The sequence below is a fragment of the Gobio gobio genome, assembly GCF_949357685.1.
Source record: "Gobio gobio genome assembly, chromosome: 13".
NCBI lineage: Eukaryota > Metazoa > Chordata > Actinopteri > Cypriniformes > Gobionidae > Gobio > Gobio gobio.
Genome location: NC_137106.1, coordinates 26,114,630 through 26,258,808, shown reverse-complemented (window position 1 = coordinate 26,258,808; position 144,179 = coordinate 26,114,630). Strand labels below are relative to the sequence as shown.

The 144,179-nt window shown below is 39.4% G+C and overlaps 5 protein-coding genes across 7 annotated transcripts in view; 4 read left to right on the top strand and 1 right to left on the bottom strand.

Moving 5' to 3' along the window:
• fgfbp3 (fibroblast growth factor binding protein 3) overlaps nt 1-1,496 on the top strand; it is a 1,946-nt gene extending 450 nt beyond the window's left edge. The window contains exon 2 of the mRNA XM_079832494.1: nt 188-1,496. Coding sequence (XP_079688620.1) covers nt 275-961 — 687 coding nt within the window. The 5' untranslated portion in view covers nt 188-274 and the 3' untranslated portion in view covers nt 962-1,496. The remainder of the gene's footprint in view (nt 1-187) is intronic.
• A 5,899-nt stretch (nt 1,497-7,395) lies between these two features.
• ppp1r3ca (protein phosphatase 1, regulatory subunit 3Ca) lies at nt 7,396-10,281 on the top strand. Of its 2 annotated transcripts, XR_013817749.1 has the most exons (3): nt 7,396-7,566; nt 7,932-9,116; nt 9,383-10,146. XR_013817749.1 is itself a non-coding variant. In XM_079832955.1 (2 exons), the coding sequence occupies exons 1-2, from the start codon at nt 7,553-7,555 to the stop codon at nt 8,887-8,889; spliced, it is 972 nt and encodes a 323-aa protein (XP_079689081.1). In that variant the 5' UTR covers nt 7,396-7,552; the 3' UTR covers nt 8,890-10,281. The 2 variants fall into 2 exon arrangements, 1 of the variants encoding a protein (XP_079689081.1); XM_079832955.1 differs by having other exon boundaries at nt 7,932-10,281.
• Nucleotides 10,282-72,102: 61,821 nt separating this feature from the next.
• On the bottom strand, nt 72,103-78,479 carry pcgf5a (polycomb group ring finger 5a). Of its 2 annotated transcripts, none has more exons than XM_079833017.1 (9): nt 78,301-78,479; nt 76,592-76,854; nt 75,476-75,572; nt 75,320-75,375; nt 75,045-75,104; nt 74,807-74,952; nt 74,597-74,695; nt 74,227-74,316; nt 72,103-72,864 (listed from the first exon to the last, which is right to left on the bottom strand). In XM_079833017.1, exons 2-9 carry the CDS (start codon nt 76,701-76,703, stop codon nt 72,817-72,819), a joined length of 708 nt encoding a protein of 235 aa, XP_079689143.1. In that variant the 5' UTR covers nt 76,704-76,854; nt 78,301-78,479; the 3' UTR covers nt 72,103-72,816. The 2 variants fall into 2 exon arrangements, with proteins under 2 accessions (XP_079689143.1, XP_079689142.1); XM_079833016.1 differs by having other exon boundaries at nt 74,807-74,970; nt 78,301-78,432.
• Nucleotides 78,480-96,461: 17,982 nt separating this feature from the next.
• Nucleotides 96,462-102,838, top strand: ankrd1a (ankyrin repeat domain 1a (cardiac muscle)). Its single transcript, XM_079832961.1, has 9 exons — nt 96,462-96,896; nt 98,592-98,771; nt 98,865-98,990; nt 99,094-99,201; nt 100,343-100,441; nt 100,538-100,636; nt 100,851-100,949; nt 101,777-101,875; nt 102,157-102,838. The coding sequence occupies exons 1-9, from the start codon at nt 96,870-96,872 to the stop codon at nt 102,268-102,270; spliced, it is 951 nt and encodes a 316-aa protein (XP_079689087.1). The 5' UTR covers nt 96,462-96,869; the 3' UTR covers nt 102,271-102,838.
• Nucleotides 102,839-103,892: 1,054 nt separating this feature from the next.
• kif20ba (kinesin family member 20Ba) lies at nt 103,893-138,708 on the top strand (the record flags this gene model as incomplete). The annotated part of the gene is made up of 34 exons (XM_079833930.1): nt 103,893-104,000; nt 104,080-104,169; nt 104,286-104,405; nt 104,727-104,865; nt 107,296-107,480; nt 107,570-107,621; nt 107,726-107,938; nt 108,522-108,633; nt 108,731-108,802; nt 108,892-109,038; nt 109,121-109,277; nt 110,616-110,876; nt 111,100-111,239; nt 111,345-111,474; nt 111,627-111,834; nt 112,217-112,266; nt 112,413-112,532; nt 112,692-112,839; nt 113,563-114,532; nt 115,970-116,108; nt 116,192-116,314; nt 116,401-116,461; nt 116,594-116,719; nt 117,082-117,200; nt 117,299-117,454; nt 117,541-117,717; nt 120,308-120,442; nt 120,972-121,061; nt 126,810-127,022; nt 127,970-128,017; nt 134,664-134,738; nt 137,065-137,158; nt 137,275-137,411; nt 137,771-138,708. 34 exons carry the CDS (start codon nt 103,893-103,895, stop codon nt 137,846-137,848), a joined length of 5,193 nt encoding a protein of 1,730 aa, XP_079690056.1. The 3' UTR covers nt 137,849-138,708.
• Nucleotides 138,709-144,179: the final 5,471 nt, after the last annotated feature.

Genomic DNA, 144,179 nt, shown 5'->3' with positions numbered 1-144,179 from the left:
TTGTTGTAATATGTAACATTGTTCTCATTTTTATTTGTATAGTTATTTTAGTACAGTAAAATGAAAATGAGAAATGTTGCCATGGCAGCTTTTTTTATTTTATTTAAAAAAAAAAAGTTTTAGTTTTAGTTAACTATTCAGTTAACCATTCATCATGCATTCATTTTTTTCCTCTCTAATTTTGCAGGTGCTGTGATTTCTCTCTGTTCTAAGGGTGCTGTGTGTGCCCTGAACCAGAGATTTCTTCCTTTCTATAACCTTCATCCACACAGCCATGAGAGGGCAGAGTCTACTCTTCACCTTTTCCCTTCTCTTCTTCCTCCTATCATTCTCTGAGGCAAAAAAGAAGTCCAAGCAACCATCAGATGCAGTGACTGAATCCGAAAGAACGGCCATAAATCCCTTGCTGGGGTCAGGTCAACTAAGCACTAAGGATGGGCACCGCTGTACCTGGGAGACGCTAGAGAGAGGAGCTAACATCCTGCTCCAGGTGAGCTGCTCTTTCCCGGCGGAGGAGGGGCTCAAACCTCCCTACACATGCCAATTTGCTGGAAAACCTCAGGAATGCTCCGTGTACAGCACCCAGTCCTCCCAGTACTGGAAACAAGTGGTGAGCAAACTGAAGAAGCGAAAGAATGCTTGCGAGGGGGAGAAAGTCCTGAAAACACGGCTGTGTAAGAAAGCGCCCAGTGCATCTCACATGAAACTCACAGAGAAAAGCGGAGAAGAGACGACCACACACATTAGCGAGGGAATGCAAGAGAGCAAGCGCAAAACAGAGGCGCCCGTGAGGAAAGAAAAAAAAGTACAGAAAGAGAAGCAAGAGGAAGCGAAGAAAGAAGAGGATGAGGGGTTTGGAGTACTGAATGATGGAGTCTCAGACATGGAGCCTGCTGTGAGCTACTGTGGCGAGGGATGGCATTCTGTCTGCAGCTTTTTTGTCAAGTTTTTTGATGCTTAAAAAAGAAAAACATCTGCTATCAATGCTTTTATGGACCCAGAGGAGGATAAGAATGATGTTGCATGTGAAAAAGACGGAAAGACAACGATGCCATGTGTAAAACAAAAATGACTTAGAAGAAGCTTACCAGCTTCGCCATGAAAAGATCATGGATAAAAACATTCCTGTTGTGAAGAGGAAGACAAATAGAAAGAAAAAGTAGTTTATGTGTAATATTTTAAAAAACACACTAACCACATCGCTTACATCTTAAACAAAATGTATTACTTGTGTATATTGCAACTAAACCTGATTTAACTTTTTGTAGATATGACTAATTGTGATTTGTATACCACACATGACCTTTGACTTTTATTCATTATGAAAATTGTCGTATATGATTTTTGCAAATAATCCTCAAATCGATTAAAAAACAATTTAATTAATTACATATGCCTTTATTTTTAAAGCATTAGTGCTCAACACAGCTGAATGACAAGATTAAAAGTCCTTCAGACCTCACACAAGATGAATAAAAGAACCTTACATAACTATTAATATTGTGTATTTATGTGTATATAGATGTTTACCAGTAGGTATGTGGTATTCAGCAGGAGCTTTCTCCATTGTGCATCTATAGACAGCTTGCCATCAAGTCAGTGGTCTAAAATAACAGTCACAGAAAATAGAACAGCACATATAGTTCAAATAGATCAAATGTGCCATTTAAGGGGCATTCACTTTCCCCCTGATGACCCAAAAGTAGAAGAAGGAGAAAATATTGCGCAGTAAATGGCTCTTTTGTTTAGGCAGTTCTGGAGTCTCAAAACTGCCTACAGCAACGCGGTTAATAAGCAAGCTGTGAAGCTACATTGTTTGGACAAAGAGGTTAGATATCTAAAGACTCCGGAGTGGATTCTATGGGTTTGCGCTGCTAAATTTAACCTGTAAAAGTGACTTTAATGTGTCTCAAATTTGTATCAGGCATAAAGAATGTATGTAATATCTGATCTGATCCCCCAAAAGAACAAAATATCAATATTATATCAAATATCATGTGACTATTCACGTTGGACATCCTAACAACATTAATTGGAATAAAAGTCATATAAAGCATGAGTGTGAATATCACATTGTGCTAACTGCCTGCAATGTGATGTCAAGGCCAACACGACAGACATCACCAGAAAAAGGATTTTTCTTTCAGTCTATTATTTTCTCACACTATACAAACTGCTGTTTCGCCATGAGAGAAAAAATCTTCACTAAAAGAAATGAATTACCTTTTTACTCTACCATGGAAAAGCACTAAATATACAGATAATGTAGTTGTGTATGTGTGTTTGCAGAGGGTTTCAAGTGGTGCTCACTTGCATAGTCAAATGACGTCCAGCTCCACCTCTCTGGACATCTAATGTTTTGGGTGGGGTTAGGGTGTGGTTGGATATTCAAGCTCATTCCACCCAATAGGCCCAAATTACATTCAGAGAGGGGGAGCTGGAATTACTGAGCAGCCTCTCTGGGGTTTGGACAAATTATTGGTAAAGGGACGACTATTGGTAAACAGCCATGCTACACACGTATGAAATTACTACCTTTAAATTCCACAATAATAATAAGCTTTGCTTTTTCTCAACAACCACTACATGAGAGGGAGGCCGGAGGCAAGAGCTTTAATCTTGTATATAATCCTCTTTTTAAATTCATATAGCTTTGATTTTTAATTAAACCCTGAATTAAGCTGTGTTTGATTTGTTAACTTGCTAGAATAGCCTAACTTTGGGTTAAAAGTGGCCATCAGAATCTCTCCAGAGAGAGGAGAGTTGGGGTGGCCGAAAAAGTAGCAGATATAGGCTATTCCTTTTCACACTGTCAGTGACGGAAGTCGTCATCTGATCTGTCATTGAATCATTAGATAATGGCGCTGCACTTAAAGGGATAGTTCACCCAAAAATGAAAATTAGCCCATAATTTACTCACCCTCAAGTCTTCCTAGGTCTTCTTTCAGACGAATAAAATCGGAGTTATATTACAAAAGTCCAGGCTAATCCCAGCATTAGAATTGGATTCATAGTTGCTCTGTTTTTAAAGTCCATAAAAAGTGCATCTGCCCATCAAATAACGTGCTCCACGCGGCTCTGGGGTGTTACTGAAGGCCGTCTGAAGCGAATCGATGCGTTTGTGTAAGAAAAATATCCATATTTAAAACTTTATCAAGTAAACTTTCGGTCCACCGCCTTCCCTGTCAATTTATGGAAAAATTGTTGAAAGTTCCCCTGCCGATCGAAAGACTAACGCGACCAGGTACGCTCCTCATGACGTACGCATCTTGAGTTTCACTTTCAACATTCAACACTTTTCCACGGAAGCATGGTGGGACGAAAGTTTACTTGATTTTGATTTTGATTTTTCTTACACAAACGCGTCGATTCGCTTCAGAAGGCCTTTATTAACACCCCGGAGCCGCGTGCAGCACGTTATTTGATGGGCAGATGCACTTTTTATGGACTTCAAAAACTATGACTATCAACTTTTTCTCATGGTTTCTCAATAGAATTAATAAAAGTATAGAATATAATAGCGTAGTTCTAATAGGGGCACATTGTAACAGTGTGACAACATGCCCCGTCAGCGCAACTGGAATGTAAACCCGGCTTGTGTCTTCTGCTGGTTAGATCAGCATTAAAAAAACATCTCAACTGTTAAATAACAGATATACGATTACAATATTATAAGAATTGTCTTATTTTAAATAAACAGAAAAAAAACTGAGATGAAAAATTTACTTGGGTAAGAAATTTACTTTTGCTTTGGTTAAATAAATGTTCAATGATATCTTCCAAAGATTTTTTAATTTTGATGCAATTTTTTCTCTAAATAATGTTGATATGGAAACTAAATACACTAAGTTTCATCATCCTGGCATGTGTGGAAAGTGTTAAACCATGTGTGTTACAACTAACCCCGCGTTAGGTTGTGCCCCGCTCTCCCCTATGTGTATTTTATAGACGGTGAACTGTTGTTGTTGTGTTTGGAGTCAGAATCTTAATGAGTTGTTTCAGCCCAGTCTATCAAACTCAAACACACACTCTTCTTATGAAGACACATCACTTACTAAACAGACTGGCTCTTAGTCAATGCACATAAATCAAGTGTTAAAAACAGGCATTCAGCCAGATGTCCCTTTTAAGGCCCCCGTTCCCATCCTGATCTACTGGGAAACAACACTAGCAGCCTCCCCAAACCCAATTGGGACTCCTGAGAATCACACAAAGGGGCTCAAGGCGCTTCCCACATCGAAACAGTTTTGTACAAAGTGGAGAAGTGACCCATTCAGACACCCTTGCAATGTTCTATTCTCCAACCTGGCCTTACGCCACATTCACCCTCTTAAGCCTTAAACCGATCCAATGGAAAACTGCAAAGAATGACACACAGAATTAGTACTGTCATAGTAGAGGTTTCGAAGCTGTGCCATGTGGAAACACGGGACTCATGGGTAATTTGGTCAATAAGAAAATAATAAGACACCGGTGACGGTTTACAAAGCATTCATTTGTTCACTGCATCAGAATTTCTGCTGCCTTGTGGAGTTCAGCTTTAAAAACGCAGTGAAAAAAAAACTACCAAGATTAACGCTGGCATCTTGGAAGTTAGCACACGACCCTAAGCCTAAGCACCAAATTGCTCCATTAGTAAAAGCAGCAAGCTTATTTTTAAAGATGATTTATAGGAACTGATTAAGCAGCCAACACTAGACCTTACAGTAAAATATTGAAAATATGTACACACTGACAACTGTAACACACATTTGTCCAGAAGGGCTAGTCATTAAGTCTTATTCAATGCCTGTAAACTCTGATTAGAACAACAGTACCCCCTGCTGGATGAGAGATATTAATGCAGATCTCCAAACCTGGTCTTACTGGTGGGATGGTCGATCTGTGACTGTGAGCTAGCTGTTGCAACCAATTTAACACAATTTTAAAGGGAAAAAACCCAAAGCATATTTATCTGGGATCTGAATACAAATCATTGTGTGAATCTTCTCAACTATAGCCCACTTTAATCTCTCTCTCACTTTTTAAAAAAAACTAATTTATCTATCCAAAAAATGACTCAAAAAAGCAGCGTCAAGTGGTTCCACGCAACTATATTGAGTAATTTTTACAAATAACAATTTAGTTATATGAACAAAAGAAAGTCAAGTAAAGCTGACAAAAATTTGAATTTGTCACAATATTTATATGTGCAGTTTACTTAATAATGTTATGTTAAATGTATAAAAGTTTAGTATGTTCGGTGAACACATTTATTGATTTAATTTACCTTATTAAATGAACTACTTGCTCTACAAGTGTAAGTAGAAAACTATTAAATAACAACAAACATATTTTTTAGAAACAAAATGCAAAAATAACTCAATTTAGGGCAGGAAGTCCATCCAATAAATGTGTGTATATGAGTGCCCACTGCCTAAACAAATGGGCAACCAACAAAATTACATTACTAATGCTAATTACTAATTACATTACTAATGCAGTCCCTTGCAAAGCATGCTGGGAACTACAGATCCACTACCCATATTGTTTGTTTCACTCAGCAATGTTAAATTGACCAAACAAACACTTATTAAGTAAAGCTGACAATTCTCATTTTTAGTAGAAACAACTCAATAAATTCTATCTAAAGCAGTAAAAATCTATCTATCTATCTATCTATCTATCTATCTATCTATCTATCTATCTATCTATCTATCTATCTATCTATCTATCTATCTATCTATCTATCTATCTATCTATCTATCTATCTATCTATCTATCTATCTGTCTGTCTGTCTGTCTGTCTGTCTGTCTGTCTGTCTGTCTGTCTGTCTGTCTGTCTGTCTGTCTGTCTGTCTGTCTGTCTGTCTGTCTGTCTGTCTGTGTCTTTTAATAGTATTTTTGGGACATGGCAGTCCAGCAAAACAAGGCAGGTGTCCATAAGGTATATAGATATCAATTTAAAATGAATAATTTCTTTATAGTGTCCACTAGATGTCCCTCTCACCATAGCATATTCCAATAGTTAACTTACACTGAATAAGACATTGAAGTTTTAACCGTGCACGCATTTTATTCCAGGCGTGTGTGGTGTACGTGCAACAAGCAACAATGTTTTTGGATGAGGTTCGTCTAAATCCACGTTCTTTTACCACAAATTTTTCACACAAAAAAAAATCATTTTTCAAGTAGTAGCCTATTAATATAGCCCTACATGACTACACTATATTACACTTTTATAACATTTTAAGCTATGCTAGCCTACATTTTATCACAATGTTACAGAGCCCTCAAGGGGCCACGAAATGAAAATACGAGATTGGAGGAATAGTTATATTCCAAGGCATTTACGAGGCACATTGCGTCCGCTCGCAAAGAATGCAAAAGTTTTACGAACTAATGAACATTTTTTGCTTGCGAAAGCAATAGCCCATGTTTTTCGGTGGAACGCAAAGGTTGTGGGAGGGAAAACAAAGTTTGTCGTGGGAACGCAAAGGTGTTAGAATATATTTTCCTCTTTTTTTTTCTTCACCGGGTCCCCATGGATCAAACCACTTGTCTTGGTGTTGCTAAATTCTACCTTTTGAAAGAGGAAAGATACGTGTTATACTTGCACGTTTAGACCTATATGGTTATTGCCCCATTGGGCTGATAACCTCTAATCACCAAAAACAACAGCTTCAGCATTTGCACATCAACTGGTGCTAAAGCATTGATCACTGTTCACTGCATTTAGCCATGCACACATCAATCAATCAGAGTATCGCCCTTTAACTGTTAATCAAATAGGCAAAGATCAGTTAAATGGTGATGAAACCATGCAGAACCAACATACAGCATGCTAGCTTTGCCAAGAAGTAGGTAAGCGGAGACTGAGGCTGAGGTAATATACCGACTGGGTTTTAGTCAATATTTAAAAATGTGTATTGATATAGCTTGTGTTAAGAACTTGGATGACCTGATGTTGGAGTCATGGGGCCAAAGAAGAGCCATCTGGACTCTTGGACCATGGTAAACACACCGTTGTTGGCTCTTTGTGGTGTTTTTTTTTTTAGTACATTTATAATACATTTGCAGTTAGTGCTAAGTTTAGATTCATGGTTCATTACAACCTTCAGAATATAAAGATTAACTTTAACCATGACCTACATCAACAGGACCACGCTTAATAGATTAAAGATTTGAATGTAGCATTTACAAGTTTTGAGATTATTCATTAATAATCCATTTAAAAACCACATTTGGTACACGCGTATATTCACACGCGTGTGCGATACAATTTGCGCCGCCAGGGTCCATTCCAGTGATGATTGGTCGAGACAAAAATCCGCGGCTCAGTTACTGGCTGGGGTGTGGAATATGCAAATAAGGGGGACGAAGCTTTATTAAAAGGACTCGAACTCTGTGCCGCGTGGAGTGGGTGTGTCGGCAGAGCACGGCAGACAGTATACCTGGTGGAGAAGTCTTGAAATAACGACTTTTACATTAAAACCAACGCTCTGGAATTGCTTACAAGTTGTGTGTCTCCTGCTTTGCTCAAGAGACCACTTTAAACCGAAGCACTTTCTCCATGAGTTCCACAAGGTAAGAACGGGTTTTAAAGTTTTAAAAAATGCATTCTCGTGCAGTCAAACAAAACTTTTTTTGTGTGATGTAAATTTAGATCATTATGAATAATGGCAATGTTTATGTTTTTTCAATGATGACACATTCTGTGGTTACTGTAATTTTTTAAACCCTAAGTGAAGCACAAATATTTATGTAAATTAAAATTTAGCCTACTTTTAAAAGCCCTACACCCTTTTGATTTGACTTCCTTTTAGAGGTTCAAGGGCCACTGTCATAATAGTATAACATTTTGGAAAGAAAAAATGAAAGCATAATATATTAAGATGCATTTTAAGGCATTACTCACACATCTGTGTTGTCTTTTGTATGTCTTTTTTTAGAGTTCTTCATATCCTCAGCCCCCCGTTACCAGGTCCCGTTATGCCCGTGGACGTGGCGGTGCAGCTGTATATTACTCATTCTCCCCCTCTGTGCAGCTTACTGAGCTCTTATGAAGACTACAGGGCACGCAACCTAGTCAAAAACTGCTACAAACCCCTACGGCCCTGCTTGAGCTCCAGAGGCCACCTGGAGCCCCCCTGTCTAGGCTGGCAGAAGCCAAAATCCAAGACCAAGAAGAATGTTGTGTTTGCCGACTCAAAGGGTATGTCATTAACAGCAGTGCATGTCTTCTCTGCTTTCGATAATAGAGAACCCGTTACATCCGACCTGCAGTTTGACCTGGAAGACCTAGAGGACATCACAACCACTTTCCATATAAACTCGATCCAGAGCAGAATTCTAAACTTTCCACAGCCAGCGGCAGACTATCTGGATTTCCGTAGTCGGTTGCTGAAGAATTTTCTTTGCTTGGAGAACTGTACCCTGCAGGAACGGGCCCTCGCCGGCACGGTCAAAGTGCGTAACCTGGCCTACGATAAGTCAGTTCATGTGCGGATCACTTTCGACACCTGGAAGAGCTTCCAGGATGTGGAATGCACGTTTATGAATAATGTCTATGGTTGTCAGGATACAGACACATTCTCGTTTGCCATTGAATTACCTGGGTATGTGGCACCTCAGAATAACATCGAATTCTGCCTTAGCTACAGAACTGGAGAGCAGACCTACTGGGACAACAACGATGGCAAAAACTATGGACTGGTTTCAACATCTTGGCAACAAAACACTAAATGGAATTCCTCACCCCAGCGTAAGAAACCAAACGAATCCAGAAAGTTAGGCAGGGAAACAAAAGACAAAGAAGTTTATAAATGTAAAAGTCCTCTCCAATCCAATGGCATTTTCCCAAAGTGGCAGAGTTGGGGGAAAATTGCAACCTGCAGCCCTTACTGGTGACTTGAGCGGACAAAATGAACTATCCTAAAGTGTTGAAAGCGTTTAGCAACAATATTTCTCTCTGTATGACAACACAAGAAGATTGACAAGATTTGGGGGGGGGGGGGTGCTCTGGGTTCGGGCCAAAATTCTGAGCCCGGAGCCCTCCCCCGGACAGCACGCCAAATACGCATAATCTTTTACATTTAATTTGATGTAAGTGTGAACTCGTGAATTCTTTTGTTGGAGTAAAACATATATGATTACCCCTTTTTTGAAGAGCCAGACACATCTGTAAATAAGACCACTGGGGGTCTAGAGTAAACTATATATACCGGTAACTGCTTTGCCGGTTCATTGTATAAAATGTGCCTTTTGTCTGTGCCAAGAGAATTTGTGTTAAACTGCTGCCATTGTGTGCCACATGCAGACTGCACTATAAAAATTGAAACAAAGTCCAAATCAAGTCTGATTGACCTGTCTCAACAGCCAATTTTCTACAAAGCTTCAAAAGGGGTAACATTTATAATTGATTAATGTGTTGTTTAAACTTTTTACGTTTTTTAAGTGTGGTTTTTTTGTGTGTGTGTGTGGGGGGGTGATCTCACACCTTTTCTATATATGTTAAATTGTACAACTGTGTTCTCGAATGTTTGGAAATTTGTAATATGTGGAGAAACCTATAAAAAATGTGTGTGTGTGTGGGGGGGTATATATTGGAAGAATGGAAAAAATATATTTCAATGTTTTTGCATCCGCTTGCAAAACCTTTTCCCGAACATTTTGCGAGAGAACACAAAAGCATTGACATATAATTTTTCATATCCATACTTTTATCCATTACCATGTCTCTATAGTGGCTCTGTAATTTTAGCCGATTTCCAGTTGAAGATGAATAGCTAGCGTGCAACCAGTTCGATTATCCTTCATATTGAAGGGGTAAACTTCAACTGGTTACAATTTTTTTGGGGGCAGAAAAAAAAGAAATATTAATATTTATCTTATTTAATATGTTCCTTGAATAAATCAGCCTTAAAATAAATTTGGTTTAGATCATTTTGTTTATCAAGCTTTTTATTTGCATATATATAATGAGCTGAACAAATGGCCTGTGCCTTAGGATCTGCTGAGTAAATGTCAGTGCAATTTTTCAGTGCAATTTTTTTCAATGTTCTAAGTGCAATTCAGTGAATAAGAGTGCAATTGGATGTGATGTTGTGTATGAATCAGATGTGAAGATAAGAATGGCTGTATTTTATTAAAGAAAGAATGGATGCCAGATTCACATTGTCAGATTCTGTTTCTCAAAAACTTTGGAGTCAGTGAGAATACTTCTGATCTGCCCAGTGTATCTTGCCAAAGTGACAAAATATTGTATTGGTTTGGGGACAAGTTAGCAGGTAATGTCGCATTAAAAACAACAACAAAACATTATACACAGGTGACAGTGCTCCTTTACTTTTGTAGAGCTGTAAGCATGTTGAGTGCATTTTTAGTCAAATATTCAAGTTAAACCCTCACGCACCAGCAAACATTTGAATAATAATGCAGATTTCTGAGGACTTAGAGAGAAGATATGTTAATGGAGTAGCCTGACACCTGGGATTATGAATAGATGTTAATCATTCTTATAAATTGTTTTTATCTACACATAAAGCTCTCTTTAAAATCATGGTGCCACTTTTAGCAGCCAAAGGTTCAATGTCAGCTCAGGGTCTTCTCCGTTCAATGAGGAATGCAGAGAATGTAAAGAGATCCATTTCCACTACTTTTCTGATATTTTGTTTTTTAAGTACTCGTTTACATCTATAAAACAACGCTTTAACACAGAGAAAGGATAGTCGATTTAGACTTAAGAACTCTGATAACCCTGGATGTCAACACCCCTCTGCCAGATCATGCAGTGAACACACAGTTCTAAAATCCCTACCCTCATACCAATCTTATTCCAGCTGGTCACCATTTATTAAACCAATGAACAGAGGAACATCCTGTTGATAGCAGAGGTTCTGTCATGTTGTTCCATTATCAATTTTTAGTGTACAGACTGTGAGAACCTTAAATTGCCAGTTAAAAATAACAAACCTAAAAGAAGCACTGTATGAGTTAAGAAAGATATGGACAATATGTGCTCTGTAGGGCATTGCAACTGAATTGTAATTCTATTAAAAAGTAATGCTAAAAGGTCACATAGGCGCAATCACACATACATAACTCAAACTGCCTATCAAGTGGCCCCCAAGTATTTTGCACCTCTTACCTAATCCTTGTGTGCAAATTCTGAATGGAAACCCCAAAGATGTGCCCAATTTTTTTTTTTTTTTTTAATGTTTTTGTCTATCTGTCAAGGGGACAGCATGACCTTAGAAATAGGCTCAGACTGATGATATTTCAAATGTAAAAAATACAGTTGACTCTCAAATGACTCTCCCACAGCAGGCTTGCAATTCAACTTAACTGCAGTTGCTTACAAAAATAATAGTTTCTTGTGGCAAAAAAGTTTATATGTCATAGCAAAAACTTAAACTTTTTCCTAAATTGAGCTATATAAGCATCATCCAGTGTCTAACAACTATTCTGTCTCAGCAATCCTTTCTTAGTCTCCAAACCTTAAGCAACCGCAGGACATTTGCCTTGGTCTCCATTTATTTTATGATTCTAAAATTGAAGTTATGCAAACATCAGAGGGTCCAGAGAGAGCTGGTGTCTGGGGCAGGAGCCATAAACAGGCATAAGAGATGGCAGGAGAACAGTGCAGCATTCACAATCAGTCAAGAACAAGCTCTCTTACTGAGTGAGGAGGGAACTGGAGCAGGGTATGGAATGGATTTGTTCATACAGCTGTGATTTCCTGCTCTGCAAAGCACTCTGCAACCATAAAGGATACAGAAAATGTGTTTTCCCCCAGGCATTGGCATTACGAACTCAAATATTTAATTTGCTTTTTTATTTCCTGTGCATGAATTGCAAACACGTGGTTGAGGATGCATGCACAGTTTTGCTGGATTCAGATTCTATGCAAACATAAATTCTTGTCTTACATTGTTACTTCATTGTGCTATTCTGACATTATAGCAGTTTACATAATATGATATCAGGGGCCTATACCATGAAGCCGGTTTAGCTAGCTAGCCAGATATGTTTAAGCTTAGTTTGTGCCAATCCTGGGTTTTATACCATTAAAGTGGTTTGGCTTTTAGCAGTGTTCATCTCCATAGTAATTTACGCTCCACAGCTAACCTGCTCCAGGGCAGGTTATGTTCTGGATAAGAGATCTCAAACTGAAATTGGACCAATCAGCTGTGAGCAAAGTGACACACCTCTGATGCAGGAAAGACACTCCTTCTGTTTCTACTCCAAATTAAAGGTCACTAGCTAATGGCTATTAAAGACTTAAGCCTCTGGATTTTAACAATGCTTATTTAAAATAATAATAATTTGGAATTATTTAAATACAATTTATGTAATTATTATACCCTTAATCAATTACACATGTATCATTTGAGTAAATCAATCATTAATAGGCATTTTGTCAATATTAAACTAAATAGCCTATATACAGTAAAGGTCATACAAATAAGCTTTAAATTCAATAACTAAATCTATAAAAAATTACATGTGAGCATAAATGTTCAATTATCTCTATATATCAACTATACTAACTTCATAACTTTTACTTGCATTGACGTATAAGATTTTTCTTAAAGTTGTCCTCGACAGCTCTTTTCTTCTGTGTAAATTTGTTTAAATTCTTAATATTTTTCAATCATGTATATGAGTGAAGTTAATCACACTGCTTCTCCCGCGAGAAGTGAATCTCAGTTTCACTGACCCACAGCCTGTGATTGGCTGTTCACTGCTGATGTCACAGCTAAACTCCTAAACTCAGGATCAAAGCCTGAGTTGACAGAGAAAGTTGATGATCAGCATCATGGGACCAACAAAGCCTGAATAGATTGGTTTGGTTTTGTCAACTCGAAACTAATCCTGTAACCCTGAGTTTGTTAAACTACCATCATGGTACAGGCCCCTGATATAGTAAAGCACAGGACACCAGAGCCAGCAGTCCATAGAAACCTTTGGCACAGATCTTAAACTACTCTCCTTCAAAAACGGATTCTGAATCTGCATTAGGTCAAAGCTTTCATTAATTCTAGTTCACACTGTTTACATTTTGCTTGGGTTGAGTGCTTGGTCAATGAGTCATTGTTTGAGTGTGGCATGAAGTCATCCAGCAGCAGGCTTGGCCTGAAGGCTGTGCTTTTGGTCTCTGGCAATTTACATCTTATTTATAAGGTGCCGGCACTGGAAAATATTATTTATTTTGTTCCATGACAGTTTGCCTCACACTCGTGCAAGTAAACACGTCATCAGAGAGATGTCACTGGTCAAATGTAATTTATGAAACCTCAAATCAAATAAACTAGTCCAAACTATATCAATTTTTTCAACATTTTTCAACACTTATTTTAACTTTTTTTTTCTATTTCATGTGTCACTTCAATGTACCATTTCTTTGTAATTGTTTGTGAAATTTACTTGCAACTTCTGAGTGAAAATTGTTTATACACCCATTTTCTTGAGTGTGTAGTTGCATGAGTTTTCTGTGTTTTTAAGAAAATGGAAAGACCTGTTAGAGTTTAAGTGTTATTTCGAACATGTACAATAGTTTGTAGAATATATATATATATACACACACATACATGTTCTATGAATGTAGGATTGCAAGGGGTAGAACTGATGACCATATGTAGACTGTGTAAATGAGGTGCTGACCCTCGAACTAAATTATTTAATTTATGTCTAAAACTAAAAGCCAATACATCAATTGTATATATGACAAGTGTAACATTTGTAACATGCAAGTATTGATCAATTAATAAAAACTTATCATCGCTGACATTAACTTATTTCACGTAGCCCCCCACAGCCACAACCACAAGGTCTACCCTTACGATAATGGTAACCTCAAAAATTGACATAACATAAACTCTTTTAAATGTAAAATATAACTGAACATCAAACATTAACTGGTCTTTCCCTTTACTAAAATACACATTGCGCAGCACTAAATTTCAACATTTACTCTCCTGATCCATCCTTATGCAAAGCATGCTGAGAACAAGAAATCCACTGCCCAGTTTCAGTCAATGAAGAAATGATCATGTAATGGATCATGTAGTCCCAACACAAATGGTTTGTGTTAACTTAACACAAGTAAAAAACTAACGATTTGTGTTGTTTCAACTTATTTTATTCAAATAAATTGAGCAAGGAGCTAGAATAATTTTTTGAGTGTACATTAGATATTTAGTTAGAAGAAAGCTGAGCTGTTCACACCAAGAATGATTACTATAACGATAACTTTTTTTTAAAAAATCGCTGAAACGAGAATAGCACACAGTACTACAACGTTAACTACGCAGGAACAATATCATTGTGATCCCTTTCAGAACTATTCTTTTCCAGCTGAAGACTGATAAAGCATTCAGTCTGTAGCCTATATCAGCCAGTCAGAATAAAAGAGCTCGAGCACTTGAAATGATCCTATAATGCTTTTTCATTTTTTTCAACTTTAGTTAGTCTGTAATGATGCTGTGGTCTGCAAGGTTACAAAGCTCAAAATCCACTCGAATGGCTCGTTTGTACTACATGCATTTTTCCCCGGATCTTGTGAAGTCACAATGTTACTTAAATAATCTCCGCCCACAGAATACACGAAAAAAGGGGACAAGGCCTGGGGTGCATCTCAATCAGCTCCCTAGTTCAGTAGTCAGGGCACTGATCAGGGAGTCAGCCCATTGAGTTATGTCCTGATCAGTGCCCTGACTACTGAACTAGGGAGCTGATTGAGACGCACCCACGGTTGAGCGATGCTGAGAAAATGTTTGTCCTATACAGCTGACAAACTTAAAGGGTTAGTTCACCCAAAAATGAAAATTCTGTCATTAATTACTTACCCTCATGTCGTTCAACGCCCGTAAGACCTCCGTTCATCTTTGGAACACAAATGAAGATATTTTAGTTATATAAATAACTATTCTCGTCGCTTCATAAAGTTATTGTTGAACCACTGTAGTGAGATGGACTTTGTAACGATGTCTTTAGTACCTTTTATGGGTCTTGAGAGTGTAAAGTGCATTATGCCAATGGAGGCCTTTCTGAGCCATCGGATTTCAACTAAAATATCTTCAGTGTTCCAAAGATGAACGGAGGTCTTACGGGCGTCGAACGACATGAGGGTAAGTAATTAATGACAGAATTTTCATTTTTGGGTGAACTAACCCTTTAAAGTGCTTCAAATGTATTTTTAACACTGTTCCTGAACATTATAACCCCAACGTTTATCTATGTGCTGCACATTTAACAGAGAACAGCTTCCAGAAACTAAGAGAGAACAATGCTGGCTATGCGTGAAAAAGCCAAGCCTGCTGCACTCTTGTTAAAAACTGAAGCCAAAACGTCTCAGTCGCCCCCAGGTGGTTGGTCCCAATATAGCTCATAACCCCCGCCCCTCTGTGTATTCTAGTGGGCGCGAGACAAACTAAACAATCAAATTACACTTCATATCATTTTTTTCCAAAGTTGGTTTCTGTCATTGGGCAGTTTTTATCACGATGATTTCATTTCAAGTGTTCGTTTTTTAAATAATTTTGGTTTTAGTTAGTTATTTGATGCTATAAAATTTGGGGGTGTGGTGTCATGATTGACAGCTGAGATTGACAGCTTCTCTGAGTGAAGTTATCACTGAGGCACCAACAGACTTTTTCTGGGATTTTCGGGAGGAGACTGCTTTGGCTTTAATTTACTTTTCCAAAAATGTTTATTTCACACCGACATAATGAATTGTTCAGCATCTGCGAGAGTGTGGGCGGGATTTTGATATCACAGCTCTACTTCCTGCTCTCTACTGAGCAAACTCCGGTCCCGAGGTCACTGTCCCAAATCTGCGCAAGATGTCAGCATTATACTCGGACCTCCGACGGCTTCACTTTTCTTACAGCGGAAGAGAATGAAGTCGCATTGTTCATATATTTTTTTACGGTCTATGGAAAAAGCTTCTCCTGAAATGGAGCAGTTCCCATTTTGTCAGGACAATCTGTTGTTTATGGATCACAACTTATGTCTTATTATTTGTAGGCCTAGTTGTGTTTTCTATTAACAGTTCCAATTGTAAATTTGATGTAGTTTCTATGTAAACAAAGGGCAAAGCTTTGCCTCCGCTAGCCCGCTAGCGAATATATCAGTGTTGATGTAGTGTTTACTGTATAGCTCTAGCTTTTGTAAGACTGTTCACCGTCCATAAGGAAAATGATCCATGATTTTGTGATCGATTAGGCCTACTGTTTGTATTAGTTTTCTGACAAATATGATTCAATAGTGGATAACATTGTATAATCTATAAGAAAGAGAAAAAAAAAAAACGTTCGATCCTCTTGTGCGTTAACATTGTCTGGGTCTAAATCAGGTTCAAATTGATTTGATATTGACTCCATCCTTAATTATTTAGACCAGAGCAGAACTCGCTGTTTCCTGAACATTTTCTGAACAAGCGCTAAGCGCTGCCAATCACAACACACTGGGCCAGCTAACCAATCACAGCACATTTCGTATCTCGGAAGGAGGGGCTTCATCGAAACAGGAACTAAACTGTGCGTTCGAGCCAGACTGCAGAGAGAGGAGCTTTAATAATATAAAATATGTGAAAAATAATGTTTTTTTTGAACAATCAAAAACAAGGTACACCCCAAAACCAAAATCAAGACTTCGTAAAAGAGCATAACCCATGTAAGACAGCAGATGACAAGTGGAGCGCGCTTACAATAAGGTTAGTGGTGGTTGGTGGACCCTAACATATCATTAGATATAATTTTGTTCTTGGTGTAAACATACCTTACGAAAATTTGAAATGTATATATTTTTTAATAGCTGAATAATAACTTTGTTTAAATTAAAATTTACTTTTTCTGAAAAGTATTAAATCTATTTCCATTTGTTTTAATGAGAATTGACTATATAAGCACATTTCCAGAAAGAAATGATGGACATGTTCATATCATAAAGATATTTTAAAGATAAAGAGTTTTCTGATTCAGCAGTAAAGAACAATTTGATTTGTTCTTGGGACTGAAGTGAAGCCAAAAGAACCAGAAACAGAAACAAATCTCATCTTCAGGCACCTCAGAGCTGTGCAATCTCAGAGGTAGTCATATACACAGACATGGGGTTTCTCTCCACTCTCACAAGTCCTTCAGGGTCTTTCACTGCAATGCATAGAGCCACATGAACCCAGTGAACTTGACATACAGATGATATATTTAACTGACCTGCGGGCTGGTTTGACCCAGTGTGAGCTATTCCTCTGAGAGCATTTTCAGTATTTGAAACCTGCCCACCCACACTTACACACACACAATCCACTCCTGCAGAAGATAAGCAGAGATTGTAAAGCATAGTGATGCAATGAGCCCCAGACTTACACATATTTAAACTTATACAGCTCTTTAAATCACATGATTAAACTCAACACCACTTTTTTTTATCCTAAGACACATTCACACACACACACACACACACACACACACACACACACACACACACACACACACACACACACACACACACACACACACACACACACACACACACACACACACACACACACACACACACACACACACACACACACACACACACACACACACACACACACACACACACACACACACTCTCTCTCTCTCTCTCTCTCTCTCTCTCTCTCTCTCTCTCTCTCTCTCTCTCTCTCTCTCTCTCTCTCTCTCTCTCTCTCTCTCTCTCTTTCCTACGACAATTTGGCATATCCAATCCACCTAACCTGCACGTCTTTGGACTGTGGGGGAAACCGGAGCACCCGGAGGAAACCCACACTGACATGGGGAGAACATGCAAACTCCACACAGAAAGGACTCCTAGTTCAGCCGGGGCTCGAACCAGGAACCTTCTTGCTGTGAGGTGACTGCTACCCACTGAGCCAAACATTTAATTTTTTAAAAACATATTAATTTATTAAATTTAATGTTAATTTATTAACATGATTTTTTTAAATATTAACAGTTTTTATTTTATAATAATAATAATCAATGATAATAATCAATACTTTATTTTTATGGAAGGGTCATGAGTCAATATTACAATCATAAGGAGTCAAACATCGTTAACTTATTTTGATTTTATTCCTGATTTTGACAACAAAAAAAAGTTGGTTGTGAAGTACACAAACAAGCTGACCAATCAGGATCATCCTCTCAATCTAGGACATGTCTCTGTCCACTCTACCGTCACGACTAAACACCGTGATCACTAGAAGTTCACTGGCTGCCACAGTCATGTGACCGAATATTGCATTGCCTACAGGAAGACTTGCACACATGGAGACAGAAATAACTTGTGTTGTGACCTAGTTGTGACATCGATTTGTGTGTCTGTGCTCCCTATGAGATGCCTAAATAAGATATTTGATATTGATACATTGGATTAAAGAACCAACTGAACATTATAATGTTTTATTGTATTGCATTGTTTATGTGCTTGGTTGATACGCGAGTCATCTTGGATTATGTAACCCTATACTATACTATAGAAATGCTCTGTTCACAGTCAGTCATTCATTAATTCCACAAGCATAAATGTCCAATAATGCGGTGTTGCAGTGGTGAAGTATATAGTATTTATGGTCTTGTGATCTGCATGTGGTGGCTCCCATGAGGCTTTTATTAAAGGAAAAGTTCACTCAAAGATATTTTGAAGAATGTTTGTAACCAGACAGTTGACGGTAGCCATTGACTACCATAGTATTTTGGCTACCGTCAACTATCTGGTTACATTCTTTAAAATATATTTTGTGTTCAACAGAAGAAAGGAACAAGGTTTGGAACATTTTGAGGGTGAGTAAATAATGACAGAATATTCATTTTTGGGTTTGGTTACTTTTTTTCTTTATATGTATGTGACTTTAACAGAGTAAGAGTGTGTTTTCAGCACCAAGCAAGGGCATTTCACACTAGCAATGTGCCTGTGATACAAGATATGAATGCCTGAGATTCTTCTATCCCTGACTCAGAGCTGTATCACCTTCAAAATCTGGCAGAGCACTGCACATATCATGACAAAGGGGGGAGCGGGGCACAACCTAAGCCGGGTTAGTTGTAACACACATGGTTTAACACTTTCCACACATGAAACTTAGTGTATTTACTAGTTGCCATATCAACACTATATAGAGAAAAAAATGCGTCAAAATTAAAAAATATCTTTGGAAGATATCACTGAACATTTATTTAACCGTAGCAAAAGTAAATTTCTTTACTTGCGTTAATTTTTTATATCTGTTTTTTTGTGTTTATTTAAAATAAGACAAATCTGATATTATTGTAATCTTATATCTGTTATTTAACAGTTGAGATAGTTCTTTAATGCTGATCTAACCAGCCGAAGACACAAGCCGGGTTTAAATCCCAGTTGCGCTGGTGGGGCATGTTGTTACACTGTGTTACAATGTGCCCCTATTAGAACTACGCTATTATATTCTATACTTTTATTAATTCTATTGAGAAACCATGAGAAAAAGATGAATAAAGATTGAGGGTCAATGTTCAGAAATAATGCTTAATTATTATTATGTTTTGAACTATGCTGTATAGCTGTGTTTTGAGGTGTGTTCAAAAATGTGTTTATTCTTAATGATAAAAAAAATTACTATTTTTATTTGGGAAAAAAAAGTTAATAATTGTATTTTATTGACAAAATATTTTATTCATGGATATTTTTTATTGATTATATCAGACATTTTAAGCTGCCAATGTTCACATGTTACAATGTACCTCTCACCTATGGGGCATGTTGTCACAATTCACTTCCATTCTTTCAGGGTAAATCAAGAAAAAAGCATACACTGTATTAATGAAACAAAACCACATAATTGTACTAGACATGTGTGCAATTAATATGGGAAAAAATAAATACTCTGAACCCCAAGTGGATTTACAGTCAAAAGCGTTAGTTTGTGCCCCGCTCTCCCCTAAATATCCTATAACAGACACCATTCATTCATGTTGACACAGGTAAGTATACAAATATATATTCTGAGTTTATGGCAATGAAAGAGACACATCTGATCAATGTAAAGAGAATGCCTGTTTAGCAGCAACTCTGGACTAACCTATGAAACTGGACAAAATCCACATAATACTGATAGAGCAGATGGTGTTCTCTCAACTGTTATTCATAGTAGCAGTGGACTTTAGTACACAATGACTTTCAGGGATAAAGTACAGCTAGAGGTGCAGGGATTGGCATAACTTGTGTTGTGTATGAGTGCAAGGACAGATTAGGGTAATGCAAGGTCCCGAGGCATCAGCCTCTGCAGTTTTTAGCTGTGATTAGTCTTTTCTTTTATTCAGCTCATATTTCAGATTGTCACCTTTACACAACTTTATGTGTAGATTCTCACGCACAGTCAACAGTAAACAAGGACTGATGCACCATTTCATTTTCACAGAAGCAAAGCATAAAAACTAGGCATACTTGTTTCCTTCAGAAAAAGACAATCTATTTCTCAATCATTTATGTATTTGAACTGGGTTTCTTAAAAGTAAGTAGGCATTAGTGAATTGTAGATAAGCTATGTTCTGTGTAATTGGTGGAACTACAAGTTTACAGTTGGAACAGAATGTCTAACTGGAGAGCGGAATGTGCTGCACACATTTACTCACATTTACTGATAAGACTCTTACTCAAACATGAACTTGCAAAATCCTAAAATAAAAAGCTGTGTTTATGTTTATATAATCTACGGAAGCCCTAAAAGCCCATTGATTATTATTTTTTTCTTGTTTTCTCGTGATCACGACTTAATTTTCTTGTGATCTCGAAATAACAAGTTGTTTTCTTAAGATCACAACCTAATTTTCTCGTGATCACAACTTAATTTTCTCGTGATCTCAAGATAACAAAAGTTGTTTTCTCGTGATCATGACATAACACACTGCAACCGGAGTCTACTGTTGCTTTAGCAACAAACAACTTTCACGCACATCTGGAAGGATAAACCGTGCGCTCTTACAGTATATGTTGTGGATATTTCAGCAAAATGTTTGCTTCGCTTAATAAACATTTTATTTGTGTAGGTTAATTAACATGTTTAAATGATCAACAGAGCATTCAACAGCTCAAGTGCAGACAGAGTGCCTTCAGAAGGATGTCAGGTTATTCTGTAACTATTCAAAAAATCTTTTAGAGCTGCTTCGATTCAACCCACGATTGAAATACAATGACATTACATAATTTGTTTGTTATTTTTATTCGTCATGTAGGATAGGCTGTGACTGATATAATGTGCGTTACACTACACTGTAAAAATTGCTGTAAAAAAACCTGCCCAATTTCGACAGTGACATACTGTTTTCCATTAAAACAGTAATATACTGTATTGGGTAATATTTGTTGTTTTCGAGAAAATAGCCTAAATGAATATACTATGAATTAACAGTGCTCAAAGTCGACACTCAGAGGCTGTGTACAAAATCACACCCTATACCCTCATTCACTATTCCCTACATTAGTTCACTAATAGTCCACTTGAGAAAGTGAATGAAAACAAATGAGTGAATTCAGACACCGCTGAACACCTGCTGTAAACAAGCATAATCACTGAAGGACAGAAAAAGATGAAATCAACTGAAGATAAAAGAAGACCTCAGCAGATGAGGATTAAACGACTCCACAAACAGCATTACCAGTTTAACACATTACTAACCAGATTGACTTTATTTCTGTCAGATGTCTACAGAACATCTCATTAAAAAGAGAGGTTTAGATGCTGATTAACTGTTTGACTTGCTGTTACCATGCTGGTGATCAGTGTTTGCGTTAGTTGGGCTCTTGACCATTGGCTTTTAGGTTTGGTTACTGTAACTGTGTGTTTAAAATAAGTTTGTTATGGCAAAAAAGCCATAAGAAAATGTTATCAGATTATGTTGGTTGTTTATTTATAGTCACAATCATCATCTAATGGCCTGATTCATTGATATCATTCGTTATAATCTATAATTATATGGGTGTTTTTTGTGTGTTTTTGATTATGGTATCCCTATGATTTTACAGAATGAGATCTTTTAGGAAAAAAAGTCCCAGCATGCATTACTGCATGAATAAATTATGCTGTTGGATTACCTGGTTAATTCTTACTGTTTGCCTTAATTTTTGTTGTTGTTTTTGTGAAGTTCAGAGTTGATCTGTTCATCTTTTTTATTGATTGTCACCATTGTTGAGATTCATATGCTGATTCTTGATGTCTGTGTCTACATGATGCTGTAGTGCAAACCTTTTTTGTAAATGATGAGTTTAAAAATTCATAACTGATTGCTCAACACCGTTTGATCTTTTAATGTAGTTTTGGAGGAAATTTAAAATGAAGGTGTATTAAAATAAATTTTTTTGTAAGGGATTAGACACTGGTTGATGTCATCATTGTCAAAATATAACTAACAATGCCTGATAAAGAAATGCTTGGCTTTTGTTTGCCACATCAAGTGAAACACACAATGACAGGAGCCAGAGTAAACAATGTTATGAAGTCAAGAGTCAAGAGCCCAACTAAAACAAAACAAATTAAACATACAATGACAGGAGCCAGAGTAAACAATGTTATGAAGTCAAGAGTCAAGAGCCCAACTAAAAGAAACACTAATCACCATAATGGTAACATCAAACAAAATAATAAAACAACTTCTAAACCTCTGTTAATTATCAATAAGAGCTTAAATAAGAGATAAGAGACAGAAATAAAGTAAATATGGTTAGTAATGTGTGAAGCTGGTAATGCTGTTTGTGGAGTTGTTTAATCCTCCTCTGCTGGGATCTTCAGAGATGTAATGTCTTCTTTTATCTTCAGTTGATTTCATCTAAGGCTGTGGCTGAAGTCAGTTGTAGTTCCCTTGCGATACTACATGAGTACTGCGTCATTCATCTTATTAAGCCTTATAAGACAAGACGCTACGGGAAAACTCCTTTTTCTCAGATTCGGAAGTCATTATACAATAGGGGTGTGAACCTACACTGGTCTCACGGTTCGGTTCGATTACGATTATCATGCCATCGATTCGGTTCAATTGCAATTATGCATCACAATGCATTGACAATGCACTGAATCCTCATACAATTTTGTCAGTCAGTTATATAAACTGAACCTTTAATTTTACCTGCTCAAAGAAAACACGCTTCTTGAATGTATCAAACAAAACTCAAGTCTGGGCACAGATAACAACAGGAGCATTTAGAAAAAATACACAATATACTAAAAGCCACTTCAGGAGGTGGTCTGGGCAGCATTACAGTCAAAACTAAAGTCTAAATGCATCTGGTTGTTGAAACCACATATGCAAATTTTACTCCTCGCAACAAAATGCTAAAAAAATTATGTGTGAGCGCGTGTTATTGGCTATATGACATGTTATAGCCAGATATGACGGCGCTACTGAATCCCGCAGACGAGCAGCTGCGTATCTCTTCATCAAGCAAACGCACAAACTACCGAAAGTAAAGTTGCAGGTGCTCAACATACAATCATATTGAACGTGGTTCAATGGTGATCAAGAAAATGCAGCTCATATCTGTTGTTTTCGGTGACAAGAACTCCATTAAATCTGTATATAGTGCGGGAAATGTAGATGGTGCGGATTTATATCTGTTTTGCAGAGATACATTTATGTGCGCAAGTGTAAATTAAATCGTTTTGATAAATCAGATAGCTTTGATTTACACACAGCGCGTGTTCTCCAGGTCGTGCTTACCAGATTGTTCATAAAAGCCGAAATGTGCCCAGATGTCGTCTTTAAAAGTAGTTGGAGCATTTTAATTTCTCACACTCGTGTCTCGCCTCCCACTGCCATTGTATGCTACCGCGAAAACACACGTACGTGACAAATGACGTCAGAAAAGAATCAGTACATTAGAATTGGTTATGGTCTATTACTGAACCGATGCCGAATCGCCCTGGTCTGCATCGCGATGCATAGAAGAAAAACGATTCATTTCGACACCCCTATTATACCATCACGCTGCACTTCAATTGGTTTGTAAAGTTATAGAAAACGGACCAATGATGGCGCAACCTCGAGATTGAAGCCGCCTTCACCTGCAAGCAGCTGGATTCGCCGTTGATCTTCCGCCTCCGCGCAATTGATCGTCCCAGCATCCCTGCTCGCCACTCTCTATTCTGCTCGCCGCTCTCAAGCAGCTCGATGCCCTCTGCAGCCTCCGCTTCGAGCAGCCCGCAGTGCTCTCCACTCTTCAGCTCACTGCTCAGATCGCTGCTCACGTGCAGCGCTGATCGCCCGCCGCTTTGCATCAGCAAGATTCCCACGCCGCTATGTGGCAGCCTGGTCAGCACTTCGCTCACGAGCCGCCTGCAGCTTGTGCGAGTGCACTGTATCCTTTTAAGAGCATTCATAAAAGAGCCAATTTTAGTGACGTTGTTGCAATGACGGGCACGTTAATGACGAGTCGCTGACTCGACCTGCTCTCACTGCGAGAGTATGAGTCTTGCCTCTTTGCACTCCTGGATAGCATTCTTCTCAGAACGTGACCCCTCCCGTTTTCTTCCTCCCAGGAACCCACAAGGAAAAAACAGTGGGGCAGACGATCTCAGTGCTCGGCCGAGTGTGATCTCACGTTGGCCCCGCTCCCGTGTGACTCACTCTCCCCACAGGAAGAGGTTCATCCGGTCCAATTCTCCCGAGTGACCTGGTTTCGTTCGGGGGATCTGGTGACGAGCCGCAGGACGACAACATGTCTTTGGCGGCTTCGGGCACGCACCATGACCCCGCCCCCTTGCCGTCTTTGGTGTCGATTGACACCAGGACATCTATCGACTCAGAGCTCGAGTTTAGAGTGGTCTGCACCTGAGTTTATTCCTGCCTAGACTTCGTCAAGCACCTTCTCAGCGGTCAGCGCCCTTCTTTCCAGAAGTGCATGACGAGCTGACAAAGTCATGGCGTGCTCCTTACTCGGCTCCAGGGCCGCTCACGTACCACCTTGGCTATTGCTAGACGCGCGTACACCTCGGCTGATCAGGCAGCTTCTGCGTTACACTCTATGGTAGTTCTCCAGGTGTACCAATCGAAGCTCCTCAAAGACTTGAATGAGGCCGGACACGACTCTGCCACCTTCAGGGAGCTGCAAAATGGCTCGCTCAGTTTTCCTGCCACCCCGTTGGGTTCCGGGTGTTCAAGAAAACGTTTTTTTTGCCTGCACAGAGCCTCCCCCATGGTGTCTTTGGACCTGCTGTCAATGGCTTTGTCGAGCGCTATACAGCAGCACAAAAGCCGTCCCAGGCTATGCAACACTTTTTGCCTAAACGCCAGCTCTGGAGCAGATGCAGAGAGATAAGTCGCCAGCACCAAGCTCCGATCACAGATGGTGCTCACGCTCTGCTAGGTGCCACTCTCTTCCGGTGCAACAGGGCCCCCAACCCAAGATAGCGTTGGACCCTGCAGCCCAGAAGCCGGCCTGATAGCCGAGAAAGGAAGAGAAGGAGGCTAAGTTCCTCTGTGGGCGGACCGCCCTCCAAAATGCCTCGCTCAGTTTTCCTGCCACCCCGTTCGGTTCCGGGTGTTCAAGAAAAAGTGTTTGTTGCCTGCACAGAGCCTGTTCAAATGTCCTGGTTGGGAGCCGCTGTTATAGCACAAAAAAAATCTAAAATACTCAAAAAGAGAGCAAATTCCCTCTTCCACCAAACACATGCACCACAGTCCCTCACAGCGACTTAGTGCCAGTACCAATTCAGCCCCTCGCCACACGGGCCAAAGCCTGGCATGCCATCCCCGGAGGGTCAGCCTGGGTTCTGAACATAATAAAACGAGGTTATGTACTCCAACTCACTCAAAGGGCCCCGTTTGTCAACGGCGTGGTCCAAACCTCTGTGGAAAGCAAGGATGCAACATGTCCTGCGTTCCAAGGTAAACATGCTGGCGAAAAGAGCCATAGAGGTGGTTCCTCCGGCACTGAGCTAGTCAGGCTTTTACAGCAGGTACTTCCTGGTCCCCAAAAAGGATGGCGGTCTCAGACCCATCCTCGATCTCAGACATCTGAACAGGGCCCTGATAAAGCGCTCGTTCAGAATGATCACTTTGAAACAGATCTTCCCGCAAATACGCCCAGGAGAATGGTTCTTTACCCTGGATCTGAAATATGCTTACTTTCACATCCAGATAGCCCCCCATCATAGGCAATTTTTGAGATTCGCCTTCGAGGAAGTGGAATATCTCTATATGGTCCTGCCGTTCGGCCTATCCCTTTTTCAAGTGCTCCACACTCTTATTTCGTCCCCCTGCATAGCACAGCGTGATTGTACTGTCCCCGTATAGAGTCTTGTCTTCTTAGACTTAATAAGATGAATGACGCAGTACTCATGTAGTAATGCAATGGAACGTACTCCGTTACTAACGTAACCTCTGTAATTTGCAGTGCTACGCGCGAGACACCTCATGCCGTTAATTCAGTCTAAACCAATCGATTTTAGTGATGTGTCATTCATGAACGATTCATTCATTTTGAACAAATCTTTAATAGATTCGTTCAATCTATTAAAGAGACTTTGGCCTGAAAAACTAGAGAAATTAACGAATAATTTCTGTTTCCGCATTTAGCCTATGGGGACTTGAACGAACGACTCAAACCCGAAGACTCGAGAGATTAACTAATCTTTTCTGTTTCCGGACTAATGTATTACATATCAGGCTGTCACGGCCCAGATCAGACATGATGACGGAACTAACGACTCGATCCCGAAGACACGAGAGGTGAACTAATCTTTCTAGGGAACAGACGTGATTAAATGTGAAGTGACAAAAGAAAGAACGATTTGGATCGGTAGTTGAGGTGAACTACAGACTGCATACATAGCCTGAAGCAAGCTAAGCAATGAATTAATAATTTCTTTCTCAAAGATTGGCCATGGCTGCATTAGCTTATAGTTTATTTTTTATTCCAAAAGTACTAAATGTGTTGAAAAATGTAACGTAACATTTGAATTAGATTCTGCTGAAATAAACGAAAATTGAAAAAAGATTTGTTCATGTTACTGAACGAGATTCAAAGATCCGAGTCAGTAAAATTATCCGAACTTCCCACTACTAATCGATTTGCCAAGTTGAATAGGCTGCTTATATAGCCCGAGACCCTGCCCCTTTTGGCGGGCTCGAGTGGGCTTGCTCACCATTGGCTCGCACGTACCGAGCCGTCATTGGTTAGTTTTCTTTAACTTCACGAACCAATCGACGTGCAGTTTACACTGTGATTGTATAAAGGCTTCAGAATCTGAGAAAAAGGAGTTTTCCCGTAGTGTCTTGTCTAATTAGGCTTAATAAGACGAACAAAGCAGTACTCGTTCCGTATCTAAGGAACCAAGGTTACGTTAGTAACCGAGTACGTTCTTGTGTTTCTCTTCCCTTCAGTGATTCAGTGAGCAGGTGTTCATCACTAATGCTCAATTATCACATAATTAATCACTTAATAACTTCAACACTGCTTCAGTGATACTCTAACACTCTGCAGTGTGGATACATATACGTGTTTAAAACACGTATATAAAATCTTTAGAAGATTTTACTGGGGGGTTAAAAGTGTTCAATGTGTAAGATTAAAAAAAAAAAGAGTGAAACGTAATTTAACAGTAATCCACTGTAAATTAATTAAAGGCACCAAACTGTCGATAAACATTAATTTACTGGAAACCGTGCTGCCAGTAGATTACTGTAAAATCAATAAAAAAACAGTAATATACTGTAAAACGTAACAGTCAGAAATAAAAAACGAAACAATTTCAATGAAATATTAGTGAAAGTTAATAGAAAAACGTTATGTGAAGTCAATAACTGATAAGGAGAGTAAATATTAAACTGAAGTGTTTTTATGTTTTTGCACAAGATGATATAGGAGAGATCTGTTTGCTTAATTCATTAGTTTTGAGGGTTAGCATAGTGCTGGAGAGTAGGCCTAGAGCCTGTGCTTTAGTCAATGATGAGCAGAGAAACATTGATGTTAATAAGTGTAATATCAAACCGAACGCTATGTGGTAATGAAACCAATGTGATGAGTCATGCATAGCAGAGAACTTATAACAGATACAGCACTTTGAAGCTAAATAATCATATTCAAACATTAATTAAGTTAATTATTTAATGCACACAATACTGCACGAATGATAGCGATCACGAAAGGTTTTCACTCTGTCCCAAACGCGTTCAATCAATGGGCCATGCAATGAACTCTAACACAGTAAGGTGGACCCGTCAGTTATATTTGGTTCTATGCTGCCACTTGTTGGAACAGTTGTGAAATTTTGAGAAGATTAAATCGGGATCTCGAAAAAACAAGAAAAAATATCATATAATTTTACTTATCTAGTAAATGCATCTTGATTTAAGAATTTTTTTAAATTTAGACTGGAAACAAGACAAAAATACTTAGTAAGAAAAGCATTTTTGCAGTGAAAATTTTTATTCTATAGCTCTTTTTTCTTTCTTTTTTTTCTTCTTTTTTGGCATTAAGTCAATGTTGTCCAAGTCAATGTGTTGACTCAAATATAAAGGCATATCAAATTTTCTTTATGCCACATTTTTGTTGAATTCATGATTTTTTATTGGTTACATACATTTCCACCCCATCAAAACACATACATAAAAGCATATGAATTACAGACTATTGATTTAGACTTGTTGGCCAACATGGGACAGATTTCATAGGGAGCCATACTTTGACAGAACACTGCACTCCTGGAGTGGTACATTCAGTACGAAACAGTCCCCATGTCAGCAATTTTTGTTTAAAAAAAAATGTATAGTACTTGATCAAACTATCAGCAAAGTACATATTTTATAAGAAGGATCTGCTCTTTTTTTAGTGACACACCCCTATTGAAATGCAGACCAAAGAGGAACCTGTGATCTTATGTTCAGGGATTATATGGAGAGCAAATTTGAGAGGAACACAACACGCTGGCTTCTGTTACTTTCCAGTCATGACCCCAGCAGACTAATGTCACGTACACATAATGCTTGTTTACAAGTTTTCACTCAATGGCTGCAGTCTGCTAATCTGCTGATTGATTTTCGGTTTAGTAAATGTAGGATTACGCTAAAGATGTTCTTCTCCTCAAATGTATTGCTGTATAAGCAATTTTATTAAATATTTTTTGTTTAGCTTTCTGAAGACGTGCCATAGTCATTTTTAACAAAAATAAAATAACAATTAAACTATCCCCAAAACAACCCTATTCCAAACCCTACCCCTAGACTTTAAATTAAATTACATTTTAAAATAAATTAAGTTGTACTTTTTTTATTGTTAAAATGTTTTTAAAAGGTAAATTTTTGTTCAGAATTAACTAAATTTAAATAATGAGTCAATATATCATCGATGCTTCTTCCATAATATGTTTTTGTCTTACTCTGACTCACTAAGCATGTTATTCCATTTATAATTTAGACTTTATTAGTATTTTTATTAGTTTTGAAAAGTAAAAAATATATACAATATGCCTATATAGTTTTTATTTATTAGTTTGTTATTTTAGTACATCAAGTTAAACTAAATGGAAATTAGAGTAAGAAAAGTAAGTTTAAATTTTAGGTAAATAAAGTAAGTTTTATTTTTTTCAGTTGCAAGACACTACAGGCAAATACATTGTTTTATCGTGCATTGAGATTTCGGGCTATTTGGCTTTTCATAACATGTTATTTCAGACTAGTGGATAGAAAACTCCAAAATACAGTTTTAAGTGTTCTTTTTTTTTTTTTTTTTTTTTGCACTTTAAATGTTTGCACTTTTAAATTTGATCAATCAACAGTGGAAGTTGTAACACTCTCTCCCCGGTTGCTATTAGTTCTATTTATTGCCCTGTCCCAATGAAGGAAAAAATGCTAAACATAAAAAATAAATAAATGTGCACAATGGTGATTTACCATTTTATTAAGATGACTGCAGAAATCAAATGACAGAAGGTGCAGGATCAGAACATGACACTGGTCAGACTCAAAGTCTGTAATGGAAAGCTTAGGACTTTATACTCTCAGTTTCAAAAAGTCCAAACCTGACACAGACCCAGCAGAGCACTAATCTCTTATGTAAGATGTAAGAGACAGTGCTGATGTGTCAAGGTTGTGTTGTTTGCTTGTATTTGTGTTTGTGTGAGTGCGTGTGTTCAATGTGTTCAAATAACGGGAATGGCGAAAGATAAAACATTAAATATGTTATACAGAGAGAGAGAGAGAGAGAGAGAGAGAGAGAGAGAGAGAGAGAGAGAGAGAGAGAGAGAGAGAGAGAGAGAGAGAGAGAGAGAGAGAGAGTGTGTGTGTTTATGTGATAGAGGCTGTATGTGGAGAGGTCAGTGGTATGTTGTAAGGATACAAGACATTTGCTTCCATTTGACCCACATCTGCACCATCATCCAATTGGCAACCACCTGCCCTGTACAAATTTGCCTACCAGGGTCCTATGCTAACACAGACTTTGCTCTCATAACAAACCAGCTCCAAAACATCAAACAGCTCGTTCTGCCACCCCCCCCCCACCCCCCCATTTAACACATATCCAGTATTTCCTTTTTTCAGTTCTTTCTCTTTTCCTTGCATTTTTCCCTGCATTTCTTTTCCACAGAGACCGATTAAAGAAAGAGTGCTGGGGCTTGTTTCCACAACCTGTACTGCATCACTACTGAAAAGCAAACTCTCGACAATCCTTATGACAGGTCTGCAATTACTTATGAAAATAAAATACATATTGTATAATGTGTCAATTTTAACCAATTAATTGCTTGAAAAAAATGGATTTGGTTAATATTTATAGAGCTACATGGACTGAGCAGATCATTAAGTATGGGGTCAGGGCTTGAACAATTAATTATTCACCATTCACAGACTCAATGGGTTGAATAGTCTCACTCAAAGCAACAAACTAACACAAACACACACAGGTGCATATTTTATACATACAGTGGGGCAAAAAAGTATTTAGTCAGCCACCAATTGTGCAAGTTCTCCCACTTAAAAAGATGAGAGAGGCCTATAATTTTCATCATAGGTACACTTCAACTATGAGAGACATGAGAAGGAAAAAAATCCAGAAAATCACATTGTCTGATTCTTTAAGAATTTATTTGCAAATTATGGTGGAAAATAAGTATTTGGTCAATAACAAAAGTTAATCTCAATACTTTGTTATATACCCTTTTTTGGCAATGACAGAGGTCAAACGTTCTCTGTAAGTCTCCACAAGGTTTTTACACAGTGTTGCTGGTAGTTTGGCCCATTCCTCCATTCAGATCTCCTCTAGAGCAGTGATGTTTTGGGGCTGTCACTGGGTAACACGGATTTTCAACTCCCTCCAAAGATTTTCTATGGGGTTGAGATCTGGAGACTGGCTAGGCCACTCCAGGACCTTGAAATGCTTCTTACGAAGCTACTCCTTTGTTGCCCGTGCGGTGTGTTTGGGATCATTGCCATTCTGAAAGACCCAGACACGTTTCATCTTCAATGCCCTTGCTGATGGAAGGAGGTTTTTACTCAAAATCTCACGATACATGGCCCCATTCATTCTTTCCTTTACACGGATCAGTCGTCCTGGTCCCTTTGCAGAAAAACAGCCCCAAAGCATGTTTCCACCCCCATGCTTCACAGTAGGTATGGTGTTCTTTGGATGCAACTCAGCATTCTTTCTCCTCCAAACACGACAAGTTGAGTTTTTACCAAAAAGTTCTATTTTGGTTTCATCTGACCATATGACATTCTCCCAATCCTCTTCTGGATCATCCAAATGCTCTCTAGCAAACTTCAGACGGGCCCGGACATGTACTGGCTTAAGCAGGGGGACACGTCTGGCACTGCAGGATTTGAGTCCCAGGCAGTGTAGTGTGTTACTGATGGTAGCCTTTGTTACTTTGGTCCCAGCTCTCTGCAGGTCATTCACTAGGTCCCCCCGTGTGGTTCTGGGATTTTTGCTCACTGTTCTTGTGATCCTTTTGACCCCACAGGGTGAGATCTTGCGTGGAGCCCCAGATCGAGGGAGATTATCAGTGGTCTTGTATGTCTTCCATTTTCTAATAATTGCTCCCAGGGCCATAGCTCGAGAATTCTGGGCCCCCTGAAAAAATATTAATGTGGGCCCCCAACATATTCGTATCATATACGGTATATATGGTAACGGTAGGTCTATAAGATGTGGGCATGGAGGCCCACTTCTGGATTTAGGAATAAGGATTTCTTACAAAATAACTAAACAGACAAATAAATTAATTAAAATAAAGGTTATTGCTATTACTTATTATTTTATATACAAAGTTATATATGAATATTACATTAAAAAATGGCATTACGCGATTAATAACTTTAACTTTCTGGGTCTCTCTGCTGTTTGCCGCTGATTGAGCTGAAATATATATTATAACCATCGGACTAACCCATTTTTAGGGAGGGGAGAGGGAGGAGATTTGGAAAACTTCTTTAACTAAATTGCATGTTTTTTTGGTTTTCATTGAACTATCAGGCATACAAATGTATATACTGTAATGATTCTTAAGAGTAGGGAAATATAGAACATAACTACTGGATTTAGTGGGCCCCTTGGGCATTGGGGGCCCCTATAATTGTCACCACCTTTCACCCCACTAGCGACGGCCCTGATTGCTCCCACAGTTGATTTCTTCACACCAAGCTGCTTACCTATTGCAGATTTAGTCTTCCAAGCCTGGTGCAGGTCTACAATTTTGTTTCTGATGTCCTTTGACAGCTCTTTGGTCTTGGCCATAGTGGAGTTTGGAGTCTGACTGTTTGAGCTAGTGGACAGGTGTTTTTTTATACTGATAACGGGTTCAAACAGGTACCATTAATACAGGTAACGAGTGGAGGACAGAGGAGCCTCTTAACGAAGAAATTACAGGTCTGTGAGAGCCAGAAATCTTGCTTTTTTGTTGGTGACCAAATACTTATTTTCCACCATAATTTGCAAATAAATTCTTTAAAAATCAGACTTTTTCCTTCTCATTCTGTCTCTCATAGTTGAAGTGTACCTATGATGACAATTACAGGCCTCTCTGATCTTTTTAAGTGGGAGAACTTGCACAATTGGTGGCTGACTAAATACATTTTTGCCCCACTGTATTTTTTATTTCACCATGTCACTTTAGGGGCTCCGTTGTACTCTGATTGGCTGATGTGTTTATCATTCATCAGCTGAAAAAAAAACTGGAAAAAGTTTAATGGCAAGCTGTATTTAATGTAATCTGATTCAAATAATTTGATTCTGTTATTTTGTTAGCCATATGGACTGAAAAAGCATTGCAACACATTAGCACTCTTGTTGACTGTAACCGAGAGTGGTAGTTGAGGTGACCCAAGCTGGAGAGAGAGAGCCTCTCTTGTTCTTTTAGCATTGTGTCCTTTAGAAATAACATCTCACTTTAGCATCACAGGGACTGTTCCACTATTTACTGTAGCTACTTCTAGTTTAAATACAACTGGAGCTGGGAAAAAGGCAGTATTTTTAGGATGTAAGATCATGACATATTAATGTTCATAATGTCAGATCAGGAAATTATGGTATACACTTAAAAAAAGTGTTTTTTCTACATTTCTTGTTGACTAAACTAAAAATTTTAGGCAGAACAAATATTTACTTTTTATAGTTATATAAAGTTTTATTTACAGCGTAGCTGCCTCTCCACACAAGTATTTAGGTAAAGGAAATTGCTTTAAACTAAAATAATTAGGGCAAGCAAAGGGAATACTAGAGCTATTTTCTCTGTTAATAAGCTCTTACGGTCTCCTGAATCTCTACCCCACTACTATACTTTTATAGATTATTTTAATAAAAAATTGGAGATATTCATAAGCAAATACATGCACATAACGCTGGCTGTGGCTCTTTAGATTCCCTGTCCACTTTATCTTAATCTTCCTACTGTTGATGAGATATTCAGAAATCTACTACTTGTCAACTGGATCCTCTTCCAACACACTTAAAAAATGTTTATCTTCTTTGTCTTCAATCACTGAGATCATTCATTCTTCACTGTCGTTTATTCCTCCATCACTTAAAACTGCTATAATCATACTTTAAAAAACAATGGTGACATACACTCTAAAAAAAAAGGCTCGTAATCATAGGGGAACCTTTTTTAGTGCTATATAGCACCAATTTTGGTGCTTCAGTGGTTCTTCAGCGGTTCTTCAGAGGTGCTATATAGCACCTTAGTCAAAGAACCGGTGAAGAACCTCTGAAGAACCGCTGAAGAACCTCTGAAGAACCGCTGAAGAACCACTGAAGCACCAAAATTGGTGCTATATAGCACTAAAAAAGGTTCCCCTATGATTACGAGCCAAGAACCATTTTTGGTGCAATATAGAACCTTTTTTTTTTTAGAGTGTACTTAATGCTGCAATGCATGCTGGGAGCCATGAGTTTTATACTATGGTGGCTTAGTACGGTTGGAGCTAAACTCTGCAGGACATCAGCTCTCTAGAACCGAACTTGCCTACCCCTGACTAAGGGCGTTTTCACACCTACCTTGTTTGGTCCGGATTTTCGGACTTTTCAGTTTGGTCCGAATCAAAATTGCAGGTGTGAAACCTCCCCCGTACCACGGTCCGGACCAAACAGACGAAATTTGGTCCGACGAAAAGAGGTAGTCTCGGTCCGGATCAAACTGAACAAAGGTTCGGTTCGTTTCTAGTCTGAAAGCATTTTCTGTATGGTTCGGACTTTCAGACCATTTACAGGAAGTTCCTGTTTATGTTTAAATATTATAACGTTATTTTTAAATTCAATCTAGGCTACATTGATTATGAAAAGTGAAAATATGCGCAAAATGTCAGAAGACAGAAAGTCAGAAATAATTTTGAATGAAATTTTGTATGATTTTGCTCAGAAAGCATTTCTTTAATGGGAATTTCATTTTGTATAAATTGTATCTTAATTTTAATCAACGTTTAATCAGATAATTTCCTGGATTTAATAAATAAGAAGCAAATAATCTATAGCAGACAATAATCGCGGGATCGATCACATGCTTTACACATGAACTGGAGCGCGTCTCAAATAAACCAAAACTCAGCAGGCTACTTGCCTCACAAACATGAGAAATATGTGTATATAAAGCTTGAAATGTCCACTTTTAAACGTAACGAATAAAAAATAGTCAAGCAATGCGCACGGTTCAATAGTGGCAACCACGATATGCGTCCGTTCCTTCACTCTTGTCAAAGACGCTGATGTCAGACGCACGTCCGTTTACAAACCAATCAATGTCCAGATGCAGCCCACATAGATGATGACGAGTGGAAGTGTGTCATGTAAAGTTCTTTAGTCCGCTCACATAATTGCAATGTGAAACCAAACCAAAACTAACCGAATATATAAAAAGTATCAAAACATGAACTTCGGTTCGGACCTTGGTGCGGACTTTCAGGTGTGAAAACGCCCTTAGAGGTAAAAAAAAATGTACCCTTAAGGGTACTACCCCAGTAACGGCCCTTAAAAGGTACAATTGTGTTTTTTTTTTTGTGAGAGTGCCAGGCTCAGTCTTGGGGCCTCTTCTATTTACAAACCCGATTCCAAAAAAGTTGGGACACTGTACAAATTGTAAATAAAAACACATGCAATGATGTGGAAGTTTCAAATTTCAATATTTTATTCAGAATACAACATAGATGACATTTCAAATGTTTAAACTGAGAAAATGTATAATTTTAAGGGAAAAATAAGTTGATTTTAAATTTCATGGCATCAACACATCTCAAAAAAGTTGGGACAAGGCTATGTTTACCACTGTGTGGCATCTCCTCTTTTTATAACAGTCTGCAAACGTCTGGGGACTGAGGAGACAAGTTGCTCAAGTTTAGGAATAGGAATGTTGTCCCATTCTTGTCTAATACAGGCTTCTAGTTGCTCAACTGTCTTGGGTTTTCTTTGTTGCATCTTCCTCTTTATGATGCGCCAAATGTTTTCTATGGGTGAAAGATCTGGACTTCTGGCTGGCCATTTCAGTACCCGGATTCTTCTTCTACGCAGCCATAATGTTGTAATTGATGCAGTATATGTGGTTTGGCTTTGTCATGTTGGAAAATGCAAGGTCTTCCCTGAAAGAGACGACGTCTGGATGGGAGCATATGTTGTTTTAGAACTTGGATATACCTTTCAGCATTGATGGTGCCTTTCCAGATGTGTAAGCTGCCCATGCCACACGCACTCATGCAACCCCATACCATCAGAGATGCAGGCTTCTGAACTGAGCGCTGATATAACAACTTGGGTTGTCCTTGTCCTCTTTAGCCCGGAATGGCATCCCAGTTTTCCAATAAGAACTTTACATTTTGATTCGTCTGACCACAGAACTGTTTTACATTTTGCAACAGTCCATTTTAAATGAGCCTTGGCCCAGAGAAAACACCTGCACTTCTGGATCATGTTTAGATATGGCTTCTTTTTTGACCTATAGAGTTTTAGCCGGCAACGGGGAATGGCACGGTTGATTGTGTTCACCGACAATGTTTTCTGGAAGTATTCCTGAGCCCATGTTGTTATTTCCATTACAGTAGCATTCCTGTACGTGATGCAGTGCCGTCTAAGGGCCCGAAGATCACGGGCATCCAATATAGTTTTCCGGCCTTGACACTTACGCACAGAGATTGTTCCAGATTCTCTGAATCTTTGGATGATATTATGTACTGTAGGTGATGATAACTTCAAACTCTTTGCAATTTTTCTCTGAGAAACTCCTTTCTGATATTGCTCCACTATATTTCGCCGCAGCATTGGGTGAATTGGTGATCCTCTGCCCTATTTGACTTCTGAGAGACACTGCCACTCTGAGAGGCTCTTTTTATACCCAATCATGTTGCCAATTGACCTAATAAGTTGCAAATTGGTCCTCCAGCTGTTCCTTATATGTACATTTAACTTTTCCGGCCTCTTATACCTTTTCCATACTTTTTTGGAATGTGTAGCTCTCATGAAATCCAAAATGAGCCAATATATTTGGCATGACATTTCAAAATGTCTCACTTTCAACATTTGATATGTTATCTATATTCTATTGTGAATAAAATATAAGTTTATGAGATTTGTAAATTATTGCATTCCTTTTTTATTCACAATTTGTACAGTGTCCCAACTTTTTTGGAATCGGGTTTGTATTATTTATTTACTGATCCGTGACAAATTTTCAAAAAGTATGGAATTCATTTTCATTGCTATACTGACGGCACCTAGTCTTCTGCCATGCCTAATACAGTATTTCCTCCACTTTTTCTGTCAAGCTGTCTGAAATTAAAAACTTGTCATCATCATCATCATCATCATCATCATCATCATCATCATCATCATCATCATCATCATCTTTTTCCGCTTATCCAGGGCCGGGTCACAGGGGCAACAGTCTAAGTAGAGATGCCCAGACTTCCCTCTCCCTAGACACTTCCTCCAGCTCTTCCGGGGGAATACCGAGGCGTTCCCAGGCCAGCCGGGAGACATAATCCCTCCAACGTGTCCTAGGTCTTCCCTGGGGTCTCCTCCCGGTGAGACATGCCCGGTACACCTCCCCGGAAAGGCATCCAGGAGGCATCCAAGACAAATGCCCGAGCCACCTCAGCTGGCTCCTCTCGATGTGGAGGAGCAACGACTCTACTCTGAGCTTCTCCCTAGTGACCGAGCTTCTCACCCTCTAAGGGAGCGTCCAGCCACCCTGCAGAGAAAGCTCATTTCGGCCGCCTGTGTCCGGGATCTTGTCCTTTCGGGCATGACCCACAACTCATGACCATAGGTGAGAGTAGGAACGTATATTGAACGGTAAATCGAGAGCTTCGCCTTATAGCTCAGCTCCTTCTTCACCACAACAGACCGGTACATCGACTGCATTACTGCAGAAGCTGCACCGATCCGTCTGTCGATCTCCCGTTCCATCCTTCTCTCACTCGTGAACAAGACCTTGTTTTCTTCTAAATTCCTTGAACTTAATAATAAAACTGTTCTTGTTGTAGGCACAAAGTAGGCACAAAGTCTAATCTGGCAAAATGTGATAGTTTCTCTGTGACTATTGACCAGTCAATAGTTTTTCCATCTCCACAGGTAAAAAGTCTTGGTATCGTCCTTGATAGCACCTTATCCTTTGAAAACTACATTAATAATATTATTAGTTCTGCCAATTTTTATTTGCGAAACAAAACCCTGTTGGTCTTTCTTTGACAACGAACAGCACTGCTACACTTGTACATGCCCAGGTTACATAACAAATAGATTATTGTAACTCTCTTCTCTTTGGTCTTCCTTCTAAAACCTTATAAACTACAGCTGGTCCAGAATTCAGTGGCACGAATTATCTCTAACCTCTTCCATATTTCTCCTGTTCTTCACCACTTGCATTGGCCTCCAGTTAAATATCGAATTGATTTCAAAATCTTGCTTATAAGGCTCTTGATAATTTAGCTTCTTCATATCTCCTTCAAATCTATACTCCTGCACGGAACCTAAGATCCTCTTCATCAATATTTTTATTCCAACTACATATTCATCTGAGAAGTATGGGGTCCAGGGCTTTAAGTTATGCTGCCCCTCATTTGTGCCCCTCATTTGTTTCCCAGGACATCCATTACAGTGACAGTCTTTACACTTTTAAATCTCGTCTTTAAACAAGCTTATTTATGATTGCACATGTGTTGAGTAATATCTTATTCCTCAGTGTCTTAGTGTATATAATGTATATTTGTATGTATTTGTAGTTTGCTTTGCCTGTTGTTGTTATGTTTATGTTTAGGAAGATTTGTAAGATGACCTTGAGTGTCATGAAAGGTGCCTATAAATAAAATGAATGAATGAATGAATAATCCTTTCAAAGAGGCAACAAGGGCTTAAACTATCAGACTTTAAAGTTCCCAGAGCAGAAGATAAAGTATCTAAAGGCTTAACACCAGAGTTTTGCTGAAAGAGGAAAAACACAAGACCTTTTAGTAACGAAATCAGATGAAGTTATCTAAAGTGTGCAGCAAACCTTTAAACTATTGGATTTCAAAGCATCCATGTACTCATTATTATGACACTTACCAAGTCAAATGTTAGCCAAGTCAAATGCTGCTGTAAATTATGCATGCGTGTAGACACATAAGGTGGCACAGCTGTGATTCTATATCTGTTAACAAGGTGATTGATGACAGATACAGCAACAACACTCATGTCTCTAAGAGTGACTTTGCTGTAATGCATTTTGTTCACAAAGCTTTTATTGTTGTTTCAGTGCTCATTACTGAAAAATCATTTAAGCTGTGTCAGCAAATAAAGGCTGTACAAGCATCTTACAGGTTTGAAATAGTTTGATTGGCTGTATTTGAATGAAGAATATAGGGGAGAGCATGCAGGCACAACCTAAAGCTTTTTTACTTTCTCAGTTTGTGTAAATCCACTTGGGGTTCAGAGTATTTTTTTCCACCCCCACATTAATTGCACACATGTCTAGTACAATTATGTGGTTTTGTTTCATCTTTACCCTGAAAGAAGGGAAGTGAAGTGTGACAACATGCCCCATAGGTGGGGTACATTTTAACATGCGAGGGGAACAATGTAACATAAGCATATGGCAGCATAAATCTGATCTAATAGACAAAATATCCACAACAAACTAAAATATTTTGTCAATAAAATAAATTATTAACTTTTTCAAATAAAACGGCATTTCTTAATCATTATCATAGTTCAAAACATAATAATAATGAATAACTTTTGAACATTGACTCTCTGTCATTATTACCTTTTTCTCATGATTTCTCAATAGAATAGAATAGCATATTTCTGATAGGGGCTCATTGTAACACAGTGTGACAACATGCCCCACCTGCACAACTGGGATTTAAACCCGACTCGTGTCTTCTGTTGGTTAGATCAGCATTAAAGAACTATCCCAAATGTTAAATAACAGATATAAGATTTGTCTTTTTTTAAATAAACTCAACAGAGACGAAAAATTAACTTAAGTAAGAAATGTACTATTGCTATTGTTAAATAAATGTTCAGTGATATCTTCCAAAGATTTTTTTTTAATTTTGGCGCAATTTTTTCTCCAAATAATGTTGATATGGCAACTAGTATATACACTAAGTTTTGTCATCCTGGCGCGTGGAACGTTTTAAACCATGTGTGTTACAACTAACCCCGCTTTAGGTTGTGCCCCGCTCTCCCCTACATCAGCACATGCACTTGGTGCATGGTGCAAGTTTAAAATGAGCGTCCTTCAAATAGTATTTTGCTAAATTGTTCAAGCCTCTTTTGGCTGAAATACAATATACAATTTTTGCAGTTGCAGTCGACTGTAGTTGACAAAAATCATCTAGAACAAGTCTGCAGATTTTGGGCAGTCAACATTTCACATAAAATCACATAGTGTGTTGTGCACAGGCAGAATTTTTAGCTTCAGAACATATTTCCATCAAGTCAGAGACTATCAAACATGTCTGATATTTTGAGTCGATTTCAGAACAAGGTCCACAGTGTCATTCACACAAACACTAAACACCAAACACCATCATGGTAACACATGAAATTTAAAAAATGCAATAAACATGAATTTAACAACATTAGATGTAACATAAAACCCTAATGTACATAACTGATTCGAAAAAAACACGAAGAAACATAGTTATTTCAATGAAAATACTTCAAATGCGAAGTGTCACGCAGGGAATTCTGGGAATGTCAATTTACGGTTTTTCACTGTAAATTACACAATGACTTGTTCTTTTTCACTTCCAAAAACTGTAAATTGAATGGTATTTTACTTTATAAACCTTTAAATTATACAGTTTTGAACTGTAAAATAAAAGTTTTTAATCATAATTATTACATTATAACCCTTTAAATTATATGGTGCTGTCCCGTAAAACCTAAAACGTTACTGCTGTATTTTTTACGGTAAAGTTCTGGCAACCACAGCTGCCGGTTTTTATTATTATTAGAGTGCTGAAACTCATGCTGTAGAATCAAATGGCCACTATTATGAATAAAACAAACTTAATAACACGTAACACGTAATGCCATAACAAATGTGCTTTATGAACACACAATTAAAGCAGCCAGAGAACTAATGTTAAAGAGTCAAGGGTTAAGAGCCAAATTAAAGCAAACATAATGAAATAAAAAACTATACACAAATTAAACTATTATTTTCATTAAAACAGAAATGACAAAAAAAAATTCAGTCTGGTTAGAAATAAGAGAAGCTGGTAATGCTATTTGTGGAGTTGTTTAATCCTTATCTGCTGAGATCTTCAGAGATTTAATGTCTTATTTTATCTTCAGTTGATTTCAACTAAAGCTGTGACTAAGGCCCCGTCCAAACGGAGACACGTTTAGCTGTATACGTTAAACTTTTTGTACCGTATCAGCGTTTCGTCCACACAGATAAGGCGTTGTGGGAGCATGTAAACAATAATTTTTAAACCGGGTCCCAGAGTGGATAAATCTGAAAACGACACCGTTGCGTTTTCGTGTGTACAGCCGATCCGTATTTTGTGAAACGGTGATATCATCACACCACGTCCTGCGCGGGGCGAGACTAGAAGGGATACAACTACGGGCACTGGGCATGCGCATATCCATATTTCGTCATTTAATTACTGTATTTGCATTATTGTAAGGGTATGGGTTTAGAGTTGGTGTAGGAGTAAAGGAAGCACATCTGGTAAGTAGCATATTTATTTATTATTTTATTGTGAGATTTTGCCTCACTTCCTACCATTGCTGTACCCCTTCTAGCCACAACTCTTCTTTTCTGTGTTTAGTGTATTTCTGTGCCAGAAATACAGCGCCACCTACTGGTCTGGCATGAATACTACATTGTTTTGAGCCGTCTTCAATGCTCTTGTGTGTACGCAGATATTTCTTGAAACAAGGGGGGAAAAAAGATTGGATAGGGAAAGCCCTAGCTTCGTGTGGAAGGGGCCTAAGTCAGATGTAGTTCTGTTGTTTCTCTTTCCTTCAGTGATTCTGCTCATTATCATCAGGTGTTCATTATTAATGCTCAATCATCACTTAATTATCTAATTAACGTCAACACTGCTTCAATGGTACTTTAACTCAGTAGTGAGCACGCACATGAACACAAGGAAGTGTTAATTTAACATGGGTGTTTTTCTGCGTCCTATTACATCATTCTTAACTGTTTCATTCATTGATGTATGACTGACATATATGAATCACATTCAGTTTATTAAAACAATTAAATAAATCTTACCTGTTTCATTTATATATGATTTACAAAGAAGAATGTTATGAAGTTTATACATTTGTTTATGTTAAAATTATGTAATTCAAATGCATGGAAAATGTCTAAGCAATTTAAATACATATCTATGTTTAGACATATTTTTTTTAGTGCATAAACTTGTAAAGTGACTTACTTTATTCGTATTTTTAAGAACAACTGACTAAAACTTTAGTTTTTACAATATTTGCATTTCAAATTAACAAAAAAAATGTGTTATGAGTATTACAGCATTTCTCTGTTTTTGATACCAATATTTGTAGTTTTACCAAATAAATTTGATTATAATCACATGTTGTTGTAGATATAACAAAACATTCTGTTTAAAAGATTACAAAAGTTCACTGTGATTTAAACAAAAATATATATGTTTTTGAGTTTACAATACTTTTCTGTAGGGATTTTACATTGTTTTTCTGTAAATTTCAAGGTCATTTGTTACAGTGTAAGGTTAGATCTATTACAGTTATTCACCGTATATAGTACAGAAAATTTCAATTAACCAATTAACTGTTTTTAACCGTAGCATTTTTACAGCCTTTTACCATTAAAATCACGATCATTTTTTAAAGTGTGGCCAAAAGAGGTAAGCTGTCAGGGCTGTGATTCTAGGTTTATTTAGCGGCTATTTCTGCCTGTCAGACCCCCTGCAGTACCGATATGGACTCCCTTGGGGTCGCGAAGACCCTTGGTCTAGCACCTTGGTCTAGTGTTTCCCAACAACTGGTGCTGTGGAAACTTATCAAATAAATACATTTAAAAAATAAAATGCTACAAATAAAAATATAATAATATGAAGAATACATTGTCGCTGTCGCATGTGGAAACCTCACCTCTTTTTTCATTCTATGCCATTGGACATCCTTTATGCCTGTGTGTTGTTTTTACAAATATTTTAATCAATGAAATTAAAAAGAGATTGTAACTAAACCTCGTAACTCCATTGGCTGTCGGTCAAACCACATAATTGCGCCCACCTCGATCATGAACGCACGTAGTTTGGACAGTCTCTCTGATTGTGTGCCGTGCAAAGGTAAATAAAGAACTGATGTTTGAATAAGTACAGTCATTTCTTTACTCAAGAAACACTGTGTCTACACTTTTTTTTGAAGAGCGGAGAAGAGCCATACCCCCGGTTTCACAGATAAGGTTTAAGGCTAATCCCAGATTAAACTTTTAACTTGCGCTGACATACTGTATATTTTGTCTCAAGATGCACACCAGTAATGTTTTGTTTTCTAAGGCATGTTTATACAAGCTACTTAAATGTCCTAATTGAACTAAGGCCTAATCCTGGTTTATTCTTAGTCCTGTCAGTGAAACCAGGCTTATACTGTTTTAAATATCATGTGTAGAGCACTTCAATCATGAGATTTTGTCCAAATGTATTGAACAAGAAAAATTGAGCACATATAATTACAATACATTTAATGCAATGCACTTACTGCCTCATGTGGCTGTTCCAGTGACAGAAAAAAATACATTCGCTGGTCAAAAACCTCGTAACTCCATCTGAGCTTGATTTTCATAAAATGTTAATATTATAATGACACATGCATGTCTGACCATACATAAAGCAACAATACCAACTTTGATGTCACAGGGTTTCTGCCCGACAATGACAGGTTCTCAACCGCCAGAGAGCTTAAAGGCCCACTCCACTAGGGGCATGGCTACATCATGGGCCCAACTTTTCTGTTCAGGATATCTGTGTGGCGGCAACACTTTTGTGTTGTTAGACTGAATGAGTCTGAGCCATCCTTAACACGTGTGGTGCTAGGAGCCAGCAGGTCAGAACCAATATAATTGTTATGTATAGCAGTAATGCAGTATGTTGTGCAATATGGGAGTGGTCTATATCTCCCATAGTAAAACACAGAGCGAAGTTAGAAAACGTATGATGAGTTACTCCAAATCCCGGGTTCTTTGATAACAGTGTGAGGTGTTTCACCAACACTTCCATCCTTGCACAGGAACGGGAAGAAATCTCTCTGTAATGATTTTGATAGGGGCAGACCTGAGTGATAAAGGTGGGGGCGGACAGATGTGGTGTCATAGGAGCTTCCGTAATTGATCACGCCCAAAGCGATTCCCATAATGACACACCTCATTCTCTTATCAAAGAACCCATGATTATGTTAAGTAACCCATTATTTTGGGTTTCTAGCTTTCTGTCCCTTAGACAGTCTATGCAACTGGCACTTTGTCGCTTCAAAAAGTACATAAAGAGATAATAAAACCAATCCATATGAATTGAGTGGTTTAGTCCAAAATATTCTGAAGAGACACGATCGATTAATATGATGAACAGATTGAATTTAGACTGTTATTCACATCAATTCATATGGATTAGATTTACTTTATGGTCTCTTTATTAACTTTTTGAACCGCTGGGTAAAAACAACCCAGTTGCTGGGTTTGTCCGTTTTTAACACAGCATTTTTTAGAGTGTGTCTATGGAGGGCTAGAAAGCTCTCAGATTTCATCAAAAAGATATTCATTCTAATAACAAATACCTTGATTACAATAAATGACAGAATTGTAATTTTTGGATGAACTATCCCTTTAAACATATCAACATAAAAGCCCACAGCCAAGCCATATATGTTAAATATATATGCATTATACAGACAGTTTAGCAACAGAAATAAAAGGGATATATTAAGCCTGGCAAATACTACACCAGTCAAAGTGAAGTCTGATTTGACTCTGGTAAAAGCTGGAGTTTGTCTCCCCCTCATGGAATACAACAGAAGGTGAAGGGGGCTATTATTAGTACTGTGGTCAGTTCAAATGTGGAGACTAGCCTATTTCACACCAGGGTTACACCCGTAGTCTTTCTTTTCCTTGGGTTTATAGCAACCACAGAAGGTACCTTTTTACAGTATAATCTCACAGAGTGCAGGACGAGCATCCCCTGCTGGCCAAGGGCACTTCCAGCACCAACATTAGCTTTCCCACCCAGATAGCAACATTGTGTCTGCCCAGATCTGGCCCACATCTGGCACATGTGGAATGCTGATCTGGCCCACATGCTGCATGGAATGATGGCTCCTGTTTGCCAAATCTAGGCCACAAGCAGGTCATAGCAATGCCACACACACAAAAAAAAACAGAACTGGACCTTATTTGAGCCACAAAATCTGTGTATAATAAATATGGAGTCATCTCAGCTTTAGTTAACAAGCAGAATCACTGAAGGAAAGAAGAGAACAGAAAAAGAGACTACCAGAAATACAAGAACCAAAACTGACTTCAGCCACTGCCTTAGATGAAATCAACTGAAGATAAAAGACATTCAATCTGAAGATCTCAGCAGATGAGGATTAAACAACTCCACAAACATCATTACCAGCTTCACGTATTATTACTAACCAGACTGACTTTATTTCTGTCAGACGTCTACAGAAGCTCTTATTGATAATTAACAGGGGTTTAACTCTAATGTGTTTCAGTCACCATAACAGTGATCAGTGTTTCCATTATAGTTTCTCTGAACTCTTGATACATTTGTCCTTTTTGCCTGCTGCGACTGTGTTTGTAAAACACATTTGCAGCAGCAATGGAAGCAAAATGACATATGATGGTTACCTAATGATAGTTTTATAATCATCATGAAATCACCTGGTCTTACTTGAGTCTAACAGTTGTGTTGTGTTAATAATACATTGTCGCTACAAACTCTACTTTACTGAAGGATGAGACCCAGCAGTATTAAATCAGTTAGAAGATTTTATTTGATGAGATTCATGTGCTGATTGTTGATGTCTGTGTGTGTCTGCATGTCATTGTAGATTAACTTTTTGTGTACATGTTTGTTAAAATCTTATTGTTATAATACTGCTGGTTCTCATACTGCAGTAACACAGGCTTTGTAATGAAAATACATTAATAACACAATTGTTAGAATCAAATGACATCAGTCGTTTTCATGATGACTATAAAGGCAGCAACAGGTAACCATCATCATCACATGATGTAATTTCGCTTTAGTTTCCTTTACTACTTCAAATGTGTTTTACAAATACACATTCACAGAAGCCAAAAGAGATAAACACAGGATAAGAGTTAAGAGCCCAACTAACGGAAACACTGATCACTGTTATGGTGACTGAAACACATTAGAGTTAACCCCTGTTAATTATCAATAAGAGCTTCTGTAGACATCTGACAGAAATAAAGTCAGTCTGGTTAGTAATGTGTGAAGCTGGTAATGATGTTTGTGGAGTTGTTTAATCCTCCTCTGCTGAGACCTTGATAGATTTAATGTATTCTTTTATCTTCAGTGGACTTCATCTAAGGCTGTGGCTAAAGTCAGTTGTAGTTCTTGTCTTTCTGCTAGTCTCTTTTTCTGTTCTCTTCTTTCCTTCAGTGATTCTGCTTGTTAACAGGCTTATTAAGGCTGAGCTGACTCCATATTTAATTGCTTTGCTCTTGGCTGACATGTGGCATTGCTATGGCTTGCTTGTGGCCCAGATCTGGCAAACAGGAGTGGGCCACCAAAGGGCCGTCATTCTAAGCAGCATGTGGGCCAGATCAGTATTCCACATGTGCCAGATGTGGGCCAGATCTGGGCCGACACAATGTTGCAACCATTCATGTACTGACTAGGCTTAAATGAGTGTGCTAGCGAAACCCAGGGGCAATTTTTAGGCATGAAAAAACGGCTGTGAAAAAATCTGCATCTTCCATGAAGATTCGTAATAACCAACATTATTGTCTTTTACATGTTTGTGGACCATGGTGTGCACAAAGAAACATCTTTCATTGTTTATTAGTCACTAGGTTTAGCCTATGTTAATTGACAGAACAACACTTGTCAATTAAAGCTGACACGAAACAACTCCATAAATGTTTTTTATATTTCTTTTAATGCATGTGCCCTCACAATCTTTAATCAAAATAACTTCCCTCCCTCTTGTAAAGACTAGGGATGTTAACCGATGACCGTTTGACCGATGGTTGACCGTATCAACGTTAACCGATCAAAGTTGTCGGTTGTCGGTAAAAAAAAAAAAAGTGATCTCTAAATTAGGCTATTATAGACAGTGGACTAAACGCTACTACAGTTAGCTATCTCATTCCAAAATCTTTTGTGTGAAGTGAACAAATCCCTCACACTCAATTTTTCATATCTCGACTGTTTGTACTTAATAAACCAATAAAAACATTTGGCACGAGGTCACAGCGTTTGGGTTTGCGCGCTCACAAGGTTTGCGGTTAGAGCCAGGACAGACGACAGTATGAAGCGTGCAAAGAAAAGTAGTGTGTGGGACCATTTCACCAAAAAGAACGACACTGATGTAAGTTGCAACTTGTGTGATACAGTGCTTAATTAGAAGGCACACAGTGAGCTAGACCTGCCTTGGCCGATGCGTCTTTTACGCATTCTGAAGGTGCCTGTTTTATCCATCGGTTTTATCGTGTTGCAGTCTATTAGACAACATTCCGCATAAGATGGGCTAACATTTCAGTACATCAACATTTCAGTGGTAACACATAAGGTGTTGATCATCATCTTTCTTTATTATTGTTAGCACTACCTCGAACTAAAGCGGCGTCTCGTCAGAGCAGTCATTTTCTTAAATGAGCCGCGGCAATGTTTCAAATGAGCTTCTAACGCTAGACAAATGTCTTTATTTTCAACGGGATCACCTTGTACCCAAACCATTTCGAAACTAAGGAGCCATTTGTCCTCCGATTACAAACAAGCTCCTCGGCTCATGTTTCGCGCTGTAGAGGATTTTAAAAAAGTGACGTGAGTAAAAGGCAGGCGGCGGCGCCGGGACAGTGTGTGTGTGACGATACAGATCCACTTTCGCAGCACGACTGAAGCGTGGTGTTGTGACGCTTCCCTTCATGTGTATGTTGATGGGCGTTCCTCAAGTTTACCGCTATGGGCGTGCATTTGAGCCAGCGGGGAATGAAAAGCAAAGGACCGGCGAGAGACTTCCCTCCGTCTCCATGTGCTCTACTTCTATTGGATAGTCGCGTTGCGTTCAAACGGATTAATTTGCATAAAGTTGAGCTTCGGACAGCTTTTTTGACGCACGGCATTTGTTCAAATGCAGCGCCGCCTTCCCGGAATGCTTTGCGGGCGCGTTAAAGTCGCTTGACGTCACCCATAGGAATAAAGTGGAGTGCGGCGCGACAGAAGTGTTGCACGGACAAGTGGATCAGCACCCTGACGATACAGATCCACTTTTGCGGCACGACTGAAGCGTGGTGTTGTGACGCTTCCCCTCATGTGTATGTTGATGGGCGTTCCTCAAGTTTACCGCTATGGGTGTGTGTTTGAGCCAGCGGGGAATGAAAAACAAAGGACCGGCGAGAGACTTCCCTCCGTCTCCATGTGCTCTACTTCTATTGGATAGTCGCGTTGCGTTCAACGGATTCATTTGCATAAAGTTGAGCTTCGGCCAGCTTTTTTGACGCGCGGCATTTGTTCAAATGCAGCGCCGCCTTCCCGGAATGCTTTGCGTGCGCGTTAAAGTCGCTTGACGTCACCCATAGGAATAAAGTGGAGTGCGGCGCGACAGAAGTGTTGCACGGACAAGTGGATCAGCACCCTGACGATACAGATCCACTTTTGCGGCACGACTGAAGCGTGGTGTTGTGACGCTTCCCCTCATGTGTATGTTGATGGGCGTTCCTCAAGTTTACCGCTATGGGTGTGTGTTTGAGCCAGCGGGGAATGAAAAACAAAGGACCGGCGAGAGACTTCCCTCCGTCTCCATGTGCTCTACTTCTATTGGATAGTCGCGTTGCGTTCAACGGATTCATTTGCATAAAGTTGAGCTTCGGCCAGCTTTTTTGACGCGCGGCATTTGTTCAAATGCAGCGCCGCCTTCCCGGAATGCTTTGCGTGCGCGTTAAATTCGCTTGACGTCACCCATAGGAATAAAGTGGAGTGCGGCGCGACAGAAGTGTTGCACGGACAAGTGGATCAGCACCCTGAGAGAGGGAGGCAGAGCGGCAGAGAGATGCAACAGAGTTGCGAAATTGCAGGCGCGGCTCGCGGCTGTTATTTCAAATAGCGCAGCATATTTTAAACTAATTGGTTAACCGGTTTCAACCAGCTAATGAGGCTCGGTGGTTGGTCAAGAAAATGTTTAGTTTTCGCCATCCCTAGTAAAGACATCTCTTCTCTTCTCTGATGATGCGTTTACTGACAAGAGGGGCTGGACAACCTGTCACTCACATGAGATCGACCAATAGCAAATCACAAACATCCAATCAATTCCTGATGGATAAAAAACGTTTAAAAAAATTTGTTCGAGAAGCCATTTCACGCGGATATAGCTACATCACAATAGGAAGGGGAAGACTATTGCAGCTTCTGTTTTTAGTCTAGTTTCATGCCGACTTTAAATTATCACGTTAATATGCATATGTTAAGTAACATATTGTAACAAAGTTCGTAAAGGGACAATGGAAGAAGACAAGGGGTCGGCTTACTGGGACGCGAACTCACTTTTATTTCGTGATAACTTAGATCGCAAACAACGTGCACATCGCACAACTCATATTAAAAGTTCTCTCTCTTTGTCAACGGTTTGTTTCTGGCAGTTCCTCTCTGCAGCTCTCTCCTCTCGTGTCCCAGTGTGTGTCTGTCCAGCTCCTCTCTCTCCAGTCCCATTTCCTGGGTGGCTTATATCCTGTCTCCCCATGCCAATCACTGAAACAAGAGACAGGTGTTTCTGATTTGGCCTTGATTCACTTACGTGCCGCTCGTCCTCTGACTCTCTCCCGTCACAGACTTCGCTAAACCACGCCCCCCTCGCCACACATATCTAGAGAAGATACAACATTGACATACAAAGACTTGCCACTTGGTGGCAATGTATAGGATGATGCACAAGGGTCCACTAGAAGTTGATGTGCAACTATGCCATCAAAACTCATGCATATGCAAGAAAATGCTTTTTGAATAGATGTCCACTGTAGTGACCTCTATGCATGAAAGGGTCAAGGAAAAAAAAAGTTTAAGAAAAAAGTTAACAGAAGGAAAACATATTAAGACAAAACATCTTTTGAAGGCTTTAAACATATTTCAAAATTCAAAATTCAAAATTGTTTTACCAAGTTCAGAATTAAGTTTGAGGATGATTCTCACAAAATTTTCAGCAAGCATTTTTTCAAGGTTAATTTAAAAACACCTTTTTCATTTTCATAGTTCACAATTTATGCATGCAGTGCAACAGCAAAAACTGTGAGGAAAAATAAGGCCTATATATTAATTGCAATACCAGGCCCCTTTACCTTACAGCATAAAGATTTATACAAATCCATTCAGGATTATTAAACACAGTATAATACATATTAAATATAAAACAGTCTAAATGTGATGTGCTGAATATGGCGATCTGAAGCAGTTTGAGATCATTCGTTGAGTTCCTCTATCAGATTGAGGGCCCTATTTTAACGATCTGAAATGCAAGTGTCAAAGCGCGAAGCGCAAGTAACTTTGTGGGCGGGTCTCGGCGCTGTTGCTATTTTCCCGGCGGGATAAATGGCTCTTGCGCCCGGCGCAAATCTAAAATGGGTTGGTCTGAAGTAGCTTCATTATTCATAGGTGTGGTTTGGGCGTAACGTGAATAAACCAATCAGAGCGTCATCCAACATTCCCTGTAAAAGCAGGTGCGCAAGTTCCATTATGGATTGCTATTATTATGGCGTATTTACCAGGCGCACGCCAGGAGCGGTTCACAGCCGAGGAGACTGATGTTCTTGTAAGAGCAGTGAAAGACAGAGAAGTTGTGTTGTATGGGGATGGGAGAAACCCACCCAAAATAGCGTCGGTTAAACAGGCGTGGGAGGAAATAGCCACAATTGTTTCATTAGCTGGCATCCCCAGGACGTCGCACCAGTGCCGCAAGCGCTACAGTGACATCAGAAGACGGGGAAAGTCCAAGCTTGCCAGCATCAATCGGGCACGCCGTGTAACGGAGGTGGATCTGCCTCTACTCAGGACCTGACGCCAGCAGAGGACATCGCTGCGTCCACCCTCACCGATTTTTTTTCCTGGTTCTTGACGGACAAACCAATTTGTTAGATGTCCTTATATACATCTATGTCTTGCCAGAAGTTTCCACTATTGGGCAAACAGGTCTGATCCTTAATTATTAGACAACAATTAGCCTGAATAATTTGTAAGCTAGATTTATGCCTATTTTTTCACATCTTCGTGGCACACCACAATGATTTCCGTCATCTCATGTGTTAATATTTTTTAGTGTAACAATTTATGATTTGCAAAAATAACTGTTGCATCTGTGTAGATTACATGAGCAAAGTGTATGCGCGTTGTGCACGCTATACATTATGGTCAAGCATGCGCCCTTAAAATAGCATAAGGAACAACGCGTAACGCGCCACTGACTTTAGACTAGGTTTTTTCTGGTCAGTGGCGCAATTGTTTAATGGAACAGCAAAATAGCACCAGGGATTGTTTGCGCCGGAACACGCCTCCTTTTTTGCGCTGAACCGCCCAGGGAGCGCAAGTTCATTCACTAGTTTAGCGACGTGCTTCTGTGGAGGGAAAAGCGCGCTTTGCGCGGGTGCAAAATAGGAATGACACATGCGTCGGTGTACAAAGTCAATTGCGCTGGGTGCAAGATAGGGCCCTGAGTGTTTGTGTCTGTGCTTGGAGTGTCTGATGTAGATCTCCGCTAACCAGGATGGAAATAAGGCATTAGCATAACCGCATCCAGCTACTTTACTTGGCGCGCATGGGCGCGCTCTTGGGGCGATCAGACTAGATTTGAGCTCACTGATTGGCTACAGTTTATGTCAAACATTCATATCTTAAATGAGCAATAGGCTAGCTGCTACTCAAACCCACACTCCTGGGACGATTTCTCCAGCGCCCCAGAGCTGATAAGATGTGCTGACAGGTGAAGGGGACGTGTAGAAAAAGCAGACATTTTGAATTTCGAAAATATATTTCATAGCCTGACGTCGTCATACTCAGATTCTAGTCAGAATATGAGTCTGATACTGCTCCATTGGGCTGTGATTATGGGGTGTATTTCAACCGGACCAGAAAAGCAAATGCCTCTGCACTCAATTGGATAGACCTACAACCAATCAGAGCAACGGAGTAAGTGATGTATGTTGAGCAACACGTAGTTGTCAACAGAACTCAACTGCACGCACGCTGGAAGAAGAAGAAGGAGAAGACGAGTGTAAACAATCTTTTCCGGTGTTGTAAAAAGAATTTAAGGATACACGTCATTACCATAGACCGTAAAAAAATATGGACGACGCGACTTCATTAACTTCTGCTGACCAGAGTTGAAGCTTTCGTAGGCCCGTGCACGGCGCTGACATCTTGGGACAGAGTCTGCGCAGTAGCGATCTCGGGACCGGAGTTGCGCAGTAGAGAGCAGGAAGTAGAGGTGCGATTATCAAAAGCATGCCCACACTCTCGCAGATGAAGAACAATTCATTATGTTGGTGTGAAATAAACAGTTATAGAAATGTAGAAATTAAAGCTAAAGCTCCAATCTCCTCCCCAAAATCACGAAAAAAGTCAGTTAGTGCCTCAGTGACAACTTCACTCAGAGAAGCCGTCAATCTCAGCTGTCAATCATGACGTCACACCCCCCGTTTTTATAGCATCAAATAACGAACTAAAACTAAACTTATTTAAAAAACGAACACTTGAAATGAAATCATCGTAATAAAAACTGCCTAAAATGACAGAAGCTTAGGAAACAATTATTTGAAGTGTAATTTAATTGTTTAGTGTGTCTTGCGTCCATTCTAATACATGGAGGGGTGGGGTTTAGGAGCTATACTGGGACCAGCCACCAGGGGGCGATCGAGGCGCGGAAGCTTCAGTTTCTGACTGGAGTGCTGCAGGCTTGGTCATTACCAACACGATCATCATTTTTGAGAGAAATAGTAAAGGTGAATGTATATACGTTCTCCGTTTAGCATTAAAACGAATTCAACCCAATCGCTCTTTGGTGACTTGGATGATTACGTTACTGTTGATCATCTGTCCATCCTCATATAAAGCCCATCCTGACAATTAGATTTTTTCCGAACAGCTCTGGTTCGAGCATAGTTGCTCCACAACGGATCAAGTCTAGACCCAACTTCCCAACCTCAAATGTTGTGGGCGGGGCTAAATTCGACAGGCTATATTTTATATTTTAAACAAACAAATATTGACAATTTGTATACATGATTTATATATGTATTTACTTATTTATTATGTGTGGATCATAAACTGTAGTGTGGCTCATAGTGGGATGGCACCCTGGCGCCCTCTATTGGCCAGCCACCCTTGATAGATAAACATGCACGTGTTGCGTTCCAGTTCGTTTCTATAATACCCTTCACTCGCTATCTTCCCTCCGTCTCGTTTACCCAGATGTGCCCACTACTGGTGGAACCTTTGCAATGGACTGAACTGGAACTTCCTAAGCCCTTGATCACTTGGAATTCACTATGGAATTGATTTATTATAAAATTTTTTCCCCTTACGAAATTGTTTAATGCCTGGTCCTACCAGACTCTCATACATTTCATTTGTACAGAGAGTCTGTTACAATACAGAGGTGACACGGAGAACTGATGACAGGGGTAAACAGAGTTTATTAAACAGGACCAGGATGTGAGCAGATGAGGTGAGTAACAGAAGAGGTTATCCAGTAGAATGGTAATGTCAATGGTCATACTGTACGTCTGGTTGCAGGTGACAAGGAGAACAGGTCGATGGAGCAATGGAGCGATGGAGACATGGAGCCAGGAGACAGGACGAGGAGACACTCAGGAGACTGGGAGAAAAGGTAGGTAACACAGGTGAGTCCGTAGAAGCAAGCAGTAGCGTGAGCATGTGCAAACGAGACCGGACAGTGACTGAGTGAATGCGTGGGGTTTAAGTGCAGGTGGTGATTGCAGTGATAATGAAGTGCAGGTGCGTGTCATCAGTATTCAGGTGACTGTGAATGTTGTGTCTGGGAGAGGGTGGAGCCTGGCGTGCTTGTGACATTACCCCCCCCTCCACGGCCATCTCCTGCGGGCCGAGGACCCCGATGCCGTGGTGGTCGACCTCTACCCCTAGGCACCGGTCTGTCGAGACGAGAAGAGTGGAAGGTTCGGGTCTAGGATGTTGTGTCTGGGTACCCATGATCGCTCTTCTGGGCCTTACCCTTCCCAGTCAACAAGGTACTGGAGCTGACCACCACGACGCCGGGAGTCCAAGATCTCCTGGACTTGGTATGCTGCGCCGTCTTCTAGGAGAAGCGGATGGGTGATGTGGTTTCAGAAGTGACACATGGAAAGTGGGGTGAATCCGGTTCTGAGGTGGGAGTTGGAGTTTGTACGTGACAGGGTTGATCTGCTGCTGGATGGTGAAGGGGCCAACGAATCTGGGACTCAACTTCTTGCACTGCAGATGCAGTCTGATGTCCCGGGTTGACAGCCAGACCTTCTGCCCAACCTGGAATGTGGGAGCCTCCGGCGAAGGTCAGCTGTCATCCTGCGTCTGCGAACGGCCCGCTGAAGTCGATGATGTGCAGAGTCCCAGACCCTCTCACTCTCCCGGAACCAGTAATCGACTGCAAGGACATCAGAGGGTTCCCCTGACCACGGAAAGAGGGGAGGTTGATAGCCGAGTACGCACTGGAACGGGGTGAGGCCGGTGGTAGGCTGGCGGAGTGAGTTCTGTGCATACTCGGCCCATCCTAGGAACTGGTTCCAGGAGTCCTGGTTGCATGACAAAAGGTACGGAGGAAACGGCCAATCTCCTGGATCTTGCGTTCCGTCTGCCCGTTCGTTTGGGGATGGTATCCAGACGAGAGGCTGACGGTCACACCTAGGAGGGAGAAAAAGGCTTTCCATACTTTGGATATGAACTGGGGACCCCTGTCCGATACTATGTCTTCAGGGATACCATAGTAGCGGAAGATGTGATTGAACATTACTCAGCAGTTTCCAGGGCAGTGGGTAATCCTCGTAGTGGGAGAAGGCAGCAGGACTTAGAGAAATGGTCAACCACTACAAGGACACAGGTACAGTTATTAGAGACTGGGAGATCCGTGATGAAATCCACTCCTAGGTGTGACCAAGGGCGGTTGGAAACGGGCAGAGGATGAAGTTTTCCAGCAGGTAGATGACGTGGACTCTTGGACATGGCACATTCCCTACATCCCTACACATACCTTCTGACATCTGATGACATCTGTGGCCGCCAGAAGCGTTGACGTAGCAGTGAGAGGGTTTCATTGACCCCGGGGTGACCAGTGCCCAGTGACGTGTGGGAGGAGTGGATGAGAGGAGTGCGTCAGGGTCGGGTGATAAACTGCAAGCCTGGGGGGCAACCCGGCGGAATGTTGGTGGAGGCATTGGCAGAGGGCAGAGTCTCTTCAGACCAGGTGATGGGACCGACAAAAAGCTGGGTAGGGATGATGGGCTCAGTCTCTTCTGACTTTTCTTAGGGCTATGGATGCGGGAAAGGGTGTCCGCCTTGATGTTCTTGGCGCCAGGTCGATAGGAGATGTTGAAGTGGAACCGTGTGAAGAATAGAGCCCATCTAGCTTGGCGTGGGTTTAGACGTTTGGCCTCTCAGAGGTAACCCAGGTTCTTGTGGTCGGTGAGTATAAGGAAGGGGTGTTTAGCGCCCTCTAGCCAGTGCCTCCACTCCTCCAGCGCAAGTTTGATGGCAAGAAGTTTGCGGTTCCCGATGTCATAGTTAATCTCCGCCGGGTTGAGCTTGCAGGAGAAGAAGGCACATGGGTGGAGACGACTGGGGTTCCCATGCTGCTGAGAAAGGACAGCTCCCACTCCAGTGGTTGAGGCATCCGCTTCCACGACGCCGAACAGCGTCAACGAGCTCCTTGAAGGGATCCGAGGTGCTCATCCTGGTGCTGTGCGGTGTTGGTCCGGTCTTCTGTTACAATACAGAGGTGACACAGAGAACTGATGACAAGTGTAAACAGAGTTTATTAACAGAACCAGGATATGAGCAGATGAGGTGAGTAACAGAAGAGTATATCCAGCGGAATGGTAATGTCAATGGTGATACTGTATGTCTGGTTGCAGGTGATTGCAGTGATAATGAAGTGCAGGTGCGTGTGATCAGTATTCAGGTGACTGTGAACGTTGTGTCTGAGAGGGTGGACCCTGGCATGCTTGTGACAGTTATGTTGGATTTTCAATTTGTTACCAATTAGCAAGGTAGTATTTATTGAATTAACTAGTTAAAGATATATTGTTTATATTATAACAGTTAAATTGTAATAATATTTAACAATATTACAGTTTTTTTTTTTCATTTTTAATCAAATAGGCTACATACTAAATTTACACTGTAAATCCGAATAAGATGGCAAAACTTAAAGGAGCTGTATGTAGGACTGTGGCCAAAACTGGTACTGCAATCACTTTCAAATTACTGTTGAGCGGTGTATCCCCTCTCCCCCTCCCCCAGACACGAGGCTGCCAGATAGGCTGCAGGATCCAGCAGGAACGTAGGCTGCTACACGGAGCTTTCAATGGCAAGTGACGAGTCCTACACAGTACGTTTTTTTCTTTCTGTTAATTATGTTTATGCTTCAAGAGCGATGTTTTGTGAAGTAATTATGAATCGCAATTTACTTATGGCGATTAGCCAAATATAATAATTAGCGTAAATATGAACGCTCGTACATTCCCACATGAAAAAATACTATAGTATATTATAGTAAAATTACAGCAAAGCTAAATAACATTAGCAATGGTCATACAGGTCAACTTGCAGCATGTTTTGTCCACTATATATGCGAAGAACGAATGAGGAATATGAGGTAACGTTAGGCTACGGTCTCAAATACGTTTTCACATTGCCATAATAGGCGTGCTAATGTTGTTTTCCTCAGCGTCTCAGCATAATACCAGAGAAACGGGCTCTGATAATGCATTACTAATGTTAGCAATGACGACTCGCCGTTTTTATTTACCAAACAATTCCTTAACGTTACCTTTTCAATTCAATGACCCGCCTCCTCCATCTGCGCTAACCTAACGTTACTTTGCACGAACATGCATATCTTTGTTCGACTGTCATGAATATTTGAAATGTCCATTTACATTAAGTACAAGGTAGCCAAACATAGATGAACCTTACCTGTCCAGGAGAAAATTAGCAATGTTGGCATCAGTTCAAATTATTCTCCGTTTTCAGCCGTCTACATCTTTCAAAGGCATCTCCTATACAAATCCTTGTTTTATTTCGGACACTGTCACAACGTTTTTCTGATTCATAACAAGGTCGTTTAGGTTTCGTAAAGTTAGACATTGTTTATCCAAAAAGTTTGTAGCTGCAGCTGTGGTAACTAGAGCAGAGCTGGCAACCCGAATGCAGAAACACTACTGACTTCGTGATTGGTAGATAGGTGGAGGGTGACGCTTCAGGCATGACACATGTCAACATCAACATCAGTTGAGGGCTGCAACTTCACTTTTAAAATAACAATATCTTGGCCGGACAACCGTTGTCAGTGATATAAATATTTGAAATTAACATGATTTCTTAATGTCTAGTGACATATCAGGGCCATTTTATGATTAATTGAAATACATTTCTTACATACAGTTCCTTTAATATAAGAAATTGATTACCAAAAATGAGGACAATCGGTTACATCCAATTTTTTAAGTTAAAAAAAATTAAAGTTTAAGCAAGCAGAACTTGCAGATTTATATTGTGTACACGTAAATTTTAATTGCTCTTAACTTCAAATATTTGAGTAAGCTAATTCATACATTTAAATTAAAATTATCAATAAATATTTTTAGTAGTGGAAACTTAAGTGTTTTCTATTTTAATATATTTTAAAAATTGTATTCCTCTAATGGCAAAGCTGAATTTTCACAAGCCACTTTTCCAGTCTTCAGTGTCACATAATCCTTCAGAAATCATTCTAATATGCTGATTATAGTCAAAGTTAAAAACAGTTGTGCTGCTTAATATTTTTGTGGAAACTGTGAGACATTTTTTTTTAGGATTCTTTGATAGAAAGTGTGTTCTATAGAACATAATAAATATGTTCTAACCTTTGGCACAGTGGTGATGTCATCAGTGTAATGTAACTTAGCACACGGTGTCATTCCCAAAAAAGAAACTCTGTGGTGATGTCACTCCTATATATATGATCCGATTGGTGCCGTGTGGCCTGTTCTTGAGGTCTAAATTTGGAAGATCACGATATCAATGACTTCAACCTTATGACTTCATGGGGAGAAAAGGTGAGAGAAATAGAGAAAGAAAGTGACTGACAGCAACCTCAAAGAGAAGTTCCAATTAGATCATCCATGTTAACAAGATCCAAATGAACACAGTGCTACCAGAATACACCCAGTGATCCACTCCATTATCTGGCCAGTGACAGGTTTATAAGAGAACAGTTGTGTTAGTAAGTCATTGGACAGCATTCAGGAGGGACTTTGACTGTGACTCTCATGAATAATGCAGTTAGCCACAGGCTAATACACACGGCAACAGAATGATGCAACAAAGCAGCAAGAAGTGGAGAGGATAACTAATCAACACTATAGTTTGGGTCTCCCTGCACATCTCATTTTAGAAGGCATTTTAGATGGCTCCGGGAAGAGCAGAGGGGGTGGATTGTGCATTTATATTAACAAAGCTTGGTGCACAAACTCTGCTATTGTTGGGAGTCATTGTTCAGCTAACCTGGAGTTTCTCATGGTTAAATGTAGACCGTTTTATCTACCGCGGGAGTTCACCTCCACTATTATCACTGCAGCCTATATTCCCCCGGATGCTGATGCCAAGCTTGCTATGAAAGAACTTCACGCAGCCATCAGTAAACAACAGACTGATCACCCGGAAGCTGCGTTTATTGTTGCAGGTGACTTTAATCATTCAAACCTAAAGTCAGTGCTACCCAAGTTTCACCAGCATGTTTCCTGCCACACCAGAGGAAACAAAACCTTAGACCATGTATATACAAACATGGCTGGAGCTTACGTTGCGACACCCCTCCCCCACCTGGGACAGTCAGACCACCTCTCTTTGTTTCTATCACCCAAATATTCACCCCTCATCAACCGTGTGAAGCCATCAGTAAAGACCATCAAGGTGTGGCCTGCGGGGGCAGACTCCACACTCCAGGAAAGGTTTCTAAACACAGACTGGAGTATGTTTGCTTCTCAAGCCACCAGTGGCGCTCACACGGACATTGACTCATTCACTTCCTCTGTATTGGATCATATCAATACCACCATCGACAGTGTTACAACCCAGAAACAGATCACCACATACCCTAATCAGAAGCCTTGGATGAACAGGGAAGTTCGACTCCTGCTGAAGTCACGCAATACTGCCTTCAGATCAGGTGATGCACAAGCCTACAGTACATCCAGAGCTAACCTGAAGAGGGGCATCAAAAAGGCCAAGCACTGCTACAAGCTAAAGATAGAGGGTCACTTTTCCAACTCTGACCCTCGACGCATGTGGCAGGGCATCCAGGCCATCAGTGACTACAAACCCCCCCACTCCACCCCCGCAGCCACTGATGTCAACTTCCTGAACGAGCTAAATTACTTTTATGCTCGTTTTGAAAGAGACAACAGAGAAACTGCCACCAAGCTCAAACCCTCAGCTGACCACCCACCAATCACACTCTCCTCCACAGATGTCTGCAAGGCACTGAGCCGGATCAGCGCACACAAGGCTGCTGGACCAGACAACATCCCTGGACGTGTGCTCAGGGCATGTGCGGAGCAGCTCGCTGGGGTTTTTACAGACATTTTCAACCTGTCTCTTGCCCAAGCAGCTGTACCATCATGCTTTAAACGCACTTCCATTGTGCCAGTGCCAAAACACTCTAACCCGAGGTGCCCTAATGACTACCGCCCTGTAGCACTCACACCCATCGTTATGAAGTGCTTTGAGCGGCTGGTCCTGGAACACCTAAAAGACTCTCTACCATCCACATTGGACTCACACCAGTTTGCCTACCGCAGCAATAGGAGCACAGAGGATGCCGTTTCCATGGCACTGCACTCTGTGCTCACCCATCTGGACCATAAGAACACGTATGCACGCATGCTGTTTGTTGACTTCAGCTCCGCATTCAACACTGTAATCCCATCCAAGTTAATAGCTAAACTTGGAGACCTGGGCATCAACACTTCAATGTGTAACTGGATTTTGGACTTCCTAACTGACAGACCCCAGAATGTTCGTTCAGGATTCACCTGCTCCACATCCATCACACTCAACACTGGCGTACCACAGGGCTGTGTGCTAAGCCCGTTTCTCTACTCCCTCTTCACCGCCGACTGCAAGCCTGTGTATGGATCTAATTCTATCGTCAAGTTTGCGGACGACACTACGGTGATCGGGCTCATCAGCAACAACGATGAGACTGCCTACAGGGAAGAGATCCAGCACCTGGCCACATGGTGCGCTGATAATAACCTGCTCCTCAACACCACCAAAACGAAGGAGCTCATCGTGGACTTCAGGAAAGAGTCAAGAGGCACACACGACACCATCCACATCAATGGAATGGCTGTTGAACGTGTCTCCAGTTTCAAGTTCCTGGGGATCCACATCTCGGCGGACATGTCGTGGACGACCAACACCTCCAGCCTGGTCAAGAAGGCTCACCAGCGCCTCTTCTTCCTGAGGACACTGAGGAAGAATCAGCTCTCCTCGGCTATCCTGGTGAACTTCTACCGCTGCGCAATAGAAAGCATCCTGACCAACTGTGTGGCAGTGTGGTATGGGAGCTGCTCTGTTGCGGAGCGCAAGGCACTGCAGCGGGTGGTGAAAACTGCCCAGCGCATCACAGGGACTCCACTGCCTGCCATCGAACACATCCAGAGGAAACGCTGTCTGCATCGAGCTCGCAGCATCCTCAAGGACTCCTCTCACCCAGCCCACAGACTGTTTTCTCTCCTGCCCTCCGGCAGGCGTTTCAGGATCCACCGGACCAGGACCAGCAGACTAAAGAACAGTTTTTTCCCCAGAGCTGTCTCTTTATTGAACTCAAACCCCCGTTGATCCACTTCCCTCATAAACTGATAACTCTCCTACCTCACATCTTCCTTCACTTTGTTATTTGCACTACCGACTGTTTATCACAGTAACAACTGTTTACATATGCATCTTACACTGCCATATCTTAACTGGATTATGCTCATTTGCACTGCCGACTGTATTTATAGTACCAATGTTTACATTTGCATTTTTGCACTGTACTTCTAAATGTAATATGCAACCACTTTCCACTGCACTTTACACTTTTTTTCCGGATAGCTCTGTCCATAATTTATTGCACTACCCTAATCCACTGCTATTCCTCATATTAGCCTAACATATTATTGTATACCTCTATCTGTAAAATTCTGTTTATAGTAATAGCCATCTGTATATTGTATTCATAGTACATATTCACCTGTAAATTCTGTTTATAGTAATAGCCATCTGTATATTTATTCACTGTACATATTCACCTGTAAATTCAGTTCTGTTTATAGTAATAACGTCTCTCTATTTATACATATTTATACATATTCAGTACATATCCATGTCCTGCACTTACGCATCCATTGTATATCCTGCACTTGCTGCTATTGCACTTCTGGTTAGACCTAAACTGCATTTCGTTGCCTTGTACTTGTACTTGTGTAATGACAATAAAGTTGAATCTAATCTAATCTAATCTAATCTAATTTTGTTGCACTGGCCAATGGTGACTGAAGAATGCTTACATAATCATTTTTAAATACAAAAAATATATAAAACAATAGGTGTGTTCAACTTAAAGTGGCACTGCATCGTACACCAATAGTCTGCGCAGGGCCGAATCAAGTCGGGCACACCTCTCGATGAGTTTTCCAGAACAACCCCAATGCCATTTCATGCATTCTGACTTATTTACAATGTTAAAGAGTTGGATTTTCATGCTAAACATGGCTAAAAAAAAAAAAAAAAATACAAGTTGGATGTATTTCTGTGCCAAAACATCAGAATTCGAATCATGAGTCGAAACCACAGGCGGTGAGTGAAACTGCATCAAATGTCTGTGTTTTGTTGATAAACGGTGCGTAAGTGCATTTGTAAACATGGACTGGCACAAACTGGCACTTAGTTTGGACTGGCACAAACTAAGCTTAAACATATCTGGCTAGCCAGCTAAACCAGCTTCATTGTATAGGCCCCAGGGATAATGCAATGATGTATTGTGTGTGTTTGCGTGCTCATGACTCTTTAGCGCCGCCCACTGCAAGCCTGCACAAGCTCTGTGTATTCAGAAAGAATCAGTACAGCGTATCTGTCTTTTATAAAACTAAAGACACTTAGGAGATATAAAGGATATACTACTTGTGACATACGTCCCGAGCCTCTATCAGCGTCGCCCTGGAAACGGACCAGACACACCTGCACCCACTCATCACGGGCTGAGCGGTCACAGCTGCGGGTCATCAACCATCCCCTATATGAGACTTAGAGATAAGCAGAGAGGTGAGAGATGTCTCCAGAAGACTCTGCTAACCTTACTTCTGCTATTCCCCACAGACAGCAGCGTGTGACCGCCAGCCCACTCACGGGAGAAGAGCACGGATCCACACTGCACCGCACCACTGGGAGAACGAAGGACGAGACGCCGAGCACCGAGCACCCTTCGACTTCACGCCGAAACGGCCCACTTTTACTCAAACGGCCACTTAATAAAACCCACCCTTTGGGGAACTCACCTGCAACCTCGTGTCATGTGCTTCTTCACCCCGTCACACTGGTGGAGAATGCGGGCATTACACTGAAGAAGCACTGACACATTTCCCTGCACGCTGAGTTCGCCGCACTTCCGGGTTCATCCCGGAAGTCCTTCGCATTGTTTTGGTTGAGGGATTTCCGGTTGGTTTCTTTTCACTCACCTTCCCTCTCTGTTTCCCCAGGTGGCGCTCCTCCCCCAACATGGACGAGCTGCTGAAACACCTCACCGAGGTGAGCATCCGCCAGCAGCAAATCATGGAGCATATGGCCTCCCGCCAAGGCGAGTCCGAGAGAGAGAGAGCCGCGCTCCGCGTCGCTGCTGCCCAGCGCGCTCCGCTGCCTGATCCCCGCGCCCAAGCAACACAGTTGGTGCCACGAATGACGACGCATGATGACGTCGCGCTGTATCTTAAAATGTTCGAGGCCATTGCCGTCCGGGAGGTGTGGCCCAGAGATGAGTGGGGCCGGATCCTGGCCCCGCTGTTAACCGGAGAAGCTCAGCGTGCCTTTTTCACGCTGACCCCCGAACAGAGTGCAACCTATGAGGGGCTGAAGAGGGAGATCCTGGGACATGCAGGGCTGTCACCGCTGAACGCTGCACAGCTGTTCCACGACTGGACCTATAACACCCGCCGGCCCGCCTGGGCTCAAGCCGCGGATCTGTCTCATCTCGCCCACCATTGGCTTCTGGCCGGGGATCCCACCGCACACCAGGTAGCGGAGCGCGTCGTCATTGACCGCCTTCTCCGAGCCCTCCCACGGCCGCTTCGTCAGGCAGCAGGGATGCGGAAGCCTACCAGCCTGGACGAGCTCGCAGAGGCCATTGAGCTGGCGGAAGCCCCCCAACAGCGGGAGGTTGGGGAGCGAGCGCCACCATTTCCCCGAAGGGTGGTCCAGGAGCGACGCCCGCCGGAGGGCACCCAGCAGCCAGTAAGCAGACCGGCGGTTCCCGGTCCGCAGGACGAACCCATGCCCACCGAGGAACCCCGCTCACCAGGACGAGCTTGGCTGGCGGGCTGCGTCGTCCGGACCAAGAACGCTCCGCGGGCGGAGGTGACCATCAACGGCCGCCCATATCTGGCTCTCCTGGACTCCGGCAGCGCGGTCAGTCTGGTCAAAGCCACCGTCCTACCCCCATGTGTCGAAACCCAAGACCACCTTGTCAGTCACCTGTGTGCACGGCGATACAAGAGAGGTACCGGCTCGTCACCATCGCGGCTCCTCCCGGAGTATGGCCGACGGAAGTGGGGATCGTCAAGGATCTCCCGGTCCCCGTTCTTCTTGGAAGGGATTGGCCAGGTTTTGACCGCCTGCTCGCCACCGTCACCCAGCCCGCCAGCGCGGACGGGAACCGCCCCAAGCGGAAGACCAGAAGGGCCCAACGGCGTCCCGTGCTGCTGGCCTCGGACAGCCCCAGAGATGGTGAGCTTCCCCCTTGTGACACTTACCTCTTGTTTGACCTTTACCAGCAGGTCTCCGGGGCTGTGGTTTTTTCCAAGGAGCAGCACGAGGACGAACGCCTGAAACACTGTTGGGCCCAGGTAAGAGTGGTGGATGGGAAGGAGCTCCAACCTGCACCCCACCCCACTCCGTACTTCGTGATCAACGATGGTCTGCTTGACTGTGTCGCTCAGCGGAGGGGGGAGGAAAAACTTTTGCTAGTCGTCCCCCGCTCCAAGACCGGGGCCCTGCTGGAGATAGCCCATACCCATCTGATGACAGGCCACCTGGGTCCCCAGAATACGGTACAGCGCCTTCGGGACCGGTTCCACTGGCCCGGCCTGGAGGCCGAGGTCAAGAGGTTCTGCCAGGCTTGCCCCACCTGCCAGCGGACATCGCCCCATCGTCCTCCCCCCAGTCCGCTGATTCTGCTGCCCATCATTGAGGTGCCCTTCGAGCGGATAGGAATGGATCTGGTAGGGCCGCTTCCGAAGTCCGCCCGGGGCCATGAGCACATTCTCGTCATCGTCGACTATGCCACCCGCTACCCGGAAGCCATCCCTCTCCGCAATGCCACCGCCAAAGCCATCGCTCAAGAGCTGTTCCTGCTCAGTAGTCGGGTTGGCATACCGTCCCAGATACTGACTGACCAGGGCACCCCGTTCATGTCAAAGGTGATGGCCGACCTCTGCAAGCTCCTCCAGGTGCAGCAGCTCCGCACGACCGTCTACCACCCCCAAACTGACGGCCTCGTGGAGCAGTTCAACCAGATGCTGAAACAGATGCTGCGGCCGGTGGCGGCAGAGGACACCCGCGACTGGGAGCAGATGATGCCTTACGTGCTCTTCGGGATCCGAGAGGTTCCCCAGGCCTCCACAGGCTTCACCCCCTTCGAACTCCTCTTTGGCCGACAGCCCCGCGGGCTCCTGGACGTCGCCAGAGAGGCCTGGGAGCAACAGCCAGCCGCACAGCGGCCCTGTCACCTACCACCTGCGCCAGCCGGGGAAGAGAAAGGAAGACCAGTTATACCATGTGAACCTCCTGAAGCGGTGGGTCGGAACAGGACCCCAGCTCTCCCCCCTCGCCGCCGGGGCTCCCGTGGTGGTCGACATGGACCCTCAGCTTTCCGCCGCCCAAAAATCTGAGCTACAGCACCTGGTCAGTCAGTTTTCTGCGGTGTTCTCTCCTCGACCCGGGCGGACTCACGTTTTGGAGCAGGACGTCTGCACACCCACGGGGGTCGTTGTATGGCAGCGGCCCTACCGGGTTCCGGAGGCTCTGCGACACGCCATCGAGGAAGAGGTAGAGGAGATGTTGAAGTTTGGGGTCATCGACGCCCCTGATGGAGGAAGCCAAGTCCAAGACCGCCTTCTCCACCCCAAGTGGCCACTGGCAGTACCGCGTCCTTCCCTTCGGCCTGCACGGGGCCCCAGCCACGTTCCAGCGGATGATGGACATTCTCCTGCGGCCGCACCAAACCTATGCGGCTGCGTATCTGGACGACGTCGTCATCCACTCGGAGACCTGGGAGGACCATATGGAACTGCTGCAGAAGGTAGTGTCGGAGCTCCGCTGGGCTGGCCTGACTGACAACCCCCGGAAGTGTCACCAGGCCCTAGCCAAAGCAAAGTACCTGGGCTACCAGGTGGGACGCGGCCTAATCCGCCCACAGGAGAAGAAGGTGACTGCGATCCGCTCCGCACCGCGTCCCACCTCCAAGACTCAGGTACGGGCCTTTTTGGGGTTGGCGGGGTACTACCGATGTTTTATCCCAGACTTCTCCTCCTTAGCCTCTCCCCTGACAGACCTGACCAGGAAGGGGCAACCGGAGAAGGTGGACCACTGAGACGGAGACGGCGTTCCAGCGGATCAAGACGGCCCTCACGGCAGAGCCCGTGCTCCGGGCTCCCGACTTCAACAGCCCCTTCCTGCTGCAGACGGACGCATCCGACACCGGGTTGGGAGCCGTTCTGTCCCAGGTCTTGAACGGTGAGGAACACCCGGTGATCTACATCAGCCGAAAGCTGACGCCCGCCGAACAATGGTACGCGACCGTCGAGAAGGAGGCGTTGGCCGTCAAGTGGGCAGTCCTGGAGCTGCGCTACTACCTCCTCGGACGTCACTTCACCCTGGTAACCAACCACGCGCCCTTACAGTGGATGGCCCGAGCGAAGGACACAAATGCCAGGGTGACTCGATGGTTCCTCGCGCTCCAGGATTTCAGCTTCACCGTCCAACACTGAGCGGGGACGGCCAACGCCGACGGCCTCTCCAGGATATGGGCAGCTTTCGCAGGTCTGTCAGGGTCCACTCACCACCCACCCCCAGCTTCCCCACCTCTCCACCGGAACAGGTCGACGCTTGGGGGGGGGGGGGGGGGGATAGTGTGACATACGTCCCGAGCCTCTATCAGCGTCGCCCTGGAAACGGTCCAGACACACCTGCACCCACTCATCATGGGCTGAGCGGTCACAGCTGCGGGTCATCAACCATCCCCTATATGAGACTCAGAGACAAGCAGAGAGGTGAGAGATGTCTCCAGAAGACTCGGCTAACCTTACTTCTGCTATTACCCACAGACAGCAGCGTGTGACCGCCAGCCCACTCACGGGAGAAGAGCATGGATCCACACTGCACCGCACCACTGGGAGAACAAAGGACGAGACGCCGAGCACTGAGCACCCACCGACTTCACGCCGAAACGGCCCACTTTTACTTTTCTTTTTTTTTTCGGGGAACTCACCTGCAACCTCGTGTCGTGTGCTTCTTCACCCCGTCACATACTCTATGTACTTAAGATTACAGTTTTTATGACAATTATCCTAATATGACAATTTTTTCAATACTTTTAACAAATTTCCTAAACTCTTAACACACCTACATCACATCATTGGCAAAATGGTTAATTTCATGCTCAAAATCCCACATTGTAAATTAAACTCCATCACAAATTTTCAAAATACAATAATTCACCAACACAATACACTATGTCTGCCAAAACCCTAACACATTTAGTCAATCATAGCACAATGTCATAAAAACACTAACACTAGATGAAATGACAGAAACTGCATTATTTTATGTGTCAGGTCTGCCTTTGCGTTTTATTGATCATAGATTATGTGTCTTTTGAAGACACTCCACATTTTTGTTTTGTTGGGTTTAGTAAATGCATGCATTTTGTTTTTTCTTTTGCTGCAGAAATTCAATACAAAAAAATGAATGACCCATCTCAGGGTAGCTTTATAGAATACCCTTCAGTTTTATTTCATTATCAGCAATCACCATGTTGACTATAGCAAGTTCCTGTTCTCCATTTAGGAGCTTTCCTCTGCCCATGAGGGCGGTATGTTGAATCCTACAAAATATTACATATTAGAGACCAGAGGCACTGTAATACATGGTAAAAGTATTTACACTTTGCAGGAGAAACCCTTATACAATATCCTACCTGTTGGTTTCTCAAAATTCTGCATTATGGATGCTGTACTCGTTCACCAGTCTCTCTGTATGATAGCCTGTGGTTTATTACATGGTCTATAGTAGCTATTATTTCATCAATTACCCTAAATCTGGCCCTTCTTTGAGCGCCACCATGCATTCTAACTCCTCTAGCTCTACCTTGCTCTTGTCCAGGCATTCCTCTCCCTTGCCCTTGTCCCAATCCTCTCCCTTGTCCTGGTACTCATCTTCCTCTCCCTCGTGCAGGCATTTTTCCTACTTTCTTTGTGTTGCTCTATATTTATAGTAAATATTCCTTTTTCAAACAAGAGCAGCCCAAATAGGTCCTCTTTAACTGTATACCATATGGCAATGTGATTGATTGAAAGAACAACAACACCTGAACAATTCCTAGACGGGAATCAGCTGTGATTTATATATTTGCACAAATTCAATCGGCTGTTTCTCAGTGCCAATGGAATAAAATACAGGGGATATATTTGTGTTTCAATTCACAATATGAACCGCTGCTTACCTTGACTTTAGCCAATAAGGTTAGGTTTAGAACATGGTGCTATCTGTTCTGACATGCAGTGTTAAAGCATTGGTAAATTTGGCAGTTAAAATCCATTGTTTTGGTCTTGGTTGAGCTTGTGTGTAAAAGAAGTTCAAGCATTTTAAATTTGTGTTAACTGTATGCATTTTGTGTAAAAGCAACAATAAATGTGTTAATAGTATAGCCTACACAGACAAATGTTGTGCTAACTGCGTTAAGAGTTTAGGAAATTTGTTAAAAGTATTGAAAAAATTGTCATGGCGATCGTAAAAAAACTGTAACATGAGAAACCAAGTGTGTGTACCCTTTAATTACTCACCCTCATGTCGTTCTAAACCCGTACTTTCGTTCATCTCCAGATCACAAATGAAGATCTTTTGAATTAAATCTAAGAGCTTTCTCTATTGACAGCTACGCAACTGACACTTCAAAAAGTTCACAAAGACATCGTAAAGTAAATCTATTTGTATTTTCTGGAGAGACACAATCACTTTACATGCTGAACAGATTTAATTTAGGCTTTTATAATTCAAATAAAAACATTCATCAACTCTCACAACTCGCTTGACGTGCAAGAACCAATGAGGTTCATTCTCGTGTTAGGCAGCATGTTTGAGCTTCCGCAAGAACCAATGAGGTTAATTCTCGTGTTATGCAGCGCGTTGGAGCTTCTGTTTATATTAGTTGATCAATGTTTATATGTGAATAAAAACCTAAATTCAAAAATTGGAATAAACCGCTCAATTCATATGGATTAGTTTTACGATCTTTTTATGAACTTTTTGAAGAGAGTATAGAACTGGCTCATATTTCATTAAAAATATCTTTGTTTGTGTTCCAAAGATGAACATGTCTGGTTTGGAACAACACGAGGCTGAGTAAATGACAGAATTTTCATTTTTGGGTGAACTAACCCTTTAAACACTGTTTGATTGTGGATGAAATGGGATTCCTACTTTAAACCATTATAAAATTGAATGAAAACTCCCATTTGTGCATGTTTAATCTGCTTCCCTTTTTCTGTAATGGTTTAATGTTGGAGTGTTAGCAGGGAGTGAAGGGATTCAGTCTCACTTTCTATTTAACAAATGAGCTGTGAATTCTCTAACTCATCCTGACTGAAAATAGAGTTGTTTGTGACATGCCATGATAAAAGAGAAGACAAAAAAAGAGAGCGAGACAGTGGCAGGCTTTCTTTGTTTATTTACATTCGCGCGATGTTTTGAACGTTTATATTCTTGTCTATGTTGACATTAACATTTCATTATGTAGATTTCATTTATTTCACATTTTACAAAATCTGCACATTCTTGCAATGTACTGTAAACATCCAAACAAACTTATTGCTGACATTGTCCTTCCAAAATCCTACAGCAAACATTTGAACAACTTCATTTCACAACTACAATAAAATAAGTGTTGCTGGGCATGGACATATTTGTGATTATGTGTGTGTTGCCTTTGCCCTATGAAGTATTTTTGACCTTCTCTTTTGCGAGATGAACGGCAGGGCAAACAGACAGCTGAACAAGTGATGCACAGACTAAAAGAATGCATGTCACATTCCACTTCCTTCTGCATGAGTAGGGGAGAAAAAAAGTGAGCGAGAAAGAGAGAGAGAGAGAAGCAGGGAGCTGTGCATAGAAACAGTCTAAAAGAAGGCACATTCTTGTCTTTGTTTTTCATTGTCAGATTTAAACTCTCACACACTAATATTATCACACACTTGAAATGGTTGTTTTGAAGAATGGCTTTCAACAACTTCAAAGGTTTTAGCTTCTGTTTTAAGGTCTGCTGCCCCTCCATTTTAATATGAGTATATAATGCAAAGACTTCTAAAATGCTTCAATCTAAGAAGTCTAATATATCTAACGCAAGTTATACTGTCATGCATGTATAATAGAGTGTTCACAGAAAAAAATAAAAATGTTTCTGGAATATAGTCGAAGAAAATCCACTATTTTTGTCATATTTTAATGTTCATTAATTAAATAACAATATGTAATGAACAGCATCAGGTAGCTTTTCATGTACAGTGCGAACATATTACAAGGGGAACACATATAGCAGGCGGTGGGACGTATAAAAAAAAGAATAAATTACCCCAAGCAGCATCATCTATTAGGAAAAAGACAAGCATTGACAAATTCTTTTGATTATAGGTGCAAATATACACAAGTGCTTCAACATACAAAAATACATTGTATTTATAATCAGAGCTCAAAGACACTTTATATTTGATTTGCATGTTTTCTTAGTGGGGAGGAAATTGGATTTTGGAGAGCAGCCAGTGGCCTTTGTCCTAAACAACAACGTCAAGAATTCCACTGAACTGACAGACAGTGCAAATGATTTTTAAGATTCAGTACAATACATCATGTTGGTATAACATGAAGTTTTAGCTTGTCATAAGAAACATTTGGACAAATAGAATTTTACTATTGGTAGACATAGGTACAATCCACTTAAAACAGTGTTGCTGAGCAATTCTCATTCTATATTCATCTTTTGACTTACAGCACTGAAGCGACTCTTATTTCTAACATCCATTGTTAAGATTCCTTGATTCCAAAACGGACTTCAGAACACAGGACAAACCCTCATTTCACCAGTTGTCACCCCCTGAGATGATCCGAATCAAAGGTTCACATAATGATTCATGTAATCCTTTTTTACTTTGAGTACCATCACATAAAAGTTTTTAGGAATATAATCTGGATTGGCAAAGTTCCATGTTTTGAACCCTTAATTCTCAAAAAGCATTCCGAGAATGTGCATGAAATCTGTTTGGCAACTTTTTCAGTTTTGGCGTTCACTTACTTGTAATTATGATTTTAAATGATTCCTATCATAGCCCACTACACATAGATTAAAGATTTACACTGTCATGTAAACAAACTTAGAAAGTTAACCTATCACCCTATATGAACTAATGCTCCAAAAAACATCCTTAATATTTAAAATATTTAAAATGTGATGACTGAATTTCCACTCCATGACTTGATGTAGCTGCGTAGTAGAGGACTACACTGAGAAATACCAGCTTTTGACTTTTCTTCCACTTTGAGTAAGTAACCAAATGCATTATTGCATGTCTCTAGCAAAGTTGTTTTCCCAGACTTCACAAATTTGCATAGCGCATAAAATAAAACATGTTTTGATCCACCAAACATTGTTGCATCAGTATGGCATTATTTTGCTGCATTACACTCAAAATACACTGTAAAAGGTGTATTATTGACATTCTGGGGTTTAAAACTCAAACATCTGTTTAGGTGGATTTGATTGGAATAACTCAAATATATTTCTGATTAAACAGGAAACAACAGAATGTCTACAACTAACAGACTGTGAGCCAAAGCTGCTCTTAGAGAGATGCAGCTGACGCCCTTCAGTCACTCCCCATTCAGCTGTTTTTAAAGATGAGAATTTTCAAGAAATTAATGCATTAAGCATATTTGGCATCAGTTAATCTTATATCATTTTCATTTCTATTAAGAAAATGATCTGGTTTGGGTAAATGTAAGACTTGGCCTTAGAACAGTGTGAAGGAAAAATGCTTACCCAGAGTGCCTTTCAGTGCTGTTATTTTGGGACATCTACAGTGCTCTCATTCAATTCCAACTGAATGAGATCCATCAATACTTCAGACTAGAGCCAAAAACACCATTGGAGAAAAATGAGAGTGTGAGGGAAGATGGAAAAGGGCTGAGAAAGTGAGTGAGAGTGTGTGTGAGCGAAAGAAAGAGAGAGAGAGAGAGAGAGAGAGAGAGAGAGAGAGAGAGAGAGAGAGAGAGAGAGAGAGAGAGAGAGAGAGAATGATGACATGAAAAAGAGTCACTGAATTTATAAGGGACAATGTGGGCGGTGAGAGCCGGAAAGAAAAGTAACTAAAAGAGAGAGAGAGAGAGTGTAAAAGGTAAGACAGAACAGGAAAACTACAGCGAGACATTTGGATTTGCCTCTAGTGCAAACTCTTGGATAAAAACACCTAATAAAACGTTCTAAAATCTACCTTCTAGCGAGACTTCATTTTAAAAACGTCTCCATTTCCTCTCTCCTGTCACCTGGCCAAGACGCAGCTTTGCGACGAGTTTTAGCTTACTTTCTGTGCTAGATTGCTATCAGATAATCCCAACAGGCCGCTGAACGCTAAGGCGTTGTCATAGAGACAACATGCAGAGAAAGCTTTGGAGGAATATAATCATCAAACTTGATACAGTGCCAGTGGGCGGAGCCACAACTGTCAAACAGGAACATGAAGGAGGGAGGAATGGAGGAGTAGAGGCTGAAGCAATGCACAGGAAGGAGAGCAGTCCTGTCAGTCATGGAGCTTTGTGTTGTTGATTTTCAACGGAGGCACAATCATTTAGTTTTTCTGCTTTTTGTCCATCTCTTGACATCAGTCTGCATGAGATTTCCACTAAGTGCTGTTTAACCAAAGTCAATCCTTGGACGGTATTCGAGAACCATGGGATAAGCCTGGGGTAAAAACCAAAAAGTGAAGTAAAGAATTACTTCACATTTTATGATTGAAGCACCATATCATATACATTATATTCTCATAGTTCTCTCCTAGTTTCTTGTGGTATAAAAGGCAAGGACACAAATCTAGGGCCATCAATGTGTCCTCTAATATTGTATCAACCTCTAGTGTGCATGTGTGTGTGTGTAACTGGAGAAATATGACTCATAGATCTGTCAGTAGCTGTGAGCAGGGTTTTTTTTTTTGCCTCTGCCCCCCACAATCACCACCAACTCAGAGACAGCTGTTCACACTTCTCATGAGCGCACACCCACATTTTCAGGGTCAAACTAACTTTTCAATAATTTACCTTTCAAAGTTTCTAGTCTCTAGTCCTTTTTAAACTTTTTAATGCCAAAGATTCAGAACATAATGATCCCCTATCCTAAAATATAAAGGCAGCTATATATTTTAATTGATAAAAAAAGCTATTTATGCGTGAAATAAGACATGTTCGCTAAATTAAATAATTCGCTTTTATATTTTTATATATGATAAAATCACAATGAAACAAAAGTAGTGACAGGTTTATTTAATTCCATATTGTGACATATATCCAAGTGAAAAAATGTACGCTGGGTCTTGGTTCTATCCATCCGTTGTTGGATGGAGGCAGATCTAAATGCGAGCTTGCAGTCGATTGTAAGAAAGGTGCTGGGTTTAAGTTACAAAAAAATTAAATGCATGGATTAAATTATTTACAATAAGATTATTGTTCCATTTTTGTTTTATACAGACTTTTTAAATATAGTTAGTGTTTCGGGGACAAAACTATATGCCGTTTTGTTTCTGTTTTAACTGGTAAAAACTAGAATACCAGAATAAAACAATCACAATTAATCTCATGATTTATTAAGTGTTTAGACCGCAGTAGTAGTAGTAATTAGTAGTAGTAGTAGTAGTAGTAGTAGTATTTTATTGCCATATCAACATCACAGGCTGACAGCAGATTAAAATAGTAATATTATCAGACTTGGTGAATGTGACTATAAATGTAAAAATGTGTATCTTAAGTGCACAGTAACTTTGACAGCCCTAAAAATAACTTAAAAGGTAATGTTGCAAACACACACATAAACACACATGTACATTTGCTTTTCAATAATGGTGGTGACTTTACAATGGCTTCTATTGTTTTTACACTGAGGTAATGATATTTTTCCATCCCTGAATCCTGAAGAAAATATCAAGCATGTTTATAAAGCCATTTTCCTCCTGGAGATGGTAGGCTGGTCCATATAATGTAAGTAATTATTTTTTTACTATCTTGGGGGACATTCAGTCCAAACAATGTTGGACCCACACACATACACACTTACGCTGTCACCCTGAAGTCTCCAGCGAGTGCGGTAGATGAATTCCAGGGTGTGGTCTTTGCCCATGATCTCCCCGTTACACAAAACGTCGAGCTGTGCGAAAAAAAAATTATGAAATAATAATAGGCCCATTAAGACAATGGCATTGTGTGTTACATATACACTTAGTCAAACATTGAACAGGAGAGGCTAAGAAAAGCAACCTCAGAAACAATTTTCATTGAATATTAAGTATCACAACTGACGGGTAAACCCATCAAGAGCTTATTTATTAATATCTGTATTGAACTGTGAAAAAAATCTATTAATTCTCAGTAATTCTCACACAAATGCATTGACAGCCCAGGGAGACTGTAATAAAACAGTATTTTACCTCATAAGAGCTTGGCAGCTTCAATTTTACACAGAGGAACTTCTTAATGGTTCCCACCGTAACACGGGTGGAGCAACGGATGAATTTCTTCATTAAACCCTGTTTCAGAGACATATGGGGTGCAAATTATAAACATGCACACACACACACACGCACATATATCCCAACATACACACACACAATATATTGAACTATACTGTGTTTGTGCACCTTAACTATGCTTTCTCCTGATTGGCCATTGTTTCGTAAACAGTCCAGACAAATAGCGATCTGAGGATCACTCCTGTGGTAGTCTCCACCTTTCCCATCATCATCCTCTTCATCACTCAGACGAGCTTTCTTAGCCCTAGGGCCATCTAGAAGACATAGGAAATCTTAAAATATATTGGTATATTCACTGTATGTGTGGTACATGTGACTGTGTGTGTATGGAATAGTTCATTATTACCTTCTCCATTTGCTTTGATTTTATTTTTTCTCCAAAACTCAATTTCCTGTTGTTCCTCCTCTAGGAAATAAACACAGTCATTTAAAGAAAGTACATTAAGAAACAATTTACAGATATAGAAACATGTGACACCAAAGTACAACTACATGACCTACAGAGTGTATCTCTGAAGTACATTATATAGAATAAAGTATCTCTCTCGCTCTCTCTCGCTCTCTCTCTCGCGCTCTCTCTATCTATCTATAATATATATTATACATATATACAAATCTCACTCTCTCTTAGTCCAGGCACCAGCTTGAAGATGATCTCCTCCAGGGTTTTATCTAGCCTGCAAAAAAGTGAAGCCAAGATACCATATAAAACACAGAGTACTTGTGTGTGTACTTAATCTGTGTATGTGAGAAATGAGAGCGGGTAAGTTTGGTTACCTCAGCATCTCTAAAGGGTTGGTTTCATGGACCTGTATCCCACATTCTGGACACTCATTACTCTCCTCAAAGTGCTGAACGATACAACTCTTACAAACTGGAGGAGAGTGGAAAAGGAAGAAAAGGAAGAACAGAAGAGGGACAAGAGAATGAGAGAATCAGGGGCAAAGTACTCTAAAACCATTGAAAAGTTAAATTATGTTAAAATAATAATGATAAAAAAGATTCAAAATGTCACTGCATTTAAAAGAACTGTTCAACCGTTGAAAAGTGTGGGGTCAGTATGTTTTTTTTTTAAATAAATTAATATTTTTATTCAGCAAGGATGCATTAAAGACAATTTATATTTCAAATAAATGCTGTTCTTTTGAACGTTCTACTCTTCAAACTCTAAAAAATATTGAAAAAACGATCAATGTTTCCACAAAAATATTAAACAGTGAAAAGTGTTTTCAAAATTAATAATAATAAAAATGTTTCCTGAGCAAATCAGCATATTAGAATGATTTCTGAAGGATCATGTGACAATGAAGGGTTAAATAATGGCTGCTTAAAATTTCATTTTAAAATATATTAAAATACAAAACATTTATTTTAAATTGTATTTTTTTTACATTACTATTTTTACTGTATTAGCTTTGGTGAGCATAAGAGACTTCTTTCACCCCAACGGTAGGTTACAATACAGGTTTCTAAATACTATCGAGCCCTATTTAGACACCCAGACACAGCAGCTCTGCCAAAAATGATTCAGGTGGCAGAGTATGAAACAAATAGGTTTTGATGACATTTTTGATATGAGATATGAGACAGGTCAGGCGAGCAGGTATGGGTAGGTCTTAGAGACATCCAGACAGTTGCCATTTTTCCATTACATGGAACAAAATCTTGCTAATAAATAAACTCATCATATGAGGAAACAATTTTTTTTTAGAAAAATTACAGTTTATTCTAATTTCTGATAATGAAGATTACAACACACACAAAAAAAATTGGGGGAAAATATTATTGATATTTTGGAAAGAAGGACCAAAATATTCGGTTAATTTTTATTATCAGAAAAGAGAGATGATCATAGAGAACATAATGCGGATGAGCATGACATGAATGACTCACAAGTGTGCAGGCATTCCGTGACAGCGGTGGGCTTGATCAGGTATCCATGGCAAATTGAGCAGGTGATGTGACGGTTGAAATCTCGGACCAGGTGCTTTCGGTGGGTCGCCATCTCGACTCAAAGGTCACAGAGGTCAGGAGATCACAAGCTAGTCACAGTGCTGCCTGTGCTCCCAGATAGGGTTGCCATGGTGATTTCATCATTGCCTCCGTTTTGAGGCAGTTGTAACTCTGATCTGAAGACATTATTGTTGAGAGTGACCCTAGCATTAAAAAAAACATATAAAGGATTATTGTTAGAATACCAATTACAAACTTTTGGTTGCATTTTCTGTCACATGTTAAGACTCCACACGTCGAGCAAAGTATCAACACTGATTACACCACACATTCTGTTTTGAAAGCAGTGCAACTCAAACCTTGTTAGTCAAAATGTAGAGTTCAGGACTCATTTAAGTCTGAAAACTTTTAGGAAAGTCCCTGTCAGGAGAGACGGGAAAAGCGAAGGGTGTGTCATTTCAAGGGTTCTTTTGAGTTTATATTGGCTTGATGTTAAGGTTGTGTGGTCACAATATAACCACCAGATACAGCAGGATATTGAGGCACTCTTTCTTTTGCATCAAATGCACACACAACAAAGTCTAAAAAAATATAATAAAGATAAAGAAAAATACACAATAGTCACACAATAAACTTACTGCCTACTAACACAACTATTTTTTTTTTAAACAAATATCCTACTCATTTTTCAAGTAAGCATTTGAACTGTTCTTTCTTAATTATGTTAAGCAAATAATATAGATAAATAGACTGCAAATAAGTAAATCAAAGATAAACTACTCGAAATGATCAGTACAGCCCTTTAAACATGACATGAAAGCATGTCATTGCACTTTGTGACAACATGCCCCATAGCATGGCACTATATAAAGCCGGCACTATATGAAGCCTGCAGCCTATGATAAATAGTTGTGAAAGTTCAACATTTTTGCAGTCAAAATTCACTCCAAAAACAAAATATGCTTTAAAAAGATTAATAGTTTTTTTTTTTATAACTAGTAGCTTTCTAAAGCACTTTCAACAAGGAAACACACTTAGGCTAAGCATACGCTTAAATAGGCTGCTTGGGTCTCTGAGGGTTAAACTTTTTAACAGATTTACACATTTGCATGCACTGTTACTGTGTTTGAGAAACACAACGCCATCGGTCAATCATTTTTCACGATGACGTACTCCTTGCGATGCTCTCTGCCTTTTATGTAATACATATTTGTATAAGAGGAAAACAGCAACTCATAAGCTGCTATGCGATTAATAACTAACACGAATGGATTGTGATCGTCCCTTTTAGACGCATTATAAACCCATAACCTGTTCCTATGAAGCTTTTAGTGTGCATCCGAAACGCGTAGTGTGTCACAGTCCCGTTATCTCATCAACGCGAGCTGCGCACGGCGTCAAGGACTGCGTGACGTCATCCCCATGGAAATTATAACACATGGCAAGTTGAGCTCGTCTCGCGACGTCGTTTTTACATTCTATAATTATGTATCTATCTGCTCCACTGGAGCGGACTGACGGGTACACAGCCTCTGTCGTACCACATGACACAATTTCTCCCCTCCCCAAACTTTACACACATTCGGTGCCCCCAACCCGATAACGTAGCGCAGATTCCCACGTTCCGTGGCCATCCGAAATAGACTTACCGTTATTCCCTCGCCTCGCTCTGTACTGGGCCGTTAATGGAGACTGAAAAACCAGAGTCACATCGTTGCAGCCCGGCGGTGGATTGAGCGCGTGCAGGCAGTGCGTGGCTGGTAAACTCGCGGCCGACACGGAACTGGCAGCAGCACGCGCAGAGAGAGGAGCGCTCGCGCAGAGAAGGGGCGGGGGACTCACGCGCTTGTTTACGCTGTGCTGTGATACCAGCGGAGGGAGCGAACAGTTTAGAACAGTTCCAAACATTCACAACATTACTAAGCGAAATTTAATTGGGCCTAAGTCAAAATTATTTGAATAAAAAAAAAATTATATATACAATTTAAACTGTTAATAATAAATAAAAATGTTGTAAAGACCGACACGCTGACAATACGTTTTGGCACTGATTCTTGTTATTTTGTTTTATATAGCCTATATGTATTCTAGAGTAGGCTACATTTCAAAATACACACATTGACCTTTGTGACAACATGCCCTGATAGCACGACACTATGAAGCTGTCACAATTGCCTATAATAGGCTAGCAAACCGCAAAAAAACTATGACGCACATAATAGCTAAAATGTAACATTGTAATTTACATTTATGCATTTTAATATATATTTTAATATTAAAATTGTATTAAATAACATACTGTGGCATGAAAAAGTGTGTGAACCGCTTGTAGAATCTGTGAAAATGGGAATAATTTTAACTTAATAAGAGGGATCATACAAAATGCATGTTATTTTTTATTTAGTACTGTCCTGGATAAGATATTTTACATAAAAAATTTTGTACATATAGTCCACAAGACAAAAAAATAGCTGACATTTTTTAAATAACCCTGATAAAAAGTTTCTGAACCATTGATTCTCAGTGCTGTGTGTCGTTCCCTGGAAGATCCACGGCTGTTTTTTTCATGGTTGTTCACGAGTCCCTTGTTTGTCCTGGGCAGTTAAACTGCCCAATGTTCTTCAGAAAAATCCTCCAGGTCTTGCACATTCTTCAGTTTTCCAGCATCTTTTGCATATTTGAACCCTCTCCAGCAATGACTGTATGATTTTAAGATCCATCTTTTCACACTGAGGACAATTGAGGGACTCAAACACAACAACTAAAAAAGGTTCAAACATTCACTGATGTGCTCCAGAAGGAAACACAATACATTAAGAGCCTGGGGGTGAAAACTTTTTAACAGGATGAAGATGTCCAAATTTTTCTTATTTTGTTTAAATATAATTTTTTTTCATTTAGTACTGCCCTTCATAAGCAACAGAAGATACTTGCATGTTTCCCGGAAGACAAATTAAGTACAATACCTTGATTTTCAAATTCAATAGGTTTTCACCCCCCGGCTCTTAATTCATTGTGTTTCCTTCTGGAGCATCAGTGAATGTTTGAACCTTTTTTAGTTGTTGTGTTTGAGTCCCTCAATTGTCCTCAGTGTGAAAAGATCGATCTTAAAATCATACAGTCATTGCTGGAGAGGGTTCAAATATGAAAAAGAGGCTGGAAAACTGAATTCAGGACAGTACTAAATAAAAACTAACATGCATTTTGTATGATCCCTCTTATTTAGTTAAAATTATTCCAATTTTCACAGATTCTGCAAGCGGTTCACATACTTTTTCATGCCACTGTAGTTCAAACTTTTGGTTTAAATCTTACTTCATTAAATCTACCTTCATCTACCTCCTGAATGTATTTTACTGTGAACTTATGTTCACCTGCTTACAAAAACTATAACAAAAACGTTTAGAATTTAATTAATTTAAGTATTATATTCAGCATTGAACTAGGTTGGCTATTTTAAACCAACAGGCAAAATCACTGCTAAAGAGGACATTGATTATGACTCATGTTCCTTTTGACTCAAAACCTAGGCCTATAGGTGCTGATAAGACATAGTGTGTCCCTAGTGTGACAACTAGCCCCAGTCTACTTTCTGTCATCTTTGGTTTCATGGGCTGTCATCTCAGTTTTCAGCCCATGCATTCTAATACTGTTTAAGACACTGGAAACCTTTCTACTAACATTGCCCATATTAAACGGGATATACTAAAAAAGACCTCGCTCCACTCCTCAGTGTGTGGGTGAGTCCTTGTGTGGGTGATACCGCAGGCTCTGATGGGTGAATGGTGATACATGTACATTTCTTAATGAGATAGGCTACACATCTGTGTTATAGCTTTGAATAATGTAAACACTCTCCATTAGTGTGTTCCCATAGCAACAGAACATCAGTGCACTTTGAACTGAATATCCAGCTCCTCAATGAAGGATTTTATGACATCTCTGCTCCCTCATGCATTTTGATGTCTTAATTCAGATGTGTACATAGCTGTCCATCAATGTATTGTTTACATGGATGCGAGTATGTGTGAATGTCCATAGACATACAGAACAATTTGTTATTTTCTTTTCATTTTCTTTATGTGCATGCAAACATACACACTGGAAATGTTTACATGCATTTTAGAGTGCATAAAAAGGGGTTTAGGAGATTTTCTTTTTATGCACTGGCTGTCCTTCAAATCCTTGTGATTTCACTTGCCATTAGACAGCAGCTCTATTTATAGAAAAAAAAGGAAAACTGAGAGATGTGGGGAAATAACAAAGAAAGTGATCGCCTGTCATTTCAAAGGAGTTGAATATGTACAACTCAAAGAACCGGAGTTGTTAACGTGCAAATTACATTTTCAAGACCAGCTAGATCGTCAAAGCATCACACAGATACAGAGATGAATCTCACCAACCAGTGCATAAAGCTTGACATTGCTGTGTCTATTGAGTCACTCTGACAGCTGGGTTGTCAAAGCCTAACCTGTCATGAGGAGAAATATATACTGACAATCAATTGATCAATAAAAAATACCTTTGGATCACCCTCACATACACTGTAAAACATAATAAGTTGACTTTTACTTAGAAAAAGTGAGGAAACCGATTGCCTTAAAATTTTCAAGTAAAGTAGAGTATTATTTTTTTGTCGGCTAAACTTAACAAAATTTGTACAGAAAACTTATTAATGAAGTATACTTAACTCAAAATTATTAGTTATGTTAACTTGTTATTAGTGCTCACATTACTAGGAAAATATTAGGAAACCGATTGCCTTAAAATTCTCAAGTAAGCTGAACTTAAAAAAATAAGTGAAGACAAAAAGCAACAACTGAACTCCATTCAACACTTATTTATTACTTATCAATAGTCTACAGGTACTAAAAACAATTAAGTAAGCATTACTTAATTGCATTAAGCTGTTCTTACTTAAACCGTTTAAGTTTTGTCAACTTAATTCTATCTGGGATCTGAGGAAGTGTAGCCTACTCCCAGAGTGCATTGTGGCATGAATAAATTAATTGCTTCGTTTTACTATTTTTAGCTTTATTTTACTATTTGTCTTTTGTCAGTATAACCCGAATAATGACAGCAAGTAAAATAGTAAAGGTCGTATTAATAATAACAATAAAAAAATAAAATAAAAAAAAAATCCTTAATTGTTACCATTGTTGTGTTTTGCATGCTGAATGTTGAAGTCTGTGTGTGACACACTCAAGCATGGTCGAATTATATTGTGACAAATATAGAGGGATTATATCAACTCAATTAAATGGTTATGCCATAAATATTAGTAAAAATAATGTTAAAAAATCATTATTTGACATTAAATATATATATATACTTACTCTCTCTATATATATATAAACATTTATATATATATATTACTTCCCTTCTTTTGAAATCATACAACTATGATTTCTTGTTGCATTGCTGCATTAATAGGAAGTTAATTACTATAATATGAATGAAGTTCCAAGTGTCCAACCAAAGGGAACACTAATCACAATTGTGGTGAGAGGAAGTGGAGGAAATGAGTGATAAGTCTATACAAAATTGCACCACCTCAAAAACACTTTGCCCGCCCGACCGTCCGCCTGCTTGTTTTTTTGCTTTGGCAAAATGGTACTCAAACCAGTCAAGTAATGTTTACTTGAGTTTTCTAAGTAACGAAGGCATAGCATGCAAATAGTTCAGATTACTTAATTGTTTTAAGTAAGTTCAACAAATTATTGGACATTAAGTAAAGTTTACTAAAAAAGTCTTAGTAAGAACAACTGTTGGATTTTACAGTGTACTGTAGCTAAAAATGTTGCACATAGTCACTGAGAGAAACTACAGTCCTATATAATAACTATATTAGGTGTCTTTAACTACTATGTACTAACATTAAAATCAAGGCATTTGATATATGTGCACATTGCTTCTACATTGTCCTTATATTTAAGAAATACCTGAATGTAATTACAGCACATAATGACACTGATGACCCTTCCTTTATCCCTTAACCCACCCATAAACATACCCATACCACTAAACCTGTCCCTAACCTTAACCATATCACACCTAAATAACAGCAAAAGTGTTATGCAATATAACGTGAACACAGTACATTGCACTTATTTTTTGATGTAAGTGCATAGTGGTTAAAGACATTGCCGAAATTACTTATTAAAGCTCTTCTTGAACATCTTGACACAATACTGTTTTTTATACCGACAAACTCATATGCAGACCAAAAGAAAGGAATAGAAAGAAATGTAGGGCAAAATATTTAATACAATTATTTTTATTAATGTATTATTAATTCAATTAATTGTATTTATTTATTCATTTGATTAAGTTAAAGACCATAAAAAGGAGTGAAATAGCAGGAATTGAGTAAACATCTAACAAATTAAACATTACATAATAAACTTGATGGTTTTCTTAAACTTTTTAAAGCTACCGTCTACAGCCAACTTTTTGTCATGCTAACGAAGAAGCAATGGAAAAATCTGAGATAGAAATGTTAAAAAAAGAGAGAATAACGGAATCATCATGCATTTTGCATGTATACTAAATGATAGCATTTACCTTAAGATATTTTGTTCTGTCTCTTGCTCTTCCATGCTCTGTCCTGCCATCTCACATCTTTTTGTTCTCCTCTTGCGCTTATTCTTCACACAATGACTGCAGAAGCAGATACGGCTCTGTTGCTTTGACTAAAAGGAAGGGAACAATTAACTTTTTGCCTCCTACTGACAGTGATGACTTGAAATAGATAAATACACTCTAAAAAAAGGCTCGTAATCATAGGGGAACCTTTTTTAGTGCTATATAGCACCAATTTTGGTGCTTCAGTGGTTCTTCAGCGGTTCTTCAGAGGTGCTATATAGCACCTTAGTCAAAGAACCGGTGAAGAACCTCTGAAGAACCGCTGAAGAACCTCTGAAGAACCGCTGAAGAACCACCAAAATTGGTGCTATATAGCACTAAAAAAGGTTCCCCTATGATTACGAACCAAGAACCATTTTTGGTGCAATATAGAACCTTTTTTTTTTTAGAGTGTAGAAGGGGAGAAAGTAAGAGAGAAAAATACTGCTTGCAAAACACATTCTTAAATCATAACACTCAAACTCATAAGAGACACATTTGAGTGTCTTACTAAGAATCGTTACAGCTAAAAGCGAACAGCTGTGAGAAGAACCTGCGTATCAGGTGATCACATTATGACTCTTTGTGAGACAGTAATCAAATTTTGCGCAGAGAAGGGAAACAGAATACAAGCCATGTCTATGTGTGTGTCCATGTCATTTTTAACACGTCAACCTCAAAATCTCAAAACCAAATGTTCATACCAGTGTGTGATTGCTTTCTCAAATGTCGGCTGTAGACGCACACACTTTCATTTGTTTGTGGCTGGTTTAGAGACGCACAAAGCATCAGACTAATCCACGTGGAGTCTCAGAAACCTTACTCTAAACCAAACACTAAAATATCATATCCCCAACAAATGGACTAGGGCTGAGGGCTGCATTTCTCAAAAGCATTGTGAGCCAAGTTGATCGTAGAGACCATTGGTGGCAACAACGATGGTTCTACAATCTACTTGGGCTCACAATGCTTTTGGAAAACACAGCCTTGTATGTTTATGACTAATTTCACCTCCAGCATTCACTAGATAATTTTTTGCCCATTTAATTTGAGGTGAGCTCTATTACGAGTCTTCTGAAAGAGTACTGAATCTCCTGATCAAAACCCAGGTAAAGCAGCAGACATAAACAATAGCATATATGCAAGTTGATGCATATGTAAAAGTGCGATCATCAACATTAAACAGCATATAAATATGCCTAATGTTACCAAATGAAATGTCAAAACCATTTAGCCACTTGTAAGCAGCCACTTGTTAGCAAAAACGCAGAAAAGCTTAAAAAACAAAACAAAATCACGAGTGGGGCAATACATGTCACGTTTGGTTTTGGTCTTTTATTTTGTAATTCTCAGTTTCCTGTTTGTCATGTGCTTCCATTGATCCTCATGTTATCCTGCCTGTGCTACACCAAAACATTTTTTAAGTTTTATTTAGTAACTTTCAGGAGGGTGTACTCATTTTTGCAACACAGCATTTTATCACTTTGATAAGAAAATCTTTACTTTTTTAATATTTTCCTTCCTGAATAATTTTGACATGCTTCTTTGGTAATTGATCAAGCATACTTCCTGGAGCATTATATCTATAAAGAACCAATATGTCTTCTAAGTAAAGAGTAATTGCTGAATTTGTTAAGTTTCAGAGGGGGTGTACTCATTTATGCGGTCTTAAGTTAACTATACATGCGATCTTTGTTTGTAAAGGAACAATAAGCAAAAATATCCAGGATGAAGTCTTAGCATATGACACAAACCTCAAGAATGGTGACAATCAACGGATATAAAGATGAGCTCTTTACATCACAACGAATAACTAATAAGTGACAAAATAACAATACTTTTGTTTTAAAATGAACTCAGCAAAACAATTGTCACAAAGGGAACCCACTGGAGGCAAGCTTGATGAGAACCCAAGTGCAGTTTATTTACAAATGAACAGAACATACCAGGATTTGACTTGAACAACATTGACCATGACCTCACCAACAGCAGTGACACAAACAAGGCTAGACCAAGACGCATGGGCTGTGCCCGAAACCTGGAAAACGCTGCCTTCGGAGGACGCATTAAGGTAGGAAGGCATCAAAGCACGTCTGAATACAATGTTAACTTCCCTTCCTGTCTCCTGAGATGCCTTCATCTGATGGATTTTTGAAGGCAGCATAGATGTATCCTTCGCTGCCTCTGATATCCTAAAATCCTGTGCGCTCCATTCTGTGACAGTTGAGCTAGAAAAAAAAGGCATCTGAAAGTTGTGTTTGCTGGTCAGTTTGTGTGTAAATGTACGTTGAACATTTTCCACTTCTGATGTCTTTTTATAGCGAAAAAGTTACTTATGTAGTAATTAAATATTTGTTTAGTTCTCACCAAAGCTCTCTCTATTTTGCTGTAGATCATTAAACTGTTACACTGCCTTAGAAGTCTGTCCGAAATCAGTTTTGTGAGGTACCTTCATGCACAAACACTGCCTGCAGAGTCATTGTCTGATAAGACAACAAGTCAGCTGCCTAGGTTTTCGGACTCAGCCATAGTAAACATGAGGGCTTAAATACACAGAGACTGATGACTAACAAGGAACACCTGTGAACAATCAAACAATGAACCAATTACAAAACTGAACTGAGAACCCGCATGACTAAATCAACCAATGACAACAGGCTTGTTCGACCTTCGACTTCATGCAGCGATGCTTGATGATTGCATGGCGGTTTGAAATTTTGTCCGACTTGAGGCAGCGCTGACGCCACGTGACTGTGACGTAGGTCAACAAAGTACAGATTGTTTCAAAGCAGCTTTACAGTGATAACAGGAAAATAATACAACAGAATTTGATTCAGCTGTACAGCTGCTCTGGAGAAAACAGTTATGTCATCAGCTCAGTTCAGTAATCATTTAGTGTCAATGCAGGCAGCAGATCAGTAATATAGTTGAATATTTAGTGTCCCCAACTAAGCAAGCCAAAAGCGAAATACAACAGAGGCGACGGTGGCAAGGAACCAAAACTCCATCAGGTGACAGAATGGAGAAAAAAACCTTGGGAGAAACCAGGCTCAGTTCTCCTCTGGCCAACGAACAAACAGTGTATGAGTGACGTAACCAGAGCCATAGAGAGAGAGAGTTGCGACAACTCCATAGACTCCAATGGAACGTTTTTTTTTACAGCAATGGCGGCTCGCGGAGACTCTCAATAGTTCCCGGAAGTAGCAGCCGCGCCATAGAGTTACAGCAGAACAGACCGTTTGTGATGCACTTTTAAAAGGTAAGACGTTTAATCAGAAAGATTTTAAATGATCAGCACATTTTAATCAAAATAACTTGTACATTAAAGCCTGCTTGTGTAGATTATTCATCATTAAAAAAATATATATTTTAAAAACAACATCGCTGTAACTACATACTCATGCTACATACACATGTCGATGTGTAATAAAATTATTGAAAATCAATGCATTTATTGACAATTAATTACCAAAAAGCGCAGTTCTGTCACTGTGACTATCAATTTGAATTGCCCGTCAAAGCACTTCCTGGAACTATTCGAGGTCTACATGAATCACGTGACTATCAAGCGTTTTGAACTTCCGTTGTCGCAACTCTCTCTCTCTATGGCTCTGGACGTAACCAGTTCCATCTGGTTGAAGATTAGAGTCACCACGGCGGAGATGGGATTGTTGAGGATCAGTGCCACTGGATGTCGTGTCGATGAGGCCTTCACAGGGGAGAGTCTAGTTGACACGGTCTCAGCAGACACTTCAGGGCTGCGTTGGTCATGTCTAGCGCAGGTCCACCATCTGATCTGGATACAGCCCGGATCTGGCTGACTACAGTAAACCTTGTGATAAACAGAGAGACATTAGCATAGATGGCATTCTTTTTATGATGTAACGAGTACATCAGGTGTTATGGGAAGTGTTCCCAGTTTCCGGTAGACCTAGTTAATGCAGAGATACCAAATGAAAGATTGGTATTAAAGAGCACAACCAAGGACACCTAACTGACGACGAGAACTTGACAGAGCACCCATCAAGTGTTAGTTAGTTAGTTAATATAGGCTACTACATGCAGAGGTTTTTGGTCCGATAATTAAAAATTCATTTTTTTCATATATTTTTTATATAAATGCATTCAGTTAATCTTATGAATTGGTAAATTTCGTCAGGGTGCGAAGAAATATAGAGCTGAGTGTCGTCAGCATAACAATGAAAACTAACGCCATGCTTCCTAATAATGTCTCCCAAAGGTAGCATGTACAGGGTGAAAAGTGACGGTCCTAGTACTGAGCCTTGCGGTACTCCATACTTTACTTGTGATCATTGTGACATCTCTTCATTTACTGCTACAAACTGATAACGGTCAGATAAGTATGATTTAAACCATGCCAATGCAATGCCAACTTAATTTGAGAGTCTATTCAGAAAAATGTTGTGGTCGATAGTACTGAAAGCAGCAATAAGATTGAGTAACACTAATAGAGAGATACAACCATGATCAGATGAAGAGCAAATCATTTGTAACTCTAATTAGAGCAGTCCCAGTACTATGAAACTGTCTAAATCCTGACCGGAAATCCTCACAGATACCATTTCTTTCTAATGCTGCGTTCACACCAAACGCGAATTGAGCGTCAAAATCGCGCCTACCGCGTCTAGTTTCACGCGCGTGCATTTTGAATGCATTCGCGCGTCAGCAGAGAATTGGACGCGCGTAGAAATCGAGCGTTTGAAGCGAAATTGACGCGCGTTCAAGGCACTCCAGGAGAAATATGTCATAAAACACCACTCTGCCTCTTTTCATTTTCATTAAACATATATATTAAGCATTAATAGCCACACAAATGTGGTCCAGGCAACTCCTACATCATCTTCAGTACATGTATATTTAAATATCCTAAAAATATAAAGTTATTAAACTTCTCTTTGCCCTCAGTCAAAACGATTTGGCAGACAACAAATTATAGATTCATGAGAGCAAAGCTCGGCCGTTAGATCTACACAAAACGAACCACTACAGGACATCAGAGCCAGCGGCAGACGCCAGAAGGACTGGCCGAGGAAAGGCTGCCTTCGCCGGGGTTATGAGCAGTGATTGCCCGGTGATCGCCTGGATCTCACAACTCCAAAAACACAAGATTATTTTTTTAAAATAGGCGCTCTCTTTATAAATAAACCACAGATTTGAGCTTCAAACAACTGAATTCCCACCTGAAAACGTCTTAAAACTACATTTTGTGACACAATAGTACTGTTTTTAATTTATGCAGGGTTTCTCATACACGTCACTTTACCACGTGACAGCAGCGAGCAGGCTCCTGATTGGTTAACGCGGCGCGAATTGACGCCAAAGTTCAAATTTTTCAACTCGGGCGTCAGACGCGAATTCGCTTCAAACGCGTGAATGCACAAAAGCACCATTCGCGTGTAACGCGCGTATCGCGCAAGACGCTCAATTCGCGTCCAATTCGCGCCATTCGCGCGAACTGGACGCGCGAATGAAGCGGATTCGCGTCCTTCGCGCCGCGCGTAACGCGCCTTCCGCGCCGCGGGACCTCCAGACGCGCGTCAACGCGCCTTTCCATTGACTTAACATTGAAATCACTCGCGCCTGACGCTCAATTCGCGTTTGGTGTGAACGCAGCATAATGCTGCGTTCACACCAAACGCGAATTGAGCGTCAGGCGCGAGTGATTTCAATGTTAAGTCAATGGAAAGGCGCGTTGACGCGCGTCTGGAGGTCCCGCGGCGCGGAAGGCGCGTTACGCGCGGCGCGAAGGACGCGAATCCGCCTCATTCGCGCGTCCAGTTCGCGCGAATGGCGCGAATTGGACGCGAATTGAGCGTCTTGCGCGGTACGCGCGTTACACGCGAATGGTGCTTTTGTGCATTCACGCGTTTGAAGCGTATTCGCGTCTGACGCCCGAGTTGAAAAATTTGAACTTTGGCGTCAATTCGCGCCGCGTTAACCAATCAGGAGCCTGCTTGCTGCTGTCACGTGGTAAAGTGACGTGTATGAGAAACCCTGCATAAATTAAAAATAGTACTATTGTGTCACAAAATGTAGTTTTAAGACTTTTTAAGGTGGGAATGTAGTTGTTTATAGCTCAAATATGTGGTTTATTTCTAAAGAGAGCGCTTATAAATAAGTTTATTTATAAAAAATAATCTTGTGTTTTTGGAGTTGTGAGATCCAGGCGATCACCGGGCAATCACTGCTCATAACCCCGGCGAAGGCAGCCTTTCCTCGGCCAGTCCTTCTGGCGTCTGCCGCTGGCTCTGATGTCCTCTAGTGGTTCGTTTTGTGTAGATCTAACGGCCGAGCTTTGCTCTCATGAATCTATAATTTGTTGTCTGCCAAATCGTTTTGACTGAGGGCAAAGAGAAGTTTCATAACTTTATATTTTAAGGATATTTAAACATACATGCAGTGAAGATAATGTAGGAGTTGCCTGGACCACATTTGTGTGGCTATTAATGCTTAATATATATTTTTAATGAAAATGAAAAGAGGCAGAGTGGTGTTTTATGACATATTTCTCCTGGAGTGCCTTGAACGCGCGTCAATTTCGCTTCCAGCGCTCGATTTCTACGCGCGTCCAATTCTCTGCTGACGCGCGAATGCATTCAAAATGTACGCGCGTGAAACTAGACGCGGTAGACGCGATTTTGACGCTCAATTCGCGTTTGGTGTGAACGCAGCATAAAAAAAAAAAAAAGGAGCATAGTTGTAAAGACACTGCCTTTTCTAGTATTTTTGACAGAAAGGGTAGATTTGAAATTGGCCTGTAACTCACTAATTCTGTAGGATCAAGTTGTGTTTTTTTAATAAGAGGTTTAATAATAGTCAGCTTAAAAGTTTTTGGTACATACCCTAATGACAAGGATGAATTAATGATATTAAGAAGTGGATCTATGACCTCTGGAAGCATCTCTTTTAGTAGCTTAATCGGTATCGGGTCGAGCATACATGTTGTTGATTTATTAGATTTAACAAGTTTAGCCAATTCTTCGTCTCCTATAGCAGTGAATGAGTGGAATTTTTCCTAAGTGACACTAGAATGCACTGTCTGATGCGATGCTGTAGTAGATGGTTGCATAGTTATAATTTTTTCCGAAATGATATAGTCATAAAGTCATTACTGCTGTGCCGTTAGCAAATGTTTCTCTTGTTAATTTAGCAATTTATCAAATAAATACCTAGGGTTGTGTTTGTTTTCTTCTAAGAAAGTAAAAAAAATAAGCAGATCTAGCAATTTTAGACCGATTGGCAGCTGACTTGAAGCAGTGCATTTTACTGTTCCACGATTGGCCGGATTCACCGCATGACATCAAGCACGTGTGTTTCGGGTTTATTCTAAAACCTTCTGTTCCACTAATGCTCACAAATCAGTTTTTTTATAACGGAAAAACCTCTTTTCATGTAGTCACGATGTTATATTGTCATGTTTATCAAAATAAAATGTAGACCCCACTTCATTGATTGTGTAGGCTTATATGTTGAACTTTATTCTTGTACAAACAGATGCTGTATTAAGCAGTAGCCTACATAAAGTATTAAATGAAAATGTCTTCTGAAACATCAGTGTATTTGACAAATATTGCATTTATTTCACTTCATCTGTGATAAAGTATGCAAACAAAGTGGAGTTGTGATTGATGATCAGCTAAAATTCACTGACCACATTACTGCAACAACCCGATCCTGTAGATTTGCATTATACAACATTAGGAAGATTAGACCCTTCCTATCAGAGCATGCCACACAACTACTGGTCCAAGCTCTTGTTCTCTCCAGACTGGACTACTGTAATGCTCTTCTAGCGGGCCTTCCGGCATGCACTATCAAACCCTTGCAACTGATCCAGAATGCAGCGGCGAGGTTGGTCTTTAATGAGCCGAAGAGAGCGCACGTCACGCCTCTCTTCATCAGTCTGCACTGGCTGCCAATAGCTGCTCGCATCAAATTCAAGGCACTGGTGCTTGCCTTCAAAGCAACCACTGGCTCTGCACCAATATACCTAAACTCGCTCGTTCAGACTTACACACCCTCCAGGAACTTACGTTCTGCTAGTGAACGACGCCTTGTGGTGCCATACCAGAGAGGCATGAAATCGCTCTCACGGAGCTTTTCCTGGGCTGTTCCCACCTGGTGGAATGACCTGCCGATCTCAATTCGTGCGGCCGAGTCTGTAACCATTTTCAAAAAACACCTAAAGACACATCTCTTCCAGCAGCACCTGACCAATCAAGAATAGCACTTATCATTCTATTCATTTTCTGTCTGTCTAATTTATTTAAAAAAATAAAAATAAAAAAAAACTGTCCTGTGTGTTCTGAGCTAGATTAACTGAGACTTGCTACAGCACTTGCATACTGTTGCCCTTGACTGTTCTAGTTGCTTCTTTTGCTCTCATTTGTAAGTCGCTTTGGATAAAAGCGTCTGCTAAATGACTAAATGTAAATATAAATGTAAATGCAAAGTGCGAGCGTCACTACGGGAAGCAGAAAGTGTCCCACTTCACGTCTCCGTTTGCAGCTCCTCCCTGCCTGCACACGGCTACTCTCGCCAATCGGTTGCATCCAGCCACAGCCAATGTCGAACACACCTAACATGACACAAGAGACTAGGGAAGCACATGACATGATCACATGAGAGCACGATGGAATCACATGACAAACCAGGAAACATGACTGATTAAACTCAAACAGAAAACATGAACATGAAACAAAACCAAGACACTAGACATTACACCTATAGTATTAAACATAATTTATGCTGCAAGGCAATTCAGCAACATGAGGTTATTTGTTTTTATACAACATTTGGGGGAATTCTGTTGGTCTGACATAGCCTGGTCCTACCAGACTCTGGTACATTTTCATTTGTACAAAGAGTCTGCCCACTCTCCATTGACAAGCGTTAACTTCCTTGAAGGCGGGTACTCTGTTGAATTTTAAAACTATTGGATCTGCCAAGAGCCACTCTGGATCTGCCATAACCAATCGCTAACGTTTGGCATGTCATCTCAAACTAGCGCACGACATCAACGTCGTTGACTGTGGCAAAGTGGAAAACTGTTCTGTGGTCAGACGAATCAAAATTTGAAGTTCTTTTTGGAAAACTGGGACGCCATGTCATCCGGACTAAAGAGGACAAGGACAACCCAAGTTGTTATCAGCGCTCAGTTCAGAAGCCTGCATCTCTGATGGTATGGGGTTGCATGAGTGCGTGTGGCATGGGCAGCTTACACATCTGGAAAGGCACCACCAATGCTGAAAGGTATATCCAAGTTCTAGAACAACATATGCTCCCATCCAGACGTCGTCTCTTTCAGGGAAGACCTTGCATTTTCCAACATGACAATGCCAGACCACATACTGCATCAATTACAACATCATGGCTGCGTAGAAGAAGAATCCGGGTACTGAAATGGCCAGCCAGAAGTCCAGATCTTTCACCCATAGAAAACATTTGGCGCATCATAAAGAGGAAAATGCGACAAAGAAGACCTAAGACAGTTGAGCAACTAGAAGCCTATATTAGACAAGAATGGGACAACATTCCTATTCCTAAACTTGAGCAACTTGTCTCCTCAGTCCCCAGACGTTTGCAGACTGTTATAAAAAGTAGAGGGGATGCCACACAGTGGTAAGCATGGCCTTGTCCCAACTTTTTTGAGATGTGTTGATGCCATGAAATTTAAAATCAACTTATTTTTCCCTTAAAATTATACATTTTCTCAGTTTAAACATTTGATGTCATCTATGTTGCATTCTGAATAAAACATTGAAATTTGAAACTTCCACATCATTGCATTCTGTTTTTATTCACAATTTGTACAGTGTCCCAACTTTTTTTGGAATTGGGTTTGTAGATTTAATAAAATTAAATGTCTTAGTATGTGAGACTCAAAAGGTTGTCAACTGGAAAATATATAGTTGCTTTTTTTACAGTGCAGGGTACAATAAAATAAATATGTAAATTAACTAATTCATGAAAATATAACCTCTTATTATTAGAACACTTAATAAATGAAATGTGATATTAATGTTTTGTTGTTGTTTTTCACATATTTTTGGTTTGTTTTAAACAGACTGTGCCCATTCATCAGACCTAAATGTGGAAGCATTCTAATAGATGTATTGTAAATCAGCAGAGAACATTTTTTGTAGAACCTTCCTGGGTGCTGGTCAGGTGTTGAAGTACATTGTTGTGGACACATTGAGGGATCAAGTGATAGGCTACACATGTGAGCTGTCATGTAAACCAAGAGGGAAAATATATTGTCTTAAAACAACACATGATCCATATGGCCACAGCTGAGGACATAGAATCCTAAATCCTCTCACCATTCCCAAAACTTCACAGCATTTCCGAATCCTTGTAGCATTCCAAGCCCCTGCCATTGTGAGAACATGATTCCAAAATTCTTGTTTGATTTGCTGTTGTTCTACTGCCTGGTATGGCCTGGGCTCCACAGTCTGGATTTCGAGTTCTTAAATAAGAATTCCAAATAGCCATTTGTTTTAGTAACTGATTTTTTTTAGCAGAACATTATGTGTTATTTTCTTATTGTGTTCATTTAATATATTCATGCATGTTTCTTTATGATTATTAAATCATAGGCTACTCTACATGTCTCTGAGTATGTTTGCATGTATGCATGCAGGCAGGGAAGAGGCTGTGTTTGTACATCCTGCTAATCTAAACTCTGAGGAGGGGCAGTTATTCTGGTGTAGTGCCTGTTTGGATCCACAAAAATAAAAATCTTCACTATATCAATAATAACTTAGGCAGCTGTTGCATGTGCTGCACATATGCAATCACTTGCCAGAGAAGCCATTTGCCAAGGTTAGTGGGTTAGAGCTCCGAATCCCTACAAGCCTTCAGTGATACTGACACATATACACTTAGTAACACCCCGTAAATAACCCTTATTAGAGACACCCACAAAGCCAATGGCTAAATTTAACTAAACTGTCAATATACAGACACACATACAATTGTGTATGAAAACATGTGGGGTTATGCCTTAAAAACCTAGTTTGACAGATTGACAGCTATAATTCAATGACTAATTCAGCATGGAAAGCATTGCGAGGGCTGGAGGCGATTTGAAAATTAACGCATCTTCATGCAGTCTGAATTTCATTCTAAATATCAGAGAAAATTCGTTTTTTTTTTTTTTTTTTTACCAGTGCACCATTTATGAGATGGAAAAAAATGCTGCAATGCAAGATGTAGTTTACAGCTAGAGTAAAAGGGATACTTCACCGCTGGAAAGATGAATGTGTATTTAAATTGGGTCATTTATTTAGTAGAAATGTGAAATTATTTTAGAAGTTGGTGCCTTCTAGATTGAGAAGAGCCAGAAAATTTATTTTTGGCTCATGTGGATGAAAGACAACAACTCCCAGAATGCACTTGCTTCGCTGCCCTACGAGGCCACTCCCAAGCCACACCTACCGGTTACATCACCGGTTGCCCCCACAGTCATTTTCTTTCTACAATGAAAAACTGAACGTGTCTGACTAATACAGCATGAGCCGAAAGAGAGTCGCAGCACAAACGCAGCAGGAGTCAGATTTCATTCATCAGAGAGTAAGGATCTCTTTCCAGATGAAGCGATCTTTAACAGACATCTTGCAGACGTACGTGTGCTATCGTTTATGGTTTATATACCTGCAGTCTTTGTTTCACTTTCCCTTTTTGAATGACGAATATATCTGATAAAATAGACATTTATCTCTTTCACACGCAGGCGCAGAATGCGCGTTCGCCTGTAGTCCTTTTGGTGTGTTCAGGTGCTGTTTTTCCCCCTTTCATCAGCGCTAGTTCTTTGGCGTTAGTTTGGTGTGTCCCTACCCTAACATGCTAGAAACATAATCACTGCCATAATGATCCAATCATTTTTAAGCTGACTTTTAAGCTGTTATGCTTACCATTGGGGAGAGTAAAAGTAGGCCTAAACAAAAAGCTTTTGGATTATTTTTATGTACTCCCTTAATTTTGTAAACAAAAAAGCACAAGATAATTTATTATGGTTTGTCAATAACTGTAGAAAATGTATTTATTCCGTTTAATCACAGAACATCTTGGAGTGGCTGATTTTGTTGTTGTGGTTGAGATTGGTAAGAAGGTTGAAGGTTTGAACCCCACAAACGGCAATCCAGCCTTGTAACCCTGAGCAAGACACTTCAAACTGAAAGCATTAGTCACTCTTTCGTCATCTTGAGTCATGACCTTTGGTATCTCTCAGATATAGGTCTAGACAGTGCCCTGGCCTAAGTGTCTCCTTTTATGGAAAACACCATTGCAAATCATCTTGCGACTGATTTTAATTTATGGCTGATGGACTGGTTGAGCTCCTCACTCTTTACAGTAAACTTAAGATGTATCACTGATCGTATGAGTGATCACACCCATTTGCAATTCTGCACCTGCTCAGCTTATGTCTGAAGGTTATGAGTGCCTTACAGATACATGCACCTGCAAAAACACGGCTGTTGACGGATGACATCAGCTCAGATTTATCTGTACATATTGCTCTCTGTCCATAAGAGGTGAAAAGGTGTCTCAAACATGTCATTCTGTCATTACCATGAGGCTATTAAAAGCCAATGTCACCAGACAGTATTGTCATGTGAAAGGAAGTTCACAAACACCATTCAATACCCGTCATGCTCACGGCAGACTTGCACAACTTCACAGACTGGCACATTATTTTTGAACATTTGTTACAATGGAGGCATGAATTATAACGGCCATTAAATATAGCGAGTGTTAAAAGCTCTCAATTGCAAAAGAGCGCATGGTGACATGAGCACTAAAAAGAGCCCATGTGAAAACAGAGAGCACAAGAATAAATAAATGTCCTTGAATATAAATGTTTTTTATTTTATTTTATCTAAATTTAACTGAAAAGCATAAAATAGACAGTGAAACTGCAGTTAACCATTTGTGACCCCATGTAGTGTAACCATACCCTATCTATATAAGTGTATGCAACAGAAGCTGAATTAAAAAATAGACCTACCCTGAGAAATATTCATTGGAGCAGCAGGCCTGAAAAGTTAGTAACTATAATTGACAAAAAGGCCTCGTCATACTTTACTGCTTTTCTCACGCGCAGAATAGATTATGCAGTCATGCCGTCGTGCACCTGTTGCCCACGTGTTAGTGGTCGCAGGTCAGGCCTGCGAATCTGGAGCTAGTAGCTACTGGTAAACGCGAGCCATCCATGCCAGAACAGAAGCCGCGCGTTCCTGGCTTGTGCAGTCATCATTCGCGCGAGATTCAGGAGAGGTGCGGGAAGCATGAATGGAGGTGTCTCGCGCCATTGGTATGTTGTGGGCGGTGAAAGAGGGGGAGTGAAAGTAAGGAATATGATCTAACTTTTTTATGGTCGGCGCCAGAGTCTGGAACAATATATATGGGAGGTGATGGAGAGGAGATGCACAGACCATCAGGGAGCTAAGCAGGCAACACCGATCGCTTTTGGGACTCTTATTAATCACAAAGAGAGCTACATCGCTCACCACTGACAACCTTACAGCAAAACTCACAACCGAGAGCTAAAGGCGAACTCCAGATCACAGACATGGGACTGCTGCATGTTGAAGAGCTGGTAAGTTTTGTGGTGATGCATGCAGTCCTTTCTCATTTTAATGTTGACACTTAAATTATGTGTTAGCTACTGTTGGCTCAACCGTTTGCATAATTTTCTTTTACGAATTAAATTATGTTCAACCAACAAACTATATTAAGTTAGTTAGAAGAACTTAATAATTTGTAAATAAACCAATTTAGCATCAAACCCTAACTTTAACGTGTTTACTAAAAAAAATTAAAAAAATTAACACTTAATTTTAAAATGTATTCTGTCCGGTGCAAAACATGCTGGAAACTAGAAATCCACCACGCCCAAATTAATTTTAATAAGATTAATGCTACACCTTAATAATAAAACCAATTAAAGCTAAACATTTTGAGTTTAAATGACACACAATATTAAAGGGATAGTTTACCCAAAAATTAAAAACTTCCAAGTTGTGTCTAAACATGTTCTAAGTTCTTTCTTCTGTTGAAAATAAAGGAAGATAATATGAAGTAAATGAGTGTCCAAACATTTTCTGGACCCCATTGACTTCCATAGTATGAAAAAAAAAACTATGGAAGTCAATGGGCACCAGAAACTACCTACATTCTTCAAAATATCTTATTTTGTGTTCAGAAGAAAAAAACCCATACAGGTTTACAACAATTTAGAGTGAATAAATTATGACAGAATTTTCATGTGTGGATCTCTTTAAGTTAATGTAATGATCAACATTATGTCAACAGAACTCAACAAAATATCGTTTGCAACTTAGTTTAGAATTTTTAACTTGCAGCCATGCATTTATTTAAGTTGAGGTAACATAGTGCATGTTATGAACTAACTACAAGATTTAAATGGCTTTGAAGAATATTATTTTATATATTTTAAAGAACACACACAACATAAAATGTACAATAAATGCTCAGTTTATGCTTGCATATTCTTGTAGGAAAGACAAAAAACCTGTAACATATTTAAAATAAACATATATAAAATAATACAATAAAAAACAGATAACAAAATGACTAAAACTTAAACTAAAATTAATGCTGAAAAAAGCTAATTAAATATATTAATAAAGATATAGCATTATTTGATATAATAATATATTACACTGCTCACAATTACAATATAATACAACTATTGTTGAAATAAATGAAGAGCCTAAGAAAAAGAAATTACATTAAATAAAGAACACGAGAGAAAGAAAATTAATAAAAGAAAAATAAGAGAGATAAAACGTTACATATTCTTTAGCGAAATGGAAGAAATAAATAATAAAAGAAACGGAAAATGCATTACAGAAAATAAGAGAAGTGAAGGCATGAAAGAGAAAAAAGAAAGAATGAGTGTGATATACAGGGGGAGGGAGTGATGTGGTGTTATTAAATATCTGTCAGCGATTAAGAAGGTTCCAGGATGTCTAGAATAACCAACTGCACGGGCCTGTCTTCCTATTTTAAACGACAGAAATGTGTGTAATTTATTTTTTTAGGTTCTCAAAACAGCTGAACACTCCCTCCACCCCACCCACACAATCACTGAATTAAATTACATCTACTTTAAACTAGACACTTGTTCTTTCTCTGTTCAATCCTCGATCCTTGAAACTGAGTGTGTGTAAAAGCTGTGGACACACTAGACCACAGATGCTTGTGCTCCATTGACTTCCATTCATTGCATACGAAATCCAAGACTAATGGGTGTCTTGTCCAATCACAGGTCACCGGGAAGAGAGGAGAGGGAAAGGTGGCAGGAGGTGCTTGTGCAGAGGCATTCGCTGCAGGAGAATATGAGACCAGCATCATTCAGGAGAAACAGGATGGTGTTCAGACACAACAGGACCTGAATGACACCTCCCAGAAAGACATTCAACTGAGCGAAGAGAAGCTCAAACTCAATGTAAGAATGAATACAACTTGATGAACGTGAACATGGCTTAACATTTCCGCCCAGTAACAATGAAAAAAAAATTTGTCTTTTTATTTTTCTTAGGTTGACCCGTCAGGACAGTTAAAACTAGAAACTGTAGAAGACCTCTTTAACATTTTGGAGCTGAGGAAGAGGAGAAAGGAAAGGAAGATTCAAGTGGCAAAGAAACAGCCAGAGCCTGATATCCTGGTAAGGAACTCTTTCTATAATACACTACAAATACTGCTATTTCACTTTGAAGCCTTAAAATGTACAGATTTGAGATGTAATTATTGGTTAACATTTTTTTCAGCCTGAGACAGTGGACCAGGCTTTGTTCTTAAAGGCTGTCACAGAGAATAAACTACCTGTTGTTGAGAAATATTTATCAGATGGTGGAGACCCCAATGCCTGTGATCATGTGAGTGTGTAACACAAAAAACACACACACACATCTCACACACATCTTTACTTTGGATGTGCTGCGTGTTCCAGTACATATTAAACCCTCACCAGTTTTAGTAGTATTTATATGCTTTTGTTATAGTCTTAAAGCTGCATTATGTAACATTTTTGCAGTAAAACATCCAAAAATCATTAGGCCAGTGTTATATATTTTGTTCAATTGAGTACTTCCAATATCCCAAATGTTTCCAACTATTCGTAAATCGTGAGAAAATAGCTATTTTAACCGAGGAACCGGGACGTGTGAGGGCGTCGCCTGTCGATGACATCATATCTGCGTTCCCCTTGGTTTCCGGTTTTATTTTGCAGAAATGCTTTACTCAAACTGCAGTGTGAACAAGTGTCAAAGCAGCCGCCGAGCGAATGCACAGAGTAACGTCATAACATCATTAACACACTCAGATGTGTCTAATATGATAAACAGAGTTGCGTTACCTCATACTCATGACCGGAAAAGCGGAAGTGGTGCCGGCAACTGTGGCATAATAAAAGTCCCGCGGCCGCGAGGCGTGTGTTGCGTTCATCTTATTAACAATCACTCCAGCGGTCCTGCTCTGCTTCATACTACAGTAACGTTAATAATCACGTCCATGAACATGATTTCTGCCCGAGTCCTATCCTGATTCTTTTCCACCGGCTGTAAGGTGAAGACAACATGTCCCAAGATTCTGCGCTCAGACGTGGCGTCATCAAACTACGCCTTTGTTTTGAATAGGTGACCTCTAGCAGATGGAAAAGTCACATAGTGCACCTTTAAAGTACACATTATTTTTATATGTTCAGTTTTCATTTTAGTTTAAGTTTTAGTAATTTCGTTGTGTGCTCTTGTCATTTTTATTAGGTTTATATATAAATATATGTAAATGTATTTTTATTTCGGCTTTAGTTTTAGATTTTTTTCCCCCTAGTTATTTACCTAATATTTATATATTATTTTTTCTCTCTTCATTTCATTTCAATTAGTTTAGTTTTTGGTTAACAGTAACACCACTGACTCTCACTTTATCTCTCTCTCTCTCTCTCTCTCTCTCTCTCTCTCTCTCTCTCTCTCTCTCTCTCTCTCTCTCTCTCTCTCTCTCTCTCTCTCTTTCTCTCAGTTTAAGCGCTCAGCTCTGCATAAAGCCAGTGCACAAGGTCACACAGAGATCATGCAGAAGCTCCTGGAGAGTGGAGCATCCATGGATCAAAAAGACAAGGTAGCACAGATGGCTGATGTGACCGTTATTTATACCAGTGCTACAAGATTTTATATTATAATTCTAAGATGCAACTTTTCTATCATATGTTTATAGCTGGATGCTTCAGCTGTGCACTGGGCCTGTAGAGGTGGAAGCCTGCCTGCCCTTGAGCTACTTCTCAATAAAGGAGCCAAATTCAACACTAGAGACAAGGTAGATATAAAGCTCCTGTGGACGTATGACACCAGATGGTCTTTAGACTGTGATAATAACATCACAAATCATTCTAATGCTTTACATGCTAAAGTTTCTGTAGCAAACAATGATAAAGCATTATTTATCCTTCTTGTGCTTAAAGTTTTCAATTTGTGCCTCTGGACTGGCACTGTAGTTTGCACTAACTAAAACTCTTGTTGTGTATCTTCAGCTATGCAGCACTCCCCTCCATGTTGCAGTTCGGACGGGACATTACGACTGTGCTGAGCATCTCATTCACTGTGGAGCTGATGTAAACGCTAAAGACAGAGTAAGAATTATTTTTGCACATTTCCATAACATTAAAAAGCTTTAAAGTGCCACTATTATGTTTTAAAGATTAAAGTGCACGACAAATAAAGTTATCTCCTAAAAAAAAGAAACCATTTTGAACTGAAGTTCCAGTCTTACTTCCTGTTACAAACCTACGTAACAATGTAACACATTTGCATAAATGTACATATGTTCGTCATTGGCTATCTGCGAACAACGTCTACTTTGACCCAGCCTCAAATACTGTAGTTGTAGCTGAGGCCTGGACGAGTTTGGTTCGTGTTGTCGCTGTTTTTAATCCTGCAAATCCACTTTAAATGCACTTCCACAGGATGAGGACTCAGGCTTGAACTGATATGGTATTTTACTGTTCATATTGTGTTTACAAGTGCTGATGGAAAATCAAATATGGTTATAGGCGTTTGGTTTCCAACAAGCACTGTAAGCAGTAGACCAATCACAACAGACTGAGCCGTCTGATCAGTCAGAGCAGATTAAAGACTAAATCTTCGAATGAACCGTTTTACGACTCTTTGAGAAATTAGGTGATGTGCAATGTATATTATGAGACAATGAAAGTGTTTTTTGACCTTGGATGCATGTAAACCTGTTGTCGGAGACCTCTGAAACTAAATTAGGAACCTTTACAATAGCATAATAGGGGCACTTTAATATGGTAATTTTAATAATTAAATGTTAACATGACGCTATGGTCTTGAGAAAAAGCATTTTTGAAACATTTTAAATAGCAGATTTTTAATATTAGCAATGCATTGTCCCACATGTTGCTTTCTTCTCTAGTGCTAATGTTTTGTGTTTGTGTAGGATGGAGACACACCAATGCACGACGCAGTGAGGATAAATAGATTTAAAATGATACAACTGCTGATGATGTATGGAGCCAGTCTAAATGCCAAAAACAATGTAAGTTCAATCAGGGTGCATACAATCTTTACTGTACGAGTTGAAATTTACATGGTGCCCTCTAGACAGATTGAGTCACTACAGGATTATGTTTAATGCCCCAGTGCTGCCTGACTCTCCACAATATCAAATTTAAAAAGCAAGATATGCAAAAAAAGATGACATGCCAATAATGAAAGAATTGTCTCATACTCCTTGGAAGCCTTAGTTGTACAATTTTATATCGGTTTGAATAGGTATATTTTTAATGGATGTATCCTAAAAGTATCTGTCTTTTACAGGATGGAAAGACACCATTGGAGACTCTGCTTTCATGGCAAAAAGGTGTAAAAAACATCCTGAATAACTTTAATGAAGAGGAAGCACCAAAGCCAGATGTACAACTTTTGTTTTGAATGCTTTCTTTCTTTCTTTCTTTCTTTCTTTCTTTCTTTCTTTCTTTCTTTCTTTCATGGTAAACAATAAAAACGAACTTTTCAATTTACATAATGATGACGCTAATTGCTGGCGATTGAGCGTTCGAAATATTGATAAGGTTATTTGTAAATATTGTTTTATCACTTGTCTCGCTTGATTTTGAGATAATTTTTTTTGAGGGAGTGACACAAGACATGAACATGTGTGATTGGTTGGATGTTTGTTTGCTTGTTCAGTGTATTTATTGAATATAAAAAAAAAAAAAAAAAATGTAATTTGAAAAATGTCCATGACTGTTTGATCTACTGGGAAAATGCCTAGACAGAGACCGAACTATACGTTTTCAGAAATAGAACAGAATGTGAATTGCTGGTCTGAGAATGTTTATTATGATGGATATTATTATTGTAATTGATTTGTGATTTTGGACTGGATTTGTGAAAGACTTGGTACCGGGTACATGGGCTTCTGTTATGAAATGTGTTTTGTAAATGTAATTGTGAATCATTTTAATCATATGTGAATAAAGTGTTTTTGTATGTGTCACTATGTGTTTACACCTTTTTTATAACAAACATTTAAAAAATGACATTTTTGGTTTTTATATTGATTACAAAAATATGGACGATTTCGGCATAAACTTACTTTTGTTTATTGGGAGGTTTTACTTGAATACATTTAAATACACAAACTGAAAAGGCCCATTTTAATGCTCAGTCTCAAGATATATTAATGAGAAAGTGATCAAAACATCTAAAATATGTGCCATGCTTGACGTTCTTAATAATTTAATTAACTTTTGGGTACACTTGTTTCTTCTTTTAGCTTCTGTCTTGTACATTTTATCTCTTATTACCAACACAAGGTTAGCACATTTCTTCGAGAATTTAAATATCGGTGGGTTCACATTCACAACCAGAAGCTGCGCGATGTTGTAGCATCATATTATTACTGAGAGTGACGACTCGCTGACCGTTCCAAGATGGCGGGCGCGCCGACGTGTCTGGAGCAATCGAATGTGAAATCTACCTATACATATCTATGCAGCTGGTCACGCAAATCGAACTTCTGCGCATTTAAAACGCCACTTTGACATGCACGAGCACGCCCTCCCAGCAGCCTTTGCTGTTGCTCTCGCTTATCCGATTGGTGGAATTTGAAAATAAGTACGCGCTACAGGGTGGGAGATGAGACAACACAAATAAAACTTAGTAACGAAGTCAAAAGCAATATAACACACACACTTTATCCTTTGACAGCCCTGTAAGTCAACTCGATTAACTTATTTTAATGCGCATGCTTTGTTGACCTGTTCTTATTAGCTGTGTTTAATGTTTATTCAATGAGGTTGTGAGTTTGGGAGGGTCCTGGTATTGTTTTTTTCTCAGATTTACTTTATTATACAACGTTTACATTAGTAAATTGTCTATTAAAATATACGTAAGATAATTGAAAAGGTGTAAAAAATAAGTGTGACCTTTCAAATGTCAAAGGGTCGCATCAGATGTGATAAAAGGGTGAACAAGTTGTTCTCTGTTTATTAGAGGCTGTTATTTCATCCTCCTATTTTATGTTTTCTTAACTGCTTCTGTAGAGCAGGATGATGGAATCAGGGCTAAAGGATGATCTGGCAAGACCGAAGATGATGGTTGTGGAAGATCTAAGGAGAAATCTGTCCTCAGAGTTCAGCGAGTGTTCAGATTTCCAGGTAAGATGACAGACTTTATAAACAATGACTTATGAAATGCTCAACTGAAATGGTTTGATCCTTGATATTCCTTTTGAAGGACCCTTCTGACCTGGAGAAGGAGCATTTGAAGGTCTATCTTAGAATAAGACCATTTTCAGCTGCTGAGTTTGATAATGGAGAATCACAGGTGAGAATACGGAAGAAATTGTTCAGGCATATTTCACACATTTCAAGCACCCCGAAATGAAAACCCAAATGTAGAAATGTTTTGATATGGGTGTGCCTTTTTCTGTGCTTTTAAAGGACTGTGTGGCCATTCAGCCTCCAGAGACTGTGCTTCTCAAAGCTCCACGATCATCTCTCTCTGCCAGACTCAGTGATAAATCAGTGCCAGTTACAGCTCAACGTTTCCAGTTTTCTCAGGCAAGCAGACCCATCAGCACACAGTCTAGAGATCGTGAATGATTGTATGAGCTAGTACTTTTTTGACAACCCTGAATAACTTGAATCTTCAGAATTATCTTTGGAAAAAAATAGTCCTCTGTTTTTGAACTACTTGAGTCTTGAGTCATGGTCATAACTTGCTAATTATGACACATTAATCTAATAAAATGTGCATCAGAATTATCTTTGGAAAAAAATAGTCCTCTGTTTTTGAACTACTTGAGTCTTGAGTCATGGTCATAACTTGCTAATTATGACACATTAATCTAATAAAATGTGCATATGAATGTGTTTTTGTAGGTTTATGGTCCAGACACTACACAGAAGGATATGTTTGATGGCACAGTGAAGGGTCTTGTAATGGATGTGCTAGAGGGACAAAATTCTCTGGTCTTTACATACGGTGTCACCAATGCTGGGAAGACCTTCACATTTTTAGGTTTGTATCATTTTTGGACTTAATAATTTTCTTTTGTAATCGACATAATGTCAAAAAGAAGCAAAAGTAGCTATATTTTAAAGATTATAAAGATTTAATTTTCTTTAAAGTAGTGTGCGCCTAATGAATGTTTCGCAGTAAAGGCCAGGTATGTGTATAAGGGTCTATAAATTAAAGGGTTAGTTCACCCAAAATTTTAAATTCTGTTGTTAGTTACTCACCCTGGTATCGTTTCAAACTCGTAAGACCTTCGTTCATCTTTAGAACACAAATACAAATATTTTTGATGAAATCCGAGAGCAACGAAATGAGGGTGAGGAATTAATGACAGAATTTTTATTTTTGGGTGACCAAACCCTTTTAAGATTTGTTTTGATCAGACCAACCTTGTAAAATAGGGTTTGTGTTGATGATCTTTGTTATTAAAGTCACAATGAAACAGAAGTAGCTAGGGGTGGTCCGAGTACCATTGTTTGAGCTTCGGTAGTAATCAACACCGAATATTCGGTGGGAGGGGGTTGAACATATTCTTCTCTCTAATAAAGGCAGGAATCTGGAGAAGTGGCGTGCCTTGGAGTCCTGCAACGGGTCAGGTACTCGCATAAAAGTGGCTAAAACGGGTGGATTGTGACATTCCTAAAATTCACGGGCGGGGATGTGGGCGCATAATTAATCCTTGCGGGCGGGTAGTAGCGCGGATGAAATATATGTGCAATATTTGTATGTCTAAATTACCATTACACATATGCAACAACGATATGACATTTGACCCATTACGTCACCACCACTGCGACAGTGCGACTTTTGTTGATGCGCGGAATGTTCTCTCCATCCCAGCATCGAGCGCTGCGAGTGAGAGAGACTTTTCCACAGCTGGATTTGTAATTTAAGAACAGAGAACACAACTTAAACCTGGGACTGTGGACGATATCCTTTTCCTGCACAGTAACCTTAAGGGAAAGTAAATGCATAGGCATAGGCCTGCAGGCTATTGTATGTGAGCGACAGGCTCAGGTTGTGTTTTTTCTCGTTCTTTTTTTTCTCTTTTCATTAATAGGTCTATTTGCGTATAGTTATCAGGTTCCATAGCCTATTTAGGTGCCGATGGTAGGCTACTTGAATGGCGCAAAACAAAGCGCACTTTAGCCTGTTTTGTTAGCCCATTCATGACGCTGTTGTGATGTTGAAAGAGGTGCGAGATAAAAAATAAAGCACTTTAATTGGAATGATTTTAGCGTGTAATTTATCGCGGGCACGGATCGGGTAACGGGCCAAATATTAAAGGGTCTGGGCGGGTGCGGATATTATCTAGGGTGACGGGTCGGATCTGGTGCTGAACTTTGTGGGTACAGGCGGGGGCGGGTCTCCAAAAATGGACCCGTGCAGGACTCTGGCGTGCCTCATGCGGGCAGGGCTTATATGCTCCGAGAATGGACACTGCACTAGTGATACAAAACATACAGTTCTGTTACGTCCCAGTAACAAGTTCCTATATTTCGCAGTAAATTAATTTAGATTGATAATAACGGGTAATATTAGGCTTGCTGCGATGGTCGCTCTTACCGGTGTTCAGGCATAACACCGGTTACATCACTTGCCCACCGCGACACCGCCCATACTATAGGATATTTTATAGTAGTAAAAATCAGCTACATCATTCGTTCACAGCTGCACAGTGCAGCACTGTAATGTAACGGTGAGGGAAAATGTTCTCACCGTCACATCCCTAACGTGTAAAAAGGCTAATACATTTTGATCAAACCGAGAATGCAAGCTCAGGCATGCGCTTCATCCATATAAGCTTGTGCAGTTGTGCGCTCTGTTGCAGGGAAAACTTAGGCTAAGAAGAAGCAAATATATTCATTAAGTATAAGTACGAGGTTGGGTTCCTATTCAACTGTGGCTAGGCTATAAGATAATTGTAAAAAAAAAAAAAAAAAAAGAGTATTGTGTTTCGCCAGATTTTATTGTGCAAACATATTCAAGCGTGAATGAGAACCGTTTCGAGGGGAATGCCAGGTGTGTGGAAGGTAGAAAAGAAACCAGAATATTCGAATTTCCCAAAATTTAAATTCGAATACCAACCCACCGAACAAATATTGCGGTACAGCCCTGGAAGTAGCGACAGATAATTTCTTCTGTATCGAAAATAAAAAAACGGTGTGAGGAGGACTTGGTTCTTCTGGTTTTTGGTCTGAATGCAAGCTTGTGGTCGACTGTAAAATAAGGGCTGGGACTTTTAGCAGTCTAATTGATTGGAAAAGTCCCGCATACACCATCAGAGATAATTCTGACGTTTCACTAGATAATGAGCTATGACATTTTGATCAAAAATTATGAGTTTGTAAAAACAAACCATATGCTTTTCGTGCTAAATTTAACAGTGCTCAAATTCAAGCATAATACCCTGATTGTGTGTTTATGTATTAGGTCCGGATACAGATCCAGGCATCTTGCCTCTTTCCCTCAACATGATCTTCAGTAGTCTGGATGGTCGCATCTTCACTCAGATGTGCTTGAAACCCCAGAGGTGCCGCGATTTCATCAGACTCACCAAAGAGCAGCAAAATGAGGAAGCAGCTGGCAAACGCAACCTGTTCAAGCTTTTCAAAGAGGTACAGTAATGTCATAATGAGTTCAACACCCTCATCTTTTGCAGGGGTGTTTCATTTGACTGAATCTTTAGTTTTAATCTTCTCTTTAGACTGATGCGCAGAAGAATATGTCTTGCCACAGCTCAAAGTCTGATCTTGAAGGTAAAGAGAGAATTTTTCAGCTAGGATCTACATCTCTAAGGTTGTGCTTGGCTGTCTGTTTATATTGTTTGTCTGGCTGAAACAACTTTCTGGTTGCCTGTTAGATGGTTCCACTCTCTGTGACATAAGCTCTGCAGTGAATGAGAGGAGTTTGGCTATGGATATGGACATGCACACTAAGTTTTCTATTTGGGTCTCATTCTGCGAGATCTACAATGAGAACATCCACGACTTGCTAGAACAGCATGCGAGCAATGCTTCACGGAGAACTAACCTCCGCCTTTGTCAAGACGTCAAAGGAAACTCATTCATCAAAGGTAAAGGAGCACCTGCTTCTGTAATTTACTGTTTATTCTCTCAGTAAATTAAGATGGAGCTGATGGTGCATCCAAGTAAAAGATTAACCCTGATATAGTAAAGTTTTGCATGTAACAACAAAATTAGCTTGTAAGGCTAGGGTGGGAATGCAATAATGTGGATCTTCATTTACATTTGACCTTTTATGCATTTTGTAATCCAAAGCATCTTAATTTCATGTTTTATCGGTTCATGCATTCTCTAGGAATGGAACTCATGACTTTGGCGTTTCTATTGCCAAGTACTGTTTGAGCTAAAGGAACATTACACAGCAACATTTCTTCATTATATCATTCCAAAAAGCAATTCTATATAGGTTAATTTTAATGTACTGGAGTGACTTCTGAGTTTTTTTATTTGGAAATAATGTGTAATAGCTAAAACTGACCAGGTGCTGGTGCTAGAGTAACAAAAAACAATGTAGCTATAATAGTATTTCCATAGGTGATTCCGTTGGTTGATTAAGAAAACTGTGTGTGTAGCCTATGCAGATTGCGTTGTTGCTGACTATTTATTAAATTATTTATTTTGTTTATTTTCCAGATCTGAAATGGGTTCAGGTGAGCAGTGCTGATGAAGCCTTAAAAGTGATGAAACTGGGCAAAAGGAATCAGAGCATCTCCAGCACTAAACTCAACCTGCTCTCTAGCAGGAGGTACAAATTCCTTCCTGGTGTTTATCTGTTTTAAACGCAGTGGGTTCTGTATTGATCTGTTATTCTGACTTTATGTCCCTCTTTGTTTGATTTTTAGCCACAGTATTTTCTCTGTCCGGATCCTGAAGGTGGACGATGTGGGAATACCCAGAGTGGAGTCAGTCAGCGAGTGAGTCTGTGTGTTCTGATCTGAACTCTCTGCAGGGTGTTCGTGTTGTGTTTCAGAATAGTTTGTAAAAATATGTACTCTGGTTCCAGACTGGCACTGTGTGATCTGGCAGGATCGGAGCGATGTGCTAAGACACAAAATAAAGGTGAACGGCTAAAAGAGGCGGGAAACATCAACACCTCTCTGCTCAGCCTGGGAAAATGCATCAGTGCACTCAGAAATAACCAGCAGGCCAGGTATGCAAGTGTTTTTTTTGTTTTGTTTTTTTTACCCCTCCCTTTTCTTTGTCTTTTAATCATTCTTATTTTGTCCTTTCAGACAGCACATTCCTTTCAGGGAGAGTAAACTCACTCACTATCTGCAGGGCTACTTTACGGGCCGTGGCAAAGCCTGTATGATCGTAAACATTAACCAGTGTGCCTCCATGTATGATGAGACACTCAATGTGCTTAAGTTCTCTGCCGTAGCTCAAAAGGTATGTAATGTCCTAATATGTCTGTATCTCATTCATTAAACCATTAGTTCTCTCAGAAATGGAAATTACCATTAATTACTCACCCTTATGTCATTTCATCTGCGACTTTCATTCATATTCTAAGTTTTTATGTAACTTGAGATATTTTAACTCTTTCCCGCAAGCGATTTTGAAAAAAAGCCAGCACCAGCATTTTTGACCATTTTCACAAAAGTTTCATGGCCCCCTTAACATGCAATAGATCAAAACAAAGAACAGGCCCTCTGCTTTTAAACAACACATTTTATTCTAGCTTCATGCATTCTTTTATTGACACTTGAATGTGGGCAAGTTTCATTAAAGAAGCAACATTTTGAGCAAGACTACGTCTGGATCAGATTCAGAACGTTGATCAAAACATAGATGGAGTAGTAGATCGAGTCCATCAACACCCCCAAAGCTTGCACAGTCCTATACCTCCTGTTGGGTTGACACTTAATTTGATAACATTAGGCCGATTTGATTTATATGCTGTTTAATGTTGATTGTGTAATTTTACATTTGCATATGCTATTGCTTGCTTCTGTTTCTTCATCACATGTCTTTTGATATGGCGATTCTGTACTCGTTCAGAGGATGTATAATAGCGCCCCCTATCGTATAAGCCAGAAAATTCCGCCAATGGCAGGGACGAGTTGAGTCATGATGTAAATTTCAAATGCCTGGGAAAGAGTTAATGAAACCTGACTGATTTCTGTCCCTCCATTGAAAGTCCATTCCAAAACTTGAATGCGCCAGAAAGTTAATGAAGAAGATCATAATAAACCAGTTTGAATGGAGAGTGGTTTAATCCAAGTCTTCTAAAGAGACGTGATATGGTTGTACAGTTGAGCTTCTGTTTACCATATTTGATGTGCTCTATGTACATGCGTTGATCAATGTTTGCATGTGAATTAAAGCCTAAATTAAATCTGTTCATCATATAAAGCAATCATGGTTCTTCCTCAGAATTAATCCTGAATTAAACAACTCCATTCATTTGAATTATTTTTACGATGTGTTTATGAACTTTAAACGTAGAAGATTCTGTAGACTTTTCGGTAGGGACATAAATCTCAGGTTTCATTAGAAATGTCTTGTATATATTCGTGTTGTGAAGATGAACAATCTTATGGATTTTTCATTTTTGGGAGAACTATTCCTTTAAAAGGGCTGTATTCTTGTTTTTCCATCATGTTTGTTTGTCAAGTTTCTTGACATTATTCAAAAAAAAATGCTGAAATGTTTATTTTTTTCTCTGCTGAAATGCTGAATGGTTACTTGTAGCTGTGTTATGGACAGTTCTGTCTTGTTTTTCAGGTAGTGGTCCTCACCACTAAGAATGTTCCAGTGGTGGTGAAAAGGAGTGCCAGAGAGGTTTCCTTCATTATCAACAACGTTGATCGGCGGGAAATGCGACGCAGCTCGCTGGTACGATGGGACCCCAGCCTTGAGGATGTCCAGGAAGATTCTGACACTGAGGAGGAGGAGGATGAAGAGGGGAGTGAAATGGAGGATACCATACTGGATGCCGAGGAAGAAGGGAAAGAGACTGTGCTGCTCGATAAAGAGGTTTATGAGGTGATATTTGGCACCTTACACCATATGTCACATCTATGGTGATTTTAGGTTTTGTCCTAATCAGCCATACATTCAACAAGTGTCACACAAGACATTTAAGCGTTTATTTGCTTTTAATCTAAATAGGTCACAAAATTATTATTATATTTTTGCTGCATGCTTTTATGTCTGTAATACAGTGAGGTTTCTGTTTCAATATGTTTTGTGTTTTGTATATGTATAGGCCCAGCTGCAGTTTATAGAGCAGATTCAGCAGCAGTTGAGGAAGGAGAAAGCCGAACACTTAGCTCTCGAGGCACGTGTTCGAGATGAAGTTACAAAAGAATTCTCTGAGCTGATTTCCCAGATGCAGGAAGATTACAGGTCAGAGATCACAGGCTCCCATGCTCAATTATGTGTAATTATAACAAATTGCAGGTCGTGCTTTATGATGACCCAGACCACTTTCCGTGTCTTTTTCTATTTTAGTGAGCGCATATCCAGAGAGAGGGAACTGATTGAAGAACGGTGTGAACGGAGACTGGAGATTCTCAAAAACTTGGTGGGAAAAACAGCTGTGGAGGATGACAGCATGGTTTCAGCTTCGACAAAATCAGAGGTTCACATATGCTTTCAGAATAGATATTCAAGGTTACATAAATACTTTTAACATGGCATTAACTTCATAAACAAACAAACATAAATACTTTCTTTGTAAGATGATCTTATTTATTTTGGGAATAGTAATTGTAGTTGTGAATTTGTATGTAGGAGGAGAACCGGGTATCTCTAGACAGCATGCTTGACTCTATGAGCAATGACCTGGCTGAAATCAGACAGGATGCCCAGGCTGCCCAGTCTTGCTTGGTGACCTCTGACCCTGGAGTCTCTACAACACTGCATGACCTTGAGAAAAAGGTCCCAGAACTTTCAGAACTGCTTAGTGAAACTCAGAATCAGTTGTCACTAAAATCGAAGGGTGAGAAACCATTGCAGATGAGCTGACATACACCAAATCTCCACCTGCACACTTCCACTAAAATATGTTGTGCATCCTCTGCACATTGTTTGTTCATTTTTTCACAATATAGGGTCCCCCATGTTCTCGAGAACCTGAAAATATTAAGGAATTTTAAAATATGTTTTAAGTCTTAAAAGGTCATGGAATTTATTTTTATATTCTAAAATTCCTTGGAAAAGTCATGGCAATTCATTGACCAGAAAGTGTGGGAACCCTGTATTGTGAGACTCGGATGCTTTTACTGTAAAACTAACCACATACACTTGCTTAGTGTTCATACTCCAACTTACCAGGCTTCCTAATCACTTGATCTAACACCAAGCCCCATACTCCCTCACAGAGCTGGAAACCCAGAGCCGACTGTCAGATGAACTGGAGGAGGTTAAGAAGGTAAAACAGCGGCCGAGGCATGTTTCACGCAATATGAAGTCCAGACTCGGGATTATGCATCCTCTGCATAAGCAAGCGCCACTTTCTTTCTTCAGAAATTGTAAAAAATCTTGTAGTGAAGCTGTGGCTTGTTCTGCTGCTTTTAGGCTCTGGAGAGCCACAGGCAAAGGGAATGGGATCTGAGTGAAATGTGCAGACAGAAGGATGAGATGGTTTCCAAACTCCAGACAACTCTTGACCAACATGTAGAAAACACGGCTCAGGATGTGAGTGTGAACATCTAGACATTGTTTTCAAATGGCCAAAATAAATAACTGATATTAAGCCGTTTTGCTGCTTAATATCAGTTATATTGTGTCATTCCCCTCCAAATTTTAATTAAAATTTTAGCATTTTCTTCTCTTTCTTTTGTTGCGGATTTCTAGAGAACTCAAATTGATTCCATCAAAAAGGAGATCATCCAACTGAAACAGAATTGTACCTGCTCAAAGCAGCGGCTCAGCTCCCGGACTGAAACCAGAAAGCGCCGTCAGGAAGGGGAGGGGCTTGATGGACAGCCCCCACTCAAGAAAGGTACAGACTCCGCCCCAGGTGCTGAAATGTGCCTCCCAGCTTTTGTCACAACCAGAGGGGCCGGCCGAGAGAATCGAGTCAAAGGACGACGATACCTCCAAGGCCGAAAAAGGCTCTCAAGCATAAAGAAATAATCATAATAAATGGTGTTTTTTAATACTTTTTTTAAAGTTACCACAGTGCATGATAAGCCCTGTATTTCAAAGTACTTCCGTGAAGTGTATTGTTTTTATGAGCTCAACTGAATAAAGAAGTACATTTATTTTACACATGGAGAACATTGCACAAAATCAAAAGCACTGTAAGCCATATAAGGGGGGCAAGGTATGCTTCAGTTTCATATAAAAATAAAAACAAGAGTAAAATAAATGTTATTATAGTATCAAAGCATCCCAGGCACAAATGAGGTGCTTCCTGTGTATAAACAGGAGACTTTCAGACTGAAGTGATTTCATATTTAAATGCCCCTCTTTCATCTTCATAATTAAATAAAATTGAAATGTAATTTTACACCCTATGTGCAAGTAAAGAATAGTGCATTTTAGATTAAATTGATTACTGGCTTTGTTGCTAAGCCAGTAGCATACATTTGAAATACCTGGTTGTACCAGGTATATTAAGCACACACATAAATATTGTTTTATTGCTTGTCACACTGATACATCACCAATATAAAAATATTTATATATGTCAAGTGTTTTCAAAGTTCTTTATTCTTCATAGGTCCCCTGGAGGACTTAAAAATCCAAGATGATGTTACAGATAATGGGTGTCAAGACTCCGCCCTTCTTGAGGTCAAAGGTCAGCTGGAGTGTTGCCTTGCTGAATCCAAACAAAAAGACAAGCAGATCACAGATCTTGAGCAGGAATGCCACACATTAGAAGTTTGCATACAGGATCTGAAGTCTAAACTGGAAGAAAGAGTTTCACAAGGACATATTCCATCAGTGGTGTGTCAGACATCTTTGGAAACCAAACCTATGGCAACATCAATGGATTGCAGGAATTTGAAGGTAGGAGTTGTATCGAGTTATAGCAACACTACAGAACTTTTAAAAGATGTTTATCAAGAACTTTCTTCTGCCAAATCACAAATGGCTAAGCAAGATCTTGAACTGGGAGAAAAGAACAAACACATTGTGACTCTTGAACAGGATATTACACTACTGAAACAGAAAGCTGAAAACTTTGCTTTGCTTCAGTCTAAAAACACATCAGCTGACTATGATGACCTCAAAAAAGTCAACTCTGACCTGCAGGCTGAGGTTGCCACCCTTCGTGGAGTCAAAGCTGAACTAGAGGTGAAGGTCCGAGTCCTTCAGAAAGAGGAGAACAATGATACAGCACTTCTGTCTAAAGAGCATGGGCTTAAATATGGGGAGGTGGGGCTGACAAACCCTAACACTCTTGGATCTAAAAGCAGGGAGATCGATAGCAAAATAAACATGCTGTCTGAGAAGGAGGCTGAACTTGCACAGAGGGAGAAAGACCTAGCGTCAAAGGAGGCTCAGCTCTCAGTGCTGCAGAAGAGACTGAAGGAAGCACAGGATCGTTTGGAGGAGGAGGAGACACAAGCGGTGCAAGAGGCGCGCAGGAGGGAGGTGGAGAGAAGAAGAGAGCTGCTGGCTGTGGCAGAAGAGGCCATCGCTCAGAAAGATGCAGAGCTACAGAAGAGACAAGAAGAGATCAACCGGTCAGTTATTTTCCTCCTGAACTATAATACAGTTTCCTTAAACACAAGTCACATTAAACCACCTTACAAAATCAGTCCAATTTAATTAATTACTGTTGCCAAACACATAATTCTTTATTTTGGTATTTTGCATGTATTTTATTTATATCCAATACAATTCAACAGTTAAAAGAAATTAATACATAAGAAATTATTATTTATCAAAAGTGACCGTAAAGGCTTTTACATTGTTACAAAAAAAATCCTATTTCAATTGAATGCTGTTCTTTAAACTTTCTTTTCATCAAAGAAACCATGAAAATAATGTGATATGGTTTCCACAAACTATTTTCAACATTAATAATAACATTAGAATTATTTCTGAAGGATCATTTGACACTGAAGACTGGAATAATGGCTATTGAAAATTCAGCTTTGCCATCATCAAAATAAATAAAAACATTTCAGACATATTAAAATAGAAAACCGTTGTTTTAAATCGTAATTGTATTTCACAGATGTACCGTTTTTATTGTAGTTTTGATCAGAAGTCCTTAGGTGAGCATAAAATACTTTTTTCAAAACTTTAGAATGTAGTGTAATGTATTTTTGTAAAAAAAAAAAAAAAAAGTATTTTAAATACAAAAATTGTATTGTAATATATAATTTTTTTGTTTGGTGCTACTAGTGGTGCAGAAATTTGCCTGTAAATGGTCCTTAGAATTGAAATAAATTGCTGTTTAATGTTGATTCCTTGTAAATCAAAGATTTGTGTCTTTGGAACTGACTTTAATGGTGTTCGGCATTAGCAGCTTTTGTATAAGCACGGATGATTTGTTTGAAATTTTGTTCCTCATTGGCTGAAATTCAATCTCTTGCTTGATTTGTCAAAGATATTGCACAAGATTGCAGCTTTTGTTGGCTTAATTATCATCCCACACACAAAAAGACATTTATTTTTTGGTAGTTTGAAAGCCTTTTTTGATGTTTGTTTGTTCTTTCAGAATAAGCACGAAAGGTATATATTTGTAATCAATATTATGTAGACTATTCTGTCAGATTAATGGTCTATTTTTAAAGCTTTTAACTAGTAGTTGACCTACATAGATTTTTCATTAGCTGATGCCAATATCTAGAGAGCAGGGTGGGTGATGTAATCCCAATGTATAAATCTATTAGTAGCAAATGAGATATACACCGCCTTGCGGAAGTAAAAAGAAAATAATTTGATACAACATTGAACCAAACTTCATTGAAAAAAAAGTAGACTCTGGAACTGACCAAAGGGAAAGATTAAAAAAAGAAAAACATATTACTCAAGAAGACATAATTTAATGATGCAGAAAAATTACCCAAATACTGGGCAATTAATCAGACAACGATTAATCAATACTTTTGCCTCAGATTTGTTTCATTATTCATTTTGTGTGTGTGTTTTTTTTTGTTGTCATCTCTCAGGTTAAAGGAGGAGATTAAAACTAGTGAGTGTAAGATAAGTAGTCTGGCTGTTGATCTACGCAGACGTGAAGATGATTCATCTGATCTTCGTGAAAAACTTGGTGACTCAAAGAAACAGATTCAGCAGGTCCAGAAAGAGGTGAGAACTCACTATTCACTCATTCAAACATCTTTACTGTATGGGCCGAAACGTGTCAGAGCTCCTTATGTTGTTTGATATAGATCTCCTCCATGCGAGATTCTGAGAAGTCTCTACGACTGAAGCTCAGTGATCTAGAAAAGACTAAAGCGCAGCTTCAGAATGAGATTGCCAACAGGGACCGCATCATCAACCAGCTGAAAGCTGTAAGCACCATACAGCGATGAATACCTAAAACCACAAAGAGAAAATTGCCATGTGACTTGAATATTTTCTCTTTCTTCTAAAACAGGAACGATCCTCTGAATCGAAGTCCGATGAGAATCTGGTGCTCTATCAGAAAGCATGTAAAGGTATCTTTTGTTCACTTGCATGCATCTGCATGAGTGTGTGCAATAATGGATACCATTTATTTTTAAGTGCTTAATTAAATATGTGGCAACAGCACAGTTATGAATGTCAATGTTTGTTGATGGTTTCTGCAGATTTGCAAGAGCGCCAGCGTGTTATTGAAGACATGCGTTTGGCTCTGACAGAACAGGAGGAAACACAGGCACAGCTGGACCTGGAGCTGGACAGCAGAGAGACTCAGATAAATGACCTCGCTCAGGGTATGAGATTACATGGACAATATTGCATTCATGATAAATTAATGTACTGTAATAATATATCATACAATTAAAAAAAAAGGATTATACACAGAAAAAAGTAAAATGTGTATATATGACATGTATTTCAGTGTTGCTTAATCTAATGTAATAGAAAAAAAAAAGTTCACATGACCAGTGTCACAAATGTATTTATTTGATAGTGACCTAGAATAAGTGCAGAATCTTAAATAATACTTATACTTGTTCATCATAATTTTGTTTGTTTGTTTCAAAACCTTAAAATCCAAAACCTTCATGGTAGATATTGAATCCTAGTTTTTCAGTATGGTCTGATTTTGGACATCACCTGTATTTATTTCCAGAATTGGTGAGGTTGAGAGAAACAATGCCTGAACAGAGGAACAGGAGAGATTCTAGATCGATCTCTGATGACGTTTTACAGGCCAAACAACAGACCAATCAGGCCCAGGAGAGCTTACAGGTCTGGTGTCCAAATGTTTTCATCATTTCTCTTCAACTGTAAGACAAAATGTGTGCTCATGTTCTTATAGTTTGGTTCTTCTGGGTTCATGTGTGTAGTTGGCCAATGAGAAGCACCAGACAGAGCGCAGAAAGTGGATGGAGGAGAAGCTGGTTCTGATTGGTCAGGCTAAAGAGGCTGAGGAGAGGAGGAACCAGGACATGAGACGATTCGCTGATGATCGAGAACGGCATGCCCGTCAACAGGCTGAAATGGTAAAGAGCAGTGTGTATTTCCAGAGACAACATCAGACATGTATTTTTAGTTAAAGAGAGAATGACTCTCTTGATGCGTCAATTAGGAGTCTCTGACCGCACGTCTTGCTGCTCGTGAGGAAAAGATGGAAAGCTGGAGAAAAGAGAGAGACACACTTGTCTCTGCTCTGGAAGTTCAGCTGAAGAAACTCATCATGTCCAATGCAGAGAAAGACCAACAGATCAAGATCCTACAGTCCAGTAACACCCCCCAAACACCAGAGGTCAGTGAAGTGCCGGTTACAGATTTCACCATCTACACAAACTCTTTAAAAAAGTTTGGGGTTTTTAAACATTTTCAAGAATGCATTAAATTGATTCAAATGGAAAGTTAAGGCATGTATGATGTTCTATGTCAAATAAATACTGTTCTTTTGAACTTTCTATTCATCAACAAATTCTGAAAGAAATTTATATGGTTTCCACAAAAAAGCAGGACAACCATTTTCAACATTGATCATAATTAGAAATGTTTCTTGAGCACCAGAATGATTTCTGATGAATCATGTGAAATTAAAGGGATAGTCACCCAAAAATGAAAATTAGCCCATAATTTACTCTCCCTCAAGTCATCCTAGGTGTATATGACATTCTTCTTTCAGACTAATAAAATCTGAAAGAGTTATGTTACAAAGTCCAGGCTAATCCAAGAATTGCAGTAATAGTGGCTCTGCTTTTGAAGTCCATAAAAAGTGCATCTGTCCGTCAAATAACGTGCTCCACGTGGCTCCGGGGTGTTAATAAAGGCCTTCTGAAGCGAATCGATGCGTTTGTGTAAGAAACATATCCATATTTAAAACTTTATCAAGTAAACTCTCGGCCGACCGCCTTCCGTGGAAAAGTGTTGAATGTTGAAAGTGAAACTCAAGATGCGTACGTGACGTCATGATGAGCGTACCTGGTCGCGTTAGTCTTTCGATCGGCAGGGGAACTTTCAACAATTTTTCCATAAATTCAACAGGGAAGGCGGTCGGCCGAAACTTTACTTTATAAAGTTTTAAATATGGATTTTTTTCTTACACAAATGCATCGATTCGCTTCAGAAGGCCTATTATTTTACGGACTTCAAAAACAGAGCAACTATTACTGCTATTATAATGCTTGGATTAGCCTGGAATTTTGTAATATAACTCCGACTTTATTTGTCTGAAAGAAGAATGTCATATACACCTAGGATGACTTGAGGGTGAGTAAATCATGGGCTAATTTTCATTTTTGGGTGAACTATCCCTTTAAAAACTGGAATAATGGCTGCTGAAAATTCAGGTTTACTATTACAGGAATCTTAAAATATATTAACATGGAAAACATTTATTTTAAATTGTAATAATATTTTACAGTTTTACTGTATTTTTGCTTTAATAAATGCAGCCTTGCTGAGCAAAGACTTAATATTGTGTAATATTAAAAACACTTACAGACACCAAACTTTTGAATGGTAGTGTAATTGTCTGCATAAAAGCACATTTAAACCTAATTGAAACGGGTAGATGCATCAGCCAATTCAAAACTTAACATACCAAGAATTACTAAGTTTTAAATAAATACCAAGTTAAAAGAAAAATGCTGTCAGTCAGTGTTCTTAAAATTTTGATTGAATGATATTTATCATAATATACACATTTGTGTATATATTTATTATCATGTTCATTACAGTGAAACAACTTTATCAATAAATAATTATTAACAATTAAATTTTTATGTATCTTCTCCGCATGTTTTTTTTTCATGCAATTCATGCCTTCATTTGTTTTTAGTCAAAAATACAATTACTTGATATGAAAGCATGGTCAAATCCGATATTATTTAAAGCTACACTGTGTGATATTTTCCCCCATCTAGTGGTGAAAATGTATATGACCATCCAGTGAATTTTAGTTTCTGTTCCTCTCAATTCCGATTTCGTTTTAACTCCTACGGTGGCCGATTTAGTCCAAGATTAACATGGATTCCAGTTCGGCCTCGTCCACATTCGACACGGTGCCATCGAGTGTTAAAACGCGAAAGGCGAAGCTTGAATTTACGGGTATGTCCCTCTTTGGCTAATGTACTTTTAAGATGGAGGGGCAACATGGCGACCCGCATTCGAACCCCTTACCCGTATGTATTTTCAATGGCATATTATAAACTTACGAGAATACTTTATTACTTGAAAGAAGTAAATATACATTAATGAGCACATATATTTTTGAAAGAACTAAGTGTTTTTAGCTAAGAATAAACTAAAAAAGTTACACAGTGTAGCTTTAATAAATCTTGGCGTAATTCAATCAGTGGCAGTACAGGTGCTTGTAGGAAAGTATGATAGCAGTCTCGTCATTTTACAACGGTGCTGAATAGTTGATTCTGATTGGTTTAGAGACATTGGTAGACATTTTCCTATAACTGTAGGACTATGAAGCAGTCCAGATTTGTTTTACTGCGTTATAGTTTTCTATCACTCACATCAGAATAACTTCAAAGAGCCATACAGCTCTTTTGAAGCCAAGCAAATCTAATATAAATGACATACAGTTATTCTTGGCTGGACTCGACTAAAAGCTGAAGTGGCACGACACTGTCCAGTTGAAAAATATTGTAATAATATGGAGGCATAATAATGTAGCCTATGTGACCGTCATCTTGATGTATAAATGCAGAACCTTATTGTCAACAATAGTTTTACTGAAAAAGTAGTTTCTGAAAAGGTTAAACTGCAAAAGCTAAACTAATAGCTGTTATCACTTGATTGTTTGCTATATTATTCTATAATTCTTTCCTTCCTAAATTTTTCCTTGCATAAAGCGTTATTTTAACATTCTGTCTCTGTCTCAGGAGGTCACTGAGGAGAGCACGACCGAAGTACTGCAGGCAGAGCTGGCTGCAAAGGATGCAGAGATCCAGGAACTGAAGGAACAGCTCCGAGTCAGTGTCATTGACGACAGACTTTGCAGAAACTCATCTACCCAGGTCAGACACGCGTCTTATTACTGACAATTCACCCATTAGCTTTGATTCATTAGAGTCTGCATAAGATAAATATAAAAGTCCAAGAAGGTAATTTTTTTTTTTAAAAAGTGGCTTTACTCTGAACATAAATAAGATATTTGTACATAACACACTGCTAAGGAAAGTGTGGCTTTGTCCTTCAAAGATCATTTTTATTTTACCTCAGATGAACTGAGTTCTCTGTATGCTAGGAGTTATATGAATAGTGCTTTTATATTGATTGTATTGTATAATTATTTTCGTAGAATAAAAACTGTCCTTTATTACTTTTTACTTCTTGGTACATCAATGTCTTCCAAAGAATTGTCTCCCCAAACTGATTTGAACACATTTATTCATTCAGGGAGTTCTCAATATATATTTGTACTAACCTGAGGTCATATGTGTTGTTTATTAGACATAGCTGTGTAATTAAATGGAGTTGGTAATTAGATATAGTGAGAATTGACTGTTGATTTATTTATTGACTGTATCTTAATTGCTGTGCTAGACGATGGAAGAAGAATTGTCTGATGTGAAGCCTCTGAACACCAGTACGCTCAAACACACGAGCAGAACCAGAGGATCTGTCACCAGTCAGGTAAAAATGAAATGCCTGGTTATCATTTCATAGTGAAAATGCAGAAAATTACATTTTGTAATTTTTTTTTTGGCCGACAATTCTAAAACAAACGTGCATATTCATCTCTCTCAGTTTTGAACGATCCATCTGTCAGTAACAAGGGAAAGTTGTATCATTAATAGTCAACTAACAATTAAACGTTTAAAATTATTTTAAATTTATATTAATTTATTAATATACTATTTTTCACTGTTAATTCATGTTCGATTATAATAGATTGTTAATTTAGAATTCAATAATTTAAACTTAAAATGTTAAATATGTATTAGTATATGTAAAAACACTACCATTCAAAAATTTGGGGTCAGTAAGATTTCTCTTTTTTTCTTAATGTTATGCTTTAAAATCCTTGCACAGGGATAAATTATTAAAATATTACGGAGCAAAACATAAAAATAAACAGACTTTCGCATGCACACGATAAAACTATCGCGTGAGGAAACTTATCTGCCTTAAAATTTCCGGCTTGCGTACAATTTGACACCGGAGACCTACACCTGTGCAAGACAGAATGCACATTTAGATCGTCTATGCCATGTGACAGTGATGTCTATGACATTTGTAATAATGTCATGAAAGGGGCACACTTTGAGCTTCCAAAGGACTCGTATCAAGCAATATACTTGCATCTAAGGAATGAGATGTTGACCTTATTGTAACCTTATTGTAACCTGTGCTCAGGGCGCCGCCGTGCTCGGTCGCCGTTCAGGTCGCTCCGCTAAGACTTTGCTTTTATTTATTATTCTACTCTCTTTTACTCTCTATTTTTTCCAACGGATCATCTGCTTTGATCTGTTACGACAGCAAAACACTTCTGGAAATTGGTTACCGCTACACTGACCTGTTTCAGGACACTTTCTCCAATCTTCCATCTGAGATTCGCCGGGACGCCGAGTTGAACAATGGCCACTCGAGTCGACGGCGAAGATTCAAAAAACACCGCGGGAAACGCGCTGGGATCCGCAACAGACTGAGAAAAAGAGCATTCAGTCCTCCTCTCCCGAGCATTTTGCTCGCAAATGTCCAATCCTTGGAGAATAAGATGGACGATCTTAGAGCCAGGATAAGTTTTCAACGGGACATGAGAGACTGCAACATCTATTGTCTGTCCGAAACATGGCTCACGCCAGCGGTCCCGGATACAGCCGTGACGCCGTCCGAGAACTTCTCTGTTTTTCGGATGGACAGAACAGCCGAGGCCGGGAAATCTAAAGGCGGTGGAGTGTGTTTCATGATAAACAAGAAATGGTGCGATCCTAGGAACATCTCCATTCTTTCGCGATCCTGCTCGCCTCACTTGGAACATTTAACTCTCATGTGCCGGCCTTTCTACCTGCCGAGGGAGTTTTCCTCGGTCATCACCACTGCCGTTTATATTCCACCACAGGCAGACACGGGGCTGGCTTTATCTGCCCTCCATGATGTGACCAGCGGCTTCATAAACAAACACCCCGACGCTGCTTTCATCGTCGCGGGTGATTTTAACAAAGCAAACCTAAAGAAAGTATTGCCAAACTTTCACCAGCATGTCTCCTGTCCCACACGAGGAGCAAACACACTGGATCATTGCTACTCTCCGTTTAAGAACGCCTACAAAGCTCGTTCACAGCCAGCTTTTGGCAAATCGGACCATGCCGCCATTTTCCTCACACCGGAATATAAACAAAGGCTCGTTCAAGAGCCCCCGGTGAGGAGGGAAGTCAAACGCTGGTCATCCCATTCAGAGATCACGCTACAGGCAGCTCTTGATGACGTCGACTGGGACATGTTCCGCGCGAGTTCTGAAGACGTCAGCGAGTTCACAGAAGTGGCGCTCTGCTTTATTAACACACTGACAGAGCAAGCCACACAAACATTAACTATAACGTCCTTCCCTAATCAGAAACCGTGGGTGGACAGTTCAATTCGCACTGCAGTAAACTCGCGCACCACCGCTTACAATGCCGGTCTCCTAACGGGGGATATGAGGGAGTACAAAGCTTCATGTTACGCTCTCCGGCGCGCCGTTAAAGCCGCAAAACTCCGCTATAAAGACCGAGTGGAATCTCATTTCCAACTCAATGACTCCCGGCGGATGTGGCAGGGACTGAGAACCATCTGTGCTTTTGGAACTAAATCCTCTGCAGAGGTGAGAGCTGATCCGTTACTGGTGAACGAGTTAAACTCTTTCTACGCTCGCTTTGATGGTAATCGCGGCAGCGCGACTCCGGCGAGTGACGCGTCAGAGAGAGTCCCTCAGAGCAGCAACGGTCACGTGATCTCTGTCTCGGAGGACGAGGTTCGGAGGGCACTCAAACGTGTGGATGTCAGGAAAGCTGCTGGGCCGGATGGTATTTCAGGTCGTGTTCTGCGGTCCTGTGCTGATCAGCTCGCAGGGCTCTTTACATCCATATTCAACGAGTCCCTTGCTACATCTGTTGTCCCCACCTCCTTCAAACGATCCTCCATCATCCCTGTACCTAAGATCAGTAAACCCTCTTGCCTAAATGACTATCGTCCAGTGGCTCTCACATCTTTAGTCATGAAGGTCTTTGAGAGACTCATTAAAAACAACATTTGCTCCTCCATTCCTGACACTTTGGACCCTCTTCAGTTTGCCTATCGTCCCAATAGATCGACTGAAGATGCCATTTCTCACGTCCTTCACTCCTGCCTCACTCACATCGACAGCAAAAGTGGGAACTATGTCAGGCTGCTATTTATTGACTATAGCTCAGCCTTTAACACCATAGTTCCCATTAAGCTAACACACAAACTCCTGGATCTAGGCCTGAATTCTTCTCTCTGCCTCTGGATTGAAGATTTCCTCACTGGCAGACCCCAGGCGGTGAGAGTAGGCCAGTTCACCTCCACCTCCATCACCCTGAGTGTTGGAGCTCCACAGGGCTGTGTGCTGAGTCCCCTGCTCTACTCTCTCTACACCCATGACTGTTTGTCCACACACAGCTCCACCTCGATCATCAAGTTTGCTGATGATACTGTTGTCCTGGGTCTCATCTCCAACAACAATGAGACGGCATACTTGGACGAAGTGGAGCAACTGACATCATGGTGCCAGGACAACTGTCTCTCTCTGAATGTTAACAAGACCAAAGAACTGATTGTGGACTTCAGGAAGAGACAGCATCGGTCATACTCCCCTCTCATGATCAGCGGGACACCGGTAGAGAGAGTGAGCAGCTTCAAATACCTGGGTGTGAACATCTCCGAGGATCTGACCTGGACTACACACATCCAGACACAGGTGAAAAAAGCCAGGCAAAGACTGTACCACCTGCGCCAGCTGAGGAAATTCAGGGTTTCACCAGCCATCCTGAAAACTTTCTATCGAGGGGCGATAGAAAGTGTCCTGACTCAGTGCATCACAGCGTGGTACGGGAACAGCACCAGTCACGACTGCAAAGCCCTGCAAAGAGTGGTGCGCTTATCCGAGCGCATCTCAGGCTCAGCTCTCCCGTCTCTGCAGGACATCTTCACCAAACGCTGCAGAGGTAGAGCTACTAAAATCATCAGAGACATTAATCACCCTGCAAACTCTCACTTCACCCTGCTGCCATCTGGTAAGCGCTTCCGTAGCCTGATGGCAAAGACTGAAAGACTCAGGAGGAGTTTCTTCCCCCAGGCCATCAGACTCCTGGACTCAGTCACGTGACTCACTTCACCCCCGCACACGCATAAACATACGGTCTTTCAACATTAACATCCACATACTGCAATTGCACTGCACTTTACTTTACGTCCCTATTGTTACTGCGTAACAACCTGTAATAAACCTTGCACATTATACTTCTTTATATATACATATTATATATTTTATGTTAACCACTTATTTTTAAGTCTACAGTTTATCTCACTTATCATCCACATATTTTTTATATTTTTATTTTTATCTTATTTCCTATTTTTATCTTTTACTTGATTTATTTATAATTCTACTTATGTTAATACTTTTTATTCTAACTTTATTCTATTTCTATTTAATTTCTTGTAACTGTTATTTGCACTGTCCATGGAGCGGACCTGTTTACATTTCACTGCCAGTTGTATATTGTGTATATAACTGTGTATGTGACAAATAAAACTCTTGAATCTTGGGTGCAGATGAATAGAGGGGGTGGTGGTACCTTGTTTAATGTTATTGAGCATACGTTATTGTTTGTGTAGGCAATGCCCCTTTTTTTATTACAGTTTTAACTTATTAAAGAATGAAAATTGTCATGCACTCAACATTTTGATTTGCAAAATCGTAAGGGGTTTAGAACACAGTTGGGTCATTTTATTGATTATTATACTTTAACTCAGACAATGTACTGATGACATCATCTAACAACTGTTTGCAAACATAGCTACTCAAACTGACCATGTTTTTTTTTCTGCATTACAATAAAATGTAAAAGAAAAAATTTCAAAATATATTGAATGAATTAGAATGTACAGTGCACAAGAAATTTTATTTTTTTCTTATAATTAATATATGGAATCATAACTAGTGTTTAACTGAAATGTACAAACCTTTTTTATGTTTATAAAACACTTCTAAACAAGTTTTGTATAACAAGCTTAGACGCTAAATATGACTGTTCACTGAGCATTCTGCTAAACATTTTTGTTCCACAAGAATAAATTCTAATTTTTGGAACAAAATGTTGAGTGCATGACAATTTTCATTCTTTAATAAGTTAAAACTGTAAAAAAAAAGGGGCATTGCCTACACAAACAATAACGTATGCTCAATAACATTAAACAAGGTACCACCCCCCCTCTATTCATCTGCACCCTGAGCACAGGTTACAATAAGGTCAACATCTCATTCCTTAGATGCAAGTATATTGCTTGATACGAGTCCTTTGGAAGCTCTAAGTGTGCCCCTGTCATAACATTATTACAAATGTCATAGACATCACTGTCACATGGCATAGACGACCGAAATGTGCATTCTGTCTTGCACAGGTGTAGGTCTCCTGTGTCAAATTGTACGCAAACCAGAAATTATAAGGCAGATAAGTTTTTTGTGCGCACGCGGTAGTCTGTATATTTTTATTTTTTGCAAAGGTCCCTTTAGGGGCTCCGTAACATACAAAACAGTTGTTTAAATTATAATAATATTTCACAATATTACGGTTTTCCTGTATTTTTTATTTTTTTAATACATGCAGCCTTGTTGAGCATAAGAGACCTTTTTAAAAATGTCAAAAAATCTTACTGACCCCAAACTTTTGAACCACAGCATAGTTAATAAGTGCTGTTAAAATATTGTTCAATATATATATATATATATATATATATATATATATATATATATATATATATATTTCATTTTACCTAATGCATTAACCAATGTTAACACATGTTGCCAAAAAAGCTCTTTACATCATCCATCCAGACTGATATTTGGCTGACATCTGTAGGTTATCAGCATTTTGCCGATGATTGTCCTTGATTGGCCGGCCATCCCGCCTAGTGACAGCTTTGCCATTAGATCTTTTAGTTACACATTTTAGGGAAATTTCAGTAAATTAAAAAGATTTGCCATCATTAAATAAATACGTTTACTTGTTGCGGCACCTCTCATGTTACATCTCCTTAGAAGATTTTGTAGCATTTTCTCATTTTTGATTTTAAAAAAAGTCTACTATATAAATGCACATATTTCTCAGTCCATTGATTATGATCGTCAAGTTGATGATCATAATCTTCATATCGCAGAGTTCATCCGGTAGCTGTCCGCTGGTGCTAGATTCGTCAGAGATCTCCACGGAAACAGGCAGACGTTCCAGGTTTCCACGGCCAGAGCTGGAAATTTCCTTCAGCCCTCTGCAGCCGGATCGTTTCGCTCTCAAGCGGCAGGGAGAAGACTCCGCCGTTACTGTTAAAATCTCCCGACCCACACGCAAGAGGAAGAGCGGGGAGATGGACAAGGTGAGAAATGAATCAGATGGAGGGGCATTAGAAAATGGTTCTTAGTTCACACAAATTAGAATAAAATGCTGTGACTGGAATGACCTTCAATCATCTTGTGCTTGAGCAAAATGTCTAATCTTTTCAATTTCTAGCCTTACAATCATGGGAAATTGAGTATAATGTTAGTTCAGATTTATCACACAAAGTTCACTAATAAGTTCAAAGTTTCTCTCATAATTAAAAAAAATATATATATTATTACAATTCTTCACAAAAATCCATAGACCATCTGCTGCTGACCTAATCTGCACAGCCAGCAGCTCTTTAATTGTCCTAATTAGTCATTAACAAGGCTCTAATTTTGCTCACTTACACTTAACGATCAGTGTTCATTGTGCATGGGCAGCAAAATGGCAGTCCTATTAAGCATGTAGTTCTGAGTGTGAGAATATATTTATGTGTGTGGTTGAGTGTGCCTTGGCCTAACCTCACATACTCTCTCCAGGCAATTTAAACACTTGCGGACACTTGCTTTGGGAGCAATAACAATAATTATAGAATACACAGTAGGTTTATAGTTTTTTTTTTTATGGAACCTTTTTTATGGAAATTTAATTGAATTGTTCAGACAAAGGGATTACCAATACACAAATACAAAACCACCATAAATGCTGACTAAACAGTATGTTAACATTTTTATCACACTTAATAAGGGTAGCCATGCACTTTAGAGTCTCTAGTCTGGGTAGGTTATGCTATTCTCTCAAAAATGTTATGTTGCACACTGAAAGAATGCTCTTCACTTAAAGTAAGTGTCCTCTTATTGTCAAATAATCTTGCACTCTCACAGTGGTTGTCCCTGGCAACAGAGGCATGCTTCCACATGCTCTGTAGATGGTAATTGTTAGAGAGTTTTGTAATTGAATGACACAAACCATTTTTATGGCGCTTCTGTTCACTTGAAGCAGAAAGGAGGCAGGAGCAGCGTGGTGAAAAAGAAACCCAGTCCTCAGGTACCCTCTTCCTGTTTAACCCTACTACAACAGCTCTTCCACCTTCAGGACTCCTAATGGTCTTGAACCAGATATTGACAGCCAAAACGCTAAGGGTCATGTTAATTTATTTTTTTATTTATTATTAATTTGCAATGCAATATGCAAAATGACAATGCATTTCAGTATTTAAATGTACATTTTCCATACATGTGTGCAACATTTGGAGCAAAATGATAATTCAAATTGAATAATATAACTTACATTTGCTATTTCCTACACTAGTTTTAACATATAATTCAAACATTTAGCGCTTTATAAACGGCAAAATTAAAATGTATTACAGAAATGCTTAGATGTGTTGAACATGTTCAAGCTAAAATTGTAGCAAAACCATCATTTTAATGTAATTTTTCTTTATTGCATTTACACTCACAGTTAAGATACTTGCGATTGCATTTTCATTAAATGTTTCATTAAACGAGGCATTTACTGGCAGATGAAGGGGAGCAAGAGCACAGAAATGATCACACGTGTCTGTCAGTGACTGTTCTGTTAGACCAGTACGTTATTAGAACCATAGATATTTATGGTTAGAACGTCTCGCTGAAAACACGCCTCGCACTTGTGCACCTTAACATGAGCGTGGTTACATGTCTGTTGAAGTGCTAAAACAGCAACAGGTTATTTTACTCTCAAATAATCTTAGACAAGCTGTCCAAGATTATTGTTTGCTATATCAGTATGGTTGTGTTTTTTTCCTCTCTTTTTACCTTTCTGATTGTTGTTTAATGCATCAATTATTAAATCAATTAATAAAATGATGTGTAGTCCATCTGGATGGTGATGGGTGTTATTTATAATAATAATAATAATAATAATAGGCCTAATAATAATAATAATTAATAATTTCTGTTCCCAAAAATAACTCTGTCTAAACCCATCTTTCACATCTAAGCATTTTGGTCTGGTGTGAACAGGTGCTGGTGGTGTGATGGATATTTTCTTGGCACACTTTGGGCCTCTTACCATTTAAGCGTCATTTAAACGCCACAGCCTAGTATTGTTGCTGGCCATGTCCATCCCTTTATGACCTCAGAGACTTTATAACCTCTGATTTTTTTTTTTTATTCTCTCTCCCGCAAACATATAGGCTATGTTAACTTCTCCCTCCTGCAACATTCAAGTTTTGTCCCGCTCCTGCCCGCATAAACGTAGGCTATAAATAGATTATTTTCTGAATGTCAATAACATTTCCATGAAATGGTTTTAAGTTACTAGCCTACCTACACATTCCCGCATAGACATTCCCGATAAATTACTTGTTATTAAAGTATTAATATTCACAAACCACTTTTAACAGAAAAGCAATAGGCTGCCGCGTGCGTGTTTGGCATGGTAGATTGTGCGCTCCCTTAATAATCCCTAAAAAACTAAAGGATGTGCTGGAACGGGAGATTTGTACAATGTTGAAGAACATTAGCAGTTGTTAAGTGTTAAATAAAATGTTCATAAATAAAAACCAGTTATTTTTGGGAATAAAAATTATTATTATTATTAGGCCTATTATTATTATTATTATAAATAACACCCATTTTATTAAATGATTTAAAAATGTATGCATTAAACAATAATTAGAAAGGTAAAAAGAGAGGAAAAAAATACAACCATACTGATATAGATTAGATTAGATTAGATTCAACTTTATTGTCATTACACAAGTACAAGTACAAGGCAACGAAATGCAGTTTAGGTCTAACCAGAAGTGCAATAGCAGCAAGTGCAGGATATACAACGTTTGCATAAGTGCAGGACATGGATATGTACTGAGTATATATAAATATATCTATAAATAGAGAGATGGTTATTACTATAAACAGAATTTACAGGTGAATAATATACAGATGGTTAATACTATAAACAGAATTTACAGGTGGATATGTACTATGAATATAATATAATATACATTTTACAGATAGAGGTATACAATGATATGTTAGGCTAAAATGAGGAATATGGCAGTGGATTAAGGTAGTGCAATAAATTATGGACAGAAGCTATCCGAAAAAAGTGTAAAAGTGCAGTGGAAAGTGGTTGCATATTACAGTTAGAAGTACAGTGCAAAATACAAATGTAAACAGTAGGTACTGTAAACAGTCGGCAGTGCAAATGAGCATAATCCAGTTACGGTGTGGTAGTGCAAAATGAATAAGTAAACAGTTGTTACTGTGATAAACAGTCGGTAGTGCAAATAACAAAGTGAAGGTGGATGTGAGGTAGGAGAGTTATCAGTATAAGAGGGGAGTGGATCAACGGGGGTTAGAGTTCAGTAAGGAGACAGCTCTGGGGAAAAAACTGTTCTTTAGTCTGCTGGTCCTGGTCCGGTGGATCCTGAAACGCCTGCCGGAGGGCAGGAGAGAAAACAGTCTGTGGGCTGGGTGAGAGGAGTCCTTGAGGATGCTCGATGCAGACAGCGTTTCCTCTGGATGTGCTCGATGGCAGGTAGTGGAGTCCCTGTGATGCGCTGGGCAGTTTTCACCACCCGCTGCAGTGCCTTGCGCTCCATATAGCAAACAATAATCTTGGACAGCTTGTCTAAGATTATTTGAGAGTAAAATAACCTGTTGCTGTTTTAGCACTTCAACAGACATGTAACCACGCTCATGTTAAGGTGCACGAGTGCCAGCCGTGTTCTCAGCGAGACGTTCTAACCATAAATATCTATGGTTCTAATAAAGTACCGGTCTAACAGAACAGTCACTGACAGACACGTGTGATCATTTGTCTGTTCTTGCTCCACTTCATCTGCCAGTAAATGCCTTGCTCTAATATCTCTGCTATATTAATGTTTGAATTATATGTTAAAACTAATGTAGGAAATAGCAAATGTAAATTATACTATTCAATTTGAATTGTCATTTCGCTCCCCATGTTGCACACATGGTATGGAAAATGTACATTTAAATACTGAAATACATTGCCATTTTGCATATTGCGTTGCAAATTGAATATTGCTACCCATATGCTTCCATAGATAACATTTTTTGTTTTGTTTTCTTTTTTTTTTTTTTTTTCTCTGTATTCTTTCTCTACACCAAATCAATTTGTGCAAGTGTGATGGAGTGTTCCATTAAATAAGATACTGGTAGAGCGTGTCCTTAAAATCAACATGAGATCCAAATTGACTTTACTTTCATAAAAGAAAAGGAAAAATTCTGTTGTTATCTGTTTGTCCTCATTTCGTTCCAAACCCATATGTATTAATCTTTTTTCAGTGGAACACAAAAGGAGAATTCTATGGAATTTTAATGCAGCTCTACTTCGTACAAATAAAAACTGGGGGGAGGGGGTGAGGATAAAACTGTATTTCTAGTCTCTTGTGGTGCAGGTTGGATCCCAGTAACCTGAATTCTAATGTCAGACAAATATGCATCAGGTTTAAAATGCTCAGAATTTTTTTTTTTTCAGTTCCACAGGAATAACTTATGTAATGACAGAATTTTCATTGATTAATTTATTCCTTTTATACACATTCTTGGTCTTATTGTGTAGGGCTTTCCTATCACCTTGCCCAGACATGATGTTAGCCAGTAGCCAAATACTATAGCTACACTACCATTCAAAAGTTTGAAGTCATTAAGACTTTTTTTTTTTATTGTTTTTGTTATTGTTTCTCATGCTCACCAAGGCTGCATTAATTTGATAATAAATGCAGTAAAAACAAAAAAAAATTTTAGAATAACCAACTGTTTTTCTTGGTTTTTTTTGTATCTAATTTACAACATTAAAATGTAGAGATAGATATTTTAAAATGCAATTTATTCCATTTATTATAAGGAGAGGTGGTGGTCCAGTGGGTTAAACCACTTAACTGCTATGCAGAAGGTTGCTGGTTCGTTCCCAGTGGTCACCATAGTGTGTCCTTGAGCAAGGCACTTTACTCCACGTTGCTCCAGGGGGATTGTCCCTGTATTAAGTGCACTGTAAGTCGCTTTGGAGAAAAGCGTCTGCCAAATGCATAAATGTAAATGTAAATGTATTCCTGTGATGGCAAAGCTGAATTTTCAGCAACCATTACTCCAGTCTTCAATATCCAGTCCTCAAAAAAATCGTACTGACTTTTGAATGGTAGTATATTTTGGGCATTGTTTAAAGCTACTATTAAAGGTTGTGCTACCTTTTTGACTACAGTTAATTTAATAAAGGTTTCAGCAATCGTAGCGAAATAACAATAGATTTGAAAAAGCGTTGCCATTTGGATACATCAAAATGCTCATAGGATGAGCTTCAGCCTCCATGTCTCAGTTGAAAAGCCTTCTCAAAAGTGGAAGCAGCTTTCAGTCAGGGACTAGTCCTACACAATCAACTGCAAACTTGCGTTCATGTCTGGCTCTATTCAAATATTTTACAATCCAATCTATTCCTGCTAGGTAAAATCTATTTTATTCTCATTGAATATTGTGTTTTACTCTGAAATGTCACATTACAAAAGTAAAGTTTGCAGATGCGATTTCATGTTGGCTTTAAAGGCATCCGATTCACTTATTAAAAACATAACATGGCCTAGCCCAGACCTCTTTGAACAGATTATCTATAAAGTGTAAAGATGCAGAAATTAAAACGTTTGCAACTACCAGTAGTCCTATTAACCCTTTAAAGTTCCTAAAAGTTTTTATGACCATTTTATCCCGGCCATTTGGCTAGAGTTCCTGATGGTGGAAGTGCAGCCTATGAGTCATTATCCCTGAAGCCTTTAATGCATCAAATAAATAATAACCTTTCTATCAAGGTGGGCGTGTAACTGAAGTGGATTTTGCTATGTGGTTTACAGATCCATTATGGTAACATTATCTGTAACAGCTGTCCATGCCCTCAGTGGCAGGGCTTTTTTATATATATATATATATATATATATATATATGAAAAACAGCATTTTTTTCCTAAAAAATAAATAGCCTTGCCTAAACTATATGATGCATAAATGACAAAGGCTTTGGGAGATAATGCTCAAATTCATCATTCACCCTCAAAATCCTCAAGATCATGAATTTTCACATATAATTGGGGGCAAATCATTGTAATCATGTGATGCTTTCACCCTCGACACCTCTGAATCATTGTAATTACACTTTATCATTTCATGGCAGGGAAACACCAGCACCTGACTGCAGAACAAGCCATCGGTCTTGATTTTTGGCGCGTTTCCCTCTGATGCGATTGAACAGTGAATGACTTGGCAGGTTCCTGGGCGTCAGGGCATTAGTCTGCTTGAGCAGGTGACAGGTGTGACAGACAAAGATCCACCCCGTTTAGGTTGTCGGGTGTTATGAGCGTGGCATTGGATGTCATATTCAGTGTGGTGGAGGGGAAATGCAGACAGGTTGGAGAGAGAGAAATGAAGAGACTGAAAAGTGATGAGTCACTGGAGAGAGACTAAGACATTTTCAGACTGAATCATTTATTTATTCCGCAGATTTGATTATTTTTTTCATGTAGCATTTGTTTATGTGTGTGTGTGTGTGTGTGTGTGTGTGTGTGTGTGTGTGTGTGTGTGTGTGTGTGTGTGTGTGTGTGTGTGTGTGTGTGTGTGTGTGTGTGTGTGTGTGTGTGTGTGTGTGTGTGTGTGTGTGTGTGTGTGTGTGTGTGTGTGTGTGTGTGTGTGTGTGTGTGTGTGTGTGTGTGTGTGTGTGTGTGTGTGTGTGTGTGTGTGTGTGTGTGTGTGTGTGTGTGTGAAAGAGGGATCGGGCAGATGCTCTGCTGTCTATTAAATATGCTTTAATGCACCGCACACTCTTGGCACTAGATCTGTCAACTAATCCTAAGGGGTTTGTGCTCTTGAGTGTCAAGAATTTCACCGCCCCTCTTTCCAGCTGACCTGAAACCAATTTGTGTTTTGTCAGTAGGGATTAAAGGTTCAGATCAGTCAGATACTCAGGGCTGTGTGTTTCCCCATATACATTTTAGCATTTCACATTGTAAAATTTCCTGCTGACCTGAACATCAACAGAGGGTTAATTAACCACTGCGACTGGGTAATTGTTTTTTCATTAACTAGTTCATCTGTATTCATCCTAACATTCATCACATCTTACATGACCAATCACAGCCACACATTCAGATTCAACTAAGGCCTGTTTCACTGTCTGTGTGAACTGCACATAATTGAGGTTACAGCATTCACACTAAACTCAGGTTAACAGCACATTTTCAACATTTTCTTCAATTTATGAAAACAATAATTTTCAAATGATTGGAACAAACCCTTTAATTGAGTGTTTTTTCTTTAAAAAAAAATCTTTGACTCTGAAAAATCGGTAGTGCTAAATCTGATGTCCATTCTCGTGTAAGATTTCATGCTGGTCAAGTTTATAATGCTCTTAATTCCCTCTTCCAATAACCATTTTATAAAATAATAGGCTTTATTACATAAATATTTCATCTTGTAAGCCAGAAATACCTTGGTTTTCTGTACAGAGCCATAGATCTGTTACACAGCAGAAGTACTGTTAGTGTTAGCACAAAACAAGCTTGCTGTTGAAGTTGTTGTTTTGGCTCACGCTTTGCAGACACACAATGTGTGAAACAGGCCTAAAAGAAACCAAATAATTTACGTTAGCTTTCCTAACTCCAAAATATTTGTTTACTCTTGCACTTTGCTATTCCTCAGGATGGGGTGGAAAGTGAGAACATAAGGAATATAAGGAGTAGAATGACTCCTCGCCTAACGCCTCACCAGGAAGAGGTGAGTTACAACACATTCTAATGAAGTAAATGTATTAAGAAATGTATTCTATGATAATGACCAGTGAAATCAATCTCACAGTATGATACTGAGATTTATTAGGTTTAGTGATCGACTGATATATCGATTTACCAATATTTAAGCATTTTACCATAATCGGATATCGGTTTTATAATATCGGATTTGCCGATAAACGGCGCCATCTTGTGGGCGTCTTGAGAATTGCGCGCAGGATCGCCATTACAGCGCATCTGAGGCGAGACGTGGGGTGTGCACAGGTAAAGTATACTTGCCTGCTTTGCTTTAATTAGTAAACTTTATTTAACATAAGTCATTAATACACAAATTAGATGTTACATAAATGCCTGAAATCTAGCTAGTTTATTTAGGATTTGACGGATTATTTTACATGCCTCCATGAGCTCGTCTCTCTTAGAGACAAGCTCACAGAGTCACGTAAAATAATCTGTCAAGTCCTGTCCAAATACAGATGCAACTTTCCATGAATTAAATAATAGAGCCATGAATGAGCACATGTTGGAAATAAAAGCGCTGAATTTAATTCTCTCGCTGTTGTCTATGCTCATCATTAGTCTCGTGAAGTCGTCTGTATTTTGCTGTTCACGCAGCGGGTTGATGCTCAGGAAATGCTCCACGGCCACCGCATATAACTTTAACAAGATTCACTTGTTTAAAACACCGTAATTAATTATATAAACATTTACTTAACCATTAATTCGCTAATAAACATCGAAGTAAACAACTCTATTGATATTAATTATTTATTATCTCCGCGAACAATGGCAGTTTGAGTTGTTCTGTGTAAATGCATAGATAAACATCAGTTTGTCAGCAGATATTTCATAATCTAGAACGACAAAAACATGAATAATTCTGATATAAGTTAACATACCATTTGAGAAATGCAATAAAATACGATGTTTTGTTTAACCCTCTGATGCTCTTCGGTCATTTCTGACCGGAAAATGTTCTGTTTTGAAATGTTAAAAATCACAGCTTCATCGGAATGATATGAAACTTGGTGACTTTTCTAGCATTAGGTATGTAAACGCACAAAAAAATTCACAGAATATTTGTGTGTACAATCTACAAATCGGTCACAATGCTGAAAAAAAGTACACCGCTGTAAAGGGGTGACACTCTAAAACATCAAGAGTGTAATATTGACACATCCACTCACACACACGCACACTTATACACACACACACACACACACACACACACACACACACACCTATGAAAAACTGAACCAAAGAACCACATTTTGAATTTTTAGAAATCACAGCTTCATCAGAATATCAAACTTGGTGACTTTTCTAGCATTAGGTATGTAAACACACAAAAATTGAGGGCATGATTCGAGCATGCTAAGTGGTCGTAAAAAAAAAATACTCCCACTTGTGCTTGTCAGTCAAAAATGACACCATATGAAATGAATGGGAAATCTGCAAAAACACAAATTCACAGAAACAAATCTAATATTTCTAACAAAAAAAAAATATCTAAAACTTTATAATAAATAGTCTGAGATTTTTTAAATATATATTCAAATCCATCAAAAAAAAAAAATATTAAATGTGTTCAAAACAGAACTAGGGAATTATCAAGCCACTCCATAGAGACCTCTAGTGATTATACCAATGGTTGCATGATTTCTTAAATAATTCCAAAAGAATCCTTGGTCTCTATTTTAACCTGAAATACTGCAATAATTAAAAAAAAAAATGTTTTAAATGACAAAAATAAATTGTATAATTTTCAATGGCAAAAATAGACCATAATTATTGCATAAATATTAAAAAAATACCATCAAATCATCTCAAAATACAAAATTAAAAAGAAAAAAATATTATTGAAGAAAAATAAATTGCATTGGTTTTACTGGGGTGGAGGAAGTTTTAAATTTTTTGGTGTCCGGTCACTTATGACCGAGAAGACAACCAATGCAACCCCTAAACGAAGAGCACCAGAGGGTTAAATAAAATGGTTTGTTCAGTTCAGTGGTGTTGTAATCGTGTCAAAAACAGAAGAATAACAGTAAATAAATATTGGTTCTGTATATCAGTTATCAGGCACATAAAAACAAAAATGATCGGTATCGGTTCTAAAAAATCAATATCGGTCGATCACTAATTAGGTTTTAATAAGGTAGAAGGAGGGAAGTATGGACAGAGGAGTTAAGAGAGGAAAAAAGTGGCTCAGAGTCACTGCATCACACACTTGAATACTTTGATTGGGAGAGTCATGATTCCTGATTCTAGCACTATTGAGTGATTACAGTGACTGATGAACTCCTTCCTCATAGCCCTCAACTTCCCAGGAGTCAAACCAAAGAGGAAAAACGATCCAGAAGATTGGAGATTTTCTTCAGGGCTCTCCCACCTTTCTTGGGAGTAAAGGTCAGGATTAAACATATTCCAATCATTATTGCCCTTTTGTTCATTTCTAGATTTTGTCATACTCAGGCATCCTATTTGTTTATCTATCTGACAATCACATTCTTTCTCTGTCTCAGCAAAGAGGATCATGGGATTGATGAGTGGAAAGTCCCCTGATGGTGGGGCGATGTCTATAAAACTTAAATCCAAACGTGACAAGCGAAAAGACGACAGACCAGATATCTCCTCCCCAATGGACATACCGGCCCATCAGGTACTGTAATGTTAAACAAAGTTTGGTTTCTGCAAGATTTTTTAAAAGAAGTCTTTTACTCACCAAGCCTGCACTTATTTGATTATTTGCTGTTGTGCTGCCTAATATTTTTGTGGAGGCTGCCAATTTTTTTTTTCAGCAATGGCATTTATTTGAAATAAAAATGAGGGAAAAAGGTCTTTAATGTCACTTTTAATCAAATTGATTATAAGTATTCTTTTAAAAAATCTTACTGATTCTAAATCTTAATGACATGAGTCTACTTTATATAAATATCTATGTTTTCAATGTAAAAGTTACATGAATTTCAATTTAAAAATGCATTTTCAGAAACAGCTTACATTTGACCTTTCTTATAGATCATTGGCCGAAATCCAGGGGAGAAAGAGAGTGAAAACCTTATCAAGAAACGTCTTCGTGCTAGGACTGCTAAATGAACTGTTTTATACTGTATTTTTAATTGTTTTGTATTTTAAATCATACCCGTCTTTATAGTCTTTTCTTTTTTTTGTTTTTGTGATGCACTTTTCATACTTTATTAGTCAAATTCTCTTTTGACTTTTTATAAAATATGGCACATAATATATTATCCTGGAAATGTAATTAACACTAGTGCCACTTTTGAAATGATTGACAGTTTTCATAAGCTCATGTATGGAGAAATGAACACATTTTTGCTGCTAGAGTTAGAATTACTACATTTCTGCACATTTCTGACACAAGGTTTTGCTGTACATTTAAACCACGGTTATTCGTTTACATTGTGCGTATGCTCCATACAAATCAAGGCAAAACTGTTGTTTCCCTTTAACCACTTTCTGTTTTTCAAGTGTTAACAATGCACACACACACAATATAGCTCAAAGTAAACGTTTATGGGGTTTTGTGGGTTTTTTTCCCTACTTGTCAACGTTCTTTTGTTTCTGTTTATCACCCTGTCACAAACCATTAATATATGCCACTCACATGATAAAGACTCTCCATTACCACGTCAGCAAAACTGTGCTCCAGATGCCTAATGAAACCCAAAGGACTATTCGTTTGAATTACTGAACAAATGTTTATGTAACAGATGGGTAATTAAATTTCCCGATCGCAGCCCGGTGCGCTTATCTAAGATGACATGAGAGGGGAAGGGTGAGGAACTGGAAGCAGGTCTATCTCTTTTTTGGCACTGACTGACAGGATATGAACGGGGTGGCTGCTTGCAATGATGAATCATGGTTGTGAGTGTTGAAAGTGTGGGAGCATGTGGTGAAGAGTGAAAACTGACTGTGAGGAGGAATAAAGAGGAAGTAAAAACATACAGAATGAGCCACGTGCAGCCCAGCTGTGCTTTTTTGTGCAATTTACCTGATGTTATAATTGTGTGACCATTAGGAAAGAGGTCTGAAAACTTTGTTCACAATCTGTTTTTATTGCATGCCCTTATGTATTTTTCCTTCCTGTCCAATTCAGCACACCATAAGTGCATGATGTAGTTAATGTAGTGTCATGAGACAGACAAATCATGAGTTTTGATGGTGTGTCACTGGGTTGGTGTGTTTTTGTTTGTTTTTTTGCACAAGGTGAGTCATTGTCTCTGTCATTTGATTGCGTCACTTGTCACTTAATTGACACACAGAGTCTAGTCTTTATAATTTTTTCGTTTTTGGTCTCTTCATCTGCATGCAGAAAACAGCAGGGAGGCATGAAAGCATCAGTCTGAGCCGAGGCATCCAGGCCTGGCAAACAATGGCGTAATAATCATCTGCTGCAACTATAATTTGGGGCAGAAAATTACCACATCATTTTGAAATGATAAACAGGCAGAGTGCAGCTCTATCTTTCCCGCCACTCTGTCGAGTGCTGAAGAGAGACAGAAGAATAAAGAGCCTGTAGGGATGGGTCTAATTGCTTGGCCTCATCAGGAGATGCGCTTTAAATAGTTTTGAGACAAAGTAGTGAGACAGTCGATAGGAATGCTCAGTGAAGATTTCCATCTTATTGCTTTAATCCAACCAATTTGTTGAGACGGTTAGAAAATTTGATGCGCTGTCACATGCGCCATCTTGCCCTATTTGTGCCTGGGTGAGGATTTGATCTCTCTAGAGCTGGAGTGACTGTTCTGTTAAATGAAGTGTCATATCCTGCAGCATCTTAGTTGTACACACAAAAAACAACAGCAGTTTAAATAAATTAAATGACATGCAGTGAAACAGGCAAACTGAGTTAGGCATATGAGGCAGTGTGGAGATATGGAAAAGATACAATAGCTGTAGTATCGCTATACATTTTAAAAATTTCTTATAAAAGTTGCATTTCTTATCACTGCTATTAAAACAGAAATGGCGCTACAGTCAAGACGTCTGTTTAGCACGTTTTAAGTAGCTTTTTAAGCTCTCAACACACATTTTCTTAAAGCTGCTGTCCGTAACTTTTTTTGTGTTCAAGATTTACAAAAATTATATAATGCGAATGTACAACATGAATCCATTTTCCAAACCGTGTTTTTGTCTTACCCTGAATCATTATGGTACACACTGGGACTATTTCACACCGGTCTGGTACTTTTACGGTCTATGGTCTTGTAAGAACCACTGCGGAGGAGCACAGTCTCTACATGACTCGCCATAGACAAATGGTGCATTCAAGTCATGTCATAAAGATTGTATGTACGAGATGAACGCCACCACGAAGTCGTAAATACAAGTGGGAAGTTCGGGCCCCGATATGTACGAGTTGGGGGCATGTCAGTGAGAAACATGGCGGAATCGAAGGATGCAACGTTTGTAGTTTAATATTTAGCAGTGACACAGGCTTTGTCATTTACAACAAAGTAAGCTAGCATTTTAACAATTACAAAACAATTAGCCTAATATATAACAATACAGTTTACAGTGGCTTCATAATTAATTAAAAACGTAAAAGATTCAAACTTAGCTGATGTTAACAAACCTTGCTGTATTTTCGTGAAATTTATTAAAAGAAGGTACACCGCCATCTTGCTCCAACCAAAGAGACTTGAACGCACATGATGTCGTAAACATGACTTCTCACCGCGTAAATATGAACATCCCAGGAGGACTTCGACCATAGACAGTAAAAGAAATGGACACAGCGACCCCATAGGCTTCGACGGGGAAAATTGAAGTCAGGTAGAAGCACTCACTTCCTGATGGCTGAGCGCACTGCGCAGCCTCAGACTGAGCTTGACGACGTAGATGTGACGTGAGCAACCAGTCTGACAGTGGCAAGTCTTCTAGTAGTTGTAAAAACGTAAAAACTGAATCACCGAATCTTGTAGAGACAGAGAGGGTGAGCAAGAGCAACTTTTGATGAATGAAGCAGGATTTGCGACATCTCTATCAAGGCAAGGCTCTATCAGTGTTTATGCCGCCACGTCCCCCCGATTGCCTCATAGAAAAGATTGCCTACGAGCTTCTCCCCGGGTCTATACGGTACAGCGCGACGGAGTCGCGTGGTTATGACGCAATCGTTAGCCTACTTACAAAAACGTCTTCTACGGGGCGATAGTGTAAGATACAAGGTAATGGAGCATTTTATACATTGTCGTGTTTGTTTATAAATAAACAATGGACAAATGGAGTCTTTAAACGCCTCAGATATAAAGATATTCGCTATCAAAGTGAGGCCAAAATGAATGGGAGTCAATGGGATGCTAACAACAGGTGATGGCTTGGTTAGCAATGGCTGCCCCTATGGAAGGTACGCTTTCCGGGGGCTGGATTACCCCCTTGACTTGAACGCACCATTAAACAGAGAAGTAGCTCCGCCTGCAATGTTCTTCCGCAAGATGCATGCAGTTCTGTTTATTAACCGTTAGAGACTGCAGCTAACTTGGTTGTCTTGTTACGAAAGCTTGTTTCCACTTCGGAATAAAAAAAGTTTTTAAGGCTGAAATTATAGGCTAGGCAAGTGGAACTCTATTTTATATATAAACATATGTGAAATAATGTCATCATAGTAGCTGGTCGCAGCTACTGAAGTGCTTAGGTTGCTTTTATTTTTTTCACACATCAGAAACAGCAGTGACACTTTTGTGTTTTTTTTTCAAAAGCATTTAGCACCTGCTGTTAAACACTTTTCACACCTCCTGCACCCTACAGTTGCGAGTGATTCTGGACACTGTATTTACTGTCTACAAGCATAATGGATTTATCATGTAAGATGTTGGGTCTAATGACCCCTGATCAGTGTAGGCCTACATGCTGGTCCTTTTATGCCATCATAAATATATTTTAGAATTACTTCATGTTTCTAATTGAAATGGTGATAATATTGTTTAGGTTTAAAGAACTTTTTCTAATACAAATTTCAAAACTCTGAATGTAAGAACTAGCAAGAGTTGTCACTGCAAACTAAGATGACCCAGAAAGGCTACAAACTCTGTGTCACCTTTCATTTTCCCCCTCACTTCATTCTGATGTTGTTCGATAAGTCTCCCTCCTACACCTTTTTTTAACTTTCTTTTCTTCCGTCTTCCCTGCCGTGACTTGTACAGTTCAGTAGTTAAAGGGATAGTTCACCCAAAAATGAAAATTTGCCCATGATTCATAAGGCCTTTATTAACCCCCCAGGAGCCGAGTGGAACACTTTTATGATGGATAGATGCACGTATATCGACAAAACAGAACTAGCCTTTATAATGCTTGGAATAGCCAGGACATTTTCTAATATAATTGATTTGATCAAAAACAGTCAAAACAGTAATATTGTGAAATATCATTACAATTTAAAATAACTTTTTTATGTATATTTTAATAATTTGAAATGGCATGTACTCCTGTGATGGCAATGCTGAATTTTCAGCATTCTTCAGTATCACATGATCCTTCAGAAATCAATATGATTTGCTGCTCAAGTAACATGTTTGTGGAAAATGGAAACTGTAATACATTTTATTCAGAATTCCTTGATGAATAGAAAGTTCAAAAGCATTGATAAATGTATTTTCATCCTTAACTCTTAAAAAAGAGGTTCTTTATTGAAATTGACTGTAAACATCTACAGGTTCTTTAGATTTTTAAAATGTTCTTCATGCTAAGAAAAAATGGTTCTTCTATGCGGCATTGCTGTAAAAAAAAAAAAAAACCTTTTGGAACCTTTAGTTTTAAGAGTTTTGCTGAAAAAATAAAATATTCTGAAATGTTGTGTATGTGCTTTAGTTGAATCTTTAATGCGAAAGTAGAAACCTTAAATCAAAGAAGCTGTGTAAGGTCAGAGGAGAACAAAACAATACCTTCAAACCCTTTTTTACCACCTCTGCTACAAAAAAAAATTAAAATAAAAAATCAGCTGTTGGACTTAATTAAAGTCTAACTTTGTTCTTTCTGGGGGGAAAAGAAAGTACAAAGAATAATTCTGCTTATTTTCAGGGTGGTACTTGGCCAGTTGGCCATGGATTTGCTTTTGTTCTCTGACCACAGAGACATAATTAATTTTTAAAACGATATAAAAGGCAGTTAAACTAAATGGCAGCCAGACAAAAAAAACACAGATTTCCGTCTGGCCACTTAAAACGAGACTCTAATGGTGTGATCTAATTACATTTTTGTGACTGTAAAAATGCAGTGTTACTCATTATTGCAAGGTAATAAAGCCTTCTAAATTCTTCTAAATTACTGTTGTACAAATCCAGAGGTGTTAACCCCAGATAAAACTGCCACAAATTTCATTTATAATTTAAAAGAAAATTTTGCTAAAAGGGAAAACCCAACCTGTCAGACATGACTTGTATCGTTTTGAGGAGTGTCATCATAATATAACAATTTCCCATAGAAATTTGTAAAATAACTGTTTAAACTGAATTCTGGGATTGTCAGTATGGTTTCCTCTGAAAATGTGGCCAAGGTGAATGACGTGTGACATTTCATAGAAAAACGCCTGGAGCAGCAGAAGTGCAGGAGATCAGTAATGGCTGTCTGCTCAGATCTGACCGTCTGCAATAAAGGTCGCCACCCTTATTACCACTGATGCTTTGACCTTTAAGTTAACATGACATCACTTTCATTTTTACAACTAAATAAAGAGCATGAGTGAGACCAATGTTTGAGTGAAAGTCTTTTTTATTATTCAGATGTTTTGATGTCATTGTGCGGTTAATGTTGAGCATTTTGTCTGATTGCTATGTTCACATGCTTGTTTGCCATGCTCTGCAGAGCGTGAATAGGACACACAGCAGGCTCAAAAGCACAATTTCTGTCTTATATTGCCCCTTTTAAGGTCACTCAATAAAAGCTATGAAATTACTTTTTCTTTTAAAGTATGTTACCAGATTTGAGTGTCCAAATTGTGCTGGTCGACCTTGTATGGTGTAAAGATTTCTTGGTCAAAAGGGTCTCAAACTATCAGCCCCTCAGGGACTCCCCTTAATTCATCCTGGCTGCAAATCAATTTTCGCTTTCTGGTATCCTGTAGTTCTCTTAAGGACTTTAACAGTGTGCATGTACAGTGCATCTGGAAAGTATTCACAGTGTTTCGCTTTTTCCACATTTTGTTATGTTACAGCATTATTCCAAAATGGATTAAATTCATCAACATAAATTCCTCAATTCTACAAACAATACCCCATAATGACAACATGAAAGAAGTTTGTTTGAAATCTTTGTAAATGTATTAAAAATAAAAACCGAAAAAAATCACATGTACATAGGTATTCACAGCCTTTGCCATGACAATCCAAATTGAGCTCAGGTGCATCCTGTTTCCATCCTTTTTTCCCTGAGATGTTTCTACAACTTGATTGAAGTCCACCTGTGGTAAATT

Coding starts and splice junctions, on each gene's coding strand:
- ankrd1a (XM_079832961.1), top strand. CDS start 96,870: ATGGGACTGCTGCATGTTGAAGAGCTG. Junction 96,897..98,591: donor TGCTGCATGTTGAAGAGCTG/GTAAGTTTTGTG, acceptor GTCCAATCACAG/GTCACCGGGAAGAGAGGAGA. Junction 100,637..100,850: donor AATTCAACACTAGAGACAAG/GTAGATATAAAG, acceptor GTGTATCTTCAG/CTATGCAGCACTCCCCTCCA.
- pcgf5a (XM_079833016.1), bottom strand. CDS start 76,703: ATGGCGACCCACCGAAAGCACCTGGTCCGAGATTTCAACCGTCACATC. Junction 74,971..75,044: donor AATCAAAGCAAATGGAGAAG/GTAATAATGAAC, acceptor ATATATTTTAAG/ATTTCCTATGTCTTCTAGAT. Junction 72,865..74,226: donor GGAGACTTCAGGGTGACAGC/GTAAGTGTGTAT, acceptor TTTTTACCCCAG/GCTTATCCCATGGTTCTCGA.